Consider the following 144,179-nt stretch of genomic DNA (forward strand, 5'->3'; position numbering starts at 1 on the left):
ACCACACAGATAAACAAACTTTCCATGTCAGCAGAAAGATTTATTTAAAAGCATTAGTTTGAGCCATACAAGGCTGAGGCTCAAGAATCTAGGACTCCCTGCCAGTCAAGGAACCCCATGCCCTATAATAAATTTTATTTTGTTATGTTGTCTTACAGTACATGAATCTGGGAGGTCATGTACAGAAGGAAACTAAATTAAATAAAATTTCATATAGTTTACTGCTCACAAAAAGATGCTTTTCTGCTTGCAAAGCTTTTCACATTCATCATCATACCTGGAGCCCACAAAAGCCCTCATGATAGGAATGACAAGTGTCCAGTATCTTCATTCAGAAAAAGAATCAGTGGGTATGAGAAATGAGGACTTGTCCAAAGTCACACTTCTTTTAAGTTAGGGCATAAACTCAAGTTTCCTGCTCCAAGTCCTTTGATCTTTTTATCATATTGAAATGCACCAGGTGGATAGGAGTTTTTTTTTTAATGATAATGTGTATAAGAACATTCTAGATGGCAATTATCAAGAATACAAATAATAATAAATGCTGGCAAGGGTACAGGGAAAAAAGGTACATTCATACATTGTTGGTTGGACTGTGAATTAGTACAACCACTTTGGAAAACAGTATGGAGAGTCCTCAAAATACTAAGCATGGAACCACCATATGATCCAGTTATCCCACTCCATGGTATATAACCAAAAGAACTAAAATTGGCATACTGTAGTGATACTGGCACATCAGTGTTTATAGTAGCACAATGCACAATAGCCAAACTATGAAATCAGCCTAAGCACATGTCAACAGATGAATAGATTAAGGGAATGTGGCATATATACACAAGGAGTTCTTCCTACTTAGTCATAAAAAAGAATAAAATTATGACATTTGCCAGTAAACGGATAGAACTGGAGAACATCATGCTAAGTGAAATAAGCCAGACTCAGAAAGTCAAGGATCAAGTGTTGTCTCTCATGTGCAGAAGCTGGAGCAAAGTAAGGTGGGGGAAAAGACAGATCTCACGAAATAGATGGAAAATCAGTGGAGTGGAGTAAGGAAAACGAATAGGAAGCAGGAGAGACAGAAAAAGAGAAATATGAAATGAATTTGACAAAAGTATGCTTTGTACATTTATAACTCTGCCACAGTGAATTCCACTTTTATGGAATTCTCCCTTGTTTTCTCTCTTATTTTCTGCTCCCTGTGCTCTCCGCTGGGCCTCCCCCAGCTCTGCAGTCCTGTCTCCTCTGTGGACTTTGCTCGTGGAAAGTCTCTTCTTCAGCTTTCCCTTTGGATGCTCATTCTCTCCTCCCCAGGTACCTGTGCTTTCTGAGATCTCTTCCCAACCTTGAATAATGCTTGGCATCATAGAATCTATGTATTCTGCTTCTGTGTATTCTATGTATAATAGAATCTATGTATTCCTGCTTCAGAATCCTGTTTGCTTTCCAGAGTATGGGGAAGCTGGGTGGGCTGCAGGTAGAGGGGTATTGACTGCTTTCTCCTCTCTCAGCTCATCTCTTTATTCTCCTCTATGCTGTTCCCTCTGCCTTCTCTTTACCGATGGTTGCATTTTTCATATTTCAAGACCCAGCTTGAACCTCACTCTCTCTGAACCACCTCCTTGATTCCTCTGCCCATGCATGGCAATTTCTCCTGTATTCTTCAAGCAACATGATATACTTCTGAAATGGAGCTCAAGTTAAAGTTATTGTATCATGATCTGTTCAGAGATCTCCAGAAAGGGAGCTGCCTAGCCTTCCTGGGGGTGTCTCATCCTCACCTACACCCGTGTGGCTCTCACAGGATCCCCCACAGTAGGATCTGTGATCTGACACCTTGTGCATGCTGACTGGCTGAAGGAGGCACTGGACTGAAGCAGAGGAGCCCTCCTCACAGGCAAGAGCCAACTGATATAGGATGAGCTCCTGGTCCAAACACAGCCAGCCAGTGGCCTTCTCTAGGGATTTCAGAATTAGAAACAAGAAGAAGAACTCGTCTCTGGTTCTGAAGCAATAAACATCAAAGGTCCTGGCAGCCATGCTTTTCTGACATGAGGGCAAAGGAAGTGGAGTTTGTAGAAAGAGAAAAATAAAACAAAAAGCTGAGGGGAGAACAGCTGAGATAAAGATACCCTATTATTCCTATAGTTAATTCTACGCCAGGATCCTTAGAATGAATTCCCCTTTGTGCACAGACTACTTCAGTTTGAACTTCTGTCACCACCAAAAATAAATGAGTAAATATAAATACACAGTTCTAACTAATATAAATTGCCTTGTGCATCTTTGAGTCCCCAATGTTTAACAGTCTTCAGCTCATTGTATACTCATTAACTAAATTAGAGAATTAATTAATCCTTATCCCAAATCCTGTGTCATACAATGCTAAACAAAAATCCCCCATTTTGTAAAAAGAGCAAATATAACAGCATAGTTATGTTCTAACTGTCAAAACTTGACTACTAACTTACAAAAATGTAGTATGGCTCACCTTTTGAGCAAATTTCCAAACTAAGTGAATCAAATAAGTGGATCAAATCTTTGGATATCCCATCACAGAAGGGTAAAATCTGCACATGGATGAGAAACAGAATTAATAGAAATAATGTCTATTAATTAATAGAATTAATAGGAATGTTTTTGCTCCAGCTCTATTACTTAAGGCCAATCTTCCTGGGCCTCAGGATTCTCGTTCAAAAAACAAAGAAGGGATAGGGAGTTTGGCTTAGATAATAGCAGTTTTCCTACCTCACAGGTTTGTTGTGGATATTAATTGAAATAATATGTTAAAGATCTCGTCCAGCTCTTAAAACAATAACTAAAGGGGTGACACTTTCTCCATTAGCCTATCCTATCGCTGGTAAACCCCTGAATAGCTTTCATTTTCTTCTCTACCAATGAGAGCTATTATTAAAAAAATCCAAATCATCAAACCAAATCAATGAAAATCAGCTTTACCCTTACAGCAGGGTAAGTGCTACCAGTTGTGATGGATTTTCAAGAACTCACAAAAGTTCCTCTTAGGGTGGGGAGCGCTCAGGATGTCTCAGAAAGATCTTCTGAAATTCTCTGAGATGCCATTCCCTTTTCTCAGCCCCCCTCTCTTTTCTTCCCCTCTCACTGAGCGCTACTTCCCCAGGCAGAAGCCTCCTGTAATACTAACAGGACTAACAGGACTTTTTCTTTTGCAGGAAATTCAGATCGTCCAACAAGCCAGCATTGTCTCCTGGTCACAGCCAGAGAAACTGACCCAGTGAGCGGAGGCTCCCGAAAGCCAGCCACGCTGCCAGGGAGCGCGGGGGCCCAGGGGAAGCGCTGACTCTTCTGCTCACATCACCTAACGAACATTCTCCGAGACCCTGACCTCCCTGCACAAAAAAGAGCCCAGGCAGCCCTGACCCCACGGAAGGGAGCGGCGCTGAATCACAGCCCCCTCCGTTTCCAGCTCACTGGCCCTTCTTCCTCCCCGTGCTCTCCAAGAATTGCAGGAAATCGGACCTCCAGTGTGGAACAAATAACACTTAGCAAAGAAAACGGCAAACATTCCCACCAGGCTTCTGTTTTCTGAGAACACATTGATTAGTTTTGGGGGGATGAGGTCTCTGGAGAAAGAGCAGGAAGGAACCTGGGGAAGGCAAGCTTCAGGTGCGAAAGATCCGACCGCCCGGGGGCTCTTGAGGATCCCACCCTTCAGGGGCATCTCAGCTCTGCAAAGAGTGGGGACCTTGGCACCTGGGGTGGGGGTGGGGGAGTCCAGGAAAGCAGGCAGCGTGCACAACTGGAATCCACACAACCATCTTCCCTGCCTTAAGCCCAGAGCAGAGGCCACCAGACCCAGGCTTAGGGTGAACATGAGCAGCATGTTCAATTTCCCAAGGACTATGATTAGATGGGAGTCTCGGAAACCCTCCCCATAAATGACTAGAATTTTTATTAGCAGCAACAATGACAGGTGGCAAGTATGGAGCATGTAGCATGTGTCGGGCCCATCACCTATTGTTTCCTGTGTGTGAACCAGTGTGATTCTGACAATGATCTTTGAGGAGCGAATAGAGGCTAAACAGTAAACATGGTGGACAATTCAAACTAATGTCTGCTTGTTTCCTTGTGTTTTTACAATTTATGATTTATCTTGGAATGTGTTTTGAAGTTATTCTAAACTGAAAGAGGAAGTTCTATTTAAAAGAACTGATACAGAAGAAAAAGGAAATGTGGCCCAGTGTCTCTCTTCAGCTATACCCTTCTCTGCATCTGTAGTAGAAGAGTTCAGAAAGTCTAAGCAATCTGCCTAAGGACACACAGCTCAGCAGAGGCACAGCTAGAGCTAGGAAAATGATTCTTGACCGCTCACCCACCATCCTTGCTGCCTGTTCACCATGCTGCCTCACCCATAGCAATAAAGAAAAGCATCCTTGACCTTTTGACCATCCTTGACTTATGGAATTATTTTAAAACATAAGGTATTTTTCACTATTGTGCACCTTTTCTTTAGGGTCTCATGGATCTGTCTTGAAAAGTGCTCTTTTGCAAGGAGATGCAGCAAGAAGAGGCGTGGATAAGGAGAGATCAATGTTTCTCTAAGGTGAGTGGGTGAATGCAAGTGTTGGCATAAATTATAAACTATCAACAGAAACAAGAGAACTATCTGAAAGACCCTATAGAATATTCAAAGACAACTGACTCCAAAGATGAAGGGAAAGGCCCTTGCACATTGCCCCAAGGAAGCCCACCCGAGTTGCCCATTCTTTCTTCTTTGCCTATGGCTTACCCTGGGGTCTGGAAGGATGAACAGGACGAATGCCTTGCTTTACTGTCTTGCAACAGCTGATCCAGCCAATGATGAGCTAGACCTGAGCCTGGCCAATGAAATTCTCTCATGGGAAATTGGATGGAGACCCAGAGACTGTGTCAGTTTCTGTGAGAAGCCAGTTGACAGGTCTTTAGAGCATGGACCTAAGGGAGTTCCTTGTGATTAGCTATGGTGGAAGCTATACTGGACCATATGTGATGGATGAGGAAGTAAGGAAGTTCGTAGAAGAAAATATAAAGCAAATGAACAAAACAAAACAGAAATGAGACAGAGTGGGAGGTCCCGATAACTCAAATTCCCACAGAGACTATTTTTCCCATGGTAGGGTCTCATGAAGTCCCTCTGTATCTTGTTTCTGAGTCTTTTTTTTTTTTTATCTTGATACAATTGTAGTAGGTTTTTGTTCTCTGTAGCAATGTGGACTTTGATTTACAGAAAACCAATAGAATAGAGGAGATATTGTTGCTTTCAAAGACACAGGTGATATGGAGCTTAGAGAATAAAGGTAACAGGCTGCAGAGACAAGGAAAGGGGAATAGAGAAGACTGAGGCTTGGGGAACACCACCAGGAGTCAGCCTGGGGAAACGGAGGGGGTGGGTGAGGATGGCACCCCATTGACTGGCTGCCTGGCCAGTTTATATTCTCCATCCCCAAGAGGCAATCAGCTGCTCATCACTGCAACATAGGGAGAGCATCAAAGGGATTTAATAACGGTTGGCAAATGTCAAATTATACTGAATCTAAACCAAATTCCAGACATTTAGTGCTGTGCAGTCATTAGCAATCAATTAGTGCACTCACTTTCAAAGCATTTTTTATACCCTCTCCTCTCCATGACAAGGAAACACATGCTCTGCTTCCTTCCCCCTCTGCGGCAAAGCAATGCAGCGTTCCTTCAGCGTGGTCAGTGAAGGAACAATCCTGTCCCTGTTCTCATTGTGGTTTCGTTTCCCTGTTTGCATTTTCAGGAGTGGAAGGAAACATTAAGTGGCATTTGTACATCCTGTCTTGCAAACATGGGCTAAAGAAAGAGAAATCAGACTTTTTTTTTTTTCTTTCTTTCTTGGGTATCACACAGTAATGAAAGGCAAAGACAAGGAAGAGAATCCTCTAAAGCCTGTTATCTAGTTGGAAAGGAGTGAGTGTGGAGCATTGAGAAGTAGTGCATACCAACCACATGGGGAGCCATTCTGTGAACTCAGTTCACCTCTGAAGGCCCATGTTTGGAGGCAGCAGGATTGCATTCCAGAAGCACGGCCAGTAAACATTGACCACAAAACAAGACGTGGCTCTATTGATTGCTGCGTATCTGCTTCATCCTTCCCTTTCCAAATTAGGTCAGATTTATGGCAATTCCCTTCCTGTTCCCTGAGTCAACCACATCATCTCTGAGGTCCTGCAGGTCAGAGGAAGGAGATAAGCAGGAATCTGTATCCGAACATTTTCAGGAAGAGCTTTCACAATCGTTTTGAAAATTCCTCTTTTGCTCTTGCTTTTTCCTGCTAGATCTCCCAGAGGTGTTATTTTTAGAACAACTTTCTCAGAATATAGAAAAACCCATATTCTCCAACTGTGACATGTATTCTTTCCTCTAGTGTAGTTGATAAAGTCTGGACTTCAAACTGGGCTTAGTTCAAAAGTGGCAAATGCACACATGGGTCCTAAAGATCTCTGCCTTACATTGGGCTTCCTCCAAGCTAGCTTTAGGTCACTGTTGCTTGAAAGATGAGCCTCAATGGCATAAAGGTGGCAGTGCGGAGAGGGGCAGAGGTTTAGGAAACAAATAGGACTTGACACACAGAGGGTGTCACTGGCTCTTCTTGAAGCCATGGGTGGGGCCCAAGCTGTGATCTTAATCCCCAAAGAGAGTGGTCCTTTGGTCTTGGTTACAGAGTGGTGTTCCTATGTCCAGGTGAGGGCCCTGTCAGAGGCCATCTCAGCACCATACACAAGCTGTCAAGTCCAAGGGAGAGGACTGAATCGAAATCAAGAAAATAGAGCCAGGTACGATGGCACATGCCCTGTAATCCCAGCAGCCAGGGAGGCTAAGGCAGGAGGATCATGAGTTCAAAGCCAGCTTCAGCAACTTAGCAAAGCCCCTATACGACTCAGCGAGATCCCGTCTCTACATAGAATATAAAAGAGGGTTGGGGATGTGGTTCAGGTTTTAAGAGCCAGGTACTAAAAAAGAAAGAAAGAAAGAAAATAAAAACCCACATCCCCAGTTATCACCATAGAGGTCTATTCTAAGATAAGATCCAGGGAAAGCACATCCTACAACACCTTCAGGAGGGGGGTCCCATGTGTCTCCATGGTTGGCTCCTGAAGTCACCCCACAGAAGGTAGTAGAAGGGCAGTTCTCACTGAGACAGGCCCCAAATAAATGCAGCCCAATGAACTGATGCACCATTTTCTAACACATCATGCTACAGGTGTTTGAAAATCCTCATTTTTACAGAATAAACCTAGAGGGTATTTATTTGCTTTATTAAAATGTTGCTTTCTTTTACAAAATAATCCCTCTTTATAAGTATTTCTAAGACTCTCCGAAATGACACAGAGAACACCTGTCAAAATACACTTACTTGTCCAGGCTACCACTCTCCTCAGTCCAAAGCATCTAATTCAAGTCTGGGACAAAAATCAGAAAATTGCAATTTATGAAAGAACCCTCAATGATTCTGCTGTGAGTGGTCATTACCAGCACCAAAAAAAAAAAAAAAAAAAAAACACCGCACAAAGTAGGCTTCTGGGCACAAGTAGAAGTTGATTTCTATTGGGAGAATAATTGTGTAAATCAAAGACCTCATATACTGTAATGGACAGGATGGTGAACTAAGGGAGAAGGTTGTTTGATTATATTATAATCTTGACTCTATAGTTTATCAGATAGCTATCTTATTATTATTCTTTTATTGTTCAAGGGTCTTGATAAGAAGCATTGAAACCTATAAACATGTAACTGACACATCTTACATAACCTGCGTCTTAAGTGACTTGTATACTGTTCAACAAATGAAGCTGTGTTAGTATCCTCGGTGTCACCCAGCATTTTCTTTCTCTAACTGTATCTCAGAGAACCAGGAAAGCAACCTACGTCATTCTCTTAGTAGCACCATTCCCAAATTCTGCTGCAAAATGAATGTCCTTCAACTGGGAAACAGTGACCAGTACAGAGGAGGGTGGGAGGGAAGGGCAAGCTGCTTGGGAAGATGGTCCCATGCCATCAGAGCAGCTCTGGGTATGGAAAGCCAACAAGGGCTTTGGGGACAGTTCTTCACAGTCACTTTGCAGAGAGGAGGAGATAGAAGGGAGAAAGGGAAGAGAATAAATGGAAAGAAAAACAAAACAACCGAGATAGCAAGACTAGGAAAAGAAGGTGTGAAAAATCCCCAGAATGAGACAACATTTAAATTTTGGCCTTTCAATAATACTGTCATCAAATATCATTTACCTTAGCTATTTCTAAGAAGGGATGAAAAAAATGATTTTTTTTTTTTTTTTTTTTTTACCAATTGGACACGGAGTCAATTCATTAAAGGTTTGGGTGGCATATCTTCTGGCCTGAATTTCTATGAGTTCACCAAAGCATGATAATAATACCAGGGTTTGGGGGCTGGAGCAAGAAAGACACAGGGTTCCACCCTAGCAGTGCAAAAGAAAAAAAATACTAATATCAGGGTTTTTATTTCTTATAGCTGGGGTTCCTTGAATAGAAAATTTATAATCCTGGCTCACGTACTTGTCAGATCAGTCTGCAAACTAAATCCCAAGAACATTGTATGTTGTTGAGCTAGAGAAAATATATCACCAATGCTTTGGCTCTCATGTTATTTAGAGTCCATGCATGGTAATCCTTTAAATATACCCCCCAGTGAATCAAATGTGTCCCTATCTTTGTAAAGGAAATGTTGACTATATGCCCATAATAAGATAGGGATGCTAAAAGTTGTTGCTTCAAAGAACAGAATCAAGCCGAGCAAGTAAGGATATGTAATTGCTATTATAATCTAACTAGAGGCTACCCATTTGCTGATAGCTGTTTCCTGTGATAAGCTCAGCAGAGCCAGGTTCCTGTAGACTCTCATTTTGATTGCATAAGGAGAGTTTACTGGCAACAAATTACTGCTTCGTCTCCTTTATGAAGTCGCCTGATGGTCGTTGGCTCTGCAGTGACCTGGCTGACTGCTTAACCCTCCCCGCAACCGAGTCCCAAAGTTGGACCCTTGCATATACATGTTTTTTCTCATCCATAATCTCCATATCTTCCATTCATTTTGTGTGTAAAACTTTTTTGATGTGAAAGTATGGAATCAATTCCTTCTTATTTAGGAACATATGGTGGATAAGGCCTGAGGATTCACCTCTTCCTGACTAGATGTAGATTGAAACCAGGGAAGACATTGGGCAAATAAGATTCATTAGTGGAATATCAGGTGTCTGGAAGCTGATTGGAAAAGATATTTGGGGGCTGAGTCTGCATTTGTGTGCATGTAGAGGTGGTAGGCTAGGGATCCCAGGAGGGCAGCCATGAAAGTGAGCACCATTGGAAATGGGCCTCACAGCGTACACTAGCTTCTAGGCCTTGACTGTTGACTACAGAATACAAGGAAAGGATAAGATGCCCTTGATACAGTCAATGCCGGATGCTCAGGGATCCATCCCCAGGATAATGAGCATACCCACTGAGAGTGCCTTTCCCTGGAGGAAGAGGGGTGTTCCAAGGAGGGGAAAGCAAGGCAGAGACTGCACATTCACTTCACTCACAGGCCATACTCTCTTTCCTCCAAAGAGACCTCTATGTCCTTAAGTAACTTGCCAGTCATCAAATCGGTCTTTATTAAATTTTCACAGGCACTTACTTTTAGATTCAATTTGAAATGTGCTCCAAGGAGCGTCATATGGACTAAATAATTAGCTAAAGAGAAACGGTAAGGCATAGATTTTAGAGAATGGTACAGAACAGTGCTTCTTAAGTACCACTAGTCATAACTGAGCATTTTAATGTAACATTGGAGTTATTTATTTTCATTTATATTTAAAGGGAAAATATCAAGTCAGTAGTTTAGAGACTATTTTTTGCTTGGATCAAAGCTAGAACCTGTATTTAGGGTTTTAAAAAGTATATCAGTTTAAAGAAAAGTACTAAGGAAAGAATTACCAGTGCAAGGATATCACAAGAATCTTAAAGGTCACACTCAAGTGATTCAAGTTTAAGAAACACTGCCAAGACCAGTAGAGCATTACTGCATATCAGCATCCCTAGGTTGGGTCCTGTTCTACAAAGAATGTTCTGTATGACCTTGGGCAAGTTGGAACTTTCTGAACCTCAATGTAGTTCAGTGACATTGAAGGACAGACATATCCACACTCCCTTCCAATTCTAGCATGTGACAATTCTAACTTTACTGTTGGTTACCTTAACGCCTGGAAACAAACATACATAAGCATTGAGCTAGCTCCTGGTTATCCTGAAGCAGTGAGAGACAGAGGAGAGTCTGCTGGATCTAGCATCAGGGGACCCTGCAAGCCAGCTCCACTATTTGCCATGGGAATTTAACCAAGTCATGTACTTTCTTTGAACCCCAGTTCCTCTATTTAATGAATTATTTTTAACCTGACAAATAGTATGTATCTATTGTGTGCTGCCTGGTGTTTTGAAATATGTGTACATTATAGAATGGCTCAAGCAAACTAATTAATACATGTATTATATCACATACTTCTCATTTTTTTGTGGTGAGAACACTTAAAAACTACTTTCTTAGCAAGTTTTAAGAATGTGTTGTTATTAACTATAGTAAGTATGTTGTACAATACAGTGCTTGAATTTACTCTGCCTAGCTTAAATTTGTATCTTTTGATAAACATCTCCCTAACTATTCCACCTCCTGCCTCTGGTAACTACTTTTCTACTCTCTTCTATAAATTCAACTTTTATAGATTCTTTATATAAATGAGTTCTAGCAGTATTTATCTTCCTGTACCCTCAGTTTCCCTATTTGAGAGGGCAAATGGTCACCGTGGTGAAAAATACCTATTCAATCTATGCAGTCTGATGGACCGCTCAAATTCCTTGTATGGAAAATGAAAACTTCTATACAAACATAAAAATCTTGTTCTTTGGGGCTGGGGATATAGCTCAGTTGGTAGAGTGCTGGCCTTACATGCTAAGGCCTTAGGTTCAATCCCCAGCACCATTTAAAAAAAAAAAAACTTGTTATTTCTTTGTCATTTCATTATCTTAAAATATAGTATGGTCATATATATGTTTATATTATGATCTGGAAGGATTTTTTTGAAATAATAGATACGTTCAAACCAATCAATATTGAGAGTCTTAAAAATCTCAGGTAGAATATTTAATGTTGCAGAAGAAATTGTGAATTTGCTCATCATGGATAAACCAGAAAGCCATCACCTATCAGTAACCTCAAAATATTGTTTTAGTTAAAATTTTTTAGCCATCTGCCATCCTAAACCTATAAGTGGAAGATGAGCTAGAAATACTAAATTATTTATCGATTCCACTGAACTCTTTTTATGAGGCTTCTTTCCATTAGCCCAGCATTCCCATCTGCATACACAGCCTCAGATTAGAACTGTCACAAGGTTCGGGAACTTACTTGCCTGGGACACCCAGGTTACACTTTCAGACTACTGTCTGTTGAATTCCAAATACAGTTGTTGTTGTTGTTGTTGTTTTCACTTAAGAGGTTACCAGTCTTGCTTATTTGATGTGCTGATTGACAAGGAGATAAATACTGCTAGAAGGTGACACAGAGCTTCTTGCAGCTTCCATAAAAAGAGAACACCACAGGGAAAGTAGAACTACCCAATAGGGCAAGCAACCCCACGGTCTATAGTCACCCCTGAATTTACATTGTATTACAAAAATGGATGCTCAAAAGATTGTAAGTAGGTAACATATATTGAGTCCTATTTTAATCAAAATATGTATCTCTCAATATGGATGCTTTAGTCTTCTAGAATGTTCACTTAAGTAAACCATCTCTTTTCCTTATGCCACCTAGATCAGACTTACCACTCTTAACATTTCAGCACAGCACAGGTTGTCTGTCAGACCCTAAAATGTCTAATTTGATATTCTTTTATAAGTCAGGGAAGCAGAATAATAAGATTTGTTCTAGGTATATTGCAAAGCTATCTTAACCCTCCTTGCTCAAAGAAGTTTCTAGGTAAATGATTTTGGTTATGAGAATTAAATTGCTCAGCTAGTCCTGGAGAGGCCAGGGAGTAGGAAATAGGTCAGCAGACCTCAGTGCTGTGCTTTCCCCACTGGATCATGTGGTTTCTTGTCAGTCAGGCTTGGATGACTATATGTCCAACTCACTTACCTGCTCAGGAGATGCAGCAGCTGATATTTACAATTTTCAAAACCATTCTTCCGACCTCTGTGTCACTTAATGTTTTCTTTCCTATTTTATCACTGAGGACACCATCACTCAGCTTTCCTCCCAAGCTTCTCTCCCTTCCTTACACCTGTTCTCCTGTTCAGAGACTTAAGAAATATCAGGGCACACGCAGCCAGCTCAGTCTCTGTAGCCATTGGAATACAGTAAGGCATTCCAAGGCCAAAGGTGAAAATTAGGAAGTTTCTCACCAGATTCATGTGATTAAGGATATAGGCTTCTTACCGTCATGTCTGCTTTGGTAAGTCCAAAGAACAAGAAGAAAGCTCAAGTAGTACCAAGTCCCCCAGGGACGATGTGCTTATTATTTCCAGTTAATGGTACCACTTCTCCTGGGGATCAGCTGGGCAAGGGATGCTGGGATAACACCACCCGTTGGGTGCTCCACCTTCCTCTCTACTTTGATGTTCTTTCCAGAAAGTCGTGTGTGAAAGAGAAGATTTTAGTAGCAATCTTTTGGGTTCTGAGAATTTGCCCAGGCCTTTCATCTCCCTCTTGGAATCTAAGGCTGCTTGAATTTGTATCTACCTCTCAGCACTCTGCAGAGCATGAGTTTGACCTGCCCTGCCTAGTCATTTCCTCCCCACTTTGTTACCAAGCATCTCTTATAAATATATCCCCCTCTTCCTCACCTCATTATCCCCCCTGATCTTCCCCCTTCTTCCTTGTTCCACAACTGCTTCAAATGATCCTTTCCAAATATGCTCCAATTGAACACTACTCCAGAACAAACGGCCCCTCTCACCAAATAAACCGGTTTCAATAGCCTCTCCCAACCTCCTGAACTAATAACATCTTATCATCTGCCTCATTCTAAAATATTGCTTTTCATAATCTTCAACTATTTGCTCTTTTATTCTCCTCTTGAAGAAATAAGCTGCCTTCCTTCAGTGTCCCTTCTTTATTTGGACACAGAGCTACCTCACTGAAACCATAATGTACACCCATGTGTGTGCACGCACATACACATACCATCCTCCCAAACAAAGAAAAATGACCAAATATCTTTCACCCTTCCTTTCTCCATGAGAGAAAATTCCCAAGAGGTATATAAGACCTCATTTGTGTCTTTTTGAGGATTTTCTTCCCCAATGAAATAAGCTAAGGAGAAATACAGTAAGGCATTCCAAGGCCAAACACATTCTACTGTTTATTACACATATTACATTCTTAAATAAAAATGCGTCACATAACATTTTTTGCATAGATATCTTACAATATACCAATTTAAAAAAGAATTATGAAACAGACCAGTAACAAAAATAAATTTTTTCTTCATTAATAATTTTGTAACATTAACATACCACCATCATATAATACAAATAATAGTTTTAAATCTTAAGACTTTTGTACAGCAAAAAAACTTGACAAAGTAATATATTTATATATATATATAAAAAGCTTAAAAAAAATAAAATGTCAAAAAAAGGCATAACCGAGGGCTATAAGACTGGGTACTTCTGTGATATATTATAAATACCAGAGAAGGCCTGAGAGAATGTGACGGGGGAGGCGGGGTGAGGGGAGGGGCTGGGAGTAGGTCTTTCCAAACACACTTGTTAGACACATCTGGCAAAAGGAAATGTATAGTGCAAAAATAAATTTCTTCAAGCAACTGTGAAGAAGATGATCAAGATTTCAAATAAAGTCGTGGTGGCCGGGGAAGTTGCATGGTGAGAGTAGTGGGGGAGAAAAGGGCTTGCAGGGGGGTTGTGAATGGAAGGGGAGGCTTCAAAAAACATTAAACATTTATTTTTGCCTCTGTGTTAGCAAGGAAATCTTGGCCATAACAGGTGTATTTTTCCTCCCTGGAATGAAGCAGAAGTGAAAACTAAGGAAATTAAACTCAGTCAGGGTTTGGATAGGATATGCATGCTGGGGAAAAAAAAAACAAAAAAAAACATAAAGGTCAAGAACCAGCCAATGAGCCCCAAAGCCTTCAGGACCTAGATTTGCAGAAATCATCTGCCTCCAGTCTAAAGGCCTAGGATATAAATGTCCCCTCTCTCCACCCACTGCCCCTCCCCTCCATGTGGAACTAACTCCCAGTGTGGTTTTGATATACTGGCAATTACAAGCATCCATCCCCCCCCCCAAAAGATATTAGGCACTGGTGGCTACTCCTCCTAAACGTCAGTAGCCTGTTTTCCTTCTGCGAAGGTACAATTGGCACATGCGAACGCCCATCCAGGCACGTGCGCACATACCACCCTCATTATTCTGACGTGGGGTCCTTTTTATGGCAGTAGACAGAAGCTGGAGTCAAAGCAATTTACGATTCCAAAGCTCACAGTTGAAAAAAATTGTATAAACAGTCCCCAACCAAGAACGTATCAACATTCCCTCGTGACCACTGAGAGGGAGCCCTGTTTGAAAAGAGTATCTGGTTTGGGATACTGGTGAAGTGACAGCCTAGGATTTCTCTCTCATTTTTGATACCTGTTTCCCGAGGACTTATATGTAAATGCAAAACACCTGAAGAATACAGTACTATAATATTGGAAGGATGAGCGTAAGAAAGTTAACTGCAGCTTTATTTGTCCCCTTTCTGGGATTTATTATAGGAACCAACAGAGGAGACTTAAGCAAGAGAAACCCTGGAGCCTCAGTTAGTCATGAGATACCACATTATTTACAAGCAGTTTTTGCTTCCTTTGACACACATCTCTGTTGTCCCATCTCAAGTATTTCAAAAAGTCCTCCAAGAGGAAAATAGGCCATCGAAAAAGACATTGATGTATCCTCCGGCCAGGCCCTCTAGTTTCCAAGATGAGATATCACCATGTTTACCGAAATTTAATCCAGACATCCATAATTCGAGTCCTCCTGCCTGCCCCTGCTCCTGCCACGTACAGAAAATGGAAGGAAAAACTTCCATGAGTAAATTTCAACCAGATTTTACATACTGAATTTCCACTTTGGCAATGTTTGGGATGCAAAATTGTGGCCGGAAATGCTGGCCCTCAGAAGATTTTTTTGTTTGATTTTATAAAGGAGGAAAGAAACAATTTCTGTAGTCCAATTGGGTTAAATCTCTCGACTCTCCCTCCTTTCTTCCTTCTCCTAAACATAACTCATGCAAAGGAGAAGACAAGAGCACTTCCCACTATATTTTTATTTTACAAAGTGAGTTCCATGGAGGAAATAATTTTAAGCCATCAAAACTAATCATTGGGTTTTGTTGTTCTTGCAATTTGAATCTGTTTCTTCCGGTTCTCCCATAGAACGCAGGAGTGAAGGCTACAGGCAGAATGTTCTGAATGCTCTGGATGAACCACCCCAAAACTCTGTTTATTTCCCCTTTGATGTAAATAGACATGGATAATCTGGAAGCTTATCCCAAACTAAGTTCTTAAAAAATTTTCTCTGTCTTTAGAGAAGATTTTTTAAAACCAGAAATCCATTCTGCTCATCGTGCATGAGGTTGGCTGTCTTTTTACCCTGTTATAATCAGGCAATCAAGATGTAAAAGGGCACAGAAGGTGTGGGTGGGGAGGTGATGACATTGAGAAAAGGGGTATTTGAAGGGCTTTGCAAGGGAAAGCACATAGAGAGAAGGAAATGGTCAGCGTGAAGGTCATTTTGGGGTCTTCAATATTTTTACAAAATGCAGCTTTGTCATGGAATCCAAATGCCTCTGTATCTGGACATAATACTCGGGTCACCACCAGGCATATGCTGGGGCAGTGAACCAACAGGGGGCAGGAGGCCAGCAGCTAGGAGCAGCTTTATCATTCAGGTTTCCACATCTCTGACTTACAGCCAATGTGGTAGGAGAAAGAAGAAAAACTTGAAATAAAGAAAACTGTCAGTGGCTTAGAAACACATCAGACTCTGAACCCTGGATCGAGCGTGCTTGAGAGGACATCCACAGAAACACCATGCCAGGTTTCTCCTTTCAAATTTGGGATCCCTGGAATGTTAGGAGGTAACCATTTAATTGAGAAAGGGGTTGAATGTGTTTCCAATGTCCATCAAAAAAAAAAAAAGCACTGCTAAAAATAACCAGCCCTCTAGGGAGCCAAACACATTCCGATTCTTTCTTGGAAAACCTGTTCACATCAGAGATGATGGACCGTTCATCACCAATCCATTTCCAAAATGAGCGGGGCCACCCCCGCCCACAGCGAGGGCTGGTTATCATTCACAAGTGTCAATCTGGGCTAGAGAAGAACAGTTTCAAAGCCATACACTTAGCACCCACCGAATTCTCAGGCCATTTCTCATAGTCAGCATAGGACTGAAGCAAGCAAGCACCATCGTGGTGTTTCAGTTCACTCTGCTCTGAGAAAGGTCAGGAGCAGATTACAAAGGACCTCACTGATACAAGAGAGAGAAGTTAACCAAACATTTCAGACACTGATGAGGACCAAAGGGCCTTTGTTCTGCCACATTCAAATGAGACCACAGATGACAACGGGGAGCAAACAGCAATGATTACTCTTTTGCATTCTTTGTGTTTTTTTAAACTTTCTTTTTAATAGAGCCTTGCATTGGTCAGTTCAAAAATTAAATTAAGTATTATAAACCCTTAATAATAGCATTTTGAGAGGCAAGAGCAGCTCCAGCTCAGGGGAGAACATGGTAAATCGTGGCAGCCATGGCTCAGGCCATCACTGGCGTGTGCGTGCGTTGGCGCTGGAGGCTGCTACAGAAAGGAAAATGAACGAACCAACAAAATGTGGGGCATCTAAAGTTTCGTCTAGTGCACTGACTGGAGGCGCTACAGTTTAATACAGCTGAGGTTCAAGGTCCCTCACACATCCTTTATCCAGAAAGGATGCACCACACATTCAAATATAATCCCATGGGATGCCCTGATGGACTGGCCACGAATACACTCAAAACGCAGTTGAGGACTACGAGATTGTCAGCAAACAGTGCTCCAGAAATGGTTTCTAAGTCATATCTAGTTTTAAATCTTTGGAATAAAACTGATTTTTTAAAATACCCTCCAACTAACATATATATAATTGCCTCCGGCAAATGGACAGAATCTGTTTGTGTATGTCTGTGTGTATGTGTGTGTGTGTGTGTGTCTGTGTGTTTAGGGTGGGGTTTTTTTTTTCTTTTTTCTTTTTTGTTTTTTTTTTTTAATTTTTCTTTTTGGTCTAAGTTGGAAAAAAAAAAGAAAGAAAAGAAGTAGAAGGAGGAGGAGGAAGAGGAGGAGGAGGAGAAAAAAAGAGAAAGAAAATTCTAAGGGCCAGACCTCAAAACGCCCCAAGTGTCCAACTGGCAGCTACAGCATTTGTGATAAGGAGGTTCCTTGACCCTCAGACGAGTAGCTTCAACACTGCAGTGAAAGCAAAGTTTGCAGAAAGCTGGAAACCCAAAAGCCAAGGATCTTGAAGGTTGCTGTCATATATGTGTTTGTGTTCCTTAGATTATGATTTCCTTTGAGAGACTTCAGTTTTGCATCCCAAATATGTATGGGGTGGCATTTTAACAGTCAATGAGTCAAACAGTCAAAGGAGGGCAGGAGGGGAGCCAGCTGGTATGAGGAGCAGCAACCATGTGTGGACCAAATGCCATGTTTGTTTGTTAGACGTGTCTTGAAGGGATGGTCCCAGAATATACAAAATATACAATCTGTCCTAATAACCACCCCGCTTGCTTGCATAGGCCATGTAATGGTCCTAAAGGCAGTCTTTGGAGTTGAGGCCAGTGCCAGCTAGCTAAGAATGCGGGTAGATAGAGACCAATATTGGATGTGTGTGTGGGATGACAGGTGAGGAATGTGAACCCCCTCGGAGCCAGCTTGCAGAGTAGTGTGAGGCTTCTGTTGATCCTGGGTGCTCTAGGTCACAAGGCATGGTGGGTCTAGCCCAAACCCCAAGAAACATCCCAAGAGAGACACCTCCAACCTCCCCTTAAAGTCAACCCTCATTCCCACAATGGCATTTCGAGTGGTGGATTTTAACAAGTGGGTAATATGAGCTCAGTGGGTATGGGAGAGGAAGATAGGATGATGTTTTGTGAAGCCACTAGACTTAGGAGGCATCCTCAGTTTTCCCCACTCCTGGAAAGAGTGATTTTTTTTTTTTTTTTTTGGCTTTTTGTCAGGTCAGAACCCAGAGTTAGATTAAATACGCAGCTGCCCTTTGAGACTAGCGACATCTATGCTGTGACTGGTTATAGGGTAGCAATGACACACAGCACAGTGGTTGATCACTACGAGCTGAGGTCATCAGGCCTCAAGGAGGATGAGGGAACTGTGATGTCCCGTCTGATTGGCTGCTTCGAGAGCTGGACATCCAGGTGCTGAGAGAGAAAGAGAGAGGAGTCCTGGAGAGGCTTAGTCCATGGAGAAAAGATAAAACATTTAAGCTTCCAAATAAGCTTTTCAAGTTTCGTTAGCAAAAAACAGAGATTAAAAAGAAAAAATCTAGCACTGGCAAAAAGGTGAGGCTCAAGGGATATACTGTGATTTATCATCAAGGACTTTATTCTCTTGGCCACTTTGCAGTCATGCTAGAAGTTTCCAGAATCCCTAGTGCATATGGTGTGCAAGAGTCAAAAAGTAAGAAAAGAAAACTCCTCCCTTGAGGGTGAAGTCTAGAGAAATGCAGGCCAGAAAGGTGTAAGGTGTTATTCCAGAGTCTGCCGCCGCTAAGGCCGTTGGTACCGACTCGAAAGATCTCAATGGTACTAAGAAGAACCAAAAAACCCATCAACAGTTCTGTGAGGAAGTCTGACGCACGGAATAGTAGGACTTTTCACACACAAAGGACAAATAAACCAAGAGTTAATTTTGGCTACCAAACTGCAATTTGGTTTTCTAGGTCATTTTCCCCCAACTATTTAAAAAGAAACATTAGTGCTACACATTTGCAACTTTAAGCCGGTGTATTCTCCTATCAAGTTGCACTGAGAAGCGAGTTAAATAAGCCCCTCGTACTGCCGTCCACCCGCAGAGACGTCACATCCATTTGCTTTGCTTTCCATTGGCAACAGTGGGAAGAATTCCAATAGCGCTGAAGTAAGCAGCCAGTCTGTCTTGCTGAGTTCACCTGGTTTCCTCCGTCTTCGCCTTCTACCATCTGGCTAGGGCAAGGCATAAGGAATAGACGTATATACTTTAAATATAGTTGAGTGCATGACAGCGTGGATGTGTGTGTGGGTCTGTGTGTGAGAGGGTGTGTGTGTGTGTGTACACAGAGGTTTACAAGTGAGAACTTTCTTCTGCGAGGCAGTCGGTCCCCGCCTGAAGTCCAGCCCCCTGCCTCACGGCATTTCCTTCCAACATTGGCCGGCGCCATGGCAACTCTGGCCTTTAGGATTTTTAGATATGTCTCTTCATATGGAGGGCAAGATGGTCAGACCTGGAAAAACACCTAGAACATATAGATAACAATGAGGGTATTAGAGAGGTTCACGGAAAGAATTCTACCTTCATCACCCCTTACGCTCAAAAAAAAAAAAAAAAGTCACACATGAAGAGAGTGTGGGAAGGTCAACTCAGGTTTTAGGCGGCTTGAGTTCAAATCCTAGCCCTTGCCACAGCTGTGTGACTCTGAGCTCACAGACCTCCCTATGCCTTAATTTCCACTGTCAACTGGGGATAACCCCAGCACAATTCTTATAGTCTGGTTGTGAGGATTAAACAAAGTGATCTATGCAGAGTACTTAGACAATTACCTGACACCTATTAAGATCTCAATGCACATTAACTATCATGATCATAATTATAATTATTAAATAAGAAGCAAATGTGAATGTACTTTGAAAACATGTGTCATGATCAAATACTATAAATACAGTAAAGAAGAATTAGACTGTGCCATTGAAGAGTGAAACTCTGACATTTTCACCCTTCTGTGTCCTTGGTGGTATGGGGCTGTCTTCCTTCTAAGGCTGAAATGTGGCCATTGTGATCTGCTAAGTGACAGTCACATGACCCATGGGGCCCCATGAGAGGAAGCTGAGACAGCTGCTGAAATTATTGGAAAAGAGAAGCTCTCTTTCCACTGGGATTGCTAAGTTGCTAAGATATAAGCCTAGAGCTGCTGGTGTCCATATTGCCATTGTGGGAAAGAGCCTGCTTGAGAAGCAAGTGAATGGAGAGAAAAGGGATCCAGGGGATAGGAAGATTAAGAAAGAGCCCCATGACAATGTCTGAGAACCTGGGTCCAGCCAAGCATAAAGACAAATCTAATTCTGTTCTTGTTAGTTATCTAAGCTAATGCACACCCCTCGTGTGTGTTAACACCAGTCCAAGTCAAGTTCTCTATCTTATAACTAATAGCGTGGGCATTTCCATATCCTAACAGCCTGTAATCTAAGATTTTTCACTGGAATCCCAGTTAAATGAGCATGTAAGAGAGCCATCATGCCTGACTCTGGTTGTATGAACTCCCTCTGAATTCCCTCTTGAAACTGGCTACTTCCTTACCTATGAGAACATTCCCAGGCTTCCCACTATCCAAATCTCTTGTTAGGATGTTAGCAAGCTGCCCTGCTCAGGTTAGCAGGGTTTCCTGTTCAGAGCAGGATTTCCCTGTGTTTGTTCATTCTTTAAACAAACAAACCAAAAAATCCACCCTGTCCCCTGACCCCAACATTCTCCACACCCTCTGTTTATGTCCATTCCTTAAATAGGTTCACGTGCAGGATAGAACCCCAAGGAAATGAAGCAAAACAGGACAAAGGTACAGTGAAAAACACAGAAGAATTGGAAAATTTCAGCAGAATATCACCTAAACCAATAACGTACTGAAAAATAACAATGTTAATTGCAGCCACCTCTTTCAGGCCCTGACTGAGTATGGGCAAGCTATTTGGATAATCCCTTGGAGATAGCAATGAAGGAGATCTAATATGCTATAAAATGGTGATAAGTATCTTTGGTACACAGGAAAAGCCTGCTGGGGATTGAATTTCCAAGGTGCACAACTCTGTCCTGTCCTGGGCACAGCTCAGTACTGCCCACTGCCTGTTCCCTTTCCAGCTCTCCTACTTTCTTTTCTCCTTCTTTGTCTACCTCCCACCTCTCTTTATCCCAAGAACCTAAAGGAAAAAGCCCAAGTTGGGAATTTCTCTTTTTAGGTATTTCTTTTTTAAAGTTAACATCCTGACAACAACCTATTAAAAAAAAAAAAAGAATACTATTCTTATCTCAAGTACTAGATGAGATATTCATCAGAAAGTGGCTAAGTCAGGATTTGAACCCTGGAGATCTCAGCTCCAGAATTCATACTCTTAGCTACATCTGCTTTTTTTAGGCTGAGACAACAATCGCTGAGCCATCCATTTAAGGAGTTTGTGGTCCGAGAGCATCTATAGTGAGTGCCCCACACCTGTGGTTATGGGCAGTTACATGGCAAAAGAGAATTAAGGCTGTAGATGAACTAAATTTACTAATCAGCTGGCATTAAAGTAGGGAGGCAATTCTGGGTTCCCTAGATGGGCCAAAGTCACCAGAAGGGTTCTTAAAAATGGAAGAGGGGATTGAAGAAGAGGCTCAAAAGATGGCAGCATGAGAAGGATTGAGCAGTTTGGGTGACAGGAGACAGGGTCATGAGCTAATGAAAAGGAGTTTCCAGGAGCTGAAAAAGCACAGGTTCCAGAATGTAGCCCTACCAATGCCCGGATTTCAGCCCAGAGAGACCCATGTTGGACTTGTAACTCACAGAATGGTAAGGGAGTCAATTTGTAAAGTAAATAAACATGATACTAAATGTGTGGAGATTGGTTACAGTGGCAGTTAGAATGTAACCCAGAGGTTAAGTGGTTGGGCCACAGCGGTTGAGACCAGAGAGAGACAGTATCCTAGTAGGCACCAGGAATGTTGTCCTTCCAAAAGAGGGCACAGGGACTTGAGGTGGTGAGAAGTGAAGAGGTCCTGGCAGTGGGCAAAACCCCTTTGTTTTCTTTTCTATGCCCTGGGAACTTTCAGGAAAATAGCATTCTTGATACAAAACTTTATTTGAAAGCATTGCTCAGTCTTGTATGGGTTCACCTTTAGTCTGCCTTTGCCATTTACTGGGTATCTAGTGATATATGTGCAAGCATCTGACTTTATCCTTCCATCTTTTTCAGGAAAATGAAATAGAAAAAAATCAAACCAAATCTTTAACTTGATATGAACTGGAACTGAATCAAATGAGCATCAGTGTTTGTTCAAATACTAGGAAATACATGATGCTTAGAATTAGACCAGGTTCCTTACCATTAAGAGTTTTTTTTTAAATTTAATACATCAGCAAGATATTTAGTCATGATTAATTTTTATTTATTAATTTATACTTACTGAATTCCTTATAGGAATAGTAAAAGTTAAAAAGTAATAGTTAAAAGTTAATAGATAAACTCACTACCTAGAAACACAGAATCAAATAATTTTAAGGGAAATAGACTTCCAGAGGGTATTTACAACTATACAGCAGCCAGATGACCTTAAATAAGGTTCTTAGTGCCTGAAATCTGTACATTACAGAGGACTAGTCAAACCTCACAACCACTTCTCTTGCTTATAAAAAAAAGGGCACAGTACGGTCACATGGGTATTGACAGCTATCTACCAGGGGTCTAATGGGCTGAGATACTGGCTGGCATTTCCTACTACCTATCAGTGCACTGACATAAAGAGCAAAATGCACCCTCCACACTGCCCAAGAGCTCAGGTAGTACCCTGACAGCAGTGCCCCTGGAATATAACTGCTCAGCTGGTAGGATGGTGTTGTGCATATTCCTCTAATGGAAGCAGAATCTTATTTACCACCATTAGCAGCCTCATGCTCTATGGGCTGCAAAATGACTCATCCCTCTAGCAACTGGTCACTGTGTGATCTTCGTGGTTCAGTCTCATGGTAAGGAAATGGCACAGTCACCTTACTGGTTTTCCCCCAACTGAAACCTGAAGTTAGAGGTCACAAAAAAAACAGTGTCTTCAAGGGTCAAGTAGATAAGACATATAAGTGTAGTGAGCCACATGTGAAAACCCACAGCACTCTTGTGCTTTTCCCACTTCAGGTTAAGCATGGATACAAAGAAATACTGCTCTTTTGGTAAAAGGAACAACAGAGCAAATTGGCTAATACTTGAAAATAAATGCTTTGCTTTCATGTGGGGGAGGCAATAAGGGGGGTGAGGACAGTGGGAAAATGTCATCATGTGGCCATCATAAATGGATAGTGATGGCTAGTCAGTTCTAGCCAATGAGGGCCATGTGGGAATGTGAGCCCACTGTCCAGATCTGATTTTTTTCAGCAAAGTCAGAAATATAGACTTTTCCATGTGAAATTTAACAAACTTATATATTGGCTAAATAAATAAAAATGCCTCATGTATTTTTTAAACTTCTCTGGACAAAAATAGAAGCATAAGTGAGATTGGTACAAGAAAAAGAAAGCTCAAACCCTGTTTAGCTTCTAAATAGGGTGGTCTGCTCAAATTTTAAAGGGCAAGGAGTACACAGCACATATCCTCTGGTACCAATCTTCAGTCCTGGGGCGGGCTGCAGATGCTGTCTCTGAATGTAAAAGTCTCCTAAGGAATACCAACTCCTTGGTCACTCGGGGCCTTCCTTTCATCTGCTTGGGGCCATTCCAGTTCCCCAAGCCACCTCCCAGACCTGTCTGTTCTTAGCATACCTGCTACAATTGAAATGCAAGGTGCTGCCTGTCATGAGAAACTGATGAAAACCTAACCCTTCCTTTCCAACACTGTTGAAGATGCACCACTATCCTGTGCCCCAGGACTCTAGTATATTCATGTACCAGCTGTCCAGCACAATTCTAGCTCCAGAAACCATGGTGTATTTTGATGGAGAAAATAAAGCAAGTGACTAACCAAATTACCCATCACTGAAAACTCCTTCATTGAAATGTCCAGTATGTTTGGAATCTTTTTCCACCTAAATCACACAAATGGCCAGATGGAAGGCTAAAACACTGACTGCTCAGAAGTTGTAAATTCCCTCAATAGTGAGTTGATTTGAAGAGAAGGGATAGTAACCCTGTCAATTTCCCCTGAGAACTCTCTGTCTAGTTCCAAGATTCATGGCAACCCGTCATGCCCAAGGAACAACCTCAACACCCTTCAGAAACAGGTAGGTGACCTGTGGTGTGCCTACTGCCAACACACTGTGACAACTCACAAAGAGTCCACCTTCATTCCGGCTGATGTCACAGAATGCCCTCCCTCCAAGACTGTGAGCACAGACCATGTGTGTGTGTAGCTTCTTTATTAGCTACGTACGGCTAAAGAGGAGTGAAGCAGGGACACTTGGAACATGAAGGACGCCACACAGGAGACACTTTCTTAGGACACAGTCTGCAGAAGAACAACTGCTGATTCACGACACTCAGGAGGACTTCTAGGGAGTGGGAGGCAGAACAGAATTCCAAGGGAGCGGGAGACGATCGCTGCCCTGGGTGGAAGTCTATCTCTGAGCTCCAGGAGGCACAGGATCCTTATTTAGTTCTTAAAAAATTAAGATAAGAGGAAAATAGCCTTCTCAGGAAAAAGGGGGTGAAAAAAAAAAGGAGGAGGAAAAAAACACAATTGCTCTTTTCGAGGCACCTTAAAGAAGCACCCAGACAACTTGGCCAACTAAGAGACTTGGACAACCCTGTCCTGCTCTTCAAACAAATAAACACTGCTGAGGAAGGCCTGGCCAGCGGGAGGTGCAGGACACAGGGATGGGGGAGGCAGGATGCAAAAAGGATCGCATTTCCTCCCAAGGAGAGCCAGGCCACGGCTGACATCCTGCCCACCCCCTCCTGCCATCCTAAGAGCTGCTGCCCAAGCCGGGGAACCCTGAGGCTTTCAGGGGCTTTTATCGTATTAGAAGCATTTTTCTCATCATAACTGAGACCTTTAGTATTGCATTAAAAAATGGTTAATTTTCTTAAGCTTCCTTTTAAACACAGAAATAGGATTAGAAGGATAACACGCTCAGATGCAAGCCCATTATTTGATTATGTCTAAACCTAATCCTGCCTTCACCTTGGCCTGCAGAGTCTCCATTTTGGGGTTTATTGGTTGATAATGCCAGGGCTGTCAGATACTATTACTTGGGTAGTATCTGTTGCTACGTGATCCTTCTTCCACTATCAAATGCTGAAGGTCTGAAATTGAATTACGGGGGGCAGTTCTCAAAGGGTTGCCATAGTTTGGACCTTCATGCTTATCTCCAAGGGAGGAAGGAATGGTCCAGGCCTCCAAAGAGTGGAGGCTTTCTCCAGTAAATTCATTTCCAATAATGCTTCAGGAGAAAAAAAAAAAAAAAACCTTATAAACTCACCTCCCTTCTGTTAAACAAGCTATTTTTTTCATGTTATGAAGGATGAGGGAAAACGGTATTGATGTTAATAAAAAGATCCGAAGCAGCAGCTGCAGGTGACCATTCTCTACCCTATTACTTTTCCTATTATACTAAAATTATTTGTCACATCATCTCCCTGAGGGTGGGAACAATGTCTTGTTGATACCCAGTGACAAACACAGCTCCCGGCCCACAGCTAGTGTTCAATAAATGCTTGCCTAACTGAACCAAGAATTCATACCACCTCTTGATGACACGCAAGCAGGCATACCCTCTTGGTGGAGAAGTAAAAGGCACTCCTAAATCTACCCATCTGTAAGACAGGTTTATGGCAAATTTAAGCTTCCCCCCCCCACCCCTCCCTAGCCCAGCAGCTTCTAAAGTTCTTTACCTGTCGCAGTGGTTGCATTTAAAGGGCTTTGCACCTGTGTGTTTCCTGTAGTGCCTCGTGAGCTCATCACTCCGTGCAAAACGCCACTCACATCCTTCCCATGAGCACTTGTAAGGCTTCTCACCTGCAGAAGAGAGGGAAAGACCAGGGTCAGTGACCAAACCTCCTACAGCTGATCCGGGTGTGCTGCCTGGTGGTCAGTCTCAGAAGAAGCCTGTATAAATCATTCTCAAAAGGCTAGATTTCCTAACAGGGCACATCACATTTTTTTTTAAGTCTCTTCATTTTGTTTTGCTTTGGGTTTTTAACCCTTCAAACATGGTTTCACAAGATATTCAAATCTGAAGCTGTCATTTCAGTGCTCAGAGTCAGAGCATTTCCTTTGACTTGTGAAGGATCAATTTTTATTTATTTTCTATTCCCCGGAGCACTTTGACCCCCCACAGTCCAAGCAGAAAGGAAATGTGCTCTTTTCACCGGAACCACAAATGCTTCTAATTCTATTTTTCTCTAGAATCTACGGTAATTTACCATTTCGGGATTTTTTAGTCTCCTCCGCCCCCTCCCCTTCTACCACAAACCATAGCCAGGTAAGCTGATGGACAGGACCAACAGCCCAGTAAGACAGGTTTATGGCAAATTTAAGCTCCTCGTGCCTTCCAGTAAGTGTGAGCAAAGAAGGCACAGGCAGGAAGGAGGAGCATGATTTGAAAGCAAAACAAAAATCACTTGATGAGTCCTGGAATTTTTGGAAAATACTGTCACCAAAGTTCTGGTTAGGAAACCCATAACTCAATGACTCCAGTGCATCCATATTATTACACAATATTTTAGAAGCCAATTTGTAGAGCAAGGTTTCAGCCACAGGGTAGCTGCTTAGAAGCATGAAATTTGAGTACATGTGCTCAAGTGACCTTTCACAGGAGAAATACAGATAAAGGAATACGAAGAGAAAGACATAACTTTGCCTGAGACCTTCTTTTAAAAAAAAAATTCCTTTTAACTCATCACGTGTCTGTCACCAAATATGACAAATATTTGCTCTTCCAACTGTGTCGTGGACTGGTTCTAATTAAGAAGAAAAATAATGTTTAAAACCCCCATGAAATCATGAAACCGAGCCCCTGCCACCCAAAGGCAAGTAAGCACAGTGGTTAAGGTCTCCCAAGCCACCTTCCAAAGTTCAGCTTGCTCTTCTGCCCCTTCGGGTCTAACCTTGGGCAAAGTTGAGTAAGCCTGGGTAACCGCTAACCTTGGGCAAGTTAAAACCTTTCTGTGCCTCACACAAAAGTATGTACCTCAAAATGTTTGGAAATGGTAAATCAATATGCATACACATTATATATTAATTAGAACAGTGGCTGGCACATATGAGATTCAAATAACTGGTACATTACACACTGCATAACTTGGTATTTCAGGATACAGAGGTGCCAAACGATGGATGGAACATTATTTCTCTATTTTTAATAGCTAAATCTTCACTCTGCAGCCCTTAAGAAGATATTACCAGTTACTATACTTGACCTACTTTCTCCTTTCCACCTTTCTCTTCCCTTTAAACTTGACTACAAAGCATTCACAGTCTCTATTTGTATCACCTAGAATCAAACCAAACATGCTCGAAATTTTTATTTCATTAAATTGGTGCCCTAGTGAGCCACTGCTCTGTAAGACCCACAGAGAAGAGGAATGAGACACACCGACGTTTCTTTTAAAGAGAACCAGGAGGACATGAAGGAGGGTTGGAAGCCCAGGAGGAAACCCATTCATTTTTGGAAACCTAGGGGGAAAAAAATGAATCACGGAGCCGTGTTAAAAGGTCACCTTCTGGCTCCTTATAGCCAAAATTGTACAAGAGATTGCACCTGCTAAAGTTAAGGTAGATGACTAGAGGTGTGACATCAGTTTTGTCATCAGCATACTTGGAACCTTGCTCAATTTCTTATGGACTCTGGACCTTAGTGTCTTTATCTGCTAAATGGGGGTGGGTCTATTCATAAACGTGTATTGATTATTAAGTCTAAGTAAGTTGTCATGCACAAGATTCTGTTTCTTGAGCCTGGAACCCAGTAGGTCTTCAGTTAATCTCAATTCCCTTTCCTCCCCCTATGTTTGCAGGGGCTGTTAGGGAGAAAGGTCTAACCAGCTGTCAATAAAAACTTTAAGAGCTCACTTGGGGCAGCCTAAATATTGGAAAACAGGGAGGGAGCCCTTTTTAAAAGTTTTTACTATTTTCTTAGTACATTGATGGAGAATGGATCTGAAAAACTGAGTGTCCTTTAGGTCTGTTCTGAATAAGAGGGATAGCGAAGGGGAATTAATGGACCCTGGTGCCCTCTCTGACAGACATGTTGGCATCAGTTACTTAATGCCACTGATCACCCACAAGGTTCTGCTATTTTGAGTGGATCTGGCACAAAAATAGGTAAATAATAATGAGAACGAGGCACCTAAGACTTCAGAAATTCAAAATGCTGTCCATTCTCAAAGATGTTCAAATATAAATAAAACTATGGTTTCCTGGCACCTCAGGAACCAAACATACCCTCAGTGCAACAAGGGCTCCCGGGAAATCCCATGAAACTCTACAGCAACAAGCCGAGACATCCAGTCCCCAAAATCAATCCCACAATCGAACTGACCCATCCATCACAGGAAACCACATTTTCAAGGGCACAGGAAGGACAGAAATTAAAGGAGATTGAAGTGAAGGTCTTTGAGTATTTCTTTCAGTTCAAACTATTTGCTTTTCCTTTTGCCAAATTCTTTTAACCAGTCTTATTTTATTTTGATAAATAACATCAAGGTTTTCGTCATTTCCCAGAAAATGCTGCAAATGCTTAGTTAATTCCCAGCACACATCGACTGTCCTGTCCAGGAGCTCTGTCAGTGTCCTTCCAGTGGCTGTTTCCCTTTGGCCACCGCGCAGGGAGAAACTGCAGACAGCTGATGTGGCTCACGATCTTATCACGTTACACTGTTTTCTGTTTGTGGCCAGGTGCTACACAGGATAATACAGAGGACAGGCCCCTTTGTGCCCTGATATTTGGTCAAGTTATACTACAGTGATCTATCAGGCTACTCTTCCAGCGTCTATTCAGTTTACCTTTAAGATGCCATTTCTGCAAATACTCACTAATAAGAAAGTCAAAATAATCAAAAACTAACTGGACAAATGAAGGAGTAGTGCCTGAAAGAAAGTTCAGAAATCAGAGGAACAGAAAAAATATATGGGATTGGAATATGACTTCATATTTAGGACACAGGAGTAGTGGGTTTAGGTTCTGTGCCCAGTCCCATCAACCAATTTCTCTTGGTGAGGCAGGTCGGTGAACTTCTTCTTGACAGTATTTCCAGCATGGCCAAAATGGCATGCCTCTGTGGCTTGATCTGAGGTAGACCCACCTCTAGCTGCAAAGCATTAGTGGCCAACTTAATACCCCACCTAAAGATTTCTGCTCGTTCTGCATGTGGCTTGGGTTTCTTTCTTTATAAAACAATTTCTTGGCGGGTGCAGTGGCACATACCTGTAATCCCAGTGGCTTAGGAGGCTGAGGCAGGAGGATCATGAGTTCAAAGTTAGCCTCAGCAATGTAGTAAGGCACTAACAACTTAGTGAGACCCTGTCCCTAAACAGTTTTAAAAAGGGCTGGGGATGTGGCTCAGTGGTTAAGCACCCTTGGGTTTAATCCCTGGTATCAAAAAAAAAAAAAAGGAATTTCTTTATTTAATAAAGAAAAGAAGAAATGTGTCCTATCTTTATGAGACAGAGAGAGAAAGTGAAGGGTGGGGTGGCAAGTCAGTTGTAACTAGAGCTGCTTTCCTGAAAAATCAGCCCTTCCCCCTCTACCTTCTCCTTCCCTCTCTCTCCTTCTCCACTCCAGGTACTCTTCCTGGGGGTAAAACAAACTATCACCCCCTGCTCAACTTGTGTAATGACACACATTCAGCCTGCTGCACCTCAAAAATGAACACAAGCGTTCCAGAGTGGTCTATGTGAGAAAGGCAGAGAAGAGAGACTTACAACAGTAGGAGTCCAGTCCCCAAGCTGTGATGCGTGAATTGAATGAAGGTGAGCCCTTCACCAAGACGGCGGGTGAGTGGCATGGTATTCTGCCCAGTTCCCCATGCTAGAGGTGGACACTCTCTCCAGAGCCTCCTGCATTTTAGGGTGGATATTGAGAACCCCCTTTCCTGCCTGGCAATCACCTTGGGCAACTTGTTTCCCTCGGGGAGTTGGGGGGGGGCGTGCCACCTCAGAAGTGACAGTAGGTCTAATCAGGTGTAAAGAGATTTACAGCCAGATGAGGGCTCTTGAGGAGAGGCAAAGGGTGCTTGAGAAACATGACTGACATTTAGCGAGGTTGAATCATAGCAAGAATTCACACTCTCCCACAAAATGGATCTGAAATGGAGTGTGGTCTAAAGCACGGTGGCATTTTTTGAGTTTCTGACAGGGTCATTTGCCCTAAATCGTGATCATCCAATTTGATTGATCAGACAACACTTTCATAAATATTTTCTGAGCATGCACCTCCAATGTATGTAGATTTATTCATGAATTATATAAATGTGCTAATGCTCCAGTATATTAGAATATTATAAAATGTACATTCAATGGAGCAATTAAAAAGAATGAGGGCAAATTAAAATAGAAGTTATACATTTTTCTTCTTGCACTCAAAAAGATCATAAATTAAACATAAATAGAAGTTATATATTTTTCCTTTTGCACTCAGCAAGATTGTGTTGCACAACATGCTTCTGAGGCCAGTGCCCTGTGGGATAAATGGATAGGGCTTTGCTGCTGGCCCCATCTGACTGGTCTCTATGCTCCCACAGTCTATTCTCCCCACAGCAGTCAAAGAATCCTATGAAAATGTAAATCATAGCATGTGTGTCCCTTTCAGGGACTTTAATATATTATATATCCATATAATTGGTTTCTTTGACATTCCCTGGATTTTATTTTATGCATTCAAAAACATTATCCTGCAAAAGGTACCAGAAGGCTTCACCAGACTGTGAAGAACACTCACAACTCAAAAAAGGTTAAGATGAAATAAAAGTGTAAATGCTTCCTGTAGCTCCCTGTCCCTCTCAGAATAAAAGTCAAAAGCCTATATGGCCCCACAGGATGGTATCTGTATGATCCTGCTCCTGGCTACCCTTCTGATCCCTTCCAGTACCCTCTCCTTTCCAGAGTCCCACTACTACCGTACTTTACAGGCTTGTACCTCAGGGCCTTGGCACTTGCTACTCCCTCTGCCTGGAACACTCCCTCATTTCATTCTTGATCCGGGTGTCTGCCTAAATGTCTTCTCCTGAGAGAGACCTATCCTTACTCTCCTCCATAAAAAAAAAAAAGTGGATGGAGTCACTTTATCCACCACAGTTAATTATTCTGAAATTAAGCTGCATATTTTTATGTGTTATTGCTAGCTTCCCCACTAGGCCATCATGTAGGTGTCCATTTTGCTCACGGTGATATCCACAGCACCAGAATATGGCCTGCTCAACCCTCTGAATACGCTGAATAAATTTAGAAAGCATTCTGATTTGTTAACAAAGACCTGAGCACGCACAGAGGGGCAGGACAGACCGCTGCTGTCAATGTGGGGAACTGGCTTAAGAGCAGAAATGTGGGCTTGGTTATTTAAGCCCGACATCCCTCTTTGACGGGGATTAAAATGTGGTCCTCTACAATGAATGAAGTATCCCTCCCCCAACAGAAATCATTTCCACTTCATCCCTAGCTCTCAGAGCCTAAAACAGAAGGATCCTGAAAACCTTCCTCTAACCTCTATCTCACACTAGGATCTCAGCCTCCTGAGCAACGTGCCCTCTGGGAGGCAAAGTGCGTCATTTTATGAAAGTCGTTTGTAAAATTTTTCTCTCTGAAGCTGTATCTGGGAGAGCATAAATGATATGTCAACTGTACTGGGCTAGAAATGGGCCTTTAAAGATACAGACTGTATCGTGAAATAGGAACACGTGGCAGAATCCTGCACTCAACGTTTAGTAGTTCCCTGGAAGTAAACATGGCTAATACAAAGTTTCTTTGTCCATATTCTAATCTGCAAAACTTTTAAGTTTCTAATCCAACTCCTAAAAACACTAGGACTTTGATATGCTCAAAGTTCTGATAAAACTAATTTTATCTCTTATTGTTATTATTTTAAATGTGATTACTAGACATCTGGGTATGTCAATGGTTCTAGTTTCTTCGGGATTTGGATTAAGGACTCGGAAATTTCTCAGATCAAGAAATGGAAAAACAGATGCATTCTCCTGTCATGTATTTTTAAAATAAAAGCAATTAAAAAAAAGAAATAGAAAAGCAAAATATAAAGGAAGAAGAATATATTGTAATGGGTTTATTGGGTCACCAGTGCATCCAGAGGAAATCAGTGAAGACCCTTCAGTTACATCTGCAACACTTTCAGCAGCACTAGAGAATTTAAGCCATCTGGGAAATGAGCCATTGTAGAGAGAAAGGTCACTAAGCTTTCTTAACATTGGAAACATAGTAACAAGTAAACATCACTCCATAGCTTGGCCATGCCTGCTCAGAGTGTAGGTTTTACAATTAAAAAATACCAAGTTATTGACTGAGTCTGCTTTGGAAAATTGCCTGAGTTTCCCTTCAATTCCACCAGAATCTTAATTATTTTCTTTTTTTTTTTTTCCAAGATTTTTCACTTTGCTGATTGATGGGAGACAAGACAAAGGCTTTAGTTTCCAGTCTTTCAGCATCATTTATATTAGATATTATATAAAATAAAATGTGTACTCTATTAATTTATGCTCCATTTTGCTTTTTCATTCATCTGGCACTTGTTCACCCAAAGGCCATCTAGGTGTTAGGACCTGAGCTACTGCTTTTACACAAAATATCAGTCACTTTACAAGGCAAATAATTTACCCTATTTTTAAAAAATTCTTGAAACAACTCTAAAACAGTGACTGGCCTAAGTTACCTCTTCATAGACTAGATCACCACCTTAAAATGGCTGTTCAAATTCTGTAGTCCAAAATTAAACCACATTCTCAATGAGGTACAACCCCTGCAGAATATGGAGAGAGGTGAAAGAGGATTGTGACATAATCCTAAAGCTGTGCTGTCCAGTACACTACTGGACATGTGACTATAAGCAGTTGACTTGTTGCTAAGGTAACTAAAGAAGTGAACTTTAAATTTAATTTTAAATCAAAAGTTAAAAAATTGATACTCTATATAAAATGCTGTGCTCAGGATTACCTTTAACTTTCACCACTGAAAAACTAGCCTATGGATTGAGATAGGCTGTTAAAAGTAAAATATAACTCATTAATAATTTTTCATATTTACTTCATGTTGAAATGATCATATTTTTCATACAGTCATTTAGGTAAAATATATTATTAGTTTTCATTTTACCTGTTTCTTTTTACTTGTTTTAAAAATGAAGTTACTAGGAAACTTTACATTCTGTATGTGGCCTGAATATCTCTCTATTTTGAACAGCATGAGTTGAAAAGATATTTTCTCTACAGACACCCCAGCATCAACTCAAGCTCCATGGCTCATCCTTTCTGTACTTTGGCCCGTGCCCACCCATGGTCTACCTGCCAGAGTTCCCATGACCACATTCTTACCAACGACAGACACACTCTCCCATGCTCAAAACCCTGGGGTGCTTCCTAGCTCTGAGAAGACAGAGGAGGAAAGACTGAGCCAGGGAGCCCTGCTCCTCCACCCTGGTGGAATTTCCCATCTCCACCACTTTCTTTTCATTCTCATCACTGTCAACCTTACTGTCTAGAGCTCCTGGCAATCTCACCAAATGCAACCACAGCCCTTCCCTGTCTCTAGGGCTCTCCTCCTTGTTCAGTTGCACCAGGGTCACTTCAGACCACTGCTAAAAATGCAGATTCCTGGTTCCCATCTAGGACCTTCTCTCCGAATCCTTTTCTAGAATCCCTGTGTATGGGTTCAGGCACCCGAGGAAGTGATGCTTACCTAAGTCAAGATGCAAAGGAGAAAGCAGTGATTAAATGCAGAGGATTAAAGAACTTGGTAAAAATAGAAAATAGTACAAAGGTCCTGGGAACAGAACTTGGAGCATTTAGGGAATGGTTCTTTGAACCAAGGGGTTCAAAGAAGCCTCTCTGGTCTTCACATCTCACCCCAAACTTCATGTGTGCTTGGGTCTCTCCCTGGACAGAGTGTAGATTTCATGAGAGCAGGAGTGACACTTAACTTATTCTCTCCTTTATCCACGGAGCATAGCATGAACTTTACACATAGTAGATGCTTAGATAACACTCTTATTTATATATTACCCATAAACAATGCCATAAGAAACCCAAAGTAATTTAGACCTTTAAATAGTTTGTATCCCCTATAGCCCTCTGAGCAGTAGCCCTCTGATGAAGTGATTCTTATACCCAGCTTGCATTAGAATCCCCTGAAGGATTTATAAAAAAGAAAAAGAAAAAAAAAAAAGAAAGAAAGAAAGAAAAAGAAAAAGAAAAAAGAAAAGAAAAAAAAAGAAACAAAAATCAGAACCTCACCCTAGAGAGTGTCTGATTCAGTAGGTCTGATTCACTAGGGGAGGGTACAAGAATCTGCATTTCTAGCAAATTCCTAGACGATGCTGGTCCGGAGACCACACTTCAAGAACCATTGCTGTAGTAGGGGGAAAAATGGACAACTCATCAAAACATCAATTATTCTAGTTCTGGCTTTGCCACATAATAACAATGTGGCCTTGTAGAGTCAGTTAACTTCTTTGGGACTTATGGTTCTGAATTGTGTGGGGAAAGAATTTTTTTAAAAAAAATGTCCTGCTTCCCTTGCAGTTATGAAGAGTCAATGGAGCCTACTATGTGACAGTGGCTGGGAGATTACAAAGCCCCAAGTGAATGAAAGGTGTCACTATGATGGTGGTGACATCAAAAGGAATTTATAGGCATGGAAAAGACTAGAGAGGGTAGTGGGAACAGAGCCCCTTGTGCAAGGCAAGGGCACACGGGTTTCTCCATGAGACTTCAGCTGGAGTCAGGCAATGCACAGAGTCACTTCACAGGCCCATTCTGCATAGGGTACCACTGGTCAGGGGAAAACACAGGATCTAACAAACCCATGCTCCATTTTTAACAATTATTAACTTTATCAAAATGTTTGTCGGAAGACAGTGTTACAATTCTGGTGAATCTGTTAGAAATGCTGGAGAAAGCTTTTACAATGAATGGCCATTCCAATATATGTTTTTAGATACTGTTCCATTTCCCTTAAGCCTTAAAAATACAGAATTTTCAGGGTCAAGTTCTTTTTGTTTTAATTAAAAATGTATGCAGCATTCTAATATTTTCCAGTGGGCTCAGCAAAGTATAGCCAATTAACACTACATTCCCCCAAAAAACAAAACAAAACCCTACAACTCTTAAGATAGATATTGTTATTATTCCCCAAAGACTCACTTAAGAATTTAGACTTCAACACACTCATACCTGAAGCTATATGTTCTCAAGTTTTGAAATAGGTTAGTATGACCATTTGGAAAACCTACATTTTAATTTTTGTACCAAATTTTAAAAATATTTTTTATATTTTTGTTTTTTATTCTTAGTGCTCAATTTTAATTTTAAAAATTATTTTTATCAGCTATTTTAGTGATCAGTCCAAAGAAAGTTTAATGTGTCTTGGAAATTTAAATACACTTCGGTGATTATCAGTTACAATAAAGTTAAAAGCTAGATATGTTAAATTAGAAGAAAAAGGTTACTAAAAGAGCCACTTTTTTTCTTTCAAAAATGACAACTTAATTGTGTGAATTTTATTGAGACTAATTGATAAGATGTTTCTTCCATTGAGTACTACAGGTATTATTCTGTAAGCCAAGTCCCTATAATTCAATATATTTAGGTAGGAATTTAATTGTTAAAAAAACTATGATTTTTTAATTTGTTCTTTTTAGTTATATATGACAGTGGAATCTATTTTGATATATTTCTACAGGCATGGAATATATATTGTTCTAATTGGGATCTCAGTTTTGTAGATGTACACGATGGTGGGATTCACCGTGGTATATTCATATGTGAACACAGGAAAGTTGTGTCAGATTCATTCCACTGTCTTTCCTATTCCCATCCTTCCTGCCTTCCCCTCATTTCTCTTTGTTTACTCCACTGAATGTCTATTCCTCCCATTCTTGGTTAACTTTCACATATAAAAGAAAACATTTGACCTTTTGGAGGGGGGGGGATTGGCTTATTTCACTTAGACTTAGCATGACAGTCCCCAGATCCATCCATTTACTAGCAATGTCATAAGGTCATTCTTCTTTATGGCTTCTTTATTCCATTGTGTATATATATATCACAATTTTTTTTATCCATTCATCTTTTTAAGCTCACCTTTGGTCAATCTTTAGTTTTTGCTTTCAAATGTAAAGATAGTCATAATGCAAAGAAGACATACAGAGCAGACTTTTACTATAATGATAACTAAACTGTTAAGTTTTGAATCACTTTTTAATTTTTTGGGGGGGATGGGATACTGGAGATTGAACTCAGGGGTACTTGACCACTGAGCCACATCCCCAGCCCTATTTTGTATTTTATTTAGAGACAGGGTCTCATTGAGTTGCTTAGCACCTCACTTTTGCTGAGGCTGGTTTTGAACTCTGATCTCCTGTCTTAGTCTCCTGAGCCTCATTTAAAATTTTTTTCAAGAATGAAGAAGAAAAAAAAATTACTTTAGCTCCAAACCACATGGTTAATATGAAGGGCATCACTGAGCCAATTAAAAGTGAGGAGACCCCTAAAGCAGACAGACAACCTTTAGAATTAAATCAGCTTAGAATAGGAACCTTCCCCTAAAATCCATTCAGTTCCAGAGGTTGGCAACTCACATACTCAACTCCAAATAAATAGAGCAAGGCATTCATTAGTTTTGCATTGGAGGAGGGTAGTAAGAAAAAGAATAGCAGCAATAAACATAGCTTTGAAGGAGGGTAGGCTTCCCGCAGAGATCTTTGGGGAGCTAAGGGTAGTGTGAGATGATCAGGTGTCTGAGACTCATGGAAAATGGAGACGTGGAGGGCCAGTACAGGTGTGGGAGGGGAAGACAAAAACAAGACTCAACATATCAGAGACCCTTGGGGTCACCAATTGGCACCTTAGTTGATGGTGTCTAGTTTATTGTCCTGAATATGCCCAGTATTTTCCTTTTTGCTAAAATTAAATAATAAAATCCTTACTATTAGAAAGTTAACTTTCTCCTACATACATGATATATATGAAAATAAATGGACCAAGAGTATTTAAAAAATCCTATAGGATAAAATAATCCAAAAGTCACCTAAGATCTGCTTTTGGAAACAAGATGATTGGTTTCAGCATCCTGAATTTGTTTTGATAAGCTCATAATAACACTGATTGCTATTCCCTGATTATAGGAATGCAGATGGTGGAGAAGTAGCCTAAAAATATCAATATTTCATAAGATAATCTGCCATAATAAAAAAGGTAACTTTTATCAATTTTTAAGGAAACCAAACGGAACCATTTACATACAGATAATGGAGCGCAGGGCCCTCCCCTTGACTAGCTACCATTTGAGTTGAACAGATATAGATCCAGTTCCCTCGAGATTTTTAAAAGCAAATATCAAATCAGTGAAGGCTTAAAACATCAATAATCCACATAATTCTCTTCCAAGATGATCAAATTTTTTTTTTTTTAGAAATTGAATTTTCCCATTGGCTAAAGCAACTCAAATGATACCCAAGTATGAGGTTCAAGAAAAGAGTAATCCAAAAGAAAACTGTAGTTTCCTATTGTGACAAATGATAAACTAAGAGAGATGCTCTTTATGTACCACTGCCCATGTTCCGAAGAAAAGATATCCATGAAACCAAGGCACCTATTTTTCTATGCTCATCACCCATCGCACCTTACATAAGCCTGCTGGTCCTCTGCATCACTAAATGTCCCTCCCCCACCTTTCCCACTTACAGGGGAATCTTCTACTTATAAGGTGTCAGTCTGCCACACGTCACCCTCTCCCAAAGTATTTTTTTTTCCTTCTCAGTAGATCCTGTCTAAGTAAGTGTCTAATATGTGTCCAGGCACTCGGTTAGACACTCCCTGATTGCCTCTTTGTAGAGGAGCCAGTCCAGTTCAGGTTCGGGCACAACATTTGGTAGGACATGTGTTAACTAATAGATCAGCCGTGGATCAAAATCCATCAGTACAAAAAGCTTTGTTCACCTTGCTTTCCAGATACAAAAATCCTAACATGCATCATCTCCGGAACACCTCATCTCTGTGCATGGTAAACCACTCAAGTCAAAGACTTAAATTTCTGGTCCAATTCACTCACAGGGAAAATACAGTCTCTTCAGTGTGACACATCAGATTTCGCCAGCATTAATGGGTTCTAATATGCACCTATCAATGACATTGCTAGAGATTAAAGTAAAAAGGAGTCACTGCATTAAAGAGATTCCAGGTGGAAAAGCACCAGGCATGCAAACCAACACAACAGGGCCTGGTGAGTTCGATAAACGTGGGTGTGTGGGTACACACATGGAAAAGAGAACCCCTACAGTTCTGTAGAACCATTAAGGTAACTGCCCCAGAGGAGATCAGCCTCAATGAAAAATTGCCAGGGACAAGGGCAGTTATACATCTCAGGGAGAAGGACAGGCAGGTGTCAAGGCCCAGGGAACAGTGACATTGGAGTTTACCACCATGCAGGTGAAGAATAAGTATATGAGGTGCAACCTCAAGAATGAACTGAGAGGTGGTAACACTCAGATCCTGAGGAACCTTGATGACAACACTCTCCCCTCAAGACACTGATTTTCTTGAGGCCAGAGTCCCTGTTTTTTTATTTTTTTAGGGGGGACAAGGGTACCAGGGATTGAACTCAGGGGCACTCAACCCCTGAGCCACATCTCCAGTGCTATTTTGTGTTTGATTTAGAGATAGGGTCTCACTGAATTGCTTAGTGCCTTGCTTTTGCTGAGACTGGCTTTGAACTTGTGATCCTCCTGATTCAACCTTCCAAGCTGGGAGTCCCCATCTTTGTGCTTATAGCTGGCACAATGCACAGTCCTAGTACTTTCAAAAGCACATCTTCTGGGAGTGAGTCTGGCAGAGGTGGGCTTTCCTTTCCTCTGCTCATAACTTAATCTGGAGGAGACTCACAATACTGAGTAATTTGTTTACAAACCAATGGTCCCTTCCAGGGCAAAAGCTAGGCCTTATCCATCATTTTAAGTGCTCCCCAGACTTAAAATGCTAAAGACCTGTCAAAGACCCTCCATTAACCCAGCTGAACAAGCACATGCACATACTACTAGTGCATCTTCCTAAACTTCCTTCCAGCACTGTGCCTACAAGATCTTCCTACATCCTGCGTCTGCTGCTCCCTAGTAGGAGTCATTAGGAAGAACCCTTGAAGACTAAAGTCTTTGGAGTCTACATGAACACACATACAGCCTCCCCTCCCCCCCCAAATCTGCAAACAATTCAGCACAAACATATTGACACCCACATATGTAGAAACACCCCCTCACAATCTGTCAGACTATATACCCCTAACCTCAAAGAGCCTTAATTTTTGTCTGTGCTAAACCCACAGCTACAAGATGCTTTCTCTTCATTCTTCTACTGGAGAATGAAAGCATCTGGGAGGAAAATGTCACTGCAATATAACTTTTCACTTTGGAGGTGAAAAAGATGCAAGGCATAAAAAGATGTGGCTCACTGGATCCTACATGCTTGCTCTCAGTCAGTAATTTCCCAGTCACTTCGTATTATTCTGATAAGGCAATATTCTCACAAAGTGTAAAATGTACCTTAAGTTTCCATTCTGGGTTTCTGCTATTCCAATGGAACCTAGTTTTCATGCAAGTTTTTTTTTTTTTTTTTGACTTTGCAATGTGCCATAAACTAATATACTAGGATTTTCACCAGGTCACACATTTAGAATTTCAGAACTCAAGCATTTTCATATTAAGATGTCTGCATTGTAGGCTAAAAAGAAATTATTCTCAAGACCAGAAGCATAGCAGCAACTGCCATTGTTGCCTATATTTATTCTCTTTTCTACAATAAGAGTACCCTTATTTTTTACTTGAGCTCATGGCCACCTGGAATAAAGTCTGTCTTGGTTTCTTTGCAGTTGCTTATTGATATCTGACTAAGCTCTGGATGATGAGATGTGAATAGAAGTGGCAAGTGCAATTTCAAGCTACTTGTAAAGGTTGGGACGTACCTGGCCCTTCCCACTTTCAAAATAACTGCATGAGAACTAAGTCCCTAGAAAGCAAGCCTGGTGGCCAGCATCTCCAACCCCACTAACATGATCATTCCTTAGAAATGGAAATCCTAGGGATGGAGAAAACTGGGTGAAGAGTAAGAATGAGCTTCCAACAGTTTTGCAGAGCAGAGCTATCTAAGAGCCTGGGCTCCATAGGCAAGAGAAAAATTTAAGCTTTGTTAGCTTAGGTCTCTGACACAAAAACTTCATTTATGATCTAATTAATTCATTCAAAGGGTAAGAGAAACAAGTGAAAAAGATACATGTCCAAATGGCCCATACCTATGGTTTAAAAATTATTTCACAGCTCAATCTTAGTTATTTTCTGCAGAAAGGTTGCCAGAGCTTCTAGAAATAGTATCTTGTATGCAAGTAAGGTTTAGTGGAAAACACACACACACACACACACACACACACACACACACACACACACATATTCTCAACCAGGAGGCTTGGGTTCTAGCTGCAGCTCTTATAATCACTCTGTGTCCTTAGGAGAGTTATACACTCTGAATCTTGCCTCCCTCCTTTATAAAATGGAGCTAATAATCCTGTCTTTGGCACCAGCCTCACAGGTCTATTGTAAAGTGTTAAGAGATAATTTCTGTACAAGCGCTTAATGTATCAGGAGGCACTAGATAGATAGGGTGATTATTAAACTATTCCACACACAAATCCTTCTTCATGCAACATGGCTCATATCAACACTCAGTACCCAGCTACACAGGTGCCTGGAGTCACCTGTTTTTAGTAAAGATGGTTAGAGACCAGTGTGAAGGTGTAAAGAGCTTACCACCTCCTGAGACTGGCATTTCACTAATGATAAGATGCCCACTCCAGTTCCTCAACAGGTAACATACTGCTGATCAGAAAACCAATGAGTTTGAACCAAGCAGCACAAACTCATCAGTGTGCGAAGAAAAACAGCCCAAAGTTGCAGCACAATTAAAATATGGGACATATCACACCACACCATATATCTCATCCACTAAAATGTATTTGGCTTTTTCTATTGGATGTATAGATGGCAGGATCAAACCCTGATGGGATGTCGATATTTTTCCTCCTCACATACACACACAGCTAGCAGAAAACTAGGAGTGGGAGGAAAGGTGTGATGTGTTATACATAAGTAAGCTTGGCAGCAAATGTATCCCTACAGAGAAAATACCTCGAATGATCATCCTGACTTGTGGCCCCATTCCACCACTTTTCAATAGATGATAGTATTTTACAAATCCTGGGGAAATGTGCTGTAGGCTCATGTTTATTGAGCACTTAGTATATGCTGGGCCCTACAAACACTAAGGGCTTTATATGTATTTTGTCCTTGAATCCTATCAATAGCCCTCTGGAACATATTCTTTAGCCGCCTCTGTTTCCCAGATGAGGAAAATGAGGATCAGGGAAATTAAGCCAACCACCAAGCTCATTTAGCTTACAAGCGTCATGGTCAAGACTTAAATCTAGGCAGTCTCACCTTCAGAGGTCATGTGCTTAACCACTACCTCACTGCCTCTTATTTAAATGCCAACAATTAAAATAGAATAAATGTTTACATTCCCTTTGGAAATATGTTCTGGTAAAACAAATGTTTCAATGGGAAAGAATTTCAGAACTCCTTAGATGCACCCAAAGAATAGCTGTTCTAACTTTTAAAAAATGAATGAACAAAGGAATGTAACCTCCTGAGACTAGCAGCCCTCTTTAAGGCTTGGTCTACTTGCCACAGAACCTTCATGTGGGGAGGGAGTCAATTTTTCTCAGAGAAACTGCATATCAACTCCACCAGCATTTCCCCACTTCAGTCCTTTCTCAAAAATCATCTATGTGGTTTGACTCAGTTCAAGGTACACCAAAAATGGAGACCCCCAAGGCTGAGCGCAAAGGCAGGGCTTCTTTTTTCACCAGGTCTCTGATGCTGGTGACCCCTGCAGAAGGCAGAAGGAAGACAGCTCCACACTGGGCTACTTCCTCCAACTCCTTAGCAGGGACGAGGTTCTCTCCTACCTCTGCCGCATCCTTTCCTACATCCGGGAAAAGAGGAGGATCAGAGTGTGTTCCCTACAGGGAGCAAGAGAAGAAGCAGGAGCAAGACCCTGCCGACTTAGAGCGACTCACAGGCTGCAGTCTGTTAGCCAGGTGGCTCCTGAGTGCTTGAAACGTGGGCACTCAGAAGGCAGACGTGCTGTAAGTGTAAAACAGACACTATTTCACAGTCTGCAAAACGGAAAAGGAAAGAATGTGAAATAGCTCAGTAATAATTGTTTATGTTGATTGCACGTTGAAATGCTAATATTTGGATATACTGAATTAAATGAAATATAGTATTCTAATTAATTAATTTGCACAATTAATTGCTTTTTAATTGTGGCTTCTAGAAAATTTACAATTATGTATGTGTCTCACATTAACTTTCTATCCAAAAGTACTCTTACAGGCCACACTTAAGAGTTTGGACTTCACCCGACAAACAATGGCAGTCACTGGGAGTTTTTAAGTCAAGGCATAACATGATCAGAATTGAAAACATCACTCTGGCTTTAAAATGGAGTATGGGCAAGACAGAGCAAGGAGTGGATGGGTTGGCAGACTCTCTGGGAAGTTCTACAACCATCTAAGAGAGGAGACAGTGGCTGGAGCATGGATTTTATTACGTACAGCAGCAGAGATGGAGGAAAGTGGACAAATACAAAACATTTAGAAAGCAGTGTCCACAAGATATGGCCATTGATTGGAAGGGTGTGCATCAGGAATGCCTCCCAGGCTCTGCTCTGAGCAGAGTGGACAGGCCATTCAGTATTTATGGTTCATCAAGCATCCTGGGGTCACAGCAGCCTGTTTGCATGAAGTTTCCCTGCAAGGGGCATGAATCATAGATGCTCTGGGGACCTTGGAATTAGTGCATGCTGTTCCAAAGTGCTTTCCTCCCGAAGAGCTCCCAGAGCAAGTACCTCAAGATTCTGCCAAGAAAAGAAACACTTTGAAATGCCGCTGGAAATGATGACGGTAATTGATGCTAGACCAGAAAATAAGCTGAAAGCATAGCTAATGGGACTGACTGGGGTGAGGGGAGGGTGGGGGGGTCTTTGCTCCAAGGCCCCCTTCTTGGTTTCTTCCCCTGGGAATTCTGGCACAGCACTGCAGGAGACAAGGCTTTGGAGTCAGGCAGACTCAATAGGCAGCTCAACTACTCACTAGCTGGGTATCTCTGGCCCCCTCTAGCCTTCCATTTTCTCATCCTTAAGGTGGGAAAACCTTGTCTACATTGTAAGAATTTGGTGAAATGACAGGTAGAGGACCACTGGCCTACCAGGTCTGTAGAGAACATTTCAGAACCAGGGCTATTATAGATGGACATTTTTCCTCCCCTCAAACCCAGTCAATACAGAGAGTCAATGCAGAGAGGGTGGTGGGTATAAATGAAACTCCAGCTTTTCTCACCTCTCCCAGGTGGAAACATGACAAATCTCAAGAAGAGCAAGGTGGGCTATTTTAGTGTTAACTACACAGAAAACCAAAGACCAGAATGCAGTTGCTCTGACATTGGAGGCTGGCTCCTTCCAGGGCAAGCATTATCATGAATAATTAAAGCGAAGCTCTGCTTATCAAAATAAATGAACAAAGGCTGCCTCTGACATAGCAGTCCCTGCCCCCACCTTTTTTGGGTTGCTTTTAGAGACCTTTTTTTTTTTCCTTCCCCCAGCTACGGCTCCTTCCAATCCGATCATCTTCAGAGGCCTCCCTATCAATTTGGGTAAATTAGCAAGCTTCTCCTCCATATGGACCTGCAGCCGTAAATCACAAATATGAGCATGTGTAAAATTATATAGCATGGGCCCAGTGTAATAATAAACACATTTATATTTTATAACTGCTGTTTTCTCCACATTCAAGCTGCCTCATTGCCTGGGCCCCATGGGTTCCCAAGCACTCCCCACGGCCCCGTGTGTAGCAGTCTCGCTTCGTGTGCAGTTTCCTTCCCGCTTGTCACAGAGCGCTATCTGCCAAATGCCAGCCGGCTCTTCTTTGTGCTTGCTGCGGCAGCGGGCAGGGAACCATACAGGCTCACGGCTCTCTGCAGCAGAACACAGACAAATGAGCAGGTGACCTTTCAAACCGTGTCAAAACGGGCCCTTGACCCAGAGACCTCAGAACTTCAGTGGTTTTGCTGTCTAAATCACCCAACTGAAAAGACCTATGTTTGCACAATGTGATTATGTTTACACAAAGATTTAACGCCTCAATAGAGCAAAAGCTGTTCTGTTAATTTTAATTATTGCTTTATTCTTCTCACAACAGATTTTAAAAAAAAAATGTTTAACAGAGAACTTGTGGTAATTGATCCCATAAGCTTTGTACCTATGGTCCTTCGGTCTTATACAGTGACAATAGTGAGAAGAATGCATGCAAAGTTTCCCCGGGTTGAAAAGGATTCTGTCCAGTCCCTGGCTTTGCTCATTAAACATTCTCTCTGCAGAAGACATTAAGGAAAACCACAGAAAAACTTCAAGATCTGACAGTGGGAGGGGGAGGTACACAGGTGGGTTAGAAAGCACAAGAGCCAATATCAAATGAAGATGGAGGGGCCCTGCCAATTATAATGACTTACTATTTCCTTGGTAGAATAAAATAAAAAGGGGAGGGAATTCAAAAATACAAAGACATACAGGAACACAGGATGACACAAAGAAAAATCTACAGACAGACAATGCTCAGAAGAGTTGTGCCCTCAGTGGTAATGTATACTGTTCCTTCTACCTTCCAGGAATTTGTCTTTTGGTGTTAATATCTTTTCTTTCTTCAGATCTCTGGAAGACAATGCAAGTGCCCAACCTTCTGATGTTCCTGTGGATCCTTTTGGCAGAATGTTGGAAAGCAGCTATTCTTCTGTGCTGTATGCTTTCTTGAATACAGAGGAGAGACCACTGCACATGCCAGGAGAATCATAACTTGAGTTTGGGATCTTTGCCCATTAGTGGATTTATAATCCATGGATTTACCAAGGATCCTTAAGACATTTAACTCACCATCCAAACTATCCTCACAACTATCCTCTACAAAGTGGGCACAAAAAAAAAAAAAAGAATCAAACAGAAAGATCCCTAAGTCCATATTTGCCATACAGACAAAAATAAAGGCACAGAAATCATTTGTTCAAATGATTTTGTTCAAACCTAGTAGACCTCTGGCATGAGCAGAGGAACATGCAACTTGCATGCCAAGGTCCATCCATCCCTAGCTTCCTTCAGCTTCTTCTCTAAGCCACCTTCACTGGATTTCCCAGTTTTGTAATCAGAGAGGGCTGCTAAAGCGCATTCTTTCAAGTAATCAGGGAAAAGCTTCTATTTACTATTTCTTGCCACATATTCTCTACAACATGCAGGTGACTAGCACTCAGATCTCTTTCAAGAATAATTACTGTGTTTGTTTGCATCTTTAAAACTAGTTGAAATAGGGAAAAACCAATGAAGATCATCCCCAGGTTCAATCAAAACAAACAGATGATACAAGACCATCATTCTGTTTTCTTAGCTACCCTGAATCTGTAGTCACATTGGACAAGTCAGATGTCACCTCACAGGATAGTGATCCATATGCCCAATTTTAAGCAGGATGGCAGATATTAAGCCATTTATTTCCTGAACCATAATGCAAATAAATTCATTTTTATTCAGTATTGTTAGGCCCCACCAAAGAAATAACCATTCTATAAAGAAAAACACAAAGTGCAACAAGCTCTGCTACATTTCATCAGTGATAACTTTAACAATCTTTCTCTGAGCCTCAGTTCCCTAATGTGTAAAATGGGTATGCTGAGAATACTTACTCTATAGGTAAGTCAGGATGAAATATCATGGCACTTGGCAAGTTATAAAGATCAATGCAAGTGATGTTATTGCTTAGTTGGGTAATGCAAGAAAGTGGAAGCAGCCATTCCCAGGCTTCTTACTCAACTGCCTTCTTACTCCCAAAGCCAATTTGAGTAGGAGTGTCTCAGCCTACCCTTTCTTGAGCACATCTGCTCTGGGGAACTGACTGAATAACCATTGCATCTTCGGGTCATCAAGATAAATATTACAAATTCCCAACAGGGTCTAAAACTAAGGTCCGATAACAATTGTGATCCAAAACATGGCACTTACCATGACCCCATGAGGCCAGCTCACTAATGGCAATCTCTCCAAGTGGCAAGGGATAAGCTAATCTGTGTGAAAGCCACAGATGTCACGTACTCCCTATAGCTGCATTCACATGTCTGAGAGGAATAATGTCAGCAGTATTATCTCCAAACAGCAAGGACAATGCCATACAATTATAATAGCATATTGTCCATTGTATCTGGGGATGGCACGTCTGACAATGTTATTTTCTATGCATGTGAATGTAGCTAAAAGGGCCAATGCATAATTCACATCTCCTAACAAAATGCAGGCCATAAATATGTGTCCATTAGATAATGCCCTTGAAATACTTTTACCTGAAATAGCACCTTTCTCTCCAGGAACTCAAAAGTTTTTCTAGTACTTTCCTTATGGTGCTGGTGCTAACCAGAATAGCAAATAACAGGAAATGTACTCAAGTAGCAAATAACATGCAATGTACAGTTTTTCCAATAAAATTTCTATTTTCTATCTGAAAACATGTCTATCTTGTTTCTGTGCTAACAGTTAATATTCTTTTAGATAATAAGGAAACAAGTGTTATAAACCAATGTGGCTGCCATACAAGAGGTATAGTGGGACTATACCACATGGCGATGAAGATTCTTAGGGCCAGGTCTGTTAGGCCTGTTGCCTGGCAAACTGCCTCTCTCCCACATACCAGGCTGGCAGCTCGTGTGATTCAAACCCCTGTCTCAGCAAAATCTCAAATTATTACAGGTCAGGAGCCTTCAGCAAAAGAGAAGGGGATGGTACTCAAGAAAGGCTGCCATCACAAATGTTAAATCTAGAAAGCTAAGCATCTTTCTAGATGCTTAGGTGGGGGGCTGCAATTTTCTCTATATCCTAAGGAGAAAACAGCATCTCTGTAAGTCTCAATAGAAAACAAATTATATATTATTTTATATTTAGTCAATGCAGTTAAAGAGCATAAAATGAAAGGCAGGACATGGATGGTAGTCATAAAAGAATAAGGAAATCTTTTTCAAGTGGTTCAGAGCAATTCAGAGAAGGTGAGAACAGAGAAGGTCGTGTTGAGCCACACTTCTGACACTTGAAGCCAGATTATTTTCCATTGTGGGGCTGTCCTATGTACTGTGGGGTATTTAGCAGCATCTGGCCCTCCATTCACTACATGCCAGCAGCAGCCCCCTATCCCCACTATGTGCCAATGAAATGTCTCCAAACATTACCAAATGTCCCCCATGGGGCAAAATCTCCCCTGGTTAAGAACCACTGCATTAAGCAACTCATGATCTCACATTTTGGGTGAAGGGCCAGAGGAAAAGGTCTTCTCTCATGGGGAATGCCTCTTCAGCCATTGAAAGGAGATCCCAACACCCTCCTTGAACCATTGTGCAGCTTTCATTTTCCTACTGTATCCTCATCAGCCTCAGAAATTCTTAAAAGGTCAGAGAAGGTCCCTCTGGGTGGATCACTCCTCTGATGAGCAGGCAGCCACGCCAGACTGTGAGCAAAGGTGTTCAGGTGAAGCACAAGAAGGAAAAACCCAGCTTTGTTTCTCAAGCACAGGGCAGCACTCCCCCATATAAAGGCCCCCATTGACTGATTCCCCCCAAAAAGGTATACTATGGGTTAGCAGCAGCTCTGGGGTGGGAGTGGGAGGCAAACAGCCATCAGGTGATTTACCTGATATGATAGGTAGCAGCCTTGTATGGCATGAGAACTAGCAAGCATGCTTCTGGGACTAAGGAGAACCCAAGGGTTGAAGCATCTATACATGGAATAACTTCTTTCCTTGTCCCTAAAGCACACCTGTATATTTGTGCTCTCACAAGTGCTTTCAACATGGAGACATCCAAAGAAAAAGATCTGTTCTTCCAGAGAGCTTGAAGAAAGGGCGCCCAGAAGTAAGGACTGATGTTCCCTCACCACTAGGACTAACTGACCTCCACCTTGAGTTTCCTCGATGTTTCTAGAACCATAATGTGGATACACAGTCACATCTAATTCATCCAGGGGGTGAAGAATGGATCTAGGCAAGACAAATGCTCAGGATTTCTTTGGACTTTTTGATCCACATCCTGCTTAAGTCAAGTAGTGATGATTCATAAAACTCTCGAAAATGTGTTAATCTGGCAATCTTCTGTCAACAAAGACTAAACCCGCAGACAATCAAAACTAGCCCTTTTCCAATATCATAATATGTCAAGTGATAAAGCGATATTCTAACTTTTGATGGTTTCTCTAAAGCAAATGGCTAAATCCTTTAGTATACAAATACTTATGAGTGATAAACAATAGGTCTTCTTAGTAGAGACAGCAGAAATAATACATAGCTCTTTGGTAGTTATCCTCTCATAATAAGATTTTTCTCTTGCTCTTTAAATACTACTAGTGGGTACTTGGTTTCCTTGAGACCTATGGACTGCTACATTATTCCTTCTATTGGCCTAGCCTGCCCCAAGGCCTTCCTCCAATTTTAAGGATATGTTAGGGAGAAATGATTCCATAGAGTCTGATCTTATCTCACAGTGGAAGAGCTTGTAGCTTAGAATAGGGCTCTGTCTGCTTCACTTTTCAAAGGGGATGGTAGATCTCATTAGTATGAGAAACCAGTGTCAGCCATTAGTGTCAAATCAGAGTCGCCTTTGCTAACTATTTCTGTGCATAGTCACACAACATGCTCTGAGTTTTCTCAATAAAACAGCTTCTTCCCAGGAGGATGAAGTTGCTTCTTCAAGGGGCCCCAACTGACATACACTTTCTCAACCATTTAAAGTGAAATCTCCTTGGAGCATGACTTCACTTCTGAAGAATCTTCCTCCTCACGCTTTCAGGAAGAATTTCAATAATGATGAAGTGGAAACTTCTTCAATAGAAGTTCACATCAATATGAAAAGTAATGACCTTTTTTACTTTTCTCACTCACAAAATTGATTTCAAGTTGATATTGCACCATATTCTTCTTTTGCCCTAAGAAATATAAGTGTGCAAAACGAGGGATAAAATTGCAATGTGTCTTCCACAAACATGTGGTCATGTGCTGTGCACACAGAAGAATAATCGAAAATCAGAAGGGTCTAGAAGCCTCCCTGTATTTCTTCATCATGAATAAAATAGTTGATAAAATTCCATAATGCTTTTAGTGCATTTTATTTTGTATTCTATTAAGAAGAATTATTACAAAAGAATTCAGTCTCTTTAAGAGATCAAGAGGCATACCTTTAAAACACTAAAGATGCTGTTTTGTTATCAAGTTAGCAATTTCAATGTTTCTGCAAATTCTACTAGTGTCCATGTCAAATATAGATGTGTAATATTATGCCAATTTTTTCCTTAAAAAGACTAAATCCATTGTTTATGTAATAAGTTTTCAAATATCTTGTTTCTTTTAAACTATAATCACAAGGTATCTACAGAGAAAAGAAAGACTTCAAGAGTCTAATGTGTTTTCTTAGCTGAAGGATTTAGTTGAGAAAGCAGGATGAGGGGACGCAGGTGCCAGACATTGTGTAGAATTTGCACTTATGCTCCATTAATTGCCAGCATATCTTCTTCTCCCTTTTTCTCCCCTCCCCCCATTAAATCCCTCCGGAAAACAGCAGAGCAGCAGGCCCAGGCTGGTACCCAGCAGCAACACCAGGAGCAGAAGTAGCCAATTACCCTCCAGAATACAAAGAGGGTGGGAGGAGGGGAAATGATGCAGTTACCTAGCAACCAGAAAGAGCAGAAACAGCTGTGTAGCAGGCCCAGGCTGGTACCCAGGCAGAAACAGGATAGCCAATTAGCACACTGTATTTAATGCTGATGTGGTTTCCTAGTAACAAGCTGTACAAGTCTGTCTGTTGCATTTTTTTCTCCCCCTCCCCTTTTTCCTCAATCATGCACAGTATTACTATTTGCCCTAATTACTGTTTCTCCACTGCTTCAAGCAACTATTATTTTGTCCCCGGAGAAATTGGAAGAACTCAGAAAAAAATCTTCTGTAATGACAGTATTTAGTTTCAAATTCAGTTTAGCTGTAAGCCTTGAAATACTAAACAACAACAAAATGAAATGGGAGGGGAAAAAAAGCCAGCAAATCACCTTCTGCTTAGATTTAAGCAGAGGTAACGTAACCTATGTTAACTTTTCTACATGTCAGTATATTTACATGTGAATAAAACAGAAAAACATTTAATAATAAATACCATCATTCTGCTTGCTGTACACTACATTTTCAAATAGGTTTACTAGACTGTATAGTTGAATTTATTCACATTGATTTTCTGACACTGTCTCCTAAAAGCTCGGAACATAAAATGTCTTATTACCTATATCTGAAATGGGAGATGTATCTTTTGTTGCTCTTTTAAAAATACCAATACTGGCGCTGGGGCTGTAGCTCAGTGGTAGAGCGTTTGCCTAACACATGTGAGGCACTGAGTTTGATCCTCAGCACCACATACAAATAAATAAATAAATAAATAAATAAATAAATAAATAAATAAATAAATAAAGGTATTGTGTCCATGTAAACCAACAAAAATGTTTATAAATAAAAAAATAACAATTCTAGTTTCAATAGACTCATGACCAATTGAAAATTCAATATATGAGGAATTGTTATTTCATTTCTTCAAGTTGAGTGAGAATGAAAGATGCTATACATCCCATTAAGTAAGGAGAGTGAAACCACCATATTATAAGTTTACACTCAAGCAGTGAATTCCACTGAGGTGATATTAAATTACATGAATACACAACGTGAGGACAGAAAACTTCAAAACATGAATACTGAAGTCACTCTAACATGTTTCCTACCACTTCTTTCTGCTTATACAGAGAAGAATACAGGTCAGAGTTAACCTTTTTGTTGGGTCCCATTCATTAGCACACAGAATATATAATTCCACATTTCTTAGAGCATCTATCACTCCTAGAACCTCTCTCAGTTAATACTGGCATCCATATTGGAAAAACCTATAGGACTTCTTTTAAAATATCCCTGATATGAAAACAACAGGGGCTGCAAAGGAAGGTATAAGGTACCATAACACATCTACTCAGGCAATTCTCTACTATGGAGAAAAAGGGCTTTTTTTTTTTTTCCCTCTCAGTTGAGGATGGCTTTTGCCTCCTCATCTACAACAAAAGGATTAATAGCTTTTATTGTCTTTAGATGACTAGCGAAACAGGTAAAACAACTTCCCAACAAATAAAAAAAAAATTGTAATACTGTTTGCCTGAAAACAGTATATACCACTTCACTGAATTCCACAGATTAAATGTTAATTATGATAATGAAAAGAAGATACATTCGGAAGGTAGAAATAATAAAAGAAGCCTACATATATGTCTCATGAACCAGATGGATGGCTTATAATATAAAAGAGCTTTAGCTTATAAATGCATTTTATTTTACAAACAAAAATTTAAAAAGACCCTTCTCCGAATGCAGATAAATTTTGAAGGGAAGAAAGGAAAAGATGTAGGGTTCAAAAAGAAGGAGGTCTTCCAAGGAAGTCTGGTTTAGGACAAAGCTGGACCTAGACTCTGAGAAACTACTAATGGGGCACCCTGATCTTCCATGCCCTCAAAGCTTTTGGGGTCCAATTCTTAGTCAGTCCACAACTCACCTATACCCATAAGCGCAGATGGTGAAGGAGAGGATAAGGAAAACAGAAATGGTAAGTTTATTCTCACTGCAGATATTCCTAAATAATTTAGGTGGCTTGTGCTCCGTTATATAAGCTAACCAGGTCCTACTGCTGATGGCTGAATATGGGCACACTACAGAAATAGGGTCTAACTCCAGCACATTAAAAAGTCCCCTTTTGATCACTTTGGGTGTTCTTACCTCTACCAACATTTAGCTTGAAAACTGTCAAGTCAATATATTATTTGAAAAATTGGTTGTAAAAAAAGCTACTTTTTAAAAAAAAATGTAGAAAATACAGTAGTAGGAGAGGGAGGACAGCCCAGGGATGGGGTAGAGAGGGAAATGCTCCCCCAATTTCCAACACTTCACATCACTGTCTCCCTTCTTACTTGAAGACTCTTGAACTTCTATTCATAGTCTCCCATTATTGAAAATTAAGAAAATAAGCAGGAATTAATGAGTTATTCACTGTTGGCCGATGAGTAATCTACCCATCTCCAGCGTCTTGCTACCAAATCCTGAGGTGGAGAAGGGTAGAAGAAGGCTCGCAAGGCAGGAAGGGAGGAGTGTGGAGGGTATCAGGCTAGGTGCTTAGGTGGGGAATGGGAAGAAAGGATGAGCCATCCAATTTGCCATCATTAGGGTGGGGACAAAGAGGAAATACCTGGTTGGGAAGGATCAGCCTTTCTCTACTGGGCACCTGCACAGCCTAGCAGAACCCATGTGGGCTGGGTTTTCCAACAGTTCCTTTGGCTTTGCTGAACCAATTTTTTTTATATGAAAAGGTTTTTGTTTTTCTTTCTGAGGTTTCAACTGTAATTTCAACTAAATTCAAAGTGAATGATTTTCAAAGTCACATATTTTACAAATATCTTTTCATCTGTCCTCAGTTTTTAGCTTTTTTAGAAAAAAAAAATCATTCCTGGGTTTTTTTTTAAAGAGTTTTGTAAATTACACAACTTTCCTCAATTCTGCTTTTTCCCCCCTAATTCAAACAGAATCACTCCGATATTGTTTCAACTTCAGGAGACACAGGAAAATTATTGCCTACCACCAGGAAGTTCTTATAGCATCATCTTAGCCTTTGGTCTTTACAAATCTCCATTTAATTTTCCTTAAACTTCCCAACATAGTATGCACAGGACAGCATGATCATCATGCTCAGTGACTCTCCTACTATAACAGAGAAGACTTCTGTATGTTATCTGTATACTCAAGGGCACAATCACTCCAAAGTTCACTCCTGACCTTCCCAACATCAACTTTTCATTTGTACAGATATCTTATGGTTCATTTTTTCTCTTTTTTATCAAACAGAGCTGGGCTTCCCCTTTAACTCTTAGAATTCATAAAATTCTGTTACTTCCACTGCCTTTTCTGAAATGAGATTACTCTTCTCTTATCTCCTTCCTACCCAGCCCCCCTCACCTCAATCCACACTATACTCTTTTGAGAACAGGTTCAAAATATGGGCTTTATTAAACTATAATTTAGGCTTCTGCACCAAAAAATGAAGTTCTCAGAGATGGAGGAAGAAATGGCATATAGTATAGCGAATATTCAAAAAATTAATTGTTTATGATGAAAACCTCATTAATTTCACATTTTTCCTTTCTTCTTGGTTCTTATATTAACATCCTTATTTATGGTGTGACTACCAATTATTCTTTAAAAGGACATCTGGAATAGCCCACAAAAGTCTACTTTTATTATCACATTATAATGATAAAGCAAATGTGCTTATTTTATGCATGCCAAGTTGAAGCCATTCTATCCAATACATGTTTACATAAAGTTATCTTTATAAATGTTATGATCATATGACTAAATTATCATGTGGCAAAGTTCTGAAGTTTCTGGAATCATAAAATTCTCCCATCCACTTTTTCCTCATTTCATACCCCTTCATTTCAAACTCCTCTTAGGCTTCTGAATATGCTAAATCCAAACTATCAAACTCTCCCATTAAACTCTCTCCACCTTGTGAACTGAACATTTAACCCTTATTCTAGTTTCCATCCTGTAATCGGAGTCTAATGAGCTTCTGCCTCAACTCATGGATAAACTTCATTAGTAGCAAGTGTCTCAGCATATTAAAGGCCCTTTAGTGTCTTAAAATTGCCCCATTTCAGCTGCTCTTATATAAATTTGAAGAATTCTTATCTATGACACTGAGGAAGTTGAAAGTAGGCAATAGACTCCATACCACCACCCTGAGATATTTCATTTTATCCTGCTGATATGCCTGACCTTGAATTAGGTCTTCTATTTATATCAATTAGCATATTGTCACATTGCACTATTTAAAAAGATGAACAGCATAAAAAAAAAAATACCCTGTCCAGAATGGTGACTCTTGCTCCAGAATGTTCCATGCTTCCTCCTACTACTGATTCAGGCCCCTGCTCTCATCCAATGCCCATTCTCCTTCAGAGACTTCTCAAATCAGTCTATCCTAGTCTCCTTTGATGGTCACTCAATGGCATAGTGTCTCATATCCATATTATTATTTTTATACCTATTTTATTATTGCTACAGGCACTTAACATTCACTTGTGAAATGACTGAGGAACAAATAAAGGAAATGCAAAGTAAGATAATTATTAAATAGGATGTAAGCCTAAGGGCCAGGAGACTTTCAATTCTGCCAGTAGGGGAGATGCATAGCCCAGGTCAAGTCATATTTACACCTATGGTCTTCAGTATATAAATAATCTTTGCCTTTCTTATTTCATAGGAATAAAGATTAACATTTGTCACTTGAATGAGTGAACTGACACTACGACAAGAAAGTCTCTCTCTAATCCTAAGGTTAAAAAGAAAAATAATAGTAATGAGCATGATAATAGTATAATAACAGCAACAACCATAATGGCCTAGAAAGAGGAGACCATTCATTCACTTGTGTTATTTCCTTGTACTGATTTAGTCACCTGAGAGGTCATATGTCTAAATATGTTTAAGAATCCTTCTAACTCTTATCTGTTTATTTAAAAGAGTTTTCATTATTTGTTTGTATTTAAAATATATGTGCTCCATTTTCTCTTGAGAATGGATCATAAAAAAAAAATATCCATCTGAGGGGCTGGGGATGTGGCTCAAGCGGTAGCGCGCTCGCCTAGCATGCGTGCAGCCCGGGTTCGATCCTCAGCAGCACCACATACCAACAAAGATGTTGTGTCCGCCGAGAACTAAGAAAAAATAAATAAATGTTAAAAATTCTCTCTCTCTCTGTCCCCCCCTCTCTCACTCTCTCTTTAAAAAAAAAAAAATATCCATCTGATTGTTTCTCCATCATTAATTAGCATAGAGGTAAAGAGGTTGGGCTAGACCAACACTGTGGTTCGAATCCTGAGCTGTGATGCTAGGCAAATCAATGACCTCTTTGGGTCATCTCGGTTTCCCCATCTGTAAGACAAGATAATAGCACCCATGTGACTTAATATGAGAATTAAAATGGCTAATATTTATAAAAGAGATAAAACAATGCCTGGAACATAGCAACTGCTTTCCAAACACTTATTGAACAAAGAAAATAAACAAATTATATTTCCAACTTTAAAAAACTTTCGTTAAGTGCATGCTATGAGCACTTGTGTTTGCCTCCCCCACGCTTCATTTGTCCTTTTGTTTGAAATATGTTTAACCACCTTTTCATTTGAAAATGAGCTATAAACCCTGATTGAACTTACAGATCATGCTACCTCTGGATTCAATAAGGCTTGCCCCAAAGCAAACGCAAAACATTAAGCAAGCTGCACACTTGTATTATCCTCTACCTGAAAAAGCATCCAATTACACCCTTCAGCACAAACCTATCACCACCTGCATTCTCAATTCCAGCTACTCCAGTTCATGGAAAGGGTCTCCCAAGTAGCGTTTGAGAGAACGTGGGTTGTTCATATAACCTTTAACAGTGACCAACAACTGGAGATTTAATTTGCGGCTTTTGTCTGGACTTTACCAACACGACTCACTCTTAACAATATAAATGTAGATGTGCTTTTCTACGAATTTGCAAAATTAAAAAGGCAACTCACTTAGCACAATTCAGTTTCAGGTTTTTTCCTTTTTTCTAAGAAGTGGCCTAGAAGAAATGTGGGAAATAATTATTTCTCTTTTTGTATAGAAAGTATGAGCATTTTAACAAATTGTGTTTGATGGAAATTAAGCATCATAAAGGGATTACTTTTTATATTGCAAATGAAGTTTCTTCTTGCATTGAAATATCGGCATCATTTAGCTGACTCTAGGAAGATGGACGACCGCATGATTGCACTTGGTTGAATAATTGAGAGAGAAAAATGTATCATACAAAGACCAGAAAACAAGAGTAGGAGACAAGGGTATGCCATGGATTGGCTGCTGAAGGACATCTGTACACCTGTGCCAGCACTAAGTACTCTTCCCAATGAATAAACCATATGTCCACTTTCATATGTTTCCTTTCACTAAGATCCTGTTATTCTCTTTGTCTCCTTCCCTACCTCACCTTCTTCCATCTACAGCCTGCTTTCCTCATCCCTAACTTCACCTCTTTGGGCAACCAGTATTTATGCCCCAGCTACCAACTTGAACATCTGCTAGCTTTAAAAAAAAAAAAAAAATCTCATTGCTTAATATCCTCCAGGGCAAAAAGTTTGAAGGATTCAGCATCCTCAAAAAAAAAAAAAAAAAAAAAACAGCCACAGAAGGAAAAAAACCTGCATATCTTTTCTAGTTCAGTGAATTCTATCTATATAAAGATTAAATGAATAACACTTTAAAAATTCCTCAATGCAAGCAAATCCATGTCACCGACAATGTATTGTCTTTCTTTATGCAGAGAAGATGGAGACTCACACATTTTTTTATTTTATTTCACTTGTGCAACCGTGTCTCCTTTGCAATATATTACCATATAAAAGAGATATGGCATAAATATAACTCTAGAGAACAAAATGCTGTTATATGTCTTCTTTCTCTGGGATAGTTTTCTTATTTCTCTCCCTTTCTTTGTTTTCTGTCTCAAAACACCTTTCCAGCTGAAAGATGATACCTTTCCATTGAATTAAACTGAGTCCTTCCCCAGTACCAATAATAATAATAATAATAATAATAATAATAATAATAATAATAATAATAATTTAAGAAACTAAGTCTACACTAAAATAGTGTGCCTGAATTCATCCAGAGAAAATTTGTGAAAACTTCATTTTAATATTTAGTCTTTTCACACCAATTCTTATAGCAGCAGATTCTTTTCCACCCGAATTTCCATTGCCCATATACCTTTGCCCTCAAGCTTTTACCAGTCCATTTCCTTTATATGTTTACACTTAATTTAATTCCATCCTTCATGCTGTTTTCATCAGTCTTAGTTCATCCACACCACATAAATTATCACCTATGTTTTCAGTTCCCCATGTGCCCCATTCACACCAATTCCAAATAAATACTTCTGATTCTCCTCCATTTCATCTAAATTAATTCATATTCTCTCTTCCATCCTCCATCTCTATCCTACCTCCCCTCTTATCTATTTCTTTTTCCTTCCGTGCTTGTCTGTGAGGAAGGTTTTTATAGGCAAAATGTTTCTGTAGGATGTGAGGCAATTACTTCTAAGCTGTCTTCAGGAAAGCAATTCTATACATTACTGCCAATCTCAGTGGGCTAATGTCTGCAGGGCCAGTTTTACCCTCCACCCTGGTGCCCATGTGCATTATCACCCCACACCCTACTGATCAACCACTAGGAAAATATTCTCTTACTTTTTGGTAGTATAGGCTGAATATCCATTATCTGAAATGTTTGGGACCAGAAAATATTTTTTTCTGATTTTTGAATATTTGCATGCACATAATGAAATAACTCATTTATAGTTCATGTTCTCCTTATACACATAGCCAGAAAGTAATTTTAAACATCATTTTTAGTGTTCTGGCATTTTGACTGACTTGTCCCATGAGGTCCCATGTGGAATATTCTACTTTGTGATACCTGTAGGCTCTCAAAAATTTCAGAGTTTGAAGCAGGGCATAGTGGTGCATGCCTTAATTCTTACTACTTGGGAGGTTGAGGCAGGAGGATCAGAAGTTCATGGCCAGTCTCAGCAACTTAGGGAAACCCTGTCTCAAGATAAAATAAAAAGGGCTGGGAGTGTAGCTCAGTGGTAGAGCACCCCTGGGAGAAATTCCAGTAGCAAAACAATTTTGAAGTTTTGGATTAACGATACTCGATCTGTATTTAACACTGGCTAACTGGTTCATTTCTCGTTTACATAAAGCTGCTTTTCACCCAATTATCACTATTCAGTGTCAAGAACAATACTAATAACTATAATCAGCAATAACAGTAATGAGTTTTTACTATCTGCCAAGTAATTTGCTAATTTAATCTTCAAAACAATCTCTGAGGTAGATGGAATTGGCACTATTTTACAGATGAGGAAACAGAGAAGATAAATAATTTATACAGAAAACAAGCCCAAGTCTACCTAACCACAAAGCCCTGCTCTAACTCTGCTGCCATGCTACTTTTCTAATAATGCTTACTGCCTCCTTCAGGGCATTGCCCATAGGGAGGAGCACTGCAATCCACCATGAGGCAGTGGCTGCAGGTGCTGGTTAGCATAATCAGCTCCACCTTGGTAATCACACTGAGTAGACAATGTTCCAAAAACAACATGCCAAATAATGCATCAATCATCACATCTTCCATCATCTCTGCTTGGAAGAGGGGATAGAAAGAAGAAAATGCTGCAGATTGCCCCAAAGAATGTCTGCTTCGCCAGAGTGGTCCAGCTTCCATACAAGGATGTAGCCTTAGTGTTAATAATTCTGAAAGGTGTCCAAATTATGAACTCTATAACCCCTACAAACGTCAACATTCTTGGTTCATGGTGCTTCCTCTGGCTTCCTGGAGTGGGGGCAGGAGATTAATCATGCATTGAAACCAGGGAGCACTGCAATGTCTTGTCTTTACTTACTGACTTTAGAGAAAAAGGAATATAAATAAAAATTACTTTCAGGACAAAATCAGAGAAGAAAACAAACTAACAATATGAGGAAGCATTAGGCTTTACATATAAATTCTGCAGCAAAGCCATGAATGGAACCCTACACCTGATCCATAGGACTAAAAAATTATGTTAGGGGATTATCCCATGAACCAAGGAAGAGCCACATGGGAAATTAAGTTTAGAATTAGAGGACATGCCTGTCTTGTATATAAGGAAGCAATGTCTGGTCTCACTATCTCACAAGAGTGACTTTGAGTTTCAGCACTTTTATCCAGTCATATTTATGCATTCCTACTTGAGGAAAAGTTCTTTAGTACCGCACAAAGACATTTCATGGACCATCGGAGCTGAAAGGGGCCTCAAGAGCCAGATTGTTTGACAGATGTAGAAAATGAGGCCCATAGAGATAAAGAAATGTACTCCAGGTCACAGAGCTAGTTAGTGGCAGTTAGAACTAGAATCCAGGGTGCTCTGATCTTCCAGCCAATCGTCTTTATGATGCACGCTTCCTTGGTGGCACAATCCACAACCACACAAAATACCAGACACTTCTCCCACCTCAGCTGGGACCATCCACTTTTCTCTGAGAATGTTCTTATTCTTCCATTTATACCTTTGGGGATTTTCCCTATTCAGCTTGTAGTGTGCAAACACTGTGGAAAAGCCATACAAGTCACATGCTCTTAGTGACCCACTTAAAAACCACCAATCACAGTAATTGCTCCTAGTAGCACCTTAGTAGACCAAGAAGAGATGCTACCCATAAGCTACAATCTTGAAGTAGAGAACAAAGACCAGCTTAAGGATACGGCCAATCTCTCCCTCTTTTGTGTGAACCCCGCTCTTCTAAATGATCCCATTGCTCGAAAGATCAATATGAGTCCTTGGAATCACCACAGAAGTCCTATGTGAAACATACAGGCCCTCTCCCTCCCCCACCCGCCCTTACCACACACATAGCAATGTAATCACTTTAGCAACTTCTCAGTAACAAGCTCATTAAAAAGCAATTCTGCCATCTCTCCATAAAGCACGCGCCAGAGAACAATGCAAAAGAGGAGATGCCAATTAATTATAGAATGATCACATCTAATGAACTCTGAAACCCTCCTGCTGTTGGTGACTTTGATGAAAAATCAGGGATGCTGGGAAAAGAGTGAATAGGGACACCCTAACCACCTTGTTTAACTGTGGATGCTTCCTAGTGTACCTCCTTGGATTCTGGTGTTGATCAAACCTGCAAGCTACACTCAGAAAACAAAGACAAGTGTCAGCAAAGGGACCAGAGTCTGCACTATGTACGTCTTATCGTGAGTCAGGCTACCAGATCCCCTTCCATCAGCCTCAGAACTCTGAGTTCATGCTGTGGTTGGCATTGCCTCTGAAAGCAACTCTTAGCCAGCCAGTGACGAACCCAGGTCCCGCACTTGGGACATCTTGAGGTTTTAGGGTATAGAGTAAGTCATTCTGCTTCCCCACCCAGGGCCCTCCTGCCTTTGGGTCACCTCCTCATCAGCACAAAGGCCACTTCTTAGAACAAAGAGGAGCCCTTCCCACCTCAAGGCAAAAGCAGGGGAAAGAGGAAGAAACCACATGCGGCCAACTTGTACCACTACCTGTGTGAGTCCTCTGGTGGGCCTTTAGGTGGGAGCTTTTTGTATAAACTTTCCGGCACCCGTTAAACTGACAGCGGTGAACCCTCTTCTTGTTTTCGGGGCATGCTTCTGCCCCTACCCCTCCTTGTTCACTGTCGCTCTGTCCACTCTTAACTGCCCCAGCTGGTGCTACAGCGGCTGCTGCTGCTGCCACCCCTCCCACCTTTACTGAGCTCAGTGCAGCCTTCTTGGCCACCAGTTTCAACGTCACCGTGCCATCCACGGCTGAGAGAGTCTGTGAGGTTTTGACCAGATGGCGGCTGAGCTCAGGGGACGATGGGGGCGTTAATGAGGTCACTGCGTTGAGCTGGGCCTGGTTGACGGCTGTGTAGCTGTCTAGAGAAGAGCTGGTTGGCTGGAGGCTGAGGCAGGTCTCAGATAGCAACTTGTCCCGAGAGAGCAAAATGTCCACTGCAGAGCTCTTCTCGCAGATGGTGGCTTCCACTGGGAGCAGCAGGGGGTCTAAGCGCCGGAAGCTCTCCTCAATGCACGGGGGAGGAGAAGCATGGAGGAAACAGTCCAAGTCCTCACCAAAGGTCTCCGAGATCCGCCTGGGCTCTGTCTGTAGGTAGCGTTCCAATTCAAGGCATGTCTGCAGAGAGGAAGGAGGGAGGGAGAGAAATCACCATCAGAGGCAAAGATCACCGGGAGGCCACAGTGGACAGGCAGAGGGGCAAGGAACAGAGAATGGTTACATGGCTGGTATCTGAAATGCTCTCACTGAAAGGTCTGACCCTGCTATTTACTCTCTGAATACTTCTGAAGGGTTCAGAAGGATCTTATCATCATATGACTTCAATTACTGTGGCTGAAGGAAAACTAGAGTCCCAGAAGGCCTATCTCACACCTTCAAGATCGCAGAGAACATCAAATGCCAAAATGATGCCAAATGATGATCTCCTGCCCCTCAATCCCATTCAGCAGGTAAGATGCTCCAGGTATCCCCAGGATTGCCCATGGAAGCAAGAAGCAAATAGAAACAGATAAGACTTCTCATAGTGTCACTTCCATTTTTTAAATAGGTTTGATCAAGTCACAACAATAAATCTATTTTCCAACTCATTCTAGAGAACAAAGCATGTCCACTCAAACTAAAATGTGACCTTAATAGCAATTAACCAACAGCAAGACATGGCTTAAGCACAGATTTTCCAACCAGGAAGAATGGATCTTGTTCTAAAGAGTGCTTAGCATAAAGCCTTTGAGGTATACAACAAAACCCCTGATGCTCACAGCAAGTCATTAAAAATACAATTTCTACTCACTATGTGACATCTACATACAATGGTTTAGCATCTCTGACTATATGATAATAATAACTTCAGATGCAGCTGTTGAGACCTATTAAAGATAGGACCCTATATATCTCAAATTAAAGTTTTTCTCTTGATAAAGAAATAGAGAAGAAGAACCAGAAGGTTTAGTTTCAACAAATCTTCATCCTTGGTGCCTATAAGTTTTTGTAAGATTATAGAAGCACTTCATGGCAAAAGTAGATACTTAAGAAGTCTGTTTCTAATGCTCTCCTCCCTTAAAAACTCTACTTCTCTGAACTATAGTATGAAACTATATTGCTAACTTGCACTATTGGTCCAATTTGGTCCATCTTCTGGGCTTCTGATGGCACATTTTAATGTGACTGGCTCCCAACTGAATACCTATGTGAAGTTTCTATGTTTTCAACCAGAGTTCTGATTCTAGGCTTTTATTCTGCTATGCATGTATTTTAATGATATACCTAGTCAAATTGTATCTGTCAAGGATTTTATTTTGGTGACGACATTTCAAAAGATTGGGTTTTAATCAGACTTCTAGAAAACCTCTGTATGACTGAATAAGGAAACCAGATTCTTAACTATGAATCAGCTTTGGGCTTCACAGTTGATTTTTAATGATATGAACTAATGAATGGTTCTAATCTTCATTCAACACTTAATGTCACAAGTGTTCATTCAACTACTGTGCCCACAGCAAGTTGCAGGGCCTTGTATGTGACAGAATGATAAAACATGGGAATAGATCCATGCAATATACATGTAGGTACAGAATGAACAATCACAAGCTAGAGAGGATATGAATTTACAAAGCAAAGTGACCCCAAATAAACACCGTACTATAAAGTGAATTGGAGAGGGGATGAGTGGGTAATGAATTCTCTAATATGGAGGTATCCATCAAGGAAAGCTTGATGAAAAAGTAAGATTTGATTGTTTTACTTTTTGATTAAATGGCAGCTCTTGCTCAGTAGCTTCTCAGCACTTTATATTAGAAACCAACACTCCAATATTAGCACCTTCTCAGATCTAGAAATTTGCATTATCCTCCTCACTTTCTCCTTTTCCAGAAACACCATGTCTCCAAATTTTTCCTCTTCCCTTTTGTACCTTATTGCCAGAAATTATCATTTACTTCTCTGAAATATTGAAACCCCCAGTCTTAGCTTCAGTCAGTTCACATCTGGATTATAGAAGCCTACTCCTGAAACCTCTCTTAATCTTTTCTTCCTGTTTTGAAAATGCTGCCAATCAAGCTCAGTGTTTGGCACCCACCAGATACATAGTATCTGCCAAAGACACAATCAACCATGTGCTATTACTTTGGTCATTCTACCTCCTCTACTCTTCAAAACCCATCTTCTGACACCCAAGCCTTGTACCCACCTTATCCTTGGCACTGTTCCATGTTCCCAAATATTGGGAAAATATCTGTATAGTTTCCCTACTTTCTTCCTCCTCTGAGTATGTATCCGTCATCAAAATCTGACTGTTTCTGTTGACTTTCAAGTGCCTTCAGGTAGATGCTTTAATACTATGCTCATTATTTTACAGTTATTTTCACTAGGGGAATCCATTATTATTAGGGACAGAGTAAAAAAAAAAACTTGTTGTTTAACTTCCAAATATTTTGGAATTTTCTAGATATCTTTTTATTATTGATTTATATTTTGATTTATTTGTGCTCAAATAACATACTTTATAGGATATCAATCCTTTCAAATTTATTGAGGTTTACATTATGGCCCAGAGTATGGTCCATCTTGCTGAGGCTGGAGGTCTTGAAAATGACCACTAATGTGGGTCTTTTAAGAACATAATCATAATGCTTCTTGAGTTTTGCCTAAAGAGAAGAACCAGGTCTTTAAGACATGGATATGTTCCAAGTTAAAAAAAAAAAAATCAGCTGAATCATGGGTTATAGGATGTCCTTGAGGTTACAGGACGGTCCCTGCCTCCCACACAAGGACTAATTCATACACCCAGTTGCTACTGTCTATGGATAGAGCTTTTGTGTGCCCTGTCCATTTACACGCTTTCTAGCTCAAAGATTTGAAAGTCACCAAGGAAGTGATTGATGTGGGCTCATCTTTCATCATAGTCAGAGTTCTGAGAAATTGAGATATTCTAAACACATTTATGCTCTATTCTGGGAGCATTAAAAAATAACCTTCCCAATATTCCCTGGTTTGCATCCCAGGAGCACATGAGTCATACTTGTGATCTAAACATGGGGAGACCTTGTTCACTAAAATCTGGACCACTTCAGAGAGGCTACCACTTGCAATTTGGACACAGGGCATTCTTGTTCTATCTAAGACTTAGAGAAGCACCAGTACCCATCAGGAAGTGCTAGGTATCCCTGTGAAATCATTACAGAATGATTTTGTCTTGAGAAATCTACTTTTTTACAATATGTACTAGAGATGAAGCTTAGATAGAAAAGAGCTCATCACCTGGAATGTAGAAGTTAAAATATTTTCTCATCAAGAGTGTGGAGAGTAAAATGCTAAAGAGAATTTTAAGGAGAATTTTAAGATGAAATCTTTCTAACCCAGACATAACATTTATTTCCAATCATATTTGTAAATAATTAGGAAAACTTACTTAATCAATGCTCATGATGTTTATCTGCAATTTATGGTATCAGTATTTACTGGATTTTAATACACATACATAACATGTAACAGACACACATATTATGTAAGGGCAAACTGATGCTATATCAACAGAGCATATATAGGAATAAATGTGTACATACATAGACAAATTATTCATACACATATTTCCTAGCTCCACCCACTGAGGAGCCTACAAGCAAAGGCAATGCTGTAGTAATGAGCAGAAAGAACTTGGTTTCTAGAATCATTATCCAGTAAGGGAAAACAGGGCTCCTTGGAGAAACAGTCATTTCAAGGACTGGGACAAAGAACCTGCAGGATAAGCCTGGAACAGCTTGTGGAACCAGAAGAGATGGAAATGCTTGTAAAGTAAGAGAAGTACAGCAAAACACTGAGGAATCCGCTTAAAGAAAGCTCTCAATGGCCAAACATCAAACAATTTAAGCAACAACAACAACAAAAAGAAAATGGAAGTGATAATAATGGATTATAACCCACAGAATAAAATAAAACCCCATACTGATATAAATAAATAAGGAAACAGGAGGTCAACTCTTCCTTATAGTAAAATTACAATGAATAAATGTAAAATGTTTGATGGAAATAAAAAAATCACCATGAGGCAAACACAAAATGAATAATGATAGCAAGTAGGAACCACCAATGAATGCTAAAATCAATATGAAAATGAAAGTATGATGAGAAACAAGATAAAGGCCTACTCTCAAGTTATCCTCCAACAAGATTTTTATTAATTACAAAGACAAAAATAATGACCTGGCAGTGGAGAAACCTGGCTATCACCACCTTCATCATGTGATCAAAGTGAGCAGCACCAGTAATAAGTCAAACTGATAACATGCACAGCTAATAGGGCGTGCTGAAATATTCTGTGATATTCTGTGATAATCCAGCCCCCAAATGCAGGAACTCTGTCTTATCCTGAGAAAGCATCAGTCAAATCCAAACTGAAGACCATTCTACTAAATAATTAAGCAGTATTTGCAAGTATCAAGGTCAAAAAAAAAAAAAAAAAACCAAGACTGAGAAGCTGTTGCACACTAGAGGAGATTTAAAGAGAAGTGACAACTAAACACCATGGATCCTGGTCTGAATCCTGGATCTAGAATAAAAGGACATTGGTAGAAAAATAATGTAACTCAAATGAAGTATACACATTAATAAATGGCATTGTATCAAAGATAATTTCCTGATAATGATAATTAGATTATGATTACGTAGGTGTGGACAGAAAGCAAACAAAGTAGGATTTTATAAATTTGGATCTAGAATTCCAATGTCTGCTCTGTGGGAGCAGAGTCACTCTGTTCTGATGGTGCACTAACCAGTAAACTCCAACTCTGAGTCAGCAGATATGTTTAGTGATATAAATTATGCCTGTCTGGTACCACATCTTGGAGATGTGAGTTTTCCCTAGGCCTGACCTAACAACACAACTTAAGGGCTTGAGTCATTGGATATCACCCCACCACCAACACCACAATACACACACAAAAAAGACCCATTACAGTCAGCCCTGGGTAAGAATGTTCCCAAGTGCAAAGTGATTTTCTCATGTATTTATGAGTCACAAATGTGCTTTGTGAAAACTCTAATATCTCAACTTTGAAATGCGTGGCTTCATCTTCTCCTAGGCTCCTAATAAATATCACCTGAAATTGGTTTTGAAACCATCACCCTGAAAGCTCTATTAATACATTCTTCATGGCCTTTTTACTTGTTGAAACATGCTTGTTAAAAGTAATAATCCAAGACCTAGTTAAAAAAAAAAAAAGATTTCAAACTTATGACTGCCAAACCTTCTACTACTCCCTCAGAAAATACTTCTACTACTTTCTTCTTGGAAGAACAGGGTAATTCATGTCTTAGAGCACATATTTAGTTTATAAAAATCTCCCTGCTACCAGCAAGAAGTTGTTACTTTTATGGGTTCAAGAAAGATATAAGACATTTTTCAACTATGGGCATGGTGTCAAAGTTATCAAAATACTTTTTTATTCAACCTGTCTTTGGCTCATCAGAAATTACATGAAACTTGCCATTCAGGATGGTAGACATTTCCTGTCACTTTACCACCTCCCCATGACACTTCCCTAAAGAACTTTGACATCTATTTTCCCTGTTTACTTTCCCTCCTTCTTATCTATTTGAAACATTTCACCTTCCTTCCCACTAAAGATCCTTTTCTTCAAAGTTCAACATGCAGCAGCTTCCATATAGACCGTGGAAGTCCTCTTCCATATAGACTGTAGAAGCCTGGTCTAGAAATAACAGTGTAAAGAAAATGTGCTGACTGCCAAATATTGAAAGATGACCCTTTTCAATGGACAATAAAACAGTTATCTCCAAAACATATCTAAGAGTCCACAGCTTGGTGGGATGTCTGGTTATGACCTTAAAAACAATGAGTGTAAACTCTAGTTGAATATCTTCAATGCCAGTCCTTTCTAAAGTGTTTAGGACATTAAAAATTCTGATTTTTAATACTTTTAATATGAACACAAGACAAAACCACTGATGCAACACTTTTGCCACCACTCAACAATTATGCTGTAATAAGCAATTATTTGAATTCATTGGATCCACGAATACTCAAAGTTGGTAAGTCAAAAAAAAAAGAAAAAGAAAGAAAGAAAAGAAATTGCATTCTGCTAATGAGTTTTGTTGTTGTTGTTGTTGTTGTTGTTGTTTGTTTTTTGGAATGAGACAACATCAAAGAAATAAAAGTCCATCTTTTATTTACCAACTACACTTATGTTGCTAATCAATTATCAGTCATTCATGGTCTCTTTAGCTAGTTGCCCTTAATCTCAGTCATTCTACCTATCTTACCAAAAAAGGGCAAGAGTTAAAAGCACAAAAGATAAAACAAACTTGGGAAAGTATATAGATGCAAAATCATGGGAAAATGGCAACTTTCCACTTCTTAGAAACTTGAACAGTAAGGCTTCTTCTGAAATCAGACTATGACCTCATGATGTCCTCATGATGGTCACGATGATATTGTTGATGGTGATGCTACCGCTGATGCTTTTCCTGGGCAAAGAAGGGGTGAACTTTAGTTCCAAGCAAGAACGCTCACCCAGGTAATTACACACATAGGCCAACTGCACTTGGCTGCCCTTGGGAGCCTCTTTCTGACATTTATGATGTGTGGTTTTTGTCACGTGCTTTGAACCATGGTGCCATAATCCCCAAAGAGTCTGAAATACAGAAGAGGAAAGGAACCCCTTGCCTGCTCCTGGAAAGGGCCCAAAGCTCAGTGACTTTTTTGCACTTTGAAATCTTCACACACATCCCAGAATGGAAATTCAGAGAGACACAAGACCAGCTACTAACAGGAGAAAAATCTGGCTTTCTTTTTTCAAGTCATCTTCTAAAATACGCCTTCTTTTCTAACATTACAGATGTGCTTACACTTCACACTTTTTAGCCAAAAAGGCATTTTCCTCTGATTCCTAAAAAACTGTAGGATTGCAAAGAGGAATATTGATGGGAACTTTGCGGCTTTCCCCCTTCAAAGAATGAGATGATGTAATGATTCTGACATATTCTCGTCTCTTAAAATTAGGTCAGAGTTGAAAGATGGGAAAGGAAGTAGGAAAGCACAGCCAGAGAGATCTGGCGCCATTTTTCTCAGGGGGTGGAAGAGGGGAAAGAAGCACCATGATTAATAAACTCGGCACGCCCGCAGGAGAACCTCAGCTGTCAAGCCCTTGAAACTTGCTTGGATGGTGACATTAAACCTACTTCAGAAAGGATACATGAACCAGTGACAAGAATGAACCTCCTAAGACCTAAAAACTGAGTCCTAAGATGATTTTAAGCAAATGTTCACTCTTTCTTGTTTTTGATCCTAGACAACGTTAGGGTAGAAGATTAAGAAAGAATAAATTTTGTCCAGAAAATGTAGGTTAGCAGGTAAGCAAGTATACAGTGTAAGTGAAAATCTCCTACTGCAGTTTTTTTTTTTTTTGCTATTAGATTAACACACATACATGCGCGCGTGCATACACACACACACAATAGCACACACCAGAGGTGCAATAGTATTACACATTACTGTCAGAACTGCTAAACTCCACAAAATAACCACAGTATTACATCCAATGTAATTTCCCATTCCTTTTGACTGTTTCTCACATCAACTGGTTGCTGCAGCTAAAACCAAATTAAACATTTCCCTCTAGTAATTTGTAAATTCTGAAAGACAATGCTGTGAAAATTAATTTATTTCTAAACAAACATGAAAGTTGGGAAATTTTTATCCAAACCTCTTCAGTGTTTCTCCTCCCTAAATTATTTCCAACATACAAAGAAAATATTTGTTTGTATATTTTTCCTTGGGGAGGCCAGGGAGGAAGGAGACAAGATTAAAGGCCTGGGGAGAGGATGATGTCTTTGAAATTACTTTCCCTAGGCACATGATGCAAAGCAGCCTCAAATATTCCTTTCATCTTTCAAGGATTCCTCAGTTGCAATGCATAAAAGAAATCCCCTAAACAACACAAATCCAAATTAAATGTCAAAGTAAGCCTTAAAGTCACGCAACCCCAGGCAGAGCTGGGGGCTGTGGCCTAGTCTTTGCTCTCTGAGGAAGATACTGGGATCCCTTGCATCTTCAACAACTTAGAACTGCCTTTTCCCCCATTTAGAACATCCATGAACCTCAAAATGAATGGTGTCATTGATGGGCCATCCTACCTTGGTTCTGTGTTGTCTGTCCAGATGTTACCTCTCAGAACATATCAACTTGAAGTCTATTGGTCTAGCCTCCACCCACAACTGCAGTTCAGTCTTAAGATGTGTTGCTCACTGTTCCTTGGACAGTAGACTATAAATTTTAACTTCCAACTGGTCAAGAGACGCCACAGTTCGTGCACAGCTGAAAATGTTCAAGTCTACTAAACTCTTATTTCCCAATCAAGCTGCTATTTAGGTTGCCACACACGGGTGGAATCCCATTTGCTACTTGGTGGCTTTGAAAGCAAGTTTCAGTAAATGTCCCTGTATTAGTTATTACATTTCCATAGACACAATAAGATTTGTGCCTTTCGAGTCAATAAGAAAGTACTCTATGTATACTATGAGTAAGAGCAAAGGGCTAGATGTGGACTAAAGGAGAAACTTACAAAAAAAAAAAAAATGCAGAAGAGCTAGTCCTAAAGGAAAACTCTACCAGGGCCCATGACAAAGCCAACCAGGTCCCGTAGGGAAGAAGGACACTCTATCCAGCTCCTCATGAGAGCCCAAGGATTTGGGGAGGCCACTCTTCTGAAGAGTGATGGCTTCCAAAGAAGAACAATAGGCCTGACGGGTTTTCAGCTTCACCATTAATTTTCCATAAAGAGCAGTTTTCTTGACGAGCGCTTGTGTCAGGCAGGGCCTGATGCTTCAGAAACCTGTAATTATTCTTGGCTCCCCACCCCCCACAGCCTCTGCACCTGTGTCAGTTCAAGCACCAGCTGGCCATGTCTTGCCTCCTGCCTCTTGAGGGGAAAGGGGGGGAGCCATCATTGAAAACCCAAACTCACATTACTCGCTTCTTCTTCCAAAATGCAAAAACAAAACAAAAATTTTAAACTCACCACTCTTATCCCTTCCCCCAACGAGTCTTGCCAAAGGAAACAAATAAACATTAATTGGCTAGAGAGTCCTCATTCAAACCAAAATTACTGAAAAACACAGTTACAGGGAAAGGTCTGACAAGGGGTTATTAATCCTGTTTTACAGCCCCCTCTTCCACCCCCCTACCCATTCCTATTAACTTTGCGTGCACACGTACACACACACACACACACACACACACACACACACACACACTCCTCAAACTCCCTGGGCCCCTTTACTCTCAGTGGCCAAGATGGGAACATGCCGAACCAATTACATCATCTCCCCTTCCTCTCCCAAATCACTTGCACAGGCTGACTCAGGCTACTGGGATGTTTTTTTTTTTTTTTTAAAGCAAATTCATTTCATTGACTCTCTCCTGGAACATTGTTATGTCCTTCTCAGTTGGGTTAATTAAATATACCTTTCCCTCACTCCCCATAAAAAAATACATTTATATACAATTACTTCTTTGACTCAAAACACATTGCACATGTATACAGTGTTCTTTTCTCTCTCTTTCTCTCTCTCTCTCTCTCTCTCTCTCTCTCTCTCTCTCTCTCTCACTCATGGCTTGAATTTCTCAAGAACAACAGGTTCAAAGCCCACTGGGGCCTTCAGTGGCAGATGTAATTTAGTGGCTGGTGATCACAGAGGATACTTGCAAAACTGAGAGCTTTCAGGAACCTCCAGTGTAGAATGTCAAAGACAATGTAGGGGCGCTAAGGGGAATGCTTGTTCTACTCAGACCACAGAAAATGGCAGCCAAAAACAATGACACTAAGCCCTATGCTACCTCTCCTGCCTGGATGACTGTACTTTTACTTAACTTGAAATACTTGAGATACTTCCCAAATATTTAAGGTGGCTGCATGGTTGAGACATTGCACTGCTCACCCCAACTAAGCAAAGAGACTGTCCCTGTACACATGGACAGGCAAAAGAGTGGGGGATGAAGAGCATCACACCTAGAACCAGACTTCCAGGGCCCAAAGTCAGATCATAGCACTTACTAACACAACTGCTATGGAGGAAGTTACTTCACCCTTCTCTTTCTCAGTTTCCTCATCTGTAAAATGGGGTAATAGCACTACCTACCACCCAGGAGGGTTGGGAAAGATTAATCAGCAGAGATAGGTCAAGTATTTAGAACAGGGCTTGGCACACGCACTATGTAGGGTGTAGCCATTATGTAACCAGTGCTATTTCCATTACACTTCCCACAGACAATAAAGAAATGTATCAAGGACATGGGAATGGAAAATCAAAAATATCAAATAATTTCAAAGTAAAGTAAACCAGTTAAATATAAAAACTTAAGTAAGCAGAGAGCTCTGAGTTGGGAAGATCAGCCTAACAAGCTGAGTGAATTTCGTCTCTCAGGGCTCAGTTTTGTTATCTGCCAGGGGAGTGTGTTGAACTTCTAAAGGACCCACTAGTATGGAATGCTATGATGCCCTGAAATAGCAACAGAGTGTAAAGATTAGAAAGTGAGATAGGTTCATGCAGAACAGGTTCGGAGGAACTGACACAAGGCTCTACTATCAATCCAGTGGGGAAAGTAAGGAATTTTGGAAACCGAGGAGAAGATTGGGTCTCAGACCCTCCTCTGAACTGAGACCTCAGGGGCTCTATTATAATAATTCAAGTTTGCAGAATGCTTGAAGCTTTATTAGCCTCACCAACACTTAAAATGTGATTTCACCAAAATGTGGGCTCCTCAAATGAGTGGCAGACTTCAGGCATTGAATGAATGAACGAACGAACGAACGAATGAACTCTCCCTCCAATTGAAAAGTCCATGGTGATTACAATCATGGGTAGGTGGGATCCAAGAGTAGGATGAATGCCAAGAATTCTTCCTTCTTCTCCAAAAGAACATCAGAAACAATGTGTATGTGTTTATTACTAGTATTTCTCGTGCAACACATCAGTATTTTTAATCTTTATCTACTTGTCTTTTATTTGAAAAACATTTTTATATGTTTGGTCCGGGATGGACCTAGTATTCTAAACTATGAGGCAACTTTAATTTCATGGCATAGCCCTGTAAGTATGAACCTGTGTAGGGATAAAAGCCATCCCCTTGTCCCCAGAGAATGTCCCTCTCCCTCTGCCACTTCCTCTTTTCTCCTCTGGTCCCCAGAAAACACAGGAAGAGATGCAAAAGACACAAGTGGACACAATCCTGTTTTCAACTCTTTTTATTGGTGAAAAGAACCCCAGCCTAGGAATCAGACTCAGTGCCTCCTTTTCCCACACTACCCAGCACATTCCATTAAACAGCAGAAAGTTCACCTCAGTCTCTGCAAAATGAGTGCACCCCACTCTCCAAGACCCCTTCCTGCTCTGACTGCTTGCTGATAATCTGTCCAAGGCCTACCACTGCTCTTCCAACCAGCCCTTGCCTCACTTGGCCTTATCTTCCTCCACCCCCACCCTTCTCCCTGCACTCCTCGCACAGACACTCCACATTCACACCTCTCTAAGAGCTCTAGTACCTGCCTTTCTGCATCCCAGAATGTGGGCTTCCCAGGTCACCTGCTTCCCTTAATGCCTCAACTTCACTGCCCTGATAAGGCTTCTTTGACTCAACTGAACATAAAGTCCAAACACCCTATTCATTCTCCAACATTCTGCCTTGTTTTATTTGCTTTTTAATGCTTACCAAGTCCTGGAAAGATCTCAATCATTTGTTTGCATGTTTATTTTATTGTCTTTTCCTACTAGAATGAAAATTCTAGGAGAATAAGGACTTAGTCTCATGTGCCAATGAAGCCCCAGCACTCTGCACAGTGCCTGGAAAAAGCAACCAAAACATACCAGTTGAATGAATAAATGAATAATGGAAGCCCTTAGTTAATATGGAAATTCCAAGGAACACTTGAGCCAGTTTTCTCCAGCCCAGAAATCTATCCTAAAATTCCTGCCTTATTAGGTTAAAAGGCTCCATCGTCATTTCTCCACGGTTTAAGTTCTAATCCCAAAATGTCACTCACTGTTCACACTCATCAAACAGGAGTGAGAGGGAGCCTCTTCTCAAGACAAAGAGGTCTGTCCCAGGTGTTCACACCCGCTGTTTCAGACAGATGCAAACACCTGCCCATTTCTTCCTAGCAGTCCGTATTGCATCATGTGCTCTGAGTGTCACAAGGATGAACAAAACCCGCCCTTCTCTGCACCTCCATGACAGGTGCTTATTAACTGGTGTCCTGAGGGAATAAAATAAAAATCCAGGCTTAACCTATATCATTTATATCATTTGTTCTCATTTCCATCACCTAAAAGGATCTACCCGAGAAAGGCTCCTCTGGCCACACATCTCTGAAGCACTTGAGACTCATAGCAATTTGGTCCCCATCACTATCAGCCACACATCCATCAGCCCTTAAATAAATGGTCCTTAAGTGCAAAGGTCTTTTCAAATCTAGCAGTCTTCAAGGACTCGTGTTTTCTCTCATCCTAAATGGTGCCACACTCCATGAACACCAGGTGAGGTCCTTGGAAATTCTTATTTTGGCCAATTCTGATGTCTTCCCCATAAATTCCCAAACACTGAGCATTTCCTTCCCCTCCATTCCCTTTAAGAATTTTACATAAAAAGATATCTCTACTGAGAGGTGCTATTTATTTCAGGATCATTATTTCACAGATACAGAACTCTCTGACACTGGAAGTGAGCCAAAATCCAATTAAGAGGGTATGGCGTTTGAACCAGGCAAGAGCCGAGGGTGAAAATATTGAATAGAAGCTGTACAGGATTCCTATGAATGTGTGTGTACGTGTGTTTCCACGCACGCCACTGACAATGAAATGTATATTCTTTTTACTGTATTTCAGATGCCTTTCTCTAAACCTGTCATTGTTTCCAGAGTCACAAAGCCGTTCCTTTTCCTATTCATTATGTTAGGCAATGGGAATCTTTCATGGGTTGACTGGGAAAAGATGAAGGAGAAAGGAAGAGATGGTTTTCCATCATGTAAAGTAAAGTAAATATTGCACTTGGCCCATTTCTGAACCACATGACAATGTTGCCGATTTCCAATTAACAATTCCACCCAACTTGACAGGGAAGAATCTAGTGCTGAGACTCTGAAGTTGGGATTCCAGTCACTCTGGCACCTCACTTAACCTTAGGTGGCTCGACTGATATCAGATGACATGCACTCTCAAGCGCACCAGGCTCATTGAAGAAGAGACACTAATTTGAATCATCGCTGCCATCCCCTCTCCCCTTTGTTCCTGTCTGAACCAATTTCCATACAGTTTCAAAGAAATCATCAGCCCATGCAAAGGGGAAATCCCAATGGAACAAGAACTACATTAGCAGCATGAGGGGGGAAATCTAATTTCCAATCCAGTTGCTTTGTTGTTTCAACCTCCAAGGAAGGTTGCTACATATGCACAACATAAATTAAGTTTTAAAACATCACCATGATTTAAAATTAATAATAATAATTTTAAAAAACTCTCCCGGGAAAAAGGTGGTTCTTGGTACCAATCTCCCCTCATACAAGAAAGGTCAGTCCCCCAGAACTTGTGTGTGGTGTGGATCTTTGAGGTCTCAATCATCTAAACCAATAAAATTTTTAAGACCAGTATATATTTATTGAAACATTTAGTTTATAGTGAATTGATTCTTAATCTAAAGCTGATACACATTAAGAAATCTGAAATTACCTTGTAGACAAAGCTCATAGAAATATATTTTAATGGTCCAAATTAAAGACTCCTTTTTTGGCATGACAAGATATGCCAATGTGATTTTCTAGTGCCCTACTTACTGGAAAAAATCTTGTGGCAAGACACCAGTGTGACTACATCATTAATTAACCTGAATCACATACCGGAACATTGCTGCTAATAAAACTCCCCTATAAAGAAAACATGTTTTCTCTACTGAGAATCCTGGAATGTGGGCCCCAACAGAGCTATTGACTTAATTAAGGAGTTATTTTGATGTTTGTGTCTATGTCTGTGATTGCCACGAAGTTTGGTCATATTTGGCTTGATCTTTAATAACTTTTCCTTGCATGTGCTTTTTTGGAAAGAGAAAAAGAAAATGACATCCATGCTATCAGGATTTGCTAACAACTATGTGAATGAAAGGATCACTTTTGTTAAGGCAGGAGATGCTTTATCTGCAGAGTTCTTAAAAGCGCAGTGAGCTTTCAACCCACGATTTACTGAATCAGAGATCTATGGAAACCTTCCATTTTCTCTAGAAAACAGGCTGACAGAAAGAGAACAAAGTCATAACTGTAACACTCAGGTGAAATTGGGACTTTTCCAGTCTAACCCATATAAAATGACAGGCTTTTTTTTTTTTAACAGAAAATTCTTTTGTGGAAAGCATCTAAAATGCTTGTCAATATTTGTCATGTAATCTCATCTAGGAGACACCCTGAGAGACCATACAGGCAGCAAAGACTAAGATTCCTGTCTTCTTTATGGGAGAACACAGAATAGTTAAGAAAATTAGGATTACCGTAGTTATGCAGTCATATTACCAATATGACCAGAAACAAAACCAAAAATCTCTTTGCCACTAATAATTAGATTGTTTTTCGATCCAATGCTAAATCGTTCACCAAGTATCTCAAAACATTCTAGAAATTCAATAAATTATCATCCCTTTGAAATCTTACATCTTGATGAAGGTTTGGAATCTTCCAAATTAGAAACAACAACAGATCCTAAACTACAACTCATAAGCTTTTGGACTCTATTTCTCTGTGTCATTTCTTCTGATGGGACTGGGATGAGTGGGCTTGATTTCAACAATACTTTCTATTATGAGATTTTTTAGTTTTCTGTGGTTATTCCATACTTTGGTGAAATTATTAACAGCAAATGGGATTTCAGTCATTTTCAATCTGTCAACATCAAGTATAACCTTTGAGGTAAAAAAAATGGAAACTAGCATCATTTTATAAGATGTGAACTGAGAAACATAAATATAGCTTACTGAAGACCTATTTTATTTACTTGGTCAATGCCAAATATCTAGAAACTAAAATTTATATACTATTTTAAAGCAGGGATTTAAATCAATTATTTAAAAAATTTATAAATACTTTCTAATTTTAATAAATACAAAAATAAATTTGATTAAATGAGATTCCACTTTTTCCATGTATTTTTCTCCAGAATAGTGGATCCAGCTCATTTTCAGCACCAGTATCAATAACCCATCCCCTTTGTTCAAGAATCAAATAGAAAACACAGCTAGTAAAAAAGACATGTAAGAAATAGAAGCATCAAAAAGGGGAAAAGAAATGGGAGCAATGGAAAACAGATGAGCAGCAAGCAGTTCATTCCTGAATAAAAATCCCAGATGTGGATGCCAATATCTGTCTTTTATCAGTAAGATATCTCTAACAAAGAGAGTCCATCAAAATTGAGAAGCAAGTCAGCTCAAGGGCAAAATTTACACGTGGCTCTGCTTCCTACCAGAAATTTAATTTTGAAGTGGCTTGTCTAATCATCTGGTAGTAATAGATGGCGTGGGCGAAGAAGATCATGATTTGGAAATATGTGGTGGTAGAAGGTTATCTATGTTAAAAATTAGGTAATAGCATATTTTTAGGAAGGGGTGGCTAAGCAGTCTTGAATATCAAAGTTCTCCAACTTTGAAACTTTTTATAAGCATGTAAAATCAAAAGCAAGGAGTGGTCATGCAAAGAACACAAACCAAAGTCAGAAGGACTTTTACCATCTCCTCTTTTGTTATTAACTATGTGCTCTTCCATGAATCAACTCCTTTTCTTCCTTGGTTTCTTCACCAAGAAACCAAAGAAGTTAATAAAATGGACTATCTATGTACAATCTATCCCAGTGGTATGGAAATCCTGAGTGTGAGTATAATAAACTTCTCATGATCAAATCTTGCTTGTCTAGGGAAGCTAAGCAAGAAGCAGATGGGATTCACTACTCTGAACCGTCTGCCATGTTTTAGGAGCACTATGTTTCCAAGGATCTCAATTACAGACTCTGGACTGCAGTTTCTGTCCTTTCTCCTAGACAGAGTCCCAAGATGTGAGGCCACTTGGTTACCCCTAAAGTCTAAGGAAGATAGGTTTTTATATCGAAGGATGATTTCTTTTAGAAGCTAAGGCCCTCCTCAAATATATATAGGGGTCAGAAAAATAATAGACACTAGTGAAATAGTTAAGGACTATGATAGTAGGGAGGAGTGGGCATGTGGTAAACCAGACTGAATCAACCATCTAAAAGGAGGTTGCTACAAAGCTCAGCTCATTGGTGTCAGGTGGGAGATGGAGTCCAAGGTTGGCAAGGAAAAAAAAAATTAGAGAAGTAAAAGAATCCAGAGGGCTATATGAAATCTGAATTTTTTTAAAATTTTGGTAAATAGTATTAAAAGTTAGTGTGTATGAGATCAGCAAGAGGTCCTCAGCGGCCAAATTGAGGCTTCTGTTCCAAATGAAAGGAGAGATCAAAGAGAAAACAGAGGCAGATCTTAGCAGTTATCTGTGACCTATATTATGGCACAAGATAGCTGTAGAACTTTGTGCCTTTGAGTAGCTACCAGCTGGGGAAACTCCAGCCACTTCCCACAGAGGGTTCCTATGAAACTCATTACTTGAGGAGAAACAGGGCTGGAGGAAGTAATGAATTACCCCTCTGCTCAGCTACTCTTGCCCAGCACCACTCAGTTTGAATCCTTGCTCTCAAGAAGAATCAGACAAAAGAGTAAGAGATCTGAACCAGGAAATACCAAGGCGTCGCTATGACAAATCCACCGAAGCCTTAAAGTTTTAAACTTCTTTTGGGTTAAGTACCATGTTTGTCATAATCAGTAGTGCTCAATAAATTCCTCTTGTATTCTTAAAATCTGGTTTAGGGGCCCCTTCTCATTGCCTGCTTATCAGTCCTGGATTGGTAGGTCTGTCCAATGACTAGGGAAGAACTCTCAGGATAAATGGGTTGCACCTGTTGAAACTCTGTCAGTCTTTCAGGGCAGGGATAGTATCTTTTACTGTTTTAAAATTAATTCAACAGTTATTCACTGAGCTTCCACTTTTACAAGACACTGTGCAAGAGTGTTCAGGAGATGTTAGGGCTTCGTGCCTGCCTACAAGCTGCTCATGGAGTAGTAAGACTGAAGGTATATACACATATGACACGTATGTGACTAGGAACCAGGGCTACATCAACACAGAGAGAGAACCAGTTTGAGTGCAAACTGCAGAGGTCAGTAAAGGCTGTGTGAAGATGTCCCGTTTGAGCTAGACCTTGAAAAGTGAGTGAGCTGTTGCCAAATGCAGAAAGGGACAATGACATTCCTGAGAGAGCAGACCACAAGAACAAGGGCAAAGAGGCTCAAAAGTCCTACTGTGTGTTTGGGAAAGGGCGAGCAGTCTGCGGTACATGTTCTAGAACAGCAAGAAAGGCATCCTCAGGGACTGGAAAATGCCAAGTGTTTTTGGCTATCAATTGTATTGCTGGCCTGCTCCAGGCTCAGCTTCACCACAGCACTTACTAAAAACCATTGGTCATTTTTCTAGATCCTCAGTGATAATTCAGAGTAAGACTGAAGCACTCAGAAGACACTAGTGAGGTCCAATAGTCATTTAATGTAGCTGAGAAATATTCCTGACTTTAAGTGTTCCAAATGTCATCTGAGGCATTTTTGTTCAGGTTTATCCCTCTAATGCAAAGTACACACCTAACAAACCATAAAAGGACAACAGTGACAAAAAATATTAAGAATAATTATAGGGGCTGGGGCTCAGAGGTAGAGCGCTTGCCTAGCACATGTGAGGCACTGGGTTCGATTCTCAGCTCCACATAAAAATAAATAAAGGTCCACCAATAAATATGTTTTTTTAAAAAAAGAATAAATATAAATATTACCCCAGAAGATCTAGACTAAAAACAACCAAAACCTACTGAATCAAGCACAGAATTAAATTCAGTGCTGATCTGCCTGGAAGCAGAAGCAGAAAGATCAACCGTGAGTTATGAAATCCTTATCATCAAATAAAAGGAATTTCAGTGAGGACCTCAGAGATTGTTGTGTGCACATAATGTTTAAAATAAAAGGAGAAAGAGGAGGACAAGAAAACATGGGAGAGAAGAAGAGGAAAAAGAGGGAAATATATGGTAAAAATAATAATCTCTCCCCCCATTTAAAAAAAATGTTTAAAAGGTGAAATCTCCATTAGAAATGCTCAAAGGTTTTATGGGTGAGGAAACCAAAGGTTCAGGGCCTGAGTATGTTTTTCTCTTTTGCAGCCTCTCTCTGTGGATGTTTTTCTGGCTTTCTAAGCAAAGAGGAAACCTCACCCATTCCTGTAGACACGCAGGCCAGTGGCCCCTGGCAGCTCCTTGCTGCTTCTCCAGGGTGGCAGGGTGGTGTGTTTGGGGTGTCTATCTGGTTATGGTCCTGTTGTTGCTCCTACCTAGGTTCAATGGTGGTCAGTCTGGGAGGCTCCAGGGCAAGGCTCCCTCATTAAGGACAGAATGTGCAGGCACATTTGACCTTTGGAAATCCAGCCCCAGTCTGAAGCATCCAGATTGAAAAGGAAAGCTCCAGGGCTGGAGAGGGAGTGGGAGGAAGCACACTGCAAGTTCTGGCCCTTCCCCCATGCTCTCCCGTGACTGAGAGCCTCACAAAATCAATAGAGCAGCATTATGAACTCCGCAATATCATAAGACAGGGCTTCGCTGGGCCGCGATAGGGAGAGAAGGCGGGGGATGGGAGCTTCATTAAAGTCCCAACTGGGGGTCAGGGGAGAAGGCTGCACAGGCTCAACAGAGGAGCCCAGTGTTGAAAGGCTCCCACGAAAATGAAAATCTTGCCCCTGCTCCAAGAGCTGTCACAGTGGAAAAAAGGTACAGCTAGGCCAAGCAAAGTCTAGACAGCAAAGAGTTGTTGGTGGTGGTTTCCAATATGTCAGCAAGGGACAAGTCAAGCTGGGGATGACCTAAGACAAAAGTTTTAAATACATCACCTATGTGTGACTGAAACACCTTCGTCTGGTGTCACAAATTTTAAAACATTCCACTTTCACTAATTTTTCACACTATTTTCTTGGACCATCCACAAATAAAAAATGAATGCTTTCCATTTTTTTCACCAGAACAAAATCCAGAGCTATTGGTAAACTTGCATGGAGATGAAGCCAGTACCTCTATCCTTTAGTTCCTTTAGGTTTGTCTGCAGACTCTCTCCCAGCTGGGTCACTGCTCTCTTCCTTGGTCGTTATAAACCAATCCAAATACCTTTATCTCCAGGTCAATGACACCAATAAATCTCACCAACAGACAGTGAGCAGGGACTCATTTGGTCTTTACGTTCTTAGGAGGGTATAGGCTGGTCTCTCCTGCCACCATCCCTCACACTAGGGCTGGTTACTGTCTGTTGCAAACTGCAAATTTGTTGATATTAAAGGTAAACAAAGCAAGTTTCCAGATACATCTTAATTCCCAAATCTTTCCTCCAATCTTGCAGATCAAGTAAATGTCTGATCTTTGTGAAGTCATGGTTGCCTTCTCTGATTCTGGCATTTGATTCTAGATAGGTTAAACATCCCCTATTGCAAATCAGACTTACATCACTTCAATCCATTTGCTGTTAAGAAAGCATCACTCTTCCCAGAAAGGATTTTATTTCTCTCTCTCTTTAGCCACGTACCAAGCCAGAATCAGACAAATGCACTTGCTCTATTTACTGATGTTATTCACATCTGTCAACAGGGGACTAGAGCAACTTGCTAATCAGTCCTAGAGCAGAACCTAAGGAATGGAATGCTTATCACATCTATATTTTAAAAACAAATTGCTGCCAGTGATGACCATAAACCAACCTTCTGCTTTTACATTTATGGATTTTGTTAGGAAGTGCTGTTCAGTAACTTATAATTAAGACTTTTTCTTATCTGAGGTGATTTAATATGTAACAGAGAAAGACCCATTAACTCTTCCTTTTCTTTAGTTCCTTTATGTTTTTCCCCAATGGAATAAATAATATAAATCTACTAGAAAATACGATTAAAAAAGAAAACTTTAAACACCACCACCATTATTCAGTGCTAATGATATACAATCTTCCCTTGGAATCTTGGGGGATTGGTTTTAGCAACCTCCTGCCACCTCAGACACCAAAATGTGTTCAAGTGCCTTATGTAAAATGGTATATTATTTGCATTTAACCTATGCTCATCTCCCAAATACTTTAGATCATATCTAGATTATTTATAGTGCCTTTTACAATGTAGGTGCTATTGCTATGTGAATAGTTGCTATGCGTATTGTTCAGCCAAAAAAAAAAAAAAAAGGCTATACATGTTCAGTACAGACATAATTTTTTAATGAGGATTTTTCATCCAGAGTTGGTAGAATCTCCAGATAAAAGGCTAACTATATACACACAAAAAAATATAAGTGTGGCAATGTCTTTGCTTAGTAAGATGAAAACTCCAGCTAGATACATAAGTTGGACGTTATAAAGCCCAAGCCCGAGAGGAGAACTTGTAATGAATGAAATACAGATGTTTAAAAGCTATACACATTTTCAAATGTTTGTTCCATTTTAGATTCTTTTTGAATAGTAACTGTAAACTTTGGGGAAAAGTTTTAGAAGAACATTTTGGGGAAGATAAGCAGGATAATTCCTCAACCCTGTGAGATGTGACTATGAAAGTCACTAAGGAATGTTCCTTCTTGGCAGTCTTCCTTATATCCCACCGACAATTCACCCTCCCAGATTTCAGTATCTCTGGAGCGACTTCTGGATTCTGAGCTCCATGAAAGCAGGGACAATGGTGTTCTTAGCACCTAGCAAAGGCTTACCTAGCACACAGAAAGCCCTCAAGAAATAGAGGAAAGAATGGAAGGAGGGAGGAATTAAATAACTAATAAAACTAATTAAATTAACTAAATAATGAATTAAACAGAAGTCACAGAAGAAAAATGAAGTACAGCTACAGACTAAGCACCCTCTACTTCCTTCTCAAGAATGCAAATGTTCATTGTGAATGTAATCATTCTAAGAACCTCATCCCTTCTTAGTGAATGAAGGACCCAGACCTAGCAACAGCCAGTTGAATTACTAGGAATTACTGTTCTGATGTAAGTGACAAAGAACAGGCAAGTGACAGGTGGTCAACAAAGGACACAGCAAGCTTCCACAGCCAGGGCGTTTTAGAGACGTGGGCTTCTTTTGTTCTCACATATCCACACTTGATTAATGCTACCCATCTATGTTCCTAATCTCTCCATTTCCGCTTCCAGGTGAGGACACACTTGCTCAATCAGTCCACTTTCCTGACAATTCTGTCATTTTCTGGCCCATGTTTCTCAAATACCAAGGGATAATATCCCCTTGACCCCTTCCCTAGGGTCAGACCAGTGTTGGGCCTCCTTATTGCCCCCGCCCCTTGCCCTTGCTTCACAGGACCCTCCCCTCCACCTCCTCTCCTCTCAGTCTTCTCCTTGGGGGAGGCCTTTCCCTTGTCCTGTGATTCCCTAAGAGACTTCCACTCCTACAAGCATGCATTATTCCCCTGACATCTCCCAGACAGCTCTACCCTGCCCCTTTTCATGGAGGAGAGACATGGTGGTCCCACTCAAGCCTAGGTGGGACAGGGAGGATCTGAATTGTGCTGGGCAATATACACTTTCCCACTGCTGGCTCACCCGTGGCTACAAGGGATTAGGGACCCAGTGAATATCAGGAGGCTGGACTGCTTTTGCCAACATGGTCTAAATTCAATAACAAAGCTGATATTTGACCTCCACCTGTCTGGTTCTGATGTCTGTTTTCTCAAAAAGGCTAAGATAGGGGAGAAAGGGAGTTCATTTATTATCCCCACTGAAAGAACAGCAATTGTACTATAATTATAGACAACTGTTAATGGTTCAAATTATTGATCCTCTCAAGAAGCTTGCTATTTTTTAAGCTAATAGATAAGTCTTTAAGTAAACATAAGCCTAAGAAAATATAAGTAAGTCCATCATCCCATTATCTGGATTGTGCTTAAGAAAATTAAGACTAATGATCATATGTGAAGGTCAAAAACAGTTTTAAGCAGAATAGAAAAGGTATAAAAAGTAAAAATATCCCTTTCTTTGTCCCCAGGTATCCTCCCCCATCAATAAGTGCTAAAATGTTATTTTATTTGAAATATTATGTGCATCAGCCTGTATAATAGACATTTTTATTCCTTTTCTCCTCTCATTTATATAGAAGATAATTTGCTTTCATTTTATCAGTTGAAAGACCCCAGGTGCAGGAAGGCTGGGGGGAGGGGAGGCCTGGATGCTTCTCTCTCCTCTTTCCTCCCCTTGCCTATAGCTCCCAGGTACCCCATCAAGGCTTCACCCCTTTTTTCCTAGGCAATTCTTCAACCACATCCTCTTACACACAGAGTGTGCCTTGAAATGGAATAATAGGATAGCTAATAAGATATTGCCATTGGAAGAAGCTGGGGAAGGGCACGGGCCTCTTTGTATTATTTCTGCAACTTCCTGTGGGTCTATAACTATTTCAAAACAAAAAGTTTTTGTTTTTTTTTTTTAATGAAGTAATTCAGTGCTTAATGGGGAAAGGCTCAATGGAGGACCCTAACCTGAGAGGACAACAAGTAACTAATTAATGACAAAGTGCTTTGATAATATTATATGCCAAATGTGGACATCAGCTCCTGGCCTGGCTGCTTCCATAATTCCCTGTAAGCCAGGGTAGTAACTTCAGCCAGTTTTTTTAAATGTTTTAGGACATGTTTGATTTTCTTGAAAGAACAAAATAATGTTTTCCGATAGAGCACATGGTTTTGAACTTGGAATGTTACCACTTGATCTAAAACATTTTATTTATTTATTTTTAATAGTAGAGTGAGGTTCTATGCTTTTTAAAAAAATCAAAACTAAATCTTAAAAGTACATAAATATTTAATTTTGCAGAGAAAGGTATGGCTCTCCAGATGGGGAGGCTATCCAACTCATGATCTCAAGCATTTTATAGCCTCACTTCCCTGCAAATCACACTGATGGCAACAGCCCAGCTGCATGCTCAAGTGTTTTGTCACATTCCTGACCCCAGAATCAAATTGCTCGTGTGGGAGGTTGAGCCAAAGGTATGTCCCAACAAGGCCCTAGGGAAGGTTCTGGAGGCTGACATTCCTGTCCTCCTTCACCTCTTCTTCCCCAAGGAAGTCTAAAGCTAGGGCCAACAGTAGCAATGAACTTCAGGGACAGCACCCAGTGCTACTCAGAGTCTACCCAGGAAGATGAAAGGAAAGGGGCCTGTCCAAGTCCCCGGACACCACTGCCTCCCAGGGCTTCCTGGATGTAAGCTTTCACTTTATATGGATGTATAATGACAGAGCTACTCATCCCCAAGGACAGATGGGCTAAACACTGGTGGCCCTTAAATCAAAAGATTGGATTTTTTTTTTTTAATTCTGATTTCTAGTAGTTTTTGAAAAAACAGATCTGGCTAAAGATACTGCGTTCCTTTAGAGCAGCATCTGGCTAGAGCTGAATGGCATTTTCCCCTTCAGATGGAATCTGGACTATGTTGCCACAGTCCCCAACACTCACTCCTGCCTTACACTCTGCCTGCCTCGCTCTTCAACACTACCAGCCTGGCTCCCGGGGCCATCGTTAGGACTCCTGCTCCCCTAATTCTCTTTGCCAACATCCACTTTGAGGGGAAGCATCTCCTATCATCTCTACCACCATCTAGTCTCCATCCTCTAAATTCTTGGTGCCCTTTACATATGACATACCCGGTCATCACCCAGCCCTCTAAGTCCCCCCTTTTGTTCAAGACCATAAGAACAAAGGCTTGTCTCCTAACACCCCACTCTTTGTTCTAGCTACAGCATGCACTTTCCGTCAGCTCTTAGGGGTTGATAAATCTTTTTTCCAAGTACCACCCAGTCATGTTGATTCCTTCGTCAAAAATAAGAAATTGGTGTGGTTTCCTTTCTGTGATGAATCTTCAATAAATTTCTGGGAAGAAAAATTTTAAATATGTTAAAAACAACACCCCCACTCAGAGCTGTCACTCTCTCTCCAGGCGGCTCTCTGCCTTTGTCTTCGATATTAGCTGTAAATTTTTCTAGCATGATCACTGCTGAGGTTCAGCAGGGGTGCCAGTCTTGCACAGAGGAAGGGGTCTCCTGGGCCCACACCCCAGGCTTGCCCACATCTGCTCTACTGGAAACGCCGTTAGTCGTCGAAGAAATCACCAAGGATCCATCCTGGCTGACTCTTGTGCTCTCTTGGCTCAGAATAGCACTGTCCAGTGTGGATACAGCACCTGGGCCACAGTTGCTAGTGACAGGAATACACCAGAGAGCCTCTCAAAGACAAGGTTCCATATATGTCCTCATGCCCACCAGAGCTCTGGGTGAGAGGGTACTTTGCACTTGACACCTGGGCCCCCAAACCCCTGCTAGTATGGTGCCTGTCTTAAATAGTAAGGTGAGCCCGAGCATGGTCAGTGAAGGAGTTCATGGGGGTTGGCCAACAATGCAATGCGGCCCTGGTGTCTGAGAGTTCAGCTTGCAATGACCTGCTACAAGGTTCCCTCTGGCTGGGATAAGGGTCCACAGTTCCAGATAGCAAGATGTTCCTCTGTCACCCCACCCCCAGTGTGGCATAAACTGGCAGGTTTCCCAGCAAGTCAGGCTCTCAGAGGTCCTGGGAAGCTCAGGACTTCCTATTCAGGTAAGTCCCCATCTTCTTATCATTTAACAACATGTGACAGGGTATTGTTGATGAGTCATTAAGCCCCACAGACTTCCACTTTCAGAAGCAAACTGCCCTCAGAGTTCTCACTTCCACCCCCAAACCTAGACTTCCTTCATTCCTGGGCACCATCACACACACACACACACACACACACACACACACACACACACACAAATGCACACAATTGCTTTGTGAGTGTGGTAACATATTTTAATGATAAAAAAAAATGTGTTTAAAATTTTAAAACAAATGTATTATTTTTAACCAGAATTTCTGACAAGCTCTAAAGCACAGATTTAAGTTTATTTTCATAAAATGTAGTTAAAAGTGAACACACAAATTCATATATAAGAGTTTTATGTCCTCATTTAGGTAATTGGTAGAAAAGTTTTCAAAATGCCACAATTAAGGGACAAGTAACAGCCCTGTTTGAACAAATCAGCTACTAAGTTTCCACTCAGAAAACAGTAGAAATCTCAAGAGAAAGAAAGTCAACAAGAAGCATTAGTTTAAAGCTTGAAACAAAAGCTTCCCCTACCAGGGAATAGAACACAATAACAGCGCATAGCGCATGACAGTTCACAAAGCACTTTCACATCCAAATATCATTTGATTATAACAATCCTATTATTATAATTCCCCCACTGCAGATGGGAAAATGTGGTTGAGTAATTTGCCCTGGTTTACACTTTAAAAGTTAGGACTAAGTTCCACATTTTCCAATGGCAAACCCCTTGAATTTTCCAGAACACCGATATTTCTCAGACTTCCACCTTCACACATTTTTTCAACATTCCATCTGTACAATCATCCCCCAATTTTTATTTTTCAGTTTTCTCCCTAAGGCTGCATGTGTTTAAATTTTTTTTCCTACAAATGTCCATTGATAAATGATCATCATAAACTTGAAAACAATAAAATCAAAACAATATTATGAACTTTTAAGTGGATGTTTGTCTGTCAGAAGCTCTGGGTCTGAAACCTGTTCTCTTTATTAAAAATAATAATAATCAAAGGAAGGGAGGGAGAGAGGGAGGGTGGGAGAGAAGAGGAGATTATCAATCCTTGAAAGATGTTAAAGAAGCTCCCTCAAAGCTGACTTTTTTCCTTGAGTTAGAAGGAAACCTCTCAGGTGATCCTGTGTTATTTAACCCTGTGTTCAGAGCCCCACTGAGTGCAGCCCACCCTTTGAGAAGCATTGTTCTGTCATGCCACACCATGCATTGTGTTAACATGCAAATGTATTGAAAAGGGGCTCAGGATTCTTGAGAGTCTAATACTCACTTGGACTTAATGATCCCTAAAGCTCAGGCAGGTTATTTGCAAATTGAAGGGGAGAAGGAGGGATCAGAATGAAATGTTTAGTGCTCCTAAGAAAAAATCCAAGTCTTGTGGATGTAAAAGCAGGTATGTGTACACTGGGTAGAAGGAAAAATGGTTTGCATTCTGCTTCTGCTATGTAGGAAAACCTGCAAAGACATCCTATGTCCACATGTCAGCCTTTATTCATATCTTTTTCTTCCTTTGTTCCTTTCTAGAAATATTTTTTCAGAAATATTTTCATACTAGCTAATTCACCTAGTAAGATAAATACTTATTGGTTTTGGAAAAGAAAATAATACAAACAGAGAAAGAGAAAGCAAGAGAGAGCATGCCACGATGATGACCTTGGGCCTTCATTTAGCCATCAGAAATTTTTGAAAAGTAACCGGAGATTGGAGAAAAGAAATTCAAGTAATTCAAAGGAATGGCTGTTTTTAACCGGAAAAGAATGACCCTGAAAATCCCCATCTGGTCAACCTAAATGATATCCTGAGTAATAGAAGGAAGCCAATATAAAAGAACAATTCTTTTAAACACCCCTAATGTACAATAGCACCCTGAAAGCATTTGAAAATGCAGGCCAAGTGCCTTGCTAGCAGTTTTTGAATGCTGAGGGGAGGAAGAAAGCAAATGACTTTATTCTCAGGAAAGTACATTATTATAATACCTTGGACTTCTTCACACAAAAAGCATCACTTCCTCAGTGAAACAAGCCCTATAAAATCCACTTACACACACACACACACACACACACACACACACACAAAGGCAATTACAACAGTTAGTGGAATTATGTACAATGTGTAACTACGTCAGACTAAGAAAATTCCAGAGTAGGTTACATGTTTTTCTTCCAAGAAAAGGGGTTTTTCCCACCACTGACCAGTTGGGTCTCTGTGAGAGGAAAAAGAGACCACGCTTTTTTGTTAATGGGGGATGTCTAATAAAAAAAATGTTTGATATTATTCCAACTGACTCCTACTGAGACCAAGAAGAGGCTCCACATACAGGAAACTTAAGAGTCAGTTTCCAAGTTGGAAAATGTTACAAATACCAATAAGGAATGAACATGCTCAAGACAACTGCTCAACCCAGGCAGGGGGAGGGCTGAGCCAGATGGTCTTTTCCATCCCAGATTTCGATGATCTACAACAGAACCTGGATGACTAGGAAAAAGTGAGATGCAATTTGGAAATTGCTTTATAAAATAGAATCCCAAACAAAGACATTCAACAAGACAGAGAAATTGAAAAAGAAATTAAAATGGATTCTCGGTGAGAGCAGAGAGTAAACCAGCATGAAATGGTACAGAGATATAAAGGTTGTCCCCCAACCATAGGTTTTTGGAGGGAAGGTGGCTTAGAGTACTCCTAGTCTAGGGAGGTTACAAACCCAAATGCATGCTCATTGGGCCAGATCAGAAATTAAGTTAGATGGAAATCGTGGGGACATGGTTAACTGAAAAGTACATGATTATGTCTAAAAGCATCCAAGTTAAAAAGAAAATTGAAATATGCATGCTGGACAAATAATTGACATCTTTATGTCACTATAGCCTAACAGCTTACTGTTTAAATCTCTGATAATCTTACTATTCTTAACAGAAAAATTGTATCATTTTTTGAGAAGCACAGAATGGTGGCTGTATGTAGCAGAGCCAAAGCACTAGACTTATGCTACACCCAAGACGAGGTTAAACAAGGAAAGAAAAAAGAATGAAAAAGAAAAGAAATTAAGGCAAAAGTCTTCTGACTGCCTTTTGGTTCAGGTATACCAATTTTATATGGTTTATTCTTTCAAAGACAAATTAAATTATCAACTACTTAAATACAAAGTTATTGAGGATTAGTGGAAGATACAAAGGGAAATTATGCTAAAAAAAAAAAGAAGAAAGAAAAAATCAACAATTAATTGATCAGAAAGTCAGACACTAAATTTAAAACGAAAAAAAAAAATGGCCAAGTCTGTGGCCCTGAGTGAGATATGACAAAAAGAGTCCATAATTTCCATTTTACAGATAGGGAAAGTGAGGCACTTACAACTGTTGTTTCATAGTTTGTTATTTAAAATGTATTTTTTAAAGTTATGGGTTCAGGGTTTCTTCTGGGTACTCTCCCAAGGGAGGTAAGAAAAATCTTTTCCATTCATGCTATTGGTTAATACACATTAAGAAAATGACTACACTTAAAAATATTTTTTAAGTGTTATTCCAGAGGGAAAAAAATTACCTTTCAGATACATTAAGTGGTATAAAATCTTCCCAGGAAAGCCCAGGAAGTGGAGGGAAGCATGAGAACATCCCCCCACCCCCACCCAGGGCAGCTGGAAGCAGACCAGACAAAGAACTGGAGCCCAACTCCTCTGTGCTAGTCAGCAGGACTTTCCTTCCCTAGTTTCTATATATCTAAGCAAACAACAAATGCACGACCCGCAGAAGGAGGGAATTCAGTCTTCACACCAGGCTGGCATCTCTAAAATAAATCTCTCCATAGGTACGAGGCTAAACCTTAAACATGAAGAAATAATCTTTGAGTTTTATAGCAGCATATGCATGTTTCTGCCCCTCCCCCATAAAACTCCCAACAGGAACAACCACATCAAACGACTGCTTTTCAGAAGCCAATTCAAAAACACCCTACTTTATCACAGAAAGAACATTCCTTATATATGTGAGCACCTCCATTATGTCTTATTTGAAGGAGGAAAATGTAATAAAAATCCTATCTGAGATATTTATAGATCTCATAAAACCTGATTCGCTCTCATAAGCTGCTGTAAACTCAGTCATCAGGTAAGGCAGAATGGCAGGTGTGGTAACCAGCACTGTATTATGTTATATGTGCCTAATTCTGGCTCCTAAAAAAAATAATAATAATAAATAACTGCATGCTGGAAAAACTTAGGAGAAACAAGTCAAAAAACTACAGAGAAAGAAAGGGAACAGGCTGGATATCTGCATGAACAAGCACACAAATTCCAAGGATGTCACCCTAAATCCAGTTTCGGGGGGGGCAATATGTATTTCTATCATTTCCCCAGTTCTAAGTACAAGTTCTTAATGACAGCTTCTCCGTGGATGGATAAAGGAACACCAGAGCCAATGCCTACCATTCTGACTTCCCCACCTTCCCTTCATTCATTCTTTCTTAGACACTCTCTAGGCTCACTGGGATCTTCAAGCACCTAGTGACACTATTTCAAGAAAGAGCATTGTGCCATTTTGTACTATCATTGAGGGAGAGAAGCAGAAGGACAGAGCATTCACTGAGTGGCAGCTCAGTCAGAGAGCCAATTCTTAGGTAGGAATTTGTAACTTTATGTCACAGATGACCAGAGATTCAGAGACATTCAGTGACTTTCGCAGGGTTCCACCTGTGCCTGATGTCAAAGCCTACATGCAATGTGTCAATGAAACAGTGTGACCTTAAGGAGTATTTGCACAGACTAGCCTATTTATAGATGAGAAAACCAATGCCCAGAAAGCAAACAGACCAGTAAGCTATTCCAGTCCATACAGGTCCACTGACTGCCGGTCTACTACTCTGGCTTCTGCCCTGATGTCTCCTATCTAACCAGGAGTCATTATAAATAAAAATAGAGTGTGGGGCAGACTGCCTAGGCTTGGATTCTGACTCAAAAACTATCAGGCTGTGATTCTAGGCAAGCCATTTAATACCCAAAACCCTAATGTCTCCATCTATAAAATGGGGATAATGATAATGTATTTCCCAGGATTGTTGTCAAGAATAAATGAAATAATGAATATAAGATGCTCAAAGGAGATAATCTTCAGGAAATAGCTGATATACACACATAACATACACACACACACATATAACATAACTATGATGACAGGAAGAATAGCCAGATGGGAAGAGGGATGAGAAAAATATATCCACTACTTGTTTGCTTTGCAGCCACAGTAAGACAACTTGCTTAATTAATCATCCTCTAGCCCAATTTTCTCACCTCTGAATGGTAAGTTCTGTAACATCTGCCTGTTCCTTAGTTACAGCAAGGACATGTCAATAAGAAACCATAAAAGAAACACCCCGAGCCCTTCAGAACAACAGCTCATACAGATGTTTGTAAGACACCATGGGGCATGGTGTATATACAGGTAATTCCAGCAACATGGGAAGCTGAGGCAGGAGGATGGCAAGTTTGAGGTCAGCCTCAACAACTTACCAAGACCCTCAGTAACTCAGTAAGAATATCTCTCAAAATTAAATAAATAAATAAATTTAAAAAAAAAAAAAAGAAAAAGGTCTAGGGATGTAGCTCAGTGGTTAAGCAACCCTGGGTTCAATCCTCAGTATCCAAAAAAAAAAAAAAAAACTTTTCCTAAGCAGACATAAAAATTCCCATCATGCCATCATGCAGCCAATCATATTAAAGGAAGCAAGAGCCTCAAGACAGATAGGAAAGTGTATGTTTCAAGGCTGAGCAATCTTGGAATGCAGAGGTAAAGTCAACAACTCAGGTCCGACATTGAGTAAGATCTCAGTAGCTCACAGGAGAAGCAGTTGTGCATAGGGCCTCCTCACAGAAGAACTCCAACACCACAGGAGGAACTGTGTCCCATGAACTTGGTCTACAGTGGCCACTGAAACAAACGTTAAAAGCTCAAAAGGTAGGGGTAGGGGGTAGGAAGAATCTATTTCCACTCCTTTGAATACGAGCAAATTTTCCGTCTGTCCAAAAATAAGTGCCAACGTTCTGACCACTCCATTGAATTCTTGCTAACTGAGCTCTGGAAGGTGAATATTAGAGTGGGGTCAAGAGCAGGCGGGCACTCCCTTGCAGGGCAAAGGCTCCGCGGCTAATTGCCATTTTCACAGCTGGGTTGAGCTTTCCAAAAAGCATCCTTCACCCTGAGCTCTGAGCTCCTCTGCTCTTGCCAACCATATCCCCATCAAAGACAGTTCATAGATGAAACGATGTAGCTATAGTACAAACAATTTTGCAAACATCACAGTTTGAAAAAGGGGTATTTCTAAACCTTCTTTGTGGACATCACCACAGGCCCACGGTCATGACCACAGGAGCCAAGCCTTCTATGGAAATGGAGCCTGCCTCCTTGCCTGAATGTCTTCAGCAGCAATTCTTCCACAGTTTATTTTGGTTTCTCTTACTAGAAAGATGGTTCCTTTGAAAATGCTTTATAAATAAAGTCTACTTCCAAACAGTGTGGTCAGTGAGAAAATGAAGAGCTGGTAGCGAATGCCTATCTGGCATCAGCCAACAGATGTACATCCAGACAGTCATCCCTTTAAACCATAGAGTAGGCAGAGCTAAGTGGAAAATCAGGGCTGAGGACCTACCAAAGATGAATTCTTTAAAACATCACATGGTTGGAGCTTCATGCCCAATACCACAGTTTCCAGAAATGGAATTTGACCAGGTTAAGCAAACCCAGGGTGGGTCATAGGAAATGTGAACCAAACAGGACTGCCTTAGACACTTTAAGGTGAGGGAAAGCAAAACAAGAAGAATGAAGAGTTCTTGAGCAGCTGCCATTAACCAGTGAGCTAAATGAAGTGCACATGCCAGCTCTGTTCTGCTTTTTATAAACCACTGGTACACTTAAATTCCAAGTTATACAAGAAATTTGATATTTCAACATAAGAAATAAGGTACCTGCAACTCTAATATAGCATTAATTCTCTAAAGATCTATGGCTCAGTACCTTGTCTGCATACTGGAATCCCTGGAAGCTTTACAAATACTGATGTCTGGGTCCCTTCTCAAAGGATACTGATTTACCTAGTCTGCAGTGCAGCCCTGATTGGGAACCACTATTAAAAACACAGTCAAATCTTAAGTCATAGTCAGAGCATGCTCCCCAAATAATTATTGAATTTCTAGTATGTGCAAGGCTCTCTAAAAAGCAGACTACATATTAAAAGCTGATTATCAAAATCATAACCAAGGTATCAATTCTGCTTTACATCATGCAACCTAACTGGAAAAATGAGAAGAGAGAGAAAGGGAGAGGGAGAAAAGCAGGCAGGTAGGCCATACTACAAGACAAAAACTACAAAACATCATAAGGAAGTACAAAGTTTTACCCAAGAGTGTAGAAATCAGAGCAATTACTGTTGAAGGGGGGAGGGGGGCAGTTTCCTGGAAGATTTGGCAACTCTCTGAAAGTTAAAGAATAGGTAGTATTTGGACAAAGAGAAGTGGGAGGGGTAAGAGGAAGAGGGAGGAAGAAAGAAAAAAATAAAGAAAAAAAATTTAAAAAACAGAAGCAGGAAAAGCATAGTCACTTCATTTGGATGGCATCTACTATACACAAAACAGGCAAGAACTTGCAGATCTTATGTAGGCCCAGCCTTGGAACACCTTGACTCTTAGAAGTCTGCCTTTATCCTGTGTGCAGTAGGGAGCCACAGCCACACAAGTGAGGAAGGCAGAAAGAGAATTACCTGGAGGTGACAGGGGTCTCCCCAGGTGGCAGAAGGAGCAGAAAATTGAAAACCACCAATGTTAATGTACTACAGAAGCCAAAGCAATGAGATTTTTTTTTCAGTTATTTTTACATTTCAATAATGGAATTTTTCAATCTAGAATTTTTTACAAATTACATTCGAGGGAAAGAGAAGAGCCAAAGATGGATTGCAAATTAAATCTAGAACATGATGAGAATGGTCATGTTAACAAAAGAAATAAGGAGGCCAGGAAAAGGAAGAGGTCCATGGTAGAAGATGATGAGTTAGGGGTTTAGGACACACTCAACCCAAAAAGCATTTAATGTTAGTTGCAGGCCCAAAGTGCAGGAAAATATGTGGACTGGATCTATAGATTGGAGAAGAAAAAAAGAAGTCTCCAAATAATTTCAAAAAAGAAAATTCAACTTCTTCTTAGAGGTGAAAGAGATTTGTGAGATAAGTTCCAAGACAGAACTTCCACCATCAGCAAGGCCCTAAGCAACTTCAAGAGACCCTGTCTCAAAATTAAAACTGAAAAGGGCTGCAAATGAAGCTCAGTGGTTTAAATGCCCCTGGATTCAATCCCTAATAAAAAAAAAAAAAAAAACTAGAACCAGGATGTAGGAGCGATAATTGGGGATAGTCGTGAAAATTAGGCCTGCTTCACCATCCAGTTCCCTATGTTAGGCTGAATTCATTCCCTACTCCTTATTAAAGTATGCAGTACTTTTTGTTTAAATTTATAAAACATTCCAATTCCATTGCCCATCCAACCCTCTTAAGAATTTTAAACTGCTTCAGAGAAGAATGTCATGGACTGGCACATGGGTTGCTGTTTCACGCCATTCTCTGTTGGCAAGGTGCCAGGGAAAAAGAAAAAAAAAAGCCACTGCACATTTGCTCCTCTCTACATAAAACATTGTATCTTTCACCCAACACCCTACCACGTCTGCCTTGATGCACCCTCCTTACGCCCACTCCACTTATTATTTAAATGACAGTACTTTTTATAAGACTAGTGTTGTAATTGAGGGCTTTTTTTCCAGCACAGTGTATATTTTCCAATTTACCACACATTATTAAAGTGGAAAAGTGATTAAATTAAACAAGTAAGGCTTCTTTGAAATATTCAATAGCTTGGTCTAGGACCCAGCCAATTCCAAAATTCTATGTATTCATATTCTTGGAAGTTAAAAAAAGGGGAGGGGGGAATTTTCTCACCTCCCTTTATGGAGGTGGGGGAGAAGAATGAAAAGCGAGTCTATTTATTTAATCTATTATAAAGTTTATTCAAAGGCAATGATGGAAAACAAGCAAACTTTTGGGCATCTGAAAGAGTCTTGTGCCCTGGAGCCATGGATGTTAACATAGGGCAGTGGCCTTAAAGACCTCAAAGCCTTGTCTGGCTTCAACAATCACTTGGTCCAACCCTACTCTCTTAAGAGTTGAGAAAACCAAGACCCTTTCAAGAATTGCAATTCTAATACTGTATGTTCCTAGCTTTGGCACAGGCTGGGGACCTGACTTTCAATATGACCCTCAGAAAATGTCAATAAATTCATATTCAGAAATAGATATCACATATGGCTCTACATTAATTATCGTAATTACCTAGAATCATTTCCGAATGACTTGTTTCCTGGCCATTACAGACATGTGTATTCATTCACATTGTACACTCATCTGCCTTAAGAGTATCCAGCCCCCAACATGTCCTTAACTAAAAGCCTACCCAGGGTAGAACTGAGGAAATCTCAAGTGTGTTTTATAAGCAAGTTTGTAACAATGTACATAAATGCAGATAGGCACCGCCCAGTGAGTATTTAGAAACTCACAGAATTTAAGATTTTTTTTGTTTGTTTTGTTGCAACTGTGTTCTACTCTGTGTGTGTGTGTGTGTGTGTGTGTGTGTGTGTTTTAAAACATGTTTTTTCTCCCCTGCTAGTCAAGTTCCTAGGGGAAAAAATCTACACCCAACTCTACTTTGCATCATTCAAATCTAGTATTTTGCACAAAACAAGAGGTATAATATTTTCTGGATTTAATATAAATAAGAACCCCCCACAAGGTATAGGTCCATCTACCAGTTCAATCAGGAATGGTCTCTCCAGGAAAGCAGTCGGCTCTCCCATATCAAGCAGGCTGACAGTAGATTCACACCAAGACTGCCACAGACACTCAGCTGTAACATCTACACATCAAGCATGTGGCAGGTACAGCTGCTCCAATAAAGAGTCGAATAGACAGAATACACTGAAGAGGACCGATTTCTCAGGGTCACACCAAATATCAAGTGAGAAAAACAAAACGACCCAAGGCAATGGAAATGAGTCTGCAAATTAACAGCAAACAATTAGGCCAAGAGGAGAAGTAAGATCCTGACCCATTTTCGGTCAAAGTATGTCCTAGTGATGCCAATACTTTTTACTGGGGGAACTCTTACATTAGGTCTAATAGGATAGTTAATCTCATGAATGTTCTAAAATGAGCATACAATGTAACAAGAGAATAAGTATTTTTTAACTTCTCAATGAAATATGTAACATTAATGATTAGATACTGTAACTTCTTCCAATTTGAACACCATTAGTAGCTGTAGAGTTTTCTGACCACTGTACCTGGTAAACTTTGGCAATCTGGGGTTGAAACATCTCCACCAGTTTATGCTAAACAAACACTGAGCTGATTTGGGAGAACAAAGGGACTTGGAGAAGACTAAACCTCAGCACCTCACCTTCTTGGCATTGCTCAAGTTAAGTTGGGGAGCTGTCCCAAACTTTCAGCAAATCCCTATTCTAACATTCATGCTAACTGACACACAGAGTGAACCAGAATCGCAGAGGCATTCTCTGCACTCACCAGCCATAGGTGATTAAAAACCTGTCCCAGAGTACTACAAACTGCAAAGATGGGGGCATCTACAAACCAGGCAGCTATCCGAGCACCTGTCCTATCTCACAGGAGACACTGTGACTGGCTCGAGTAAGCTATATTCTTCTTTCTCTAATAAGCACAAAGTGATGAAAGATGACTACAATGCCTGTACTAAAAAAGTTAAAATACGGGAATTCTCTGAAAGGAGAATTTGAAGACTTATAAGAGAATGGCTATTTAAAAACCCCATTTTGACCCTCTCTAAACTATCCCATTTAAGTGGAGAGGCAAATTAGCCCCCATAGGCATTTATATTTAGAATGGGCTGGGAGAGAGGAAGAGCCCACATTTGAACACTTAAGGTCTCTGATATGCCCATCCATAAATCATTTCAGGGCAAAGCTGTCACCCTGCGTCTTCTGCTCTGCCTTTTAAATGGATGGGACCCCAATATCCCATTCTCCTCAGGGTAGGGAGTGGGGGTGGGAGATTAATGGAGAACAAAGAATAGTGGTTTCCTTTTCCCCCTATTCAGGACAGATGAAGTAAAAATATCTGCATCGAAATCTTCACCCACTCTAAAACACTAAATTTCAAACAGGTAGACTGAACAATAATGATTGAGAGCCCCTAAATCCACACAAAGATGTATCTATTAAAAGAACATGAAAATGAATTTATTAAAGAAAGGCTAAGTGTGTGATTGATTGCCTTCACATGTGCTTTCATTTTTAAAGCTACATTTATTTAGTGATTGCATCCTCATAAAGCAAAATCTGGATTAACAGGGGAAATTCTAATTTTTTTTTAATCCACCAAGACACTGTTTTGAATAAAGAAACAGATTTACAGTTAGTAAGAATGCACAAGTCAAATATATTTTTTTTAAAGCCAGCTATTTTATCCTTTCAGCATGGTTACTAAGGCTCCTTTGTGTCTACAAATTTCTCAGGGTGGTGCTGTTGCCAAGAAATTCTAATTCATGACAAGGTTTTCTGCAAATTGGGGACAGTGGCAAACCTGCGGATGGACAGATCCTACAGTTTGCTTTGTCTTTCTGCCTGAGAAAGTACCTAGGTGTTTAGGCCTGGAGAAGGCAGGCAAAGGTAAGATCATACAAAGGGGAAAGAAATGTTAGTCGTAGACTAAATCCCATCCCTGGTACCAGGAGGCTATTCTTGGAAGGCAAAGATTTCTTTCTGTAGGTTTTCCCCTAGAGATGCCTCCTACCAAAGGCCCTCATAAAAAGTGTTTCAGGGTGCCTAAAACCAAGATGAAATTGCAGTGTTATGGGGACACTTCAGTCCTTACAGTGGCCAAGTATGCCATTAGATTAAAACAATGGGGGAATGGAGGAGGAGGGAAGAATGTTCTATGATTTATTTATTTGTTTCCAGTAGCAGTGGAAAATTTTCTCCAAGCAAAAGGGAGGCCTGAAACTGACCCCATCTGCCAATTATGAATCAGCATTAACAATGAACATAAATGCAGAAGAGATTTCAAGTAAACATGCCATCCATGCCCCTCAATGACATGAAGCAAAGTGAAGTCTAGGTAAGACTTAGAGCATCATTACTTGGCTTGTACTCAGGGAATAGCCAGCTAGGTATAATGAATAAATAAAAGTCTAGAAGTCTTTTAAATAGTCTGCAAAAAAAAAAAAAAAGTATTGTGTCAAATTCTTTTTATTCTATTGGCAATAAAAGTCATGAATGGGTCTCCCTTTATCTGCCATCAAATTATACCCTATAATCTCCTCCAGCTTCTGTCCTACCCTTGACTTTTTCCTACTTTTGCTCAGACAGCTCTTGGAAATTTTCCTGCAAGTTTCCAAAGAGCTTAAGGCTGGTAGCCTTAAGAGTTGTGTCAGCTGAATTCCATAAAATAATAGACCACATAAGCACAGTGTAATTTACAGTTATATGACAGGGAGAGATGATGTTACTTGGGCCAAGTGCTTAAGTATGCAGTCAGAGCCCAGGAATGGAGAGCTGTTAATGTGGGATGTCCATTTGGGTTTTTAAATTACACCAGCAATGATTTTTCAGAGTTGGAGCAGTATGCAGCTACAGCGTCACTGCCTGAAAATCCAATGTCAAAATGATAATCTCCAAGACAGAGGTGGCCCTGTCATAGTCCAGGACTTTGTCACGGACTCATTGACACAGGAAATTATCCTATTTCATAAGTTTGAAATAAAATCCCCAAATAGTCCATCCTCAATTACAAATGCACAAATGTTCTTGGGTTTATCATCCTAGACACTCTTTCCTCTAGAAACCAAATCAGATTATGTAGATCTCAGTATTTCGCTCCTCTCCCCGAGGCCAGGTACACTGCTCACTTTAAGAAGAACATCTAATAATTACTCCTCATTTGACCTCTAAAATCTGATTACCCCACAGCATCAGGAAACTTCCTCCTGCCTGGGGTTCTTTGCAGCAACCTTCTCAAGCTGTTTTGAGCAAAGGAGTCTCAAAATTTCACCATCTGATGGTTGATTTGGAACCAAGAGTTGCATATAATCACTCCCCCCACTTAGGTTCAGAAGCAGCAAGGGGGTTCAGAGAGAGGAAGGAAGGAAGAGATGGTGATGGAGGCTAGAGATGTTGTCATCAATGTGAACTTAGGGTCCTAGTTACCTTTATATAGAGAGAGCAGTTGTGGCTGCAGAGCAGACATGGAGTGGTACCTTGTTTATAATTGCTCACCCACAAGTTATGTTTCTGTACAGACTATGAGCAAGCCTCCGAAATAATTTGGTAAAAGGTTTGAGAATGAGAGCAGTTGGAGGGAGTTAAGGTAAAAAATAAGGAAGGGGTTCAGAGGGGCGAGAATTCCTTTGCCTGCAGATAGAAACTAAGCTAGAGGTTCCTTGAAGGGGGAGGAAGGGAAGGGAGGAGGAGGAGAAAAGGGAGAGCAGAGCTGGCTTCAGAGGAGACAATAGAGCTAATCTATCCCCTAATTGTCAGGCCACTGATGTTTCTTTGCAGATCTAGAGTTTCTCTCCTGGAGGGTCTAGCCAGATCTAGAAAAGCAGGTTTCCTCTGGAGAGGCCTTCCCCCAAAGCAGGCTTTACTACTGCGAAAACTTGAACCAAAACAAAGTTGTGTGATTCATCAGGAGGGAACGTTCTAACAAATAAAGCCAACTTTCTTCCCTCCAACACTGCTTAACAGTCACAAACAAGGGCTGCCTTGGGCAAGCTGACTAAATCAACAGATTCCCTTCCCTAACCTGTCTAGACAGTCGTTAATATGCAACTGATTGGACACCAATGAGCTGATAGTGTGAAATGAAGGCGATTTAGAAAACAAAATTCTGGCAACATTTTGGTTAATTAGCATGCAAAATAAAAGAAGGAAAAAGATCCAGTGAGATCCTTCATGAGATAAAGTCTTGTTAAGAAAGAGGGAAAGAAGGCAATGAAGAAATGCTTTATGCTACAAATGTGTGAGCTGTGCATGTATTTAGACAGAGTAGAGAGTATCTGCCAGCATCTTCAGACAAGAATGCATGTGAGGACACACAGACACCAAAGGCCAACACCTGGAGGAAATCTTGCAGCTTCTAACCAGAGAACAACTAATAACAATGGTACAGTCAGAGGATCAGCTTTACCATTGGGCTACTCATACCAAAAGCCAAACCTCTCTCACTAAAGCAGCAACTGTTACATCGCAGCCTCAAGCTGGCAAATCCTGCTTTGGATCCTGGCAGAGGAAATTCAGCCGTTCATTAGCCTTAACAAGCGGCTGTCACTGAGCAGAGAAGTTACAAGAGCAGCCACACACCAAGCCTCTCGCAGTCCTCCTCAAGGGCAAGTGGGTGTCTCCAGGACGGACTGTACAAGTTCATACTTCCGATGTGCAAATCCAGACCATCTTCTTGGACTTTCCATGGTGCATATTGTTGGGTTTTTAAATACCCGTCTGACCCTCCCACCCCACCCCCCATCATCTTTCCTGCAGAATGTCCCCTCAGCAGCTTCTAATCCCTGCTGGGGGAAAAGAAAAAAAAAAAAAAAACCACTTTTTTTTGCAGTAGACCCAGCACTTTCCACTGACCAGCATTTTCTTTATTCCACTTCACAAAGCCCAGTGAACTTATTCCTAGCCCTGCTTCATCCTCCCTGGGACACAGAGCCAACTTGGCACGGGTGCCCTTCAGCATCCTAGGAGTTTCTTAACTAGTCCTCCAAGACAAAGTCAGAGGCGTGGAAGCACACACCACCCTTTGTCTGCGGTTTTGCTATCTAACCGGAAAGGGACCCCAAACAAAAAAGAGAAACAAGAACACATGTAGAGGGTGTTTTTTGGGTTTGTTTTTTCCTAGAGGCATTACACTGGGGAAACCTACAAGGAATTGTCAGCCTAAGATAGACACATCTTCCAGTCCTCCTTGTAGATATCCTTGAGTACCTTTTGTCACTGGGCTCCTCTCCCTAGGTCCACATTCTAATCTCAAAATCAAGCTCCTGTTCTTTACTGACACTCGCTAATTACTGGGAAAACACTCCGCTTTGCTACCCCCACCCCATCTGACAGTCGTCAGCAGCAGTTGAAATAGATGAACCTGATTTAAGGTACCAAACAGGTAGAGCTCCGTGGATGTAGAGATGTGGTATACTGTCAGCGATCGCTTCTAAAGCCCGAAACCACCTTCCCACCCGGCTCCTCCGAACCCCAAAAGTTCGGCAGGTCTCCGCTGGGGGACAGGGGTGTGCGCAAGGATGTGTGTTGGTGACTGAAAACACAGGCAGCTCGGATCGCTGCTCAGCTCGGCACACTAAGGGGTTAGGGGTGGGTGGAGAGGTAAGCGCAAATGACTCTTTAAGAAAACATTTTAAACAACATACAGCCAAAAAGGGGGAAAAAAACATAAAACAAACAAAAAAATAATTTCAACCCAAAGCCCACACCAACGCAGCCCCTGCGTCTCCGCCGCCACCACACGATTTACACAAGTAATTTAAATCATTCACCTGCTGCCAGGTCTCCTCCAGGGATGGCAAAGCTGAGAAGTAGCCGGTGTCGTGGACAAGTTGTAGCTCCTGGAATATACTATAACTAGCCAACACGTCCATGCTGCTGCTGCCGGGCAAAACGGGAGGAGAAACCCTCCCCCGAGCACAGTTGGGTCTGTTTGTTTGTCAGTCTGTCTGGCTCACCCCCCAAGAAGGCAGACATCCAGTGGCCCTTTTGTTTTGTTTTGTTTCAGTCAACTAAAAAGAAAAAAAAAATCAATGCAGGAGAGAGGGAGAGAGGAGGTGAGAGAGGAGAGAGTGAGTGGGGTGGATGGAGAGAGGCATCCAGCGTGTACAGTGCAGATGACTGCCAGGAAAAGGGGACTTCACGGGAGTAACAATTCCCTTCCAGGGCTCTAATCACTCCAGCTCGTGGATCAGGAAGGGGATGCAAACTCACTGACACGAAGCTGCCATCTATTTCTGCAGCGCTGTTCGCTCCTAATGCAATCTTTGCTCTTTATTTTGGGAGGTTGCATTTTTTTTTTTCTCGCGATCGCTTCTCTCCCCCTCACCCCTTCCCTTCCCTACCCTCCCCACCCCCCACCCATCCTTGCTAGTTTGTAGTCTCCCCCCCCCCAACCCTTTCTCCTCCTCCTGCTCTTCCCCCTCCCCAAACTCCCTCCCTCCTCCCGGCTCTCCGCGCAGCCGTGGGATCTCGGAGGAGGGCATCCATTAGGCCGCGTGTGACCATGTAAGGTAAACAGGGGGCTCATGAAGTCACTGAGGACCAACAGGGAGCTCGGAGCGGGCCCCGGGGCGGGGCTTGGCCCTGACGGCCCGCGCGGATTGGCGCGCAGCGGATCTCCCTGCTGCCATACAAGGCGGTGCGAGGCGAGCTATTTTTAGAGGGCTATATAAGGGGGCTGAGGCGGCCGCCCGGCTGCCGGGGAGCACGAGCGCCGGGGAGGGCCGCGGCGACACTCGCGCCGGCTCCCGGGACGCCGAGGCGGCCGCACTCGGGCCGCGCGCCGGCCTCCGACCCTCGCTAGGCTGCCCAGCGAAGCCCCTTGGTGACAGGAGCCTGAGCCCCTCGGAGGGGAGGGGGTTCCGAGTCGCCGCTGTGGCGTTGAGGCGGCCGGTCAGGAGGTGCCAGTCCAGAGTGCTGGGTTAGGATGCCTCCTGGAGGAGGAAAAGGGAGGAGAGCCGCGGAGAAGCTGTCAAGGGGAAAGTGACACTTTGCACTCTGCCTTCCCCGCAGGCGCCCGGACGAGGGGCCGCGAGGGAAAGCGATGCAAAGGGGTAGGGTCACGTACTACAAAGAAAACAAAAAAAATAAAGATAAAAAAGCACCAAAAACCCCTGAACGAATTCCCTACAGGATCCCAGGCTACGGAGAAGCAGCTCCGGAGGAGGAAGTGCCTCACAATGGCAGAGAACAAAGGGGAGCAGCACTGAGAGAGCGGCCTGCCCCCGCCCCGGCGCGGTGCGCAGTCCCCGCCCCGACCCGCGCGCCGCGGTGCGCGCGGTCGACACCGCCCTCCCGCGAGTTTCTTCTGACCCCAGTCCGAGACCCTGCGGGGAGTCTGATGCCCAGCTAGAGTAGATTGAAAACGTGCCTGCCCTTGAGTGGGCGTTAAAGGGGAGAGCGGGAGCCAGCCTAGACCTGCCCCCCCCCCCCCCGCTGGGGACTGGCAGCTTGCTAAGGGGTCTTTATGTGAGGCTTACCGTATGGCTTTGGCGAGGGGGTCTATGCAGAGCGTGGATGGGAAGCTGAGGAACCCGATTGTTTTCTGGAGCTGGGATATAGAGATAGATTCTGTTATCTCAAAGATAAAACCCCTGCACAGTACGTGTTGTTTGAGTTGACCAATTGTTTGCTTGACCTTAAATGGTTAGTGTGGTTCAAGCTTCTCCAAAATGCACTGCTAGCTGAACTTCTACTTTTGAGATGATTGCAGAATTCAGCACTTAAGAGATGAGAAACTTCCTTGTGCCTTTAGTGGAAAAAATAGACTTACTTTGATCGCCTTCTTCACCTTTCCCTGCCTTTGACCATGAGGGCCTCTATATCACAATATTTGAAAGATTGTTTTGTAGAACAAGCACAACTTGAAATACAGTTCCAAGGGGAATTAAACAAATTACTGGAATTGAAGAAGGGATAGTTTATTCATTGTTAATGTCTGGAATTCTGCTGGTCGTATTTACAGCATTCATTGTATAATTGGCACATTTACTCTAAGGTAGATGCATGGAATGTGCTGCCACTCACTAGCTGCATGACTTTCAGTGAATTACTGGGTCAAAGCTTCCGCCTAGGGTCTCAGAAACAGGAATACTGATATGTGCCTTGCCTAGTTGTTATCAAGAGTCAAAATGACATTTGTGACTCACCTAGCATAGCATCTGGCACTACTAGGTGAATACTAGGTGTTACTATCATTGCCTCCAGACTTTAGCTAAGTGTACTAAATAACGTATGAACTAATAGGCCCCAAGGGGAACATGCCAGAGTCATCCAGATAGAGAGCAGAAATCCCTTGCTAATTTGTTGTAAGATCTTGCCTTCTTACCCTCCCCACCCCCTGCTATCTTTGGAAAACCAGGGTGCACTTAGCAGGAAGCCATTGAGAGGCACTGGGGTAGAAGATATGTTTCTGAGTTACAGGGAAATGAAATGAACTTAGATACAGGCAAAAGGCAAGTCAACACCAAAGCATATAATTTGGTGTTTGTGACTCAAGGAAATTAAGTTTTTTTATTTTATTACAATATTAACATTTTTGAACAAAGTATGACATTTATTAACTTGTGAGTTTCAAGATTTTATAAATACTAGTACCATTTATTAAGCACTTACTGTGTGTACCTAAATGTTCCATATGCTATGTCTCATTTAATCCTCAGAACACCCCAAAGGGTAGGCATTTACATTATTCCAAACCTCTTGGTTAAAGATACCCAGGCTAGGAAACATTAAATAAGTTGGTCAAGTTCATACAACCAGGAAATGAGCAGACAAGTGGTTCCAATACAGTATCAACCGACTTCCACTACTGCTCTGAACTGGATTCTGCATAGTGAAAGATTGAGTTTCTTGGCTTTAAGACAAAATGTTTATAAAAATTGGGTGAGATTGGGGAACTGCCATTGAGTAGCTATCAACCATCCAACTTACCAAAGGGGTGGGGGGAACTCAACCAAAATTTCACAAAGTAAATCATGCAAGTCTCATTATGAAGTTTTTTTGAAAGCATTATAGAATGTTTCAAAATTCATTCTAAGAGATGTATGCAACAAGGTGTTCCAAAGAGTACATTTTCAGTATTCCTTGTATTTAGCTACTATATATATCCTAGAGACCCTAGGTTCTTGTTGCAAAACACATGCAAAGTATCCAAATATACAAAATAACCAACAAATTAAGATCACAAAAAACTTTGGCAGTCAAGCAAACCAAAAATAAAGTACACAATTATAACTACTGCAAATTGAACGCCTTCTCAGTTCCCGGCATCTTGCACATATTCATATCAGATCTTCACCACTCTCATGTAAGGGAGCTATTGGTGGTCCGTTTTTACAGGTGAAGATTCTGAAGTTCAGAGAGCACATATAATTTACCCATTACCATATGTCCGTCAGGTAGCAGAAGCAAATTCAAAATATGGGTCTGCCTCCTGGTTGATTGCAAAGTATGTGTCCTGTACAAGTATTGCCTTGGGAGACACTGATGATCATATTCTAATCATATCACCTTTTGGAAGTAATCCAATAGGAAACACCAAAGAGTAAATATTACCCCCTAAGAACTCAGGAGGATATTTTAAGAATAAAATAGAAAAAAATTAATATGTAAATAGACACAATCAAGTCATCATATTGTTAGCACCAACAAAGTTGTGCTTCATTGCTACAGAGGCCTACTATTATCCTGGTGTGAGAGGACTGGTAAAGTCTCCTCAAAGGAAACCTATTTAAAACAGGAACCAAATTTTAGAGCAATTAGTGAAAGAAGTTTGCTTGGAACTTTATTGGACAATAAAACTCAGTGTTATTAAGACATTATTCTACACTATATTGAACAAAATTTATGTTTTAAGTAAAACGATGTGCTAATTGCAGAATGAATAAATAGTGACTCAAGAAAATTGCTGTAGGGCTGGGGCTCAGTGGCAGAGTGCTGGCCTAGCATGCGTGAGGCACTGGGTTCGATTTTCAGCATCATATAAAAATAAACAAATAAAATAAAGGCATTCTGTTCATCTTCAAGAGAAGAAGAAGAGGAGGAGGAAATTAAGAAAATTGAAGTAGGCTTAATTTTGCCTACAAAATGTGAAGTCCCTGCCGGGGTTCAGAACTAGACACCTCAAAGCATGATGCCTTGGTATGCTGAGTATTTTGTATTGAAGGAGAGTGGGAGAGCCACAGAAGCAAGAAGACTTTTCTGGCCTTCCCCTGTCTCTCCGTTACTCCCATAAAGAGGGTCACAGAAACTAGAATTCCTCACCTCCGAAGTGAGCCAAAAGACTAAAAGGTCACTCTCGGACCTCCCACTTCTCCCACTGAAGATTCTCATATGACAGGAGTCCTCCCCCTACCCAGAGAGGCCAAAAAGAATCTGAGTAAACAGAACTGGCCAACTGTCCCCTGGTTTGTTACCATCAGGTCATGCCCACTGTTTCACTCAGCTTTTTCACTGCTGTGACTAAAAGACTCGACCAGAACAAAGTTAGAAGAGGCAAAGTTTATTTGAGGGCTCACAAGTTTCAGAGGTCTTAGTCCACAGAAGGCTGGCTCCATTCCTCAGGGCTCAAGGTGAGGCTGAACATGATGGAGGAAGAGTGTGGCAGAGGGAAGCAGTTCACATGATGATCCGTAAGATGAGAGAGAGAGAGAGAGAGAGAGAGAGAGAGAGAGAGGGAGAGAGAGAGAGACACTCCACTCACCAGATACAAATATCCCAGAACCATACCCCCAATTCCCACCTCCTCCAGCCATAGCCTACCACTTCAGTTACCCCTATCAGGGGATTCATTTGATGATTGGGGTTAAAACTCTGACAACCCAATCATTTCTCCTCTGGACCTTCTTGCATTGTCTCACCTGTGAACTTTTGGGGGACACCTCACATCCAAACCATAACATCCCTTTTATCTAATCATACTTCCACATGACTGTCTATTCTTCATCAAACCTAAGCAGAAATTCAGCTTTTCCTAGATCTTTGGGCCTTCATTTCTGAAGACTCCTGCATCATGTAAAGCTTTGATTAGATTAATTGCTTATTCTTTTCTTCCGCTCCAGTCTTTTGTTAAAGGCATGTTAGCCATGAATCTCATGGTAAGTGTGAAAAAGACACCTTTTCTCCCCTATGCACATTACAACATGCTTTATTTCATAATTGACTTTTACAGCCTAATCCAAAGGAGGATCGTTTTGTAAAAATGTTAGAGGGCATCATCTGTTTCCCCCAAGGGTCTCAGCTCTTTGATATTCGAATTATTCTTTATGAAGCAAGCGTGTGATCATCTTCTCTGTTAACTTTTTCATTCATTTTTGGTTTAATTCTGCAGTCCTCCTTGCCAGTGGCTTTACAGACCCACTTTCACTGACATCGTGGAACCTTACACCTTTTGCAAGCTTTTCGATCTCATTTTGCAACAGAATTGAATGTGTTTGCATCATATTACATTTGTCCACATTGGGAGGGGAGAAAACTAGTATTAAGAGGAGAGGGTTACTCTGGAAAGCAGTATGGTGATTCCTCAGAAAACTTGGAATGGAACCACCCAGTTATCCCACTCCTTGGCATATCCCCGGAAGATTTAAAATCAGCATATTATGGTGATGTAGCCACATCAATGTTTATAGCAGCTCAGCTTACACTAGCCAACCATGGTGCCCTTCAACAGATGAATGGCTAAAGAAAATATGGTACATATACACAATGGAATATTCCTCAGCCATAAAGAAGAATGAAATTCTGGCATTTGCCAGGAAATGGATGGAACTAGAGACGATCATGCTAAGTGAAATAAGCCAATCCCAAAGAAATAAAGGCCAAATGTTCTCTCTAATATGTGGATGCTGGCTCAAGTAGGCTGGGGAGTGTGGGCATGGAAGTTCACCAGATCTGACAGGGAGGATTGGGAGAAGGCAGGTGAGATGGGAATAGGAAAAACGGTGGAATGAATTGGACATAACTTTCCTGTGTTCATATATGAAAACACAACCAGTGTAACTCCACATCATATACCACCACAAGAATGAGAAGTTATACTCCATGTATGTATGATATGTCAAAATACATTGTACTGTCATATATAACTAAAAACAAATTAAAAAAATTAAAAAGAAGAGGGATTTGAATGGGGGACTAATTTATAAATGGCACTTCTATTAACAAATGCTTTCACATACTCATGACTTTTGCTTTCCTGCAACCATCTTACCACAATAGAGCAAAGCGTGAACGTAGGGGGTGTGTTTTGGTTGCATCATAGAAAACAAGATTGTCACAAGGGTGGAGGTGGGTAAAACAAACTGTGTGAGAAGACATGATTTGAATTTGGAAGAACATGTCTGTAGCACTTGGGAGTTGCTTCATGATTAAGAAAAGAAACAAAAACAAAAACCTGGCAGCTTCATCAGGCCTTTCACGTCCTGGATAAAGTATTGCTAGAAAATAAACATCTCTCTTTGTTTCCAATCTGTGTTCACTTTCTGCTCATAATCTGGCTTCCTACTTGTTCTGCCTGAAGGGAACCAATGTGCTGGTCATAACCACAGGAACTGGTCACTATGCTACTACTAATTGTTATTGTCAACTATTTCGAAGTCATCTTAGTTATATGTGTGTTCCTTGTGAGTTTAATTGGCATGGATTTCACTCTCTTGGTGTGTTTGATTTTGAGGGACTGATCTGTTGTGGATTCTGGGCATGATGGGCTTAAAAACGATGTTGGCTTTAGGGGAACTGACCAAGATCTCTCTGCATGTAGCCTGCTAACATTCTCCAGGAAACATCCCAATCTTGCCATTAACTTTTCAGAATTCTATGGGTATTAAATAAAATATTTATGTTTAATGTTTTATTTTTAAATAAAATAGCTAAGTCAACTCTGAATGTTGAATCTTGTCTTGTTGTGAGTCAGACAAATGGGCCAAAAGGGGGACTGGATGTATCACTGGTGATGGGCAGGTGCCTGGGTAGACCATTTGCTATTTCCCTCTAACTCTAGTGCTCTATTGCTTAACTAAAATCACTTACCATGATGATAAAGGTAAGGAATTTAAGAACTCAGCAAAAATCCACTGTCAAGAATGTCCCCACCAGAGCTTACAGTGTTGAACATTAAATGACTTTGTTATTTGCTTCCTGTGGATATCAGTATCAACTGTCACTTTAGTAGCTTGAGATGTCAGCACCTAGAAGTGTCAGTAGCTTCTAATGAAGAATAAAAAATCATCATTAGAATCCAGTCGTTCAGTGTATGTTAGGTAAAACATTCATTTAACATATATTATGCAAAGCATGTGGGTTGAAAATAATATGGTAAAGAGTCACAACACCAGTGTTGGATAGTAGTGCTATGTCTTAGAAATTAGAAAAGATTTTTGAAGTGTCTGGTGCAAGCTTAATCAGATCCACTGCTTTTCTTTGCAACGTTCCTTCCAAGAGATGCCCAATTCCTCCAACAATGAGGAGATCTCAGCACGCACAGGGATAAGCCCTTAAGAGTGAGCCTGGTGGACTGATGTTCCCCTCCCAAGAACAGTATCACAAGCTATTAAAGGGTTTCTGGACAAAGATTGGAGAAAAAAGACCAGTAGGAAATGAGAAAAAAAAGTATTTAATAAAAAGGATTACTTTAGCTATATGATGATAGAAATGCCAAAGCAGTTGTAAGACTAGTGAGAAATTAAGTTGCTAATACTTTAGAGATTATTACCCTTTGCAGTATGTGAGGCACAGTTTGTAAGAGTGTATTGTGCTTCATCCTGAATGGTTTTTTTTTTTTGTTGTGACATGTTGAATACAACACAGTGTTACTATTAATATATTAGGTATCACTGTTTTATCAGAATATCATCATTTTTCTTTTAAATGTGCCATTTCCAAAGGGTTTGGTAGATGGTTAATGGGATTAAACAGCAGAATGCATCTCAGATTTTCTAATGGAAATCAATGGGAGAATAAGATTGATTTGATAGAAAGTCTCCCTACTGCAAACTTTGCTGACAATGACCATTTCTTTAAGTGAGGGATACCTATTCCACAAGTGCCCAATGATGAGTTTTTATGTGCATGATAGATCTGGGTAATTTAGAAGATTAATAATGTCAGCAGCAGTTTTTTGCTGACTGGTCACTCATTTGAATTCCACTGAATTTTCTTTACCAGAAAGATGCTTATTTGAATGGTTAGAGAAGTCAGCTGAGTTACAGTTTTTAGGACTGATTACTGAGCTTATCAAGAGCAAACTAGGCAAATGTATTAACCTTCCATTTGTACAGTCTAAATGGGGGAAATTGTGCTTCGGTGCCCATCTCAGAAGGTTCACAATTCTCCCTGGGCACAGTGGTGCACACCTGTAATCCCATCGTTTGGGAGGCTGAGACAGGAGGATTGCAGGTTCAAGGCCAGCCTCAGCTACCTAGTGAAGCTCTAAGCAACTTAGCAAGACTCTGCCTCTAAATAAAACATAGAAAGGGCTGGGGACGTGACTCAGTGGTTAAGCGCCCCTGGGTTCAATCCCCAATGCCACAAACAAAAAAAGGTTCACAATTCTCTCCCAACTCTCATCTCCTTCTACAGCTTAGCACTGCTCAAAGATTGTTCTAAGCAAAAGTGGCCCTGTTTTAAACAGGGTCATTTCACTTTGGTTTTTCTCATGGATGGAGAAGGCTAAAATGCAATATAACTGAGAGTCTTGCTTCCTATGCCCAGTTGTTCAAATATAAGATTCTATACACCTCTCTGGATGCCCCCAGTTAACATATCCTCTGCCTTTCTGCAATATTGATTCCCAGTCTTTAAGTAATGCTTGGGTTAAATTTGTCCCTATTGTTTTGTTCTTTCTATGTATTCATGTGTAACATTGCCCTTTTGAGATTATAAATTCCAGAGGAACATTTATCTGCTTACCCTAGAGAAAATCTAATATCTCCTATGAAACACATGAAGTCATAATTTTTAAAGAAAATCATTAAGTATTTTTTTAAATATATTTTTAATAAAACTTTAAAGTAGTATTTCTCTTTCTCCAGGGTTGTTTGGACATTTTATTGTTTGCTTCATCTTCTATCAGGTTGGCCTGAACAAGAGGAGATATTAACTCAAATGATCTCAAAGAAAGAAAACACAGGAGGTTTTAAGGCTTCTGGCAAAAATCTCTGTACAGCTGGTCCTCCATACCCATGGATTCTGCATGTATGGATTCAACCAACTACAGACCAGAAATATTCTCATACAATGCAAAAAAAAATTGCATCTGTACTGAACATACAGACTTTTTTCCTAGTCTTTATCATTAGTATTATAAGTAACTCAGAGATGATTTAAAGTATATAGGAGGATGTGGGTAGGTTACATGCAAATACAATGCAATCTTATGTCAGGGACTTGAATATCCTGAGAATTTTAGTATACACAGTGGGTTCTGAAACCAATCCCTTGAAGATACTGGGGGGATGACTGTAATTAAAATTACCCAACGCTATGCAGAGTGTATAGGATACTGTCATGATTGGGATATGAGATGCCACCACTCCCACCCATATCTGATGTTATCATGTCAGATCATGCAGCAATGGTCAGAGGTAAAATGATTAGGAGAACCTAATCAGTGGATTAATCCATCTAATGGAATAACTGGGTGGTAACTGTAGGCAGTGGGGGACATAGCTGGAGGAAGTAGGTCACTGCAAGGGATTATATACTTTGTCCTGCTCTCTCATTCCTGTCTACCATGAATTGAGCAGTTTTCCTCCTCCTTATCTTCTGCCATGATACACTACTCAGGCCCAGAGCAAGAGTCAGCCAACCATGGACTGAACCACTGAACCCATGAGCCAAAATACACTTTTCCTCCTCTCATTTGTTCTGGTCAGGTATTTTGGTTCCAGTGACAAAATGATGACTAACACAGACACATTGTCAAATAACTCTTTACAGAGTGATTGAGAGATAACATGTTTTAAAAAAAAATAAGCTATTTCCCAGTTATGTCAACTTTCTATTACTGTGATGACTTTAAAATCAACCTCAAGGGAGAAAAGTTTTATTTTGGCTCTCAGTTTCAGAGCTTTTAGTCCATAGTTGCTTGGCTCCATTGCTTGGGGCCTGTGGCAGCACAGGACACTACGGCAGAGGAGGCCTGCTTACTTCATGGCAGCTGAGAAGCAAAGAGAGAGAGACAGTGAGGGGCTCAGAGGACAAGATCCCCTTCAAGGGAACACCCCAGTGATCTAACTAACTTCTTCCCACTTCCTGCAGGTCCTGCCACCCCCCAACATTACCACAGGCTGGCCAACAAGACTTGAGCATATGGACCTCTGGCCGGAATTTAAGATCCAAGCCATCACACCAGTCTATCAGCAAATAGTCACCCTTAAATTTGTTACATTTTAAGAGAGATTGCAATCTCGAATATTGTCACATTTCACAAAGTGATGTAATAACAGACCTTTCTGGGAACCAGCAACAGCATCAGAAAAAGGAAAGCTGGGGAGGAAGAACTGGTTCACTACAATTTCTTCCACATTGTCTGTGGGCAATGTATGTCCTGATACTAACTGACCTTTAAAGACCACTTAGAGTGGAAGGAGATCTTCTTGATTCGCTTTAAAGTGAGTATTTGGCAACCTTGACTTTCCCCTTTCTGATTCACTTATACCATAGCAACCTTCTAGTCTGTGATTTCGTCTTCTGAGTGGACTGGCTTCTGGGAGATTGCGCTTGGTAAACACCTGGTATCGATTTTTATTTATTTTCATACTTGCTTATTATTTCTTCTAGTTTCAGAGAGGAAGTCTGAATAAACACAATAAAAAACAGGAACTATAATACAAAAAAAAATTCAACCTAAATAAAAAAAAATCAACCTAAATAAAAGTCAGAAGTCAAGTACAAAAGGAAAAAGGAAGAGGAAATATAACAGGTATTCATTATCATTCTAGCTGTGTCTCCCATTAAACACTGATCAAGCCGTGTTGTTATTTATAAATTAGTTCCTTGTAAATTTGCTTTGTGAACACACGTCCCTAGAACACAAATTCTCACCTTTGTGAATTTAATCATTTGGTTGTTAAACTAGGAAAAACTGAGCTTCAGTTCTGATGAGCCCACCACCCAGATATTTTTATTTAAAAACATAATTTCATTTGCTTGACAATTATCGACAACCATTCTGTCAAGCACATAGGCTGGGGACTGGGGCTATAAAGGTGGGTGAAATGTTTCTTGTCCTTCTTAGAACTGACATGTTAACTAAGAGAGACTTAAATAAAAAGTAATGAGAGTGATGCAGCAGAGTAGATTATTGGGGCAGTCACTATATCTGTAAAAACAGCCAAAATGCTCAGAAAAAAATATGTCTATGGACATAAGTATTGATAAACTAACAAGATAATAATGAATTATTGGGCTAGAATCTAAATGAAGGAGAGAATCAGCATGGCATCTGAGGAGCACTCTAAAGCCCCACATTCCTGACACTGGCTGGCTGTGAGAAAGAACGTGAACATGGCCTTCCACTGGGGTAACTGTCTCCCAGCAAAGGTAAATCAGCTGGTGTTGGATGAATGCTCCCTGAGAACAAACAGAAAATATAGACAAAATATAAAAATACATGATGAAGAAAAAATGTTGAAAAAATAACCATGTGGTGTAAACTCACCAAGCCTGCTTTCCAAGAGAAAGGGATCCCTCCATGATAAGCACAATAACCAGCATGGCATCACCCCACTGCAGTGTCTATGTGAAGCCGGGCAGAAAACACAGCTGACAGGTAAAAAGAAGAGGAAAGGCTTCAGCAACTTTGAAAGGTGCAAATATTGGAGTTCAGAACCTGCTGTGTGGTGAGGGTAGGAGAAGAGCAGAAAGCAGAAATGGACGCCCCTTGTGAGGAAGTCTGACTTTGAGATACCTCCATACCTGACCAGGGCAAGGTTCTTAGTCATTTCTTCTTAAGACTAAGATAAGGTCTACCTGGCCTCTAAGGTCTTCAGATTGGGCATGGTTCTGTCTTCCATTGCTCACCTCACACCCCAAAATAATCTCTTTCCCCTTTTATATATCAACCTTTGAATAACCTGTGTATACTGCATCCATGGGCCCATTTGCTTCTGGCTGGGTCACCTCTCAAACAGCGATGTTGTGCTATCTGGTCCAACTCCAGCTTAAAAGATAGGTACTGGTTCCTGAAGATTGATGGTCCACAATTCCATCAGTTTAATACTGAATTCTAGAATTTTGTTGAGAAGATGAAGTCAAGAATCAAAATATAGTGTTGACTCAGGAGGGTATTTTCTTGGCTCCTAAGTCAGTTGCCATAAGGATCCCCGTGTCACTTGGGAGAACAGGCTCTTGGGAGGTGTCTGTCTCCCAGGTACCTCTCTCGTTGCTCTTGAATAATTTTTAAATAGTATTGCTTACTCTGTTCTAATGTGTTCCAGACAAGTCCACACCATTCGTTTCTGATTGTCCTCAGCTGTATTTCTCTTTCCAACTTCCCCACTTTCTCTTGAAGCTGTTTGCTGAGGATACCCCCAAGACCTTCAGGACACTATCTTTAGATTTCTCACTTTTTGAGGGGGGGGGGCCAGAAGGGTCATTCCCCCAATATGTTGTCAGATTTTAGATTTGAAAACCTGTCCCACTTGCACCATCCTCTCTTTCAGTGATGTAGACCTTGCTGCTCTAAGTGTGGTCCTTAGACCAGTAGCACTGACAATACCTGAGAGCTTGTGAGAACCACAGGATGGCAGGCCCCACACAGGCCTACTGAACTGTAATAAGCATTTTAATGAAATCCCCAGGTGATCTGTGTGCACATTAAAGGTGGCGAAGCATGGTTACAAGCCAAGGGCCATCTTTTCCTGAACTTGTGATAAATGGCTACCTGAAGCTGGAGCCAGTTCCACCTGGCCACATCCACCTGCCCGACTCCCGTTTCCGCTGAGCAAATGGAGCTGCTCTCTATGGTGTTATTTCTACTTCATCAAATGGTGACTTCTTGTTGGTAAAAATCAGATTTAGAAGAACTGCCATTCCCCTTTCCACTTATTTGAATTTCTAAGAGAAGTCTAATTTGCTTTAACTCTCCTTCATTTTCTAGGTGTATACACTGAAATGTCTTCATTTTATAATCTTTTTACATCTAAGTAGACCATTATACTTTCGAAGCAATGTGCATATCTGCTACTTTACTTGGTCTTCATCACAGCTTTGTGACATTGCCAACATTAAAATACCTTCGGGCTTGGGCTTGTGGCACTCACCTGTAATCCACCAGCTCGGGAGACTGAGACAGGAGGATCAGGTGTTCAAAGCAAGTCTCGGCCACAGAGAGGTGCTAAGCAACTCAGTGAGACCCTGTCTCTAAATAAAATACAAAACAGGGCTGGGGATGTGGCTCAGTGGTCAAGTGCCCCTGAGTTCAATCCCCGGTACCCCCACTCCCCTCCCCAAAATGCTAAGAGCATTGTCATTCCCATTTGCCAGATAAAAAGGCTGAGACTTAAGAGATTAAGTCTCTTTCCACTGCACAATTTTATCTCCAAAGTGCTTTTTCAAATCTTCACTCTCAGTTGGGGGGAGTACTAGCCTTCCTAGCAAGTCCATTTTACAAGCACAAACGTTGGAATATGTTCAGCTAAATATATTCTCACCCATCCTCTCATAGTGAGGTGTGACCAGGGGCACAGTTCTGGTCAATAGCATGGAAATGGAAGTCTTCTGAGGTGTGTTAGTTTACTTGGGCTGCCATAAAAAATACCACAAACTGGGTGACTTAAACACAAGATATCCTCTCACGGTTTTGCAGGATGAAAATCTGAAATCAAGGTGTTCATAAGATTGGTTCCTTCTGAGGGCCCTGAGGGAAGGATCTCTCTGCTCCTTGGCTTATAGATGGCCTTTCTTGTTCATGTGACATTCTTCAGTAGGCATGACTCTGCATCCAACTTTCCTCTTTTTTATAAGGACATCCACAACACTGAGAGTGCATCTATTGTTTAGGATGCACCCCAACAACCTCATTTTAATTAACTTCTGCCAACATCCTCTCACCAAACAAGTTCACATTCTAAAGTACTGAATGTGAGGACTTCAACATATCTTTTTTGTAGGGGGATGTAATTCAATGTTTAACCTTGCAGGGAGAGTGGGCTTTCCATGTAGAAGGGGACAGTGATTGAGTACCTTCCTTCCACTGTCCCTCTTTAATTCTACTTCAATAGTTGAAGCTGCCCAGTCATACTGTGGTTATGAGGGAAAGATCAAGAGGACTAAGGATGTAGACCAACAAGAATAACTGACCAAATATCTTGATACATGAGAAAAATAAATCCATATGCTAAAAGTCATTTCTGCTACTTACAGCCAAACACATTCCTAATAAATTGCCATTCTCAAAAAAAAAAGTTTGTATGAACTTATCAAATCATGCCAATCAACCTAGAGTACAAGTGTTGACATCAGGCTGTGTTTACAAATAATTTACACTGCGAGTGGAATTGAGTAAATTGAATACTGAAAGTATCACACCTTCATAGACATTTTAAAAACAAAATGTAAGAAAAATGTCCTTGTTGGGGACTGTTCACCAATTGCCATCCAACTCCCCTTTGTTGCTAATTCTTGAAGGTGACTGGTATCTTCCTGTTCCCAATGTGGTTCTTTAAAAGTCAATTAAAAAGATCCTGTTTGCTATTTTTAGTGCTTTTACTAAGACTGGTATGAGATAGAATAAGGTCATGACTCGTTACCCTCAACAGTGGAAAGCTTAGCAAGTCCCTCCATGTGCTTGACCATTGAACATGAGATCATCTCTGCAGTTAAACTTTATAAATCTTATATGCACCTCTGCACCCTTCCTCATCCAACTCCTCTAATGATCTCTCTCGGAGTCCTTTGGGTAGCTGAAGAGGTCTGGCAACAGTGGCTGTTGTATCTCCATATATTGACTGTGAAAGAAAGCTCTAGATAGAGGACAGGGTACCTGACAAATGAGCCAGGCAGAATGTCCTCTGAACAGGTCCGTCACTAGGGTAGAGCAGGAGGGTCACCTGGGGTGTAAACTTAAAGGAATGTACTCTCAATGTTGTGCAAGCACAGGCCTGCAGGACTCAAGGCTGAGGACCTACCTCCCACGTATCTTTCCAGGTGCTGCTCCTGCCCCTCCTACTCCAAGCCCTGGCAAAGAATAATCTCTAGTGAACACTGTATCACCTTGTATTCATCTCGGCTGCTACAGGTCTGCTTCTTAGTTCTAACTGGATATTTTCATTAATTTTATTTGAATATCTATTCTTTCATTCTAATAAGGATACATTCAGAGATAAAGTAAATTTTATATTATTCAGGCCTTTTATTTTTCATAATAATAACTCTAAATAATCAAGTATGTTGATTTGAGGCACTATGCTCAAATCAGACACGAAGGTTACATATGCAACGTGGAAAAACTCATCGAGATAACGTGCAACCTAGAGATTCGTAGCATAGCCCCCACTTTATAGATAAGACCAGGAGAGATGAAAGCTAGGCCCCATCCCCAAAGAAAAGAGGGCCCTTTTTATCATAAGTCTATCCCACTCCAGGCCCATACTCTAACATAAGTCTATCTCCCTCCGGGTCTACTTCCTTCAGGCCTTGCAATCTCTACTGTCTAAATTCTTCTTGTATTAATCCTTCAATCACCACAAATTTGACCTCTCTTTCTTCTGATCAGGTTTTTCTTATTTTGTTGTCGCTTGATTTTGTGATTTCTGTTTTTCACTAAAAAAAAAAAAAAATCATTGAGTTTGAGAGTAGATCAGTATGTCAAGTTTTCTCAAAATATTCTTGAAAGCCATTTTCTGACTGAAATGTCTAGAGGGCAGAGCTAAATGGGGCCACCAGGTAAGAAAGCAGGACAGCTCCACACACTTAGGGGGGATGAGGAGGGAGAAATGGAAAGGAAAAAATCTTATTAGGTTTTGTAGGTCAGGGAAATCCTTTCTAGCCTGGATTTTTAAACCTTCTGAATTTTAATTGAAAGTATTTCTCCAGGGTATTTATTTTAACATGACTATGCACTCTCCAAAAAAATATTCCCTATCCATATTAGATAAATATTACAAATTCCAGGAAGACAAGATTGTACTAGAAGGAAGATTTGATGATGGGCCCTTTTGGCTGCAGATAGTAACCATGAAATTGTTGTGACCACAAAACTGTCAGACTTCTGTGGGGCTCCTCTGCTGGGCAGAAACAGCAGAGGGTATGATACATGTGTTTGAGGGTATGATACATGACTCCAGGCTCCCACCTAGGAATCCACATGAATTCTTCAAAGAAATGAGCAATATGTCTTGCAAGATTTATGACCATCCACATGAGAAAACATCCCCAAATTAGACAATAAAATATTGGTTTTAACATATCTGGGGCTATTGTTAGAAATATATGAAAGTTGATGAACAACACCTGACCTGAAGTCAAATATTTTGTGTGTGTACAGTACACAGACACACACACACACACACACACACACACACACACACACATTCCAAAACAGACATTCTCCTTGGTACTTTTACAACAAATGCAAAATCAAGTACTACCTAATTGTTAACATTCATCTTTTTTTTTCATCTATACATTTTTTCCCTAGAAATTACTCTATTTTCTTCCTATAAACTTATTACTACAACTACAACTGTCATTATTAGTAATAATGAGGATTAAATAGTTAAATAATGGATTAAATGGTCCTTTTTGTCTTTCTGACTGTATCTCCTCATCTGCACTGTGTTCCTACAAAATGTGTTACTTATCATTCCTGACAGATGTAAAAACCAGGGCACTGAAGAGCAAGATGAAGTGAGGTCAAACAGTCATGAAAAATTGGTCCTTTAACCCACTCCCTAGATTGGAATTAATTAACTCTCTTGAAAGACAGAAAACGAAGTGTGACAACACATAAAAAGGAATTTTCAGTTGAAAGGGTGATTCAGCATTGGAACATGTTTCCAAATTAGGTATCTTCCTCTCCAAATGTCTTTAAACACTGTCCAGGAGACTGGGTATTTTGGATGGTTTCAAAGCTGACCCACCTGAGCCAGGACATTTATTTATTGGACAACCTTTTAAGGACTCTGAGCAGAAATTTTAAGATGCTCTGATGAAATGGTCATGCCTAGACTGCTTCCCCCACCTCTTACTCACATTTTCCCAGCCCTCTACTTAAGGAGAATTACTTTAGCCCTCCAGGGAAACATACTTTCCTATGGTACTTCAGCTCTGCACCAGTGTCCCTGCTCAGACTCTGCCCCGTTATGTTAGAGCTCAGTCTCCCTTCCAGGGCACTCCAAGATAGATGCTGGTGTCAGCACTAAGGAAGAATGTGAAACATGTTCCCTGTGCCACTAACTAGTCCCACCCACTGCCCAGGGTAAAGGTGTCCTCTCACGGGAGCCGTTTCCCTCTTGGGTTCTGCTCTACAAGTCCCAGGGATCTTTGCAGGCACTGGAGGCTCAGAGAAAACAGTAGAAGGATGGGCATGGCCATGATCTCCACGGTTAGCCCTTGGAAGACAGAGTGATTCAGTCCAGCATGAAATGAGAAGGTGAACGAGGGTCGACAAGGGAGAGAAACCATCTAGTCTGCAATCTGAAACTGTTCACCTCCCACCTTAGAAGTAGCACTATCAATCTGATATGCAAGCAACCTGGGTTCTAATTCTAGTTCAGGCACATTTTTTTTGCCTTAGTTTTTATATTTAAGCCTATTATTATTATTATTATTATTATTATTATTATTATTATTATTGGCAGTTCCTCAGGTGCATGTCTTAGACTTTACATACAATATTTTTATTGGTCATTGATTGATTTTTGGTTAGGATGTGCAGTTTCGGTTTCCTGTTTTGGCAATTCTACTCTGATTTTTTCCTTTGAGAACTGTCTCCTTAGGACAGAGTCCATGAACTTCAGGACAGATTTGCCTCCTCAATTTCAAGTACTGAAGCATGTGAAAGCAGCTCATATTTTCCTTCATTATGTGGTTGACTCAGGGGTGGGCATCCAATCAGACCGCATTCTCAGGGCTTCCCTAGAAGCTACCTGAAGAGATTTGCTTTAGCTCCACTGATCTGGTGTGGTGTCAGTGTTGTCATACTAGGAGCCTGACATCACTGAGCCACACCACATAGAGTGGAAGAATGAGGTAGCCCAGAGGAAGCAATGAAGCATAGCAAGAAATGGATACTGTGGTGGGTTGAATCACTGTGATTTGAAGCTGTACCAATTTCTGTTCTTTTAGTAATAAAATCATTTTTTAAAAAACTTGAGCTGGTTTGAGTTGGATCCTCTCACAATTTCAATAAAAAAATCTACCAACTGACATACTATCTTATTTTTTCTCCCTACTTACATCTGCATAAAAACTGGCTAAGCTAATAATACACCACAGTATTGTTGTGAATGGCAAATAAGATAAAGCATATAAAGAAAATTTCAAGAGTACAAACCAAAATACGAAAGATTATTTGCATTTGACCTTAAAGTTAACCTTTCTCGCTATTTTTTTCTCTTTAGTCATGATATTTAAAATCCAATTCCTATGAAGAAATTGTGCAAACTGACTTATGAAAGAAGTCTTAGATCATTAAAGTTTATTTGGATGGCTTTTTCTTGCCTTCCTTTTGGAACTGAGCTCAAGAAAACCTAACACCAAGTGAATAAGCCTCTCATCCTAAACTTCTGCTATTTCCTAATATCCCCCATAATCACCTCTTATCACTAAATTCCAGAAAATATTTTAAAATGTCCATTTACTCCATGCATTTCTTCCCACTATCTTAACCAAAGTTCTCATTACTTCTTCCATGAATTACTGAATTTGGATTGTTCTATGGGCAACTGACAGAGAAAATGTAAGAGTTTTCTTTCTTTTTTTTTTTTTTTGGAGAATTAGTTATGTATTTGCTACATGGCAAATTATCCCCCAAACTTAGTGGCCCCAAATATTAATAGAAATGTATTATTTCATAATTTCTGTGAGGTAGGGTTTGAGAGTGGCTCAGCTAGATGGTTCTGGCCTAGTGTCTCCCAGGAGGTTGTAGTCAAGATGTTAGCCAAAGTTGCAATCATCTGAAGACCTACCTGGGGCTGGAGAGCTGTTTCCAGTTTGGTTCATTCACATGCCTGAAAGTTGGTGCTGGTTGCTGACAGGAGGCATCTTCTAGGTCACATGGTCTTCTCCATAGGAAATAGTTTTTCATGACATAACATCAGGATTCCCCTAAGTGAATGATGAAAGGGAACAAGAAAGAAGCCACAGTGTCATCTTGACTAAATCTTGGAAGCCATATTATCATTTTTATAAAGTTTTATTTATACGAATAAGCCCTATCTAACATGGGAAGACAAACCCAAAGACATAAAACCTAAGAGGTAGGAATCATGTAGGCTCATCTTAGGTCCTGGCTATCACATTTGGAGCCAGTGACAACTACAGTTTGGACTATTCAATTTTAAATATAAAGTTCTTAAACAGTACAAGGTGAATTAATAGATTGTGGTTCAGAAGAAAGATATACATTGGAAGTCATCGATCAATACAGGGATATTAGCTAACAGCTTGAGAGTGAATAAGATCACCTAGGAAACATAAGATCATCAGCATATCTAAGGATGGACAAAGGAAAAAGAGTCTGCATAGAGGACTGAGAAAAATGATCTAAAGAGGTAGAGGGGAGCCAAGATAGAGCAATACCATCAAGACCAAAGGACTTTCAAGGAAGGAAAATCTCTGAGTTCTCATTAATGTGGGATTCTGTGATCCCAGTTGACAGCTGTAATGATCATGAGTTTTGATAGACAACTGATATAATTAAATAGAATAACAAAAAAAAGTTGATATCTACTGATATCTACTCATTGTCATTGCAAACACAAAATGAACAACTATTTTGCTTCATTTCTAGTGGAGGTGATAGACTTTATTTCCTCCTCAAGTTAAATTTTTTTCTCTAGATGTTCTGTCCATAAATCTCTTCCAATTCTTTCTTGTTCATTAAAAGATCAGATAACTATCTGGAATTTGTTTCAACCTAGCGTATTCTCTACCTATCTCTTTCTTAATGCAATGACCTTTCCTTTATGTCCTTTATGATTTTTAGGGTTATACCATCTCTAAACCACCTTGTTGTTCATGACATCATGGAAGATCATAGTTGTCACAAAGGTGTCAAGCTCGGGGTTTTTGGTTGATTGCTTGGTGCTTTGGTCACCTGTAGTTGCAAGAATAAAACTTTAGGAAACATACTTTCTATAGAAATAAGGGCTAGTCATGAGCACATTCAATTTCTTGATTTTTTGTTTTTGTTTTTGTTTTTTGCTTTTGAAAGTCTTCAGGTTGGGTCTGTCTGGCTTAAAGATTTGTGTTGCTTTGCATAGGACAATTTTAGTCAACCTGTGATCTATTTATCCTGCACCTGACCAAATATGTTTGCTCTGACCCATTTCATAGACAGCTGTTTTCTGTTTGCTTTCCAGGAAAAAAAAAAAGTGCTTGGTCAGCCAAGAAAAACACTGCAGATATCAGCAAGAGAATCTCATATGACAGTTTAGCAAACCAATTGTATTTTGACCCTCTTCTCTACAATCTGAAGAGTTCAAATTCAAGTCCCTTCGGGTGGATTGAGTCAGGAGAAAAACAAATGAAACTTATGTTAATATATAAATCTGATTCTTTCCATGTAAATGAAACCTCCAAATGGGATTAAAACTTGCTGAATATCTTATAATAGTAACTGACAGCACTAATATCCCCAATTTTCTTTCCTCTCCTTCCTTCATTACAGAAAAGGCACAGGAAACCTTCATTCATTTCTGGAACATAGTCATCTCTGCCTTGGAAAGCAACAAACTCTTTTTTAACAGTTACACAATAAAGCATTTCACAATTGGGTGTAAAGGTAGTCCAAGTCACAGAAAGCTTTCATCCAGTGTAAATTTAGCTGTAACTTATCTAGAATGTTGTCGAGATGGCTGTGTAGCCATCACCTTGGGGAATACCACTGTTTGTGGGCTAAATAGCAGCTCCCTCATTTAGATGTTGAAGTCCTAATACCCTGTACCTCAGAATATGACTGTGATTGAAGAATTTTTAAAGAGGGGATTAAGTTAAAATGAGGTCATTAGGGTAAGTCTTAGTCTAATATGTCTGATGACCTCATCAGAAGAGGAGACTAGGACACTAACACAAGAGAAAAGACCATGAGAAAACAGGGAGAAGATGGTCATCTACAAACCAAGGGAAGACACCTCAGAAGAACCCATCCTGGTGATTCCTTGAACTTGGACTTCCACCCTCTAGAATTGTAAGAGAATAAATATCTATGTTTAAACCACCCAGGTACTTTGTTAGGGCAGCCCTAGCAAACAAAAAACAGCACGGTGTTGGGTATAACTAGCCCTGGTGTCTGGATTTATTGGGTGATTGGGTCTCCGAATCCTAGAAACTCAAGATTAAGCAGGAAGCTGTCTCTCTCTTCTTCTGCCCCTGTTGGACACTGAGCCTTCTACTCCTGAGCCTCAGCTAAATCTGCTCTTGGATTTAGTGATTTTTAATTCCATGAATGTGTATAATCTAAATCAAGCCCAGCAGTGAGTAGCTAGAGAGCTGTTTCTTTCAGTGAGTACACACACACACACACATACACACACACATGAAAACACACTTTCAGTGTCAATAATCAATAAATATTCTAATAAGTGTTCTAATGGTCAACAAGAGGCAAATTCTTAACAAGCCAAGGTTTTTTTATAAACAAGCTATATAGGAGAAAGCCAGAGAACTTTTTATATTATTCCCCTTTAGTTATATATTAAGACACGAAGACTTAATATGAATCTGGAAGGTAGACTGAAAGTTTCTCCTAGATTTTTTTTTGGGGGGGGGTAGGGTGGGGGGTCAGAGTGTGCACTTCTTAATTCCGAATATACATTTGGGAGAATTTTCACTAGGATAAACTAAACACAGGAAACGGAAACCACTAACACAGGATCTAAAATAAGTTTAGCAAAATAATATTTAAATCTGAGTTACATTATCCCAGGTAATATACAGTGTTTACGGGATTTTTGCTGTTTGGGACCACAGTGTTCTTTCTGGGTCTCCCAACTTTTCTGGAAAAAAAAAAAGAGAGAGAAGAACTTCAGTTTGCACATAGAGAGGCAAAGGTGCAGAGGAAGTCCCCAACTGGTTCCACATCCACCATTTAATGGAGGATTACAGCTTTTGACTGGGCACTCCTACCTCTAAGGAAGGTCTTTGAAGCAGGCACTCCTGAAGAATACATTTTTATTCATTTACTTGTAAATGATATACCTGCACTATGGTACTAAGATAGAATGGATGTTGTAAAACATACACCCAAAACAGAGCTTTTTTAAGAATGAGTCAAAGTCATTTTCTTCTCAGGGATTAGCTTGCATTCTCCATATGCACACTTTGTTTGAGAAATCCCCAAATGATTCAGTAGGGTGTGGAAATGGGGCAGATCTTTGGGCTTCCTTGAATACATATACTTGATCATCTTGCAGTTTTAAAAAGGAGGTCACTTTGTGCAGGTGAAGGAGTATGTGCTATGCACTACTCAAACTCGGGGCCACACATCAACTCTAATCAGCTTTGGCTAAGCAATCCTATGCCCATGGTACCATTGGTCCAAATACTCAAGTTTAGCTGGAATCATACTCCAAGGTGTGATCATTCATGACACTTAACATCACAGTAGATGAAAACAAGAATGATGTGTGTGGACAAGTTCAGCATTAGGATTTCTGCTCTCTGTTCCCTCCTTATAAGTGACCATAAATACTTGGGATAAACTAGGACAAAAGTCTCCTCTGTGCAATATGTATTGGGGAGCAAGCATTTATCTTAAGCTTAGAAATTCCTTTTATTTTACTTTATTTTTCTTTGTATCAAATTTGAGTTAAGTTGGAATCATCTTTTATTGTTTAAAACAGTAAGTTGGATATTACTCAGTACAATAAGACCATTCCTATTTACCTGTTCTCTCTTAAAATAGCTTTACCTGAGCAATCAATGATTTCATTTCTGGTTTGTGGGACTTTAGTATATATAGCTCTTGTTTGCTTGCTTTGTTTTTGCTTCCTCCTTTTACACTTCTGGTTTGCTCAAAGTATCTATGTCATATAAGTAAATATTCTATCAAAATCTATAAAGTAATTTTCCTTTAAAAGAAGTCAAATATCCACATCTTAGTGAAGGATAAATAAACATGAAAATTTGTTCACTTTCAGTGTTTAAGGGATCTTCAGATCAGACCAAAGCAGAACTGAATGTTCTTTGGTGCTAACTGCACACGCTGTCCCTGTGGTCAGCTCTGAGTCTCCTTCCTATCTCCCCACCTTCAGTGGAGACAGCATACATCTCCCATACTCTCTTGTATCTATATCATGATCAAAAGTGCTACCCCTCTGCAAGATAACTGGCTAAGTCTTGCAAGGCCGTGCCTCAGCCCTAAAAACAATTTTTTCCCTTTATATTTAGCTAAATATCATAGATGATCCAGATCACAGAGATTTAGTATTGTGAAGCTGGATGAGATCACAGGAATTATCTAACAATTCACCCTCCTCTTTCTAGTTGAGGAAGTCATAGCTCAGAGAGATGAAATGTCTTGCCCAAGCATGCTAAGGGGCAGATCCTGTGGGATTATCACCACATCCTTTAGAATTCAACTCAACAACAGTGACTACTTGGGTCTTAGGCTTGGGACATTTCTGGTTCTCATTTCCTTTGTCCTAGATCATAACCTCTACTTATGGATTTATTATTGTTTTAGTATTGTTAAGTAGTCTCAACTTATGGTAGGAGGAGGGGATAAATATTCATATTGCAAAAGACAGGACAGCTCTCCTAACACTCATTTCAGTGCTCTCTCCAGTGTCAGAAGGACTGTGGGCTCATTGTTCCTCAGTCACTGACACCTGCCGTGTCCGAGGGACCTCAAGGAGTTGCAGTGTAAGCACTGTGCTAGGCACATGCATAGGCTTTCTAAGTGGAAATTCTTCAAAAATTATTTTTAAAATGTTTTTTGCAAAAACATTTTTTAAAAATAGAATAAATTTATGCATCTGTTCAATAACTTCTTTAATAATCATGAATAAAATGACCAAAAATGAGAAAACAGAAGCCCTTATTAGAAACCATTATAATATGGAACTTAGAAAAATGGAAGGAGAGAGATTTGTGTAGTTTTATATTGATTTAACAATTCAGTGATATAACCTAAAAAGAAGAAGAAAAAGAAACATTTGTAAAGAATGATTTGAAACACCATCAGCAGTAAATTTCGCAGTAGATGGTACTTACAAGTGGAGAGGAAATATGCCTTTTAGGGAGAGAAATACACTTGATCTTTTACTACACATTACTTTCCATGGAAACATACTGTGATATAGTAAAAAATCATAACATCTATGACTGACAACAGAGTCAACAACTAGGATCTATTAAAAAATTTTACATAACACTGAGTGTTGGAGGGGTCTGGAAAAATGCATGGAATCTTTCTGACCCTGAAATCAGCAATACTTAGCAATAGCATCAAAAGGAATAGTAAATTGAGCTTAAAGGTGTATGAGGATATTAGATTCACAATTTTTAAAAATTCAGTTATAATTCACTAAATTGCTTCATGCCAGATGATTGCTCATGATTTTTGTCAATAATCTTTTAACCAAGTAAAATCATAATAAGGAGAAAAGAACCTATTACATTAATATTTCATATAGCCTATTTTTATGATCTCTCCATAATTAATAATTGCTGTGCATTTTGTATCTTCTATAGAACATTCTCATCTTGATAAGAAATGGTGAGCATTCTTAGAACAATCTGCCTCTAACTTATTGGTCTTAAATCAAAGCTATCAATCATTGTTGGAACAAGACAGGGTGAATTTGATGCAATGAACACACATCCATCAAATGCAAGTCTATGGCTTGGAATCTCTGTTTGAGATAGGGCTTAAATATCATATAAGCCCTTCCATGGTCAAACATAGAAACAGGGATCTTCATTATTCACTCTGTTGGGGATGAGGTGGGATGGTTACATAATGTGAGAATCAGATATGAAGAAATGCCAAATTCCAAAGCAAAACTTTTTTAGATGTAAGAATTATATTGGCAGTAGCCTAGTGCCAGCTTTATCTTCTAGATTAATATAGAGAGGTATGCATTATCTTATTTGAAAAATACAAATCAAATATGTGTGTATTGATTGTATCTCAATAACAAGGTCAACATTCAAATAATAATTAGACAGTTGTGACATAAAAAATTAAAGGTTTTAAGCTCTGTTTACATTAATAATAAGAATAGAACCTCAAGGTATAGCAATGAAGAATTAGCTTATTTTAAGCAATTATATGGAAGGCAGCTAATAAAATTATGTTGACACTATATATTCTTGTCTTTCTACAAGAACCATAGCAATCAAATCAAATTAAATTTAAAAGAATACACTAAAATACTCACTACCCAAAGGTGATCAACAGATCTTCCTTAAGCATCTGTGATAATTAGGAGGGTAATGTTTGATTTGCCCATAAAACTCATTATTTCTTTTTCTATTTCTGGAATTCATTTATCTCACTTACCTGTGACCTGTTTAGTATAGATCTGGGTCACTTTTAAATGAAAGAGTACGCATTTTGGGTAATGAGAAGTACACACACACACACAAATGATTGTGGATATAAATAAAATGTAGGCATTCCATAATCACAAACATGTCACTTACGAATACACATACATTTGAGCAGAGCCCTGCAGAAAAAAAGGAATGTTTAACCAGCCTTGCCAACCCCAGTGCCTACAGTACCATGCAGGTAACAAATGAAAAGAGCCACCAACTGAGTGAGCGGCAACCACTCTCAGTCCACTGTATTATTTCCTTTAAGGAATAAAGAATAGAAAAATTCAGATTTTGACATAAATGTCTGAATGTTTGAATTTTAAAAATTCAAAAACTTTGAAATACTGCTCAGACCACATAAAAGGAGTCATCATGGGCCTAACACAGTGCCAAGTCTGTGATTTAAGAGAGAGCATTCTATTGACCTTTTTTATCCAAAGTTTTTAAAACCAGTCCACCATGCTCAAACGTGTTTTCCAGAATATGAAATAGCTCATATCTTAAATTATCTAAATAGGGACATGTGTTAAGAATATATAGAGGACACACTGGTTCTCACAGAGCTTTCTGCCTGCCCGGTACAGTAATGGCTGCTGACTGCAAAGCACATTCGGTCATTTCAGTGCAGCAAACCCCAGAGGAATTCAGTTTTGTCTTCTTTATTCTGTCCTTAGAAGTTATCTTTTAGTTTCCCTTAATCTGTGTGTATGTTGACTGTGTCCTCATGATCTATAGACATAATCTGTTATTTCCTTAAATGTTCCTTCATTTTAAAAAATCTTATGTTTGCTATAGTATATTTAGTCAGAAATTAATATGACTGATTTCTAAACTATTACAATTTAATTAAAATTATCGTTCTTATTGGTACTTTGTTGAAGTGTTGCCTCAGGGCTAATTGGTCTGTCTCAATCTTAATCCCTACCCTCACCCCACCCCTGCAAAGCACTGGTATTTTTGGTGTGAGTTTTTGCAGAGTACAAACAAGGCTTTTCATTTTCATTTTGTTGTGTCTTTTCTTTCTTTCTGAAATACATTTATCACTCTATGGGCAAAATGTTGCCACTTATATGTAGCATTGCAAATTTCATCTGCTCGCTAATTGATTATCATCCTTAAATCAGCTTTTCAATATATATGATGCATTGGCTAAGCCCTTCCAAATATTATTTCATCTGAATCTCCCTACAGCCATCCCTACTCAGCAGCTACATACAGATTGGAAACTGAGTTCTAAGTAACCTGCGAGGCTTCGGGGAGAGCTAGACAAATCTGGACTTTACTTTCCTGGGCTAAACTCCCTGACCACGTGATACAATCATCCCTATTGTGAATTATCACCTGCCCTGAACTTCCTTGTTAATGTCAAGGGAACACTCTAATCCCTCAAGGCCAAGTGAGTGAGAAGGATCCCCCTGTCACTGGATTCCGGGAAGGAAGAGGTGGGTCTTCTGCCCCCACCCAGGAAACCCTAAGCTCCCTGGGGTTCTTTGTTACTGACTCACTCTTGCCTCCTGCTTAACTCAGCCGTGTGACCCTTGCCTTCTGACCTCAGAATTTGAGATTTGGTCTTTCTGGAACTTGTGCCTCAGCTTTTCCCTGCAACTTTCTTAGCTTACACTGCCCCTCTGTTGGTAATTCTCAGACCTTAGGGTTGCCTGAGGCAGGGACCCCAGATTCCTTCTCAAATTGTTTGGCCATCCCTGAATCCCTGCCAAGGGGGATGGTTGGGTATCTGGCTCCATTCTGACCTTGTCTTAGAATCCCACACAAACATTTTCTATCCTCCATGATCCCTCCTGTCCACTCTGTGGAAACCATCGCCCCATGGAAACATGACATCTCCATATCTAGCTAGTTCTTGTAATATATTATCTTAAAAAAATACAATCTCACTGGAAAGTTTTTAATAGTTTCCTGTCACCTTCATATTAGATGTGGACTCCTCTTTGTGGCCAAAGCCCTATGTGACCTGGTCCCTGTCTCTTTTCTATTCTCATTTCTTGCCACCATCTTTACCTCCCTGTTGAAGCCACACTGACCTTCCAGGCTCTTGAGCATCACAAGCTATTTTCTACTCTAGGGCCTTTTCACACTGGATTACTTCTGTCTGGGTGCTCAGTGACACATCTCCACTCACTGCATGAATGATTTCTTCCCATATTTTTAAGTCTCAGTATAAATGTCACCTCCCCAGGGAAGCCTTCCATGATCACTCTATTTCCTACCCCGGCTTGCTGTTATTTACCTCCATAGCATGTATCTATCTCATAAGAAGATAGGTTTTCTCCACCATATACCTTGTACTAGCTCAAAGAAAGCCCACTATACACAATATTTGAATGAATATATTACTTATAATGTTATTAGGAAAAATATAGCACTTCTATTAATTTAATGTTACTAATGCTATTGAATATGCAAACAGACATTTGAATACTTGACAAGAAGCCTAAGCACCATTTTAAATTTTGTTCTTAAGAGGGAATAATTCCAAATCCAAAAGGTCAACTTAAAATATTTTAGAAAATAATCTAGTCATTATTTGGTGACTGCCTGTATCTACCCTTAGGCTTAAAAACAATAATGGATTCTGGGTGCTGTCGGGGGGCCAAGAAAAGGCAAAAGAAATGGAAAAACAGCCTCTGTCCACAAGAATTTGAACTCTAACTGAAGAACATAACCCAAACATAAAACTCCTTAAGAATGATTAGATAAACAAGTCTGTACTGACCAAAATATGAACTGGGAAGGGTAGGTTAAAGCTGAGGAGAAGGGAGGAATCCTGCATTAAAGAAGATATGCCAGAAAAGATGCATTTGAATCTGAGCTTCACAGGGTGTGGCTTGGATGAGAGAAGTGAGTAGGGCTTTTGAGCCCTAGAATATTCCACAGAAAGCCACAGAAGCAGAGGAAATGGATTTTACTTAGGAGATAGCAGAGAGTACCGAGGAAGGAAAAAGTCAGTGATAAGAGGGAGATTGAGAGAGGGTTTCAGTTGTGCTAAGAGGGAGTTTGTGAGGGATGCTAACCTTAGAGTGAAGAATTGGAACCTGTTGATATAAGCAATAGGTAACCATTAATAAGAGCGTGATGGTTTCTGTGCTTGAGGACAATTGAATAACCAGCTGAGTTTAGAATGATTAGATAAGGGAGAGATGGAAATTAGAGGAATCAGCCCAGAGACTGTTGCTGTCTGTCTGTCTGTCTATCTATGTATCTAGGAGAACCCATACCACAAGGGAACTATGGAAATTAAAGAGAAGTACAGACTGAAAAGACATTGTAAAAGGCTTCAGTAAGGAATGAGAAGTAGTTCTGCCCATCTGGATCATCACTCCATCTTCAGAATGGAGACCTCCAGCCCATAAATCTATCAACATGGTCTGCGATTTTGATGAGTCACAGAGAGGAGTCACAGGAAATGAAGGAATTGCTATAATGAATGAGATTCAGGCCTTCCACTCAGGTACTAATGACCACAGTAGCCCAGGATGACTTGAAAGGAACTGTTTCTCTTCCAGGAGTTCAGACACAGGGTCAAAAGACGACCGGGTGTCTCTACGTATGCATGTGGTCTCAGGCTGTCATGGTACTAAATGCAGGATATATCAGAATGCAGTTCAGAAAGACATATTAAAGAAAGGACTCATCACAGTAACACATCTCCACATGCAAGCCACATGAGCGCCTTGGCACCAGCTCTCCTTGTGTTGAGCAACACCCACTCAGGAAGGAAATGGAGACCCGATGCTATTTTTTCTTCTCAGAGCATGTGGCTGTTCTTCACTAAAATTACAACCAATTCCTATCTTTCACTTTCAGCCTCTCACTGAAATTCAATTCATGTAGAAAACTCCATGATTACCCCTAAGCTGGATGCTTGTCCTGACCCAGTAGCCCCAAACATATGCAGATATTTCCCTCCTCCTGCATCCATAGTTTCCTCTCTGTGGTTTTTAGATACCTATGGTCAAACACAGCCTGAACATACTAATATTTGTTTCAACTCTTTTGAGAGAGACCATCTTCACATCTTGATGAGCTGCAGAGGAAATGAAGGAATTGCTATAATAAATGAGACATTTGGGCCTTCCACTCAGGTGCTACTGACCACAGAAGCCCAGGACGACTTGAAGGGGACTGTTTCTCTTCCAAGAGTTCAGACCCAGGGTCAAAAGACCACTAAGTGTCTCTATGTATGCATGTGTATTGTTATAATTGTCTAATTTATTATTTTCTTAAATCTGTGCCCAATTTGAAAGTTAAGCTATCATATGTATATGTGTTCAGGGAAAAGCAGTTTATTTGGATCCTGGTGCTATCCAGGGTTTCAGGCATCCACTTGGGATCTTAGAATGTACCCCTTGTGGGTAAAGAGGGACAACCGCTACTTCAAAGGAAAGGATGATTCACAAAATTTAGAACTTTTAATATCAGGACTTTAGACTACAGAAGGAATCACTCACTATTCACTCTATATAAAGACCCCTCAAATTGCCTCACGAGACTCAGCACACACTCATCTTTTGACGAACATAGCTAGTACACTAAGTGGCATACCTACGTGTTAGTTTGGCACTTCCTATTGGTTTCATAATTATGTTCTTTAACCCTTGTTTAGGTGTCTTCTAACTAAATTCCCTGAGAGTACAAACCTTAATGTATTAAGTTTTTAGTATCATCCTGTATTTTTTTTTTTTTTAGTACACAGTGGGCATACAATAAATGCCCTTTCCATCAGATCAAGCTGTTAAGTCAGGAGAGAAGTCAATGGTTTATAGTCAGATCTAAATCTTTCATGACTGGAGAAGAAAGGAAATGGGCAGGTATTTCAGCCTTAAAATGGCAAGGGGAATTTGTGGGGTTTTTTTCCTCTATAGCAATGTCAGTGGATGATATTGGATTTACCATGTAGCAGGGCTCATAGAAGTGCAATAGAAAACCTGGATGACAGTATGAAATGTATTTTGTGTGTATTCACAAAATTCCACAGAATCAATCACCATCCCTTTGGCCAAGTTAATATGAACTCGAGTGGCAGTAGCCCACGGACCTTTAATAGAGTTCACCGATGGGAAATAGTAACAGCTCCCATGGAGGCAGTACCTCCGCTGCCAACCGTGATCTATGATGACAGCCTCCCAGAAAACACATTGACACAATAGGCTGTAATGACTCAGATGGGGCTTTTATGTGATATCGGGCCAGTGATCCGCAGACAATGTCTCACTGGGAGGTGTCTCAATTGCCTTCTCCAAAGCTTTCCCTCATGTTTTCAGGCCTGTCCAGGTACATCCTGAAGCCCGGGGATGTCTGCCTATGCGCTAAAATTATCAAAATCTGCCTGAAGGCATCTCTATTGCACTAATCAGCCACCAGAAAGCCAATGAGAAGAATGAAAAATAGCTATAGATGGAAGATTTTATACAATCTGCAATGTTAGGTGTAGTTATATTTGCTTAGGGAGTATAATTAAGCATCAACTGCCAGATTTGGGCTTAATTTCTCATCAAGTCCTGTGACCAGTTTGAAGCCTTCTTTGCCCACACCGTAAAGAGGATCTACAACCCCTGAGCCAGTCAATCAGCTAATGACTATGTGACAAATGTTCTCATGATTATGCAAGGCATTGCTGTATATTTAAGAGAATAATGGTCTCTATCCTCAAAGAGCTTCTGATGGAGTTCAAAAAGGTGAAACTGATATGTTTAGCCATTATGGCCTACATTACTCCATGGGTGTATTCTATGCTCTAAGCTGTTTGAGAATTGTATGTTCATAGCAGCCTAATAAACACCTGTTTTCCATACACCATTGTTTTAATCCAGTGAAATCATGGGTGTGTGATCTGGCACTGGGCAATAATAAAGATAGTACATAGCAGAGGAAAGAATTAATTTGCTAGTGGATGATGAAAAGACCTGAGTCAGATACTTTTAGAGTAGGTCAAGGGCATATGGGAAGGAGGACTGGGAAAGGGGAGTACCAGAAGTTTATTAACATTTCATGATATCTATTATGCCTGAGACACTTGACAGGTTGGCTCATTTTACCTAACCAACATCCTTGGGAAATAGAGATTATCATCATCACTTTACACATGATGAAATAGCAGCTCAAAGAGATTACCTGTCTTGCCCTACATCATGAACCCAGGAAATGATGGAGTCAGGTCTCAAGTCCAGATCTACCAGCTCCAAAGCCCAAACTCTTTCTATTCTATCATCTTAACTCTCTGAAGTGAGTAATAGATTCAAGAGACCAATTTCTGCCAGTTTATGAAGGCCAGGGTTGGTATTCTGCCAAGGTGCCTTGACACACCAGTCAGCATCCATCCTGACTGGTCAGTGTAAAAGCCATTTAACATGCTATATATTTATAAGATATCGTACCCATAATGTCCTTACTGCATCTCTGAAATTGGAGAACGCTTACTGCTGGCTTTTGAGAGAAATACTGTCAAATCCAAATGTAGCTCTAAGGTCAAGGGAAATGATCTCCAACACTGGGAGAAAATTTACACAGAGAAAACTTTCAATTCTTATAATCATAGTGCTATATTTTAAAAAGCACTTTAAAGTTGTAAGAAAACAAGCACAGGGGTTTTTTTTGGGGGGGGAGAGTAGTTTTAAATATGCATAATTATCTTGATTTTGTTGAAACTTGTAACTCTCTCCAATCTCTAACTCTTCAGAGATAAGCACTTTCAACAATTTAGTAGGTATCTAATTTTTCCTATCCATAGAGAAACAAACTCTATGTTTGTTTTCCAGAAATTAAGTCATATAAACTACTCTGCCTACTATTTATACATAATATATCAAGGACATCTTTCCTTGTCAATATATATAGATCCATTTTGTTCTTTTTAATAACTGCATGGTTTTCATAAGACAAAATATTCTTTTAAATATCATGGTCTCCCTTTAGTAAATTAAGTTTAGGTATTCACTCATCTATGCCTATTTTATAGAAATTCATACATATATTCATTATTACTCTATATAATTTGCTGATATATCATTGTACCAATGTGATATGTCAGTATTAAAATTACATATTTAATGCAGTTTATGATTAGCTGTAATTTCCTAATATAACACTGCACTAATAGTTTATGCAATTCAACCTCAGTCACAATTGATGGTCTCCTGCTGCAGTGAACATCAGGAGCCATCTCAACAGCTCCCAAAGCACTGTCAAAACTCATAATAGCAACTCAAAGTAATCAGAGATAGTTTCCTAAAAGGTCTCAAACTTCAGCCATTCCTTGAAACATAAGGAGGATTTGACTAGGCCAAAAGAAGAGAGAACAAAGAATAGGAACCCAAGGAGTCAGGACCATGGACAGAGCAGAGATGGGTTGGATGGAAAAATGCGCTTTGAGGGGAGTCCTGAGGAAAGTGGTAGGAGAGGTGAAGTGTGGTTTTATGATGAGAGTTTTGAAAAACATCAGAAAGTTCCGATTTGGTGTTTAAATAGGAAGTCAGAACCAAAGGATGACTTGGGAGATATTTAGCAAACCAGCAGCTATATGAGGTAGATTTGTCCACACATGAAAAAGTATAGTCGAGTAAGACATTACATGGAAAGAATCAACATGGTCCGCTGCTCTGCTTACTGAGAACTTGTTCTGGGCCAAGTCCTGTACTAAATATTCAAGTTACATGTTCTCATTTGGTCCTCCTCAGGGTGACCTTGAGTCTTCATGACGACTAATCCCATGGAGGAGATATGCCAAAGCTTGGAAAGGTTAAGTGATTTTTCTGGAAGTTGCATAGTCTACCTAGTACAGAGCTGAAATCCTAACCGACATGCAAAGGTAGGAATCAGATCCAAAATGCAGATTTGTATCACAAATACTATGGACATTCCACTCTGAACTAACTCATAACTTCAAAACTAAGATGTTTTTTCCTTTTTCCACTGTTTCCCTCCTTCCATGGAAACCTAAAGAAAAAGTAATTTCCTAACAATTTAAGCAGGTTCAAATCACCCCCAATGATAGTTCCACCCAAGTTTACAAAGTTTTTACAAAAGTAAAATGAGGTAAAATCAAATTCAGGCTTTGTCAACTCATGAAGTTACCTCTCACAATGTCACCTATCCTCTAGGGACTTAACGCTTCTCAATCACAGTGAGGAAAAGCAGGTATTACAGATCTTTCTTTGTTCCTAAATTCCATAGTATGCTCAAACAGAAGGACCATGCTAATAAAGTCTAAATCTTACTTGGCCCCAAGAATTGGATTATTATCTCTAATATGTCCATAGGTATTCATTAATTTAATCGTTTATAGAGTAAATGTTTCTTGGGTACATACTGTGTGCCTATTTTTTCTGAGTGTGTCCTCTGTTCCTTTGTGTTTGTTATTTAAGTCTTAACCCACTTAATGTTTATAACTATCCTATGAACTATTTATTTATAACAATGAAACACAGTGAATAATTTGCCTAAGATTATACAGATGTGTAGCAAAATCAAGATTAAGATCAGACAATGTCCAGAGCCCCAACTCAACCTCAGTGCTTTGCTCAATAACCATCACATCATGTTTCCAGGGAAATTCCCCAGTACCTCTTAGAAGTTAGTAATTGACCAAGGCTAAAATGAAAGACTCAGAGTGCTATAGAATTCTGTGGCTTATGCTTTAGAATTCCAAGCCCATGTTTGAAGTCTAGTTACCACATGCTGGATGACCTCAATTTCTCTGCACCTTTTTTCATCCATAATTAGAGATAAAATAATGTCTACCCATAGGGTAGTCATGAAGCCCTATGGGTAGACAAAAAAAAAAAAAAGAGAGATTCAGAGGAACACCTGGATTACTTTAAGAAAATGTTCTAGTGTTTTGGATGTTGGAAGGTATTTATAGATGCAGAACCCATCTTGACTTCAGCCATCTGATCACCTACTTTGAAGAAGTCTCTAGAGTCTAAGATATGCTAATTTGGAACTATAGGCATTTGAATGCTAGAATGCCTTTTCAAGGAAGAGTGAATTCGTAGGGGTTACCTATGTTCCCTAGAAACAACTACTAGGAAAAAGTGTGGACAATTACTATGCAAAACCATAGAGCATTCTAGAACTATTCACACTAGAAGGGAAGATAAGTTTCCTCTCTGATAGTGGCTTGCTGGATATTAAAATGCCCTGTGTTTTGTGTACCACCCATTGGTTGGATAATGATCTTCAACACTTCACAATCGCTGTGTTGGCACCAGAACAGCTCCACAAGGGAGATTAGCAAGACTATTTGTACTTTAATTGATTCCTTGAAACATTTCCTAGATAAGACGATTATTTGCATTTTCCTGATGGCTAATCCAAATGTAGACTTCTAATAGTTTGAATAAAATACACACTGAGTTTGTGGCAATGAAAAGTGAAGAGACAAAAAAAAAAAAAAAAAAAGGAGGAGGAATCACAATTCCTATTCCCATTTCTATAAACGCTAAGCTTCTTTCTCTTCCAAATAACTGTAACTATATAAACAATAAATATTCCGGATCATGGACCTGCAGTTTCAGAGCATGACAAGAATGGAGCTAGTTCAACATGGACGTGGGTTATAAATGAGATATGCTACTACGCTGACATTATGTAGGGCGAGGCAGAATCTAAATCACAAGCGTGACTAACTCTTATTTGTTTTGTCGGGTTTATTTTATAGGGAGCAGACTTGTGTCCTCCGCGAGACATTGGGAGGGGCGGCCCTTGATTGAAAGCTGCTGCGGAGGAAACACTGAACCCCAGCGAACCAAACCCTGCCGTGGCCTTGTTTCAGATCCTGTCTTCCGCGGAGCTGCTCCAACTCTCTCTACCGAAAAATGGACTGCAGCGCTTGCTTTTGAGCATTCCTGTGCTCGCAGTGAGGATATCAATGCCTGCACTCTGGCCACCCCTGAGGCTGCCTGTCTCCTGGTTGACTTTGCACCTGCACTCAGGCTACCCCTGAGGAAGCAAAGTCAGCACACAGACTCTCTGTTCCCTTTCTTCAGGGGCAGAGCACATGTTTTCCGAGCCACTGCTGCCTTCTGGATTGCTCACGGGGCTTCCAATTCAGATTGTCTTCTTTTCTACCTCTTCTGGCCCTGGGAGAAGGAAGCCATTCCACCATGCTGCTCTGTAGAGCCCTCTCCCTGGGCCTCCCTGCTCAGTAGCCAGCCCGAGTAGCCCACTCCAGAGGCATATGTGAATGCTGATGGCAAGAAAAAGCAGGGGAGAAGCAGGCAGTCCAGCCCTGATGTGGGGACACATGGGATTTTTGAAATCAGCTTCTGTGAGGGACTTTTCTTCAGGAAGGGAGAGTTTTGCACACAGTGTGCCAGACAGCCTGGGATTACAGAGCCAAGAAACTCCCCAAGGAGCTCACCTTGGTGCCCTGGATCCTTGAGCATGAGTTCTTTCACAGCCTCTAAGGGGCCTGACTAGCTCTTACAACTTGGTAGTCAGTAATACACTATTCAGAGCCAAAGACAGGGTAAAAGGGGAAATTACTTCAGCAAATTGCCTCTTCAAGACTCAGTTTTCTTATCTGTAAAACAGGGAATAAGAATGCCGCTTACCTCGCTGGGCAAGTATGACAATCAAATGATATAATGCATGCAAACTGCTTAACATGGGGCTGGAGGATAATAAAAAGTACATTTGTTCTTATTATTATTTTAAGGTACCCTTCATATATTATTTCTGATCTTTTAAAAAAAACAACAAAACAAAACTTCAGTTACAAATGGTACTAAATCCTTTGTACAAATAGGACATTATAGACTTGCATCAAATTGAGTAACTGCTAAGTGGCAGAATCGGATCCACCGCTCAGACCTGAGCTCCAGCATTCTGTCCTACTTCCTTCTGCTCCAGTGTTGCCTTGGCCACCATCCTGACTGAACTGTCAAGGCAACACCATACTAAGTCACTCTCCCCTGCTGGCTCTGTATTCAGCTCTAAGGACATATTCCAGCAAGGCTCACTGCTAGACAAAGAAATGTCAACATGGACATGCTCATGAAATCCCTCTCACGGTAGAAACTGCCCACTTTGACAGGCATATTTTAGCAGGAAACAAGGTAGCTTGCTTTCCAAAGTGCTTGCTCCTGCATCTCATAACCAAAGGAGAGGAGCAGCAACAGTTTTTTTTTTTCTTTTCTTTTTTTTTTTTTTATTGGCCCATAACCTTTCAGTTATATGAGTTTGGCATGAAATGACAGCTGTTAACACAGCAGGCCACCTCTTGGCATTCCAGTGATGGCTATATTAGTGCCACCACAGGGCCCAGGCTTGCCATAAGCCTTTCGTGAATCAAAGTGCCACTAATTTTCCCCTTATAAAAACCACAAGATGGTATCCAGGCTGTGCTTTTCAATTTATATTGTTCTGCCGTGCAGCAGCAAGATCATGAATTTTAAGTGCCTACTGAGATTTGTTCCTGTAACTGCACCATGGGCCCAATGCCACCATGGGGAGAATGGGGCAAAGTAAGTATAATAGTGTTTTTACAAAAAAAAAAAAAATCTGATTGCAATAAATCCTGAGGACTGAGGATAGATTCAGTTGAGGATTCTCATTAAATACTAATTCCCCCTTTCCCCCTGTACTTGCTTCACCCTCTCATATATTATATAAATTTTATCTTTCATGGCTCAGAATAGGACTAAAACATGCATCTTACTGCCTTCCAAAGATGCTGGTAATAAAAGGCAGAGATGGGGGATAAGATAGAGGAGAAAGAACTGGAGGCCAGTGTTGACCGTGGCTTCATGAATAATTCATATTCTATCCCTTCAAGCCAAAGCTTCCTCCTAACTGTCTTTCTCAACTGATATTTCTGCAATCCTCCTAAATATCCGGCCTTGAAGCAATGAAAGCAAATCTTCAACTTGCCACCCTGTTGCCACTTACGGTCAGTTGCCAGGTCTGTGGATACTTCCTTTACAATATCTCTCATCTCCAGCCTCTATTTTGACTCTCCAAGCTATTACTCTAGTGGAGGTCTTTATAATCTAAAAACTGAGTCATTATGATCATTAATTTGTGAGCGAGCAGATAAGACTTTAGCTCTGGATGCAAACAAATTTGGGTTCAAATGCTGGAGCAGACACTTACTAGCTGTGTCCCCTTGGACAAGTGACTTAACATTTCCAAGCCTCATCTGAAAAACAAAGATAACAATAAGTAACTACCCCTCAGGGTGTAACAATGATCAAGATAATGTATGCCAAGTGATTACATTATTTTCAGCAGTTTTGCATAATCAATTTCTTCCCTCTTTACTTTGCTCTATATTCCTCTTTCAATTTTCTCTCACTAGAATTAAGCAAAAATGAGGAAAGCTGTTTCAAAACCTAAATGAGGCATCAGAGAAATGACAAAAACTTTGGTCTCTCAGTCAAGGTCTTTTACCATCAGACCCTTAAAGGCCTTCCAAACATGCCTCTCCCAACACCACTCCTCAGTAGTTCTCACCACATGTCCTGGACCCACATTTTTTCCCTAATCCACAGTTTGCACCATTGTTCTTCTCCATCAGTCAAACACACATGTTAAGTCCACTTTAAATCCAGCATCCTTTAAAAACATCTTTTTGATATTTCAACCTGCCTTCTTCACCAGACTCTGTAGTAGTTAACACCTATTTCCTGAGTTATTTATGCTATAAATCATATCCTTCCAACCTTGAAACTTCATCTTTCATGGATTTATGTCCCATTTTTATTCTTCAATGAGAATATCCTTTGGTTCTAAGATAAGGAACCACTTTACAGGTAAAACTTACTTAGAATAAAGCCTTTGGGTTCTTCAGGAACTAATTTTCTTTTGGATGTAGTTCAAATGTATGCATCTTGCATGACACTGAGATTGATAAATTTGGAAACAAGGTTGTTGTTGTTTTTTTGGGTGTGTGTGTGTTTGTTTGTTTTTAGTTGTAGATGGACACATTACCTTTGTTTTATTTATTTATTTTTATGTGGTACTGAGGATCAAACCCAGTGTCTCACATATGCTAGGCAGGTGCTCTACCACTGAGCTAAAACCCCAGCCCCAGAAGGTGTTTCTAGACAATGTGAATCAGAAAGGACCCAGAAAAGAGTGAGAAAGCTCCAGTGTCCTTGATCGTGTCCTGGAAATAGCTGATGCAAAGCCCATAGTGAGTATCTCAGCCACAGGCTCTTTTTAATGCCTAGGAAATTTCTCCCTGGTGCCTGAAGCAGGTTCCTAAGCATCCCTTAGGCTATGGCCATATGTGAATAGAGACAGAATCCTCATCTAATGGGGCAGAGACCAGGAAGCCATAATCCACTAAGGAAGGATCAGGGAGAGAGAACACATCCCAGGTGACATCCATGGACCTCCCATAGAATTCCTATTTCTGATCATGTTGTTTGAGTGGAGCCAGAATGAATTGGGATGAATAAGAAACAAAGAGGCTACTGGCATGTGAATGGATACTAATTTATAGCAGACGAATCATCCCCATGCTCTGTGTCCTTCCATCCTTACTCAAAATTGCACAATAGAGTGTTTACCAATTGACAAGCACAAAGTCAAGTTCTTCATTCCTGGAGGCCACTGACTGTTGAGCCCAGATCACCAGAGGTTGAGTGAACTCAAAACCAAAGATATGCTGGCAAGTCAGTGCCAGAAACTGGAGAAGCTGTGTCACACAGGGATCAAAGGCACATACAGGAAGGTCACTGGGACATATAGACATAAAGAATCAGAAACCAAGCATCACAACCAGGAGGATGAAGCAAGCTCATGAGAGTTGTTGGTATTATTACCAACTTCTTCATCATCAGCAGTAGAGGTCTGTAGTCCCCTCTCTGAACTCCTTGGCCTTGAATGTTTTTTGGAATTTGTAATTTTGGGATTTTAGATACATTAATTAAATTGATTTTATCCATTAACATTTCTGCAGCAAATTATATTAAGTGGAATTAGAGCCAATAAATAGCCTCATGTCAGCTCAGGTCAGATTTTCTACCAAATGGGTTTTGACACCAATTTACAAACAAGGGGAAAAAAACCATTTTTTAAAAATAATTTTGGTGACTTTCAGAATTAGAAGTAAGAGATTGTGGATGAAGAGAAGATTTATGAAGTAGCAGGCACTTGTGAGAGCCTCCATACACCTGCTGGATTGAAGCCCTGGGTGGGTGACAGCCTTCCCACAGTCATCTGAGAACTCAGTTGAAATCTGCAAAACCACAATTACGGGCAGGTCACAGGGCAGGGCCATGTAAATCCAGATTTCTAAGAAAAAAGATCTAACCAAACTACATTTTGAAGTCTGCATTCATCTCATATGACTATTCTATTGGCTCTCCATTATCTCTGGGTACTTAGAAATTCTTTATTGATGACTTTGGGTTGTAGTTTTCTCACTAGTGAAAATTTTCTTCTAATGTCGAATTTAAGGAACATCTAAAGTTATTTTTAAAACTATTTTGATTCCACAACATCACCAGCAATTACCTGGACCTACACTATCATGAAGTCTGCAAGATAGAATTTTATTTTAGAAAATTAATATTTTAAAATGATACAAGCAAAAAAAAAAAAAAAAGAGAGAGAGAGATCCTGTGGATCTCCCATTAGTTTTGGCGATCATATTTATGTGTAACTATTACAGAAGTGCAACCAGACAATACAGGCCTACCCAACCAAGCAGAGACAACCTTACCAACAGACATCACCATCCTCCCAACAAACAGGTACCTTCAGAGCTCTATGGCATTGTCAGGTGGGCAGCCTTGGCGCCCAGACTCAGAACCATGGCCATTGATGTCTATCATTCAGGCATTCTGTCATGATGACCAAGTCAGCTGAAAGTATATGGGGAAGGACAGGAATACAGACAGAGGAGAAGCAGAAACTACCCAGTTTCTCTCTGCTGCCTACTTTCACAGCCCCCTGGATCATCAGTGACCTAACTTCTGTAACCAGGTATTATCCTGAGCAATTTAAAAAGCAGCAATCCCCTGGGGATTTATCATCCAGAAACTTCTCCATATTCCATGGTGCTCCAAATCCCTCTTGCAAGTGATCAAGTCTCTTTAGGGAAATAAATGTCTATTCTTTCCCGAGTGTTGTTTTTTTCCCAGAAGGGAAATAGTAAAGTCACTTGCCACATCTCTCTTTGAACTTGAATGCCCTGGGGTGAGGGTGGGGGGGGAGGTTGGTTTCTCATACTTGAACCTCCTAAAATTCAGTTTGGAGAAAGGATAGTTAGACTGGGGAAAGAAGGAGTAGTCCTCTATCTAATGAGTGTGAGGATTTTCACTTGACTCCTATTAATACTAATGAGGGTGATCTGCCAAAATCCTTGTGCACTGAAATGAAAATATATGCTTTCATATAGAGATTTCCTGTTACACTGTTGATAATTCATTGTATGATGTGATCAACTTATAATAATGGCACTTATACATCACACTTTGAAGATGCTTTTTATTGACTTAATGTGAATATTATTGCCATCGTTTATTACAGAGAAGTATCTTGTAGTAATTGAAATACAATATAGTGTCATTAATCATCCTGAATGCAAAATGTTAACTTTAAACTGGTCACACTGTATTAAATGCTCCTCTAACCATAAAGCAATTTGATTTTCAAGTCTGTGGAAAACATTTTCAAGCAGGATGTTTAGGATTTAGTGTAACTAGAACACATCTCTGTATTAGTTTTCTTTAAGCTCCATGACTGCTTGGTAGACTCTCCCTTCCATTGTGAACTTACTGGATAAAATGATTAAAGTTGCTTTCATACAACCAGGGACAGGACTGTTTTCCCCTCTCTCTATGTTGACCTTGAGAACTGGTTATCCATATTTTTAATATGTAACCCACTAGAACTTTAAATGTAAGAAGTTGTACTGTCAGACCAAAAAAAAAAAAAAAATGAAAATGAGATAGAAGGATAATAAGAGACCTCTGCCCAGGTGTCATTCTGTTGTATTCTCTTCCAAAAGCTCCATTTGTTATCAAGTGGTGCATGAGACTGACATTAGATTTTATAGGTCAAATGATTTTGTGGTCTCAAGTTTCTTTTTATAACTGAACGTGACTAATAAAAAATTGCAAATGAAAAATATAGGTAGAAAAATTCCCATTTCCTGTTTGGGCTAAGGGATATACAAAGGAAAATTATTGTATGATTTTAGATATAATACTAAGTTGGGAATGAAGAAGAATTTAAGTCCATTTTTAACGTGCCTTTTATATCAGAAGGTATTTCTTAGCCATATGACAATTTATCTACATCATCGAGTAGTACAACTTTTAAGACGCTGCTTCTTTTACTCCAGTCATTTATAAAAATAACTCACTGGGTGGTACTTTTCTTATTTAAAAAACTTATACTATAATTCCATTTTTTTTTGGAGCAGTGTTTTTTCATGATAGAAGGATATCTACTAGTAATAGATAATCCACAAAACACAAAGAAGAAATTAAGGCACTTAGAAATGCCTCAAGGCAATATTTTCAAAAGCCTTTGTAACCCTTATGAAAGATGCAGAGAGACATTAAAACGCTTGTTGAGGACATTTCCTTTCCCTTTCACTTGATATAAACTGATAAGCAATTTAGGACCCTCTGTGTGTAAGGCACAGAGTGATTCTATGTCATTTCAGATTTGACTTTTGTCAGTAGCCTTTCTCTTCATAGGTGCATTTATTTTTGACCAATTTGCAAAGAGATTAAAATGAAAATGTATGA

The 144,179-nt window shown here is 40.4% G+C and overlaps 1 protein-coding gene across 3 annotated transcripts; it reads right to left on the bottom strand.

Moving 5' to 3' along the window:
* Positions 1 to 13,368: 13,368 nt before the first annotated feature.
* Positions 13,369 to 103,322, bottom strand: Klf7 (KLF transcription factor 7). Of its 3 annotated transcripts, none has more exons than XM_040294798.2 (5): positions 103,227 to 103,322; positions 101,517 to 101,756; positions 60,611 to 61,241; positions 25,903 to 26,026; positions 13,369 to 19,578 (listed from the first exon to the last, which is right to left on the bottom strand). In XM_040294798.2, exons 2-5 carry the CDS (start codon positions 101,616 to 101,618, stop codon positions 19,527 to 19,529), a joined length of 909 nt encoding a protein of 302 aa, XP_040150732.2. In that variant the 5' UTR covers positions 101,619 to 101,756; positions 103,227 to 103,322; the 3' UTR covers positions 13,369 to 19,526. The 3 variants fall into 3 exon arrangements, with proteins under 3 accessions (XP_040150732.2, XP_040150731.2, XP_077874028.1); XM_040294797.2 differs by lacking the exon at positions 103,227 to 103,322 and adding an exon at positions 101,959 to 102,080; XM_078017902.1 differs by lacking the exon at positions 103,227 to 103,322 and having other exon boundaries at positions 60,813 to 61,241; positions 101,517 to 102,080.
* Between the last annotated feature and the right edge of the window lie 40,857 nt (positions 103,323 to 144,179).

Source organism: Ictidomys tridecemlineatus, chromosome 7 (assembly GCF_052094955.1).
Source record: "Ictidomys tridecemlineatus isolate mIctTri1 chromosome 7, mIctTri1.hap1, whole genome shotgun sequence".
Taxonomy (NCBI): Eukaryota; Metazoa; Chordata; class Mammalia; order Rodentia; family Sciuridae; genus Ictidomys; species Ictidomys tridecemlineatus.

What these genes read in the sequence shown, in the direction of transcription:
- Klf7 (XM_040294798.2), bottom strand. Translation starts at nt 101,618, where the DNA reads ATGGACGTGTTGGCTAGTTATAGTATATTCCAGGAGCTACAACTTGTC. An exon ending in TGGAGGAGACCTGGCAGCAG is followed by an intron (nt 61,242 to 101,516) that starts GTGAATGATTTA and finishes TCCTCTCTGCAG; the next exon opens with ACATGCCTTGAATTGGAACG. An exon ending in CCACCAGAGGACTCACACAG is followed by an intron (nt 26,027 to 60,610) that starts GTAGTGGTACAA and finishes TCTCTTCTGCAG; the next exon opens with GTGAGAAGCCTTACAAGTGC.